This window comes from Marmota monax, unplaced genomic scaffold (assembly GCF_021218885.2).
Source record: "Marmota monax isolate L192 unplaced genomic scaffold, Marmota_monax_Labrador192_F-V1.1 WCK01_AAM20220418_F8-fsc00122, whole genome shotgun sequence".
NCBI classification, from domain to species: Eukaryota; Metazoa; Chordata; class Mammalia; order Rodentia; family Sciuridae; genus Marmota; species Marmota monax.
The window spans coordinates 1,599,683-1,743,861 of NW_026695223.1; the positions used below are offsets into that span (position 1 = coordinate 1,599,683).

The 144,179-nt window shown below is 37.5% G+C and overlaps 1 protein-coding gene across 3 annotated transcripts; it reads right to left on the reverse strand.

Annotated features, from left to right (window-relative positions):
• Positions 1–17,190: 17,190 nt before the first annotated feature.
• Ptn (pleiotrophin) lies at positions 17,191–115,204 on the reverse strand. 3 transcript variants are annotated; one of them, XM_046434135.2, is made up of 5 exons: positions 115,071–115,204; positions 40,772–40,887; positions 39,537–39,710; positions 36,877–37,038; positions 17,191–17,971 (listed from the first exon to the last, which is right to left on the reverse strand). In XM_046434135.2, exons 2-5 carry the CDS (start codon positions 40,884–40,886, stop codon positions 17,916–17,918), a joined length of 507 nt encoding a protein of 168 aa, XP_046290091.1. In that variant the 5' UTR covers position 40,887; positions 115,071–115,204; the 3' UTR covers positions 17,191–17,915. The 3 variants fall into 3 exon arrangements, with proteins under 3 accessions (XP_046290091.1, XP_058431715.1, XP_046290092.1); XM_058575732.1 differs by lacking the exon at positions 115,071–115,204 and adding an exon at positions 93,811–93,829; XM_046434136.2 differs by lacking the exon at positions 115,071–115,204 and having other exon boundaries at positions 17,191–17,968.
• Positions 115,205–144,179: the final 28,975 nt, after the last annotated feature.

Below are 144,179 nucleotides of genomic sequence, written 5' to 3' on the forward strand. Positions count from 1 at the left end.
AAAAAAACAAAGGCTAAATGCTCTCTCTGATAAATGGATGCTGATCCATAATGGGGTGGGGCATGAAAAAAATTGAGGAATTTTGATGGGGCAAAGGGCAGGGAGCAGTGAGGTGGGGGGAAAGAGGGAAGGAAAGATGGTGGAATGATATGGACATCATTACCCTAAGTATATGTATGATTACACATATAGTGTGATGCTACATTGTGTACAACCAGAGAAATGAAAAGTTGTGCTGCAATTGTGTACAATGAATCAAAATGCATTCTGTTGTCATATATACCTAATTAAAATGAATAAATTAATTATTTTTTTAAAAGAATACAAGCTATATGTGCTGGTAATGATGTGCATGGAAAGGTACACTAATACATTGTTGGTGGAACTGCAAATTATACTACCATTTTGGAAAGCAGTATGGAGATTCTGCAAAAGTCTAGGAATGGAACCACTAAATGACCCTGTTACCCAGCTTCATGGTGTGTATCCAAAAGAACTAAAATTGACATACTTTGGTGATACATGTACATCAGTGTTAACAGCTGTACAATTCACAATAACCAAGATATGGAACTAACCCATAAAACCTGACAAGAGACAAATGGATAAAGAAAACTTGCTATGTATACACAACAGAGTTTCTACTTTATTGCATTTGCTGGTAAATGGATAGAATTGGAGAATATTAGTCTAAGTGAAATAAGCCAGACTCAGAAAGGGGAATAGAATGTTTTGCCTCATATGCAGAAGCCAGAGCCGAATAATAGAAAAGGTGTGCCCCATGAAAATAGAAGGGAAATCAGTGGAGTAGAGGAAAGGGATAGAGGTAGAAGGAGGAAAGATGGGGAAAAGGAAGAACTGCAGAATAAAATTAACCAAGTTATGTTATTTACAAATATGAATATACAACTGTGAATTTCACCTTTATGTATATCTATAAAGGACCAATTTTAAAGAGCTATAAATAAATTCAAGGAAGACCAGTGGACTAGAGGAAGTGGTGTGGGGCGGGAGAGGAAGGGAAAGAGGAAGTGCTGGTGACTACAGTGAAGCAATTTATATTCCATGAATGTGTAGTTATGTCAAAATGAACCCCAATATTATGTGTAACTATAATTAACTAATAAAAACATTAAATGTAGATGCATATACACACATGTACATAAATATACATTTTTTTCAAATTCTTAGACACTGGCTTTCTGTAAATTTCAATCACTGACAATAGGTTAAAAATTATATATATATATATATATATATATATATATATATATATATATTTGATTAAAAATTGAAATGCATATTTGAAATAAGTCCTAAACATTTATGAGTTAGGAAACAGAGTTCATGACTGGTGACCATTAAAGGAGCTTAATTCAAATAGATGTCAAAGAAGATACTTTTTTATGGCTCTTCAAGACTAGGCTGACTTTTTTTTCAGAATCATGCAAATATTGCCAACAACAAAAAAAAGACTGCCTTTTTTAATATTGAGAGTATGAAAGTGAGAAGTTCTTGTTATAAACAATTTTGCAGATATAAAATAATGATTTGTCAGGCAAAAATAATTGCTTACATATTTTCCTCCTATGTAGAGATTAATACTTCTTCAGACTAAACTAACCTTATCCACCATATATATGCACAGTAGGACAGCAGAGGTGGGCTCCTTAAAGTCTCAGGTAACAAGGACCTTAGAGCCTGAAATATCAATGACTTTCACAGAAGGAAGATTTCTGCTAAATGGAAGAAGTTGAGTCACAGGAAGTAGATGCTAAATGTAAAACAGGCATTGAAAGGTGAAGACTATGCTTATTTACCATTTAATATTTAGATGGAATTCTTTTTTTTCCTTTGAATTATCTAATATCCTATAGATAATCGATTTTATAAATAAAACCAAACACAGAAGTGTAGGGCAATTATCTTTGATTGTCCTGAATGTCAAACTCAGCTTAAAGTTATTTATTATTATTTACATAGTTATATATGTATAGTTACATAAATAACTAAGTTTGTTTGTGTGTGTGTATATATATGTATATGTTTATATATATATAAATAGTCATGTTCAGAGGTGGGGCTTTTGGGAAATGGTTGGGTCATTAAGGCTCTGATCTCCTCAATATATTAATCCATTGGTGGCTGAATGGACTACTTGGAAGTGGTGGGAACTGCAGGCAGGAGGACATAGTTAGAGGAAATCAGTCACTGGGAGACTCCCCTAGAAGTATATTTTTTGCTCCTGGCCTCTTCCCTTTCTGTCTCCAGGCTGCCTTGAGAGGCTCTGTCTCAAGAGGAATGGTTTTGCTCTATCATACCCTTTGGCTATGGTGCTCTGTCTCGCCTCAAGTTCAAAGCAATGGAGTCAACATACCACAACCTAAACCTCTGAAACCATGAGCCAAAATAAACCTTTCCTCCTCTAAATTGTTTGTCTCTGGTGTTTTGGTCACAATGATGTAAAGCTGACTTACATACTATCTAAAAACCTAGTCTCAAGAATCAGGATATTTTCAGATATTTAGAAGACTCTAAGATGAAGTAATCATGTTATATAGAAAAATAAATAATTATAAAGTATCAGTTGATATAAAAGTTATGAAAATATTTCCAGTCATATTGTTATTTCCCTAATTTTTAAAGTTGTTTTTTTGAGTGGAATAAATCTTGATTTAGCTACTTGGCTTCTATTTTGCAAAGGTCTGGATTTACAAGATATCAAGAAGCTCAAAAGAAAATCTATACTTATTTTTTCCATATAAATAGTTGAGAAATAGTATAAAACTAATCATTTTTATACTCATCTTAAAAGATTTTAAAATTTTGATGATAATCATTGACAAAAACAGGGAATTATAGAAACTCCTATAGTCTACCCAGGAAGATATAAGTTTTGTTTAATGAATTGACAAGAAGTTCAATGCTTTGAAACTCCAAGGGCCTATCTTTTCCTTCTTGCCCTAGAGTTTTTCATAGATGATTATTCCATCTTTACTTACTATTGACATCCATTGGCCACTCCATGGCATCTCTCCTAGCTCATGATGCTCCAGCTGTAGGGTGGCATGCACCATAGTCTGGACCTAATATTGAGTCTTTTCCTAATTAATGTCACACTTGCTGCTGACAGTTCGGCACTACCTGGTAGATGGGCCAGAGCACTAATTACTAGGTGTGAAATATTTTATCTCTAAGACCCAGTGAGGCTTGCCAAGTCCTTTGGCTTTTTGCTCCTGTTTGTTGTGGAAGCATAAGCAACATGTGGCATTTGTTTTAGTCTATAGTAATAGAGATATTGGCAACACCCTTCCCAATGGACACCTAAAAACTTCACTGAAGTGGAAATTCCCTGAATTTTCATAGAGTTCATCTTACCGTCTCTAGAACATAAGTGTCTTATCAAGATCTCTCACACACAAGCCACCTCTTCTCATCCTGTATGATTTGTTGATGACATTGACATAGTAGATTAGTTTGATGTTCTGTGGAATGTCCAGATGGTCAAAATCTCCTCAAATAACTAAACTGAGACAGATAATGCCAGAGTTAAAGTAGTTCTAAAGCAAAACTATAAATGAATAGTTTCTGTTCCACAAAATCAAACTGTTTCTGGTTCTTTTTTCTAATTGCAATCAACAAGAACACATTTTTCAAATCAATGGATGCTTATAGTATAGCTGAGCATCCTTAATGATACCAGCTCTGGAACAGAAGCTTCAGTTGGAGATTCTTGAAGTATGCTATTAACTTTTCAAAACCTTTCCGTGTTTGAAGACACTGGTCTGTCAAATTAAAGAGACTGAAAATGAGAACCACAATCCCTACATGCTTTAGGTTTATCATGATATTGATAATCTCTATCAGCTCAACTCCAAGGATGTGATTCTAATTTTGATTAAATGTATTGGTTGCAATGCAATGGCAGCTTTAATTTTTCTATGGTAGCTTTTATTTGAAGCCCATGAACCAATATCAAGGTTACTCCAATTGCTAAATGTGTTCTCCATAAAGGAAAGGGGGTAGTAAAGCATTACATCTTTGAATGCCTCCTTCCTGTTCCCTAAAACCTAGCCAAGTTAAAAAACAATAAGAGAAATCCAGAGCCAGAATGTTTAGGTGCATATTATAGAAAGTGGCTTTCTTGCATATACACCAGGACTCATGCTCCTTGGGATGCTGGTATACAAAGTAAACTAATGCTGATGGTGTCACTGTCTCTGCAGCCTAACATAAAAAACCCTCTCACTGATAATTGACAGAACTGAGGATACTGTGGAGAGGATATGTATCACTAGTCCAGCCAGTGACCACTAGAAAAAGTACTATGAGGGACTGAGGTGCTACCAATTAAGGCTGTCACCAGTGAACTCTTCTTGGAGCAGTCACTGTTCTCTTGTATGCTTGCCCCAATAAATCATATGTCTTGCATGCCGCCTCTGGGCACCTTCTTCAGCCTCTGGGCAACCTACCCTCCTGGCACATGTGAACTAATTACATATCAATTCCAATTACACAGTCTGGAACTGAGACCACTGGTTGGGTCTGCAGATGGAACAGGCCATCTGTGACCTGGACTTTATCCAGGGCACATTTTCACTTGTTCCTGTTAGCCTCAACTCAGGTATGGGGAGGCGTGATGATGTTTGGAATCTCTAAGTATCAATGTCAAGTCACTGTCAAGTTCAATATATCTCAAAATATCTAAGAATTCTTCCTCCAGTGTGTAGTAACCATAGATCCATTTGGTAAAGGGCTAAAGAAATCATTATAGTGTTTATTTTCATATAGTTAAGTTTAAATTTCTGATAATCAATGAATAATTTTGTATTAACATATTCCATGCAATATTTCTGACATACTTATACTAACATTTTCATGTATTATTTATGTGAAATTGAAACTTAAGGATACCTTCTGTATTTTATTTGCTAAATCTAGCACCTTACATGTCCTAGAATGCAATGCTAAAACTGCAAAGGTGTATTCCCTAAGCTTACACTTTAGTTAAGCTCCTAAAAAGCCAATCCAAATTTCTATTGGACCACAGTTCAGATAAAGTTAAGTAAGGTACACCAAGGAATCCTGAGGTCATTTGTGTATTTCAATACCTTCTTATTTGTTTATTTATTTATTTATTCCTGTAAAATAGGTCTTTTGAGACACTATTCTGAAGTTTGTCTGTACATCTGGCACTCTGTGATCTCTTACATGGTTAAGGTATCAGACGTGAATTAGGGACATTCTTTTCATTGTGTGTGGATAAAAATTCACATTTTTATGTTTTCTTTATCTATTGTTTTCTTTTCTCTCTTTTTCATCCATTTCTATTTCATTTTAATAAACTTCCCTATCATAGCACCTAATTGAAAATGAAGCGACTTATTTGTAGGAAGAAAGGGAGATAAAGACTGTCTTAAATCTAGAAGGAGAGACCTTTATACATGAATAAGAGTTACTCATGGGAAGGAAACCAGGGAGGAAATTGATCTGCAGAGAGTGAAAAACTACCACACTATGGGGAATCAAAAATCCACCAGGAAGATATACATGTAGGCCACAGGTTGGCCAGAGTCTGACATTAGGGAAACCCAGCAAGAAGTAAAAATGTTTGCTCAAACTTAACCTGGATATCATGGCAGCAGACATTCTAAAATCTGGCAGAATGTAGAGCTGTGTCCTGGCCTGGAGATTTTGTTTGCATCACATGTCGTTGCAGACATATTAAGATATTCACAGCAAGACTGCAACATGAGGTGGTGATGGTGTGTGTTATGGTTTGGATCTGGAAGGTCATGTGTTGAAAATGGTCCCCAATACAGCAGGATTTAGAGGTGGGGTTTTAGGCAATGAATGGATCATGAATGCTCTGACCACATCAGTGAATTAATCCATTTGGTGGATTAATCCATTAACAGCTGAATGATCTACAAGGAGATTGGAACTGGTAGAAGGAAGTAGGTCACTGGGGGTGTGCTCTAGAAGGGTTTGCATCTCTCAGCCTCTTCCTTTCTTATTGCTTCCTGGCTGCCATAAGCTGAGAAGCTTTCCTCCACCATGCATTTCCATCATGATGTTTTAAAATAAATGTTTCCTCCTCTCAGCTGTTTTTGTCAGATTTATTGGTCACAGTGACAAAAAACTGACTAACCCAGTGTGTTGGTGGAGGATGATGGAAAGGGGAAAACAGTCTTAAAGGAGCTGAATAAAAAGGAACTAGGTAAGGACAGGATAGAAAGAGAGACTTTACCTCCGATATAAAGCATCACCCTAATTCTTATCTGCCGGAGTCCGGCTGGCTGCAGCAAAATAACCGGGGGGTGACGAACAACTTGTGCACGTTGATACAGCAGGAGTGGGAGCCGTTTATTGCAGGACAGGAGCAGTATTTATACATTCCACACAGCTTATCTAATTAGCATAAACTAGATACATCAGTCAACTAATAAGGAATCTCCACACTTAATGGCTTGTTTTTGTTACTTCTCAAACCACTCCCTCTGGCATTTTGCCAGGCACCATCCAGACTTGTTTACGAACTCTAACATTCCCCTGGCAAAATGCCAGGTGTTATTTTGACTTGTTTACAGACTCTAACACTTATCCCTGGGTTGAAAGTGAGCATGAGAGAAGCAAGGTTAACTTGAACCAAATTTGTTGTTATTCTATTGGAATATCATAAATAACTGAGTAGAGGATGGCTTACAAAATCCATGGTGTTTAGACTGCTAGTCTAAGTGACCTGATTCATGATAAAGAGAATGTAGGATTATGAAGGTCAGAATCCTGGAAATTATAGCACCTTGTCAGCTTTCTAACCCGGCTTCACTCCCTGAGAGACCACCCTGTGTGATATTAGGCCCCCAATGCATGAAGCAAAATGCATTATGAAGCCAGATCTCCTTGACCCACAAGGAAAACACAAAGGCAACCGTGATAGAAGAAGAGAAAAATGAATAATCTAGAGAGAAAATAATTGGGTAGCCGGGAGCAAAATAAATGACAGATCCAAATGAACTTCATTATTTCTCAGCTGGAAAATGTCAATGAATTTCTAAATTGCCTTCCCATCTTAAATGCTTCACCATTAAAATTTATAATATTAACCACTTCTAGGTGACAGACTAAAATTCTTCAAGTATATACTGTCACTTCAGTCGTCTACGAAAAATCAGTAACAATTCTTCATTGCCTCCTAAGCTCCTTTTCTTTGCATCCAAATCTTCGCACAGTAGATTCATGTCTGGTCTCATGTTGATGTTTCTTTCTTAGTATTTTTCATTCTTAATGTTGAAAATCATAAATTAAAATATTAGCATTCTAGTACTTTGTTTTTAATATTCCTTTCTGTTCCCAACAAGTAGGCTCTTCTTTGAAGAATTGCTCTACATCATTTCCATGCAATTCTGGTGATCTGCCAATATGGAGGCTATTAGATTTTAACAACAGGGGCACCATCTGGCCCAATTTAGGCCAACGAGAGTCTCCTTCCCAGTGGCAGTGTCCTAAGAAGGAAAGAAAACACACACACACACCCCAAATCTTATGATATAAGTCATGGGAGGAGGTATCAAAATGCTCAGGTGCTCAGAGCATTTGTGACTTTTAGCTTCTCAATATACCTAATCTTTTCCCCTTTCCTGGGCTCTTCTACTTAATTCTTTGAATCACCTATCATATAATACTTTCAGGAAAATCCTTCACACACACACACACACACACACACATACACTTTTGTTTGAGAATAGCAATTTCTATTTCTTGCAACTAAATAACACTAATAGTATCAGAAACAAGCATAAAAGCAGAGTTGGGAACAGATCCCCAGGGATCTTGGAGTATGTGGAATTCATTATTGAGCTAAAAATGTCATGTGACATTAATGTCAGGGATGAGACTGACATTAAACTGGGAAATTAAGAGTCCATGATTAATAATGAAGGGTTGATAGACAAAATTATTGACAGAGTCTCCTGAGATACTAATTATAAAATCTTAGGAATCAGTGGCTGTTTCAATAGATGGATAAATTAAACTGAGGAAATGATGAACTTGATGCTAAAATTTGAGACACAGACTGAAATTCAGAGCCTTCCTGTAACACCATGCCCTAAGCATCCCTTTTAACCAGTTGTTATATTACAGATGTTCCATGAAAACTGAACTCAAAAATGGATCATGCAACTTGTTCACTTTGATAAGTTTAATTGAAAACTTTTCCACTTACCTTACAGGAATCTTAAGGAAAATAATGGGATACAAGCTGTTTGCCAATTTTACTGGTGAGGATTTAAAGACCTAACAAAACCTAAGCCATCAAACTTCTTGCCAACATTTCTGTTTTGCTTCCGTTGCAATATTTCTCACAAGAGAAATAAGTGCCCATACTTCATTGATACTGACCCCATTTCTCATTACTCTCATTGATCTCTAGCACCTTTCTCCTTTTCTTGCTTAATTTCATCTACACACTCCCTTGAATACCTAGAATTCACTAGAAACTTGTATCCCAGAACTTGTGCCTCACTGCTCTTACTTTCTCTGCCTGTACATGTTCTTTCCCCAATAACCGTGTGGCTTGCTACCTTTGTTCCCTTCCAGATCACCTTCTCCTGGAGTTCTTCTCCAGTCATTGAACTTGAAATTTCAACCTTTGCCCAGCAATATGTATTGCTCTTCATTGTTTTATTTTTCTGTTGCATTTATCCTAAACCATATATTTTACTCTGTTGTGTACTTTTGCTCAAACTTGGCCCCAATAACTTATGCCTCCTAAAATAGCTTCCTTGGATAGTTGACTCCCCTAAAATCCATCCCTTGACTCATGTTAACATTTGAGTGGCAGAAATATTATCAGACAAATTGCTGGATGAAGTCTTAAGAGAGTTTGGTGGCTTTCAAATTTTTTTCTTCTTTTTTTTTTTGTAAACTATACATGACTTTCATTTTTCTTTTATAAATGACAGAAGAATGCATTACAATTCTTTTTTAAAAATATTTATGTTTTAGGAGTAGATGGACACAACACAATGTCTTTATTTTTATGTGGTGCTGAGGATCAAACCCGGGTCCCAACCGTGCTAGGTGAGCGCTCTACTGCTGAGCCACAATCCCAGTCCCAACATTACAATTCTTATTACACATATACAGCACAATTTTTCATATCTCTGGTTGTATATAAAGTATGATCACACCAATTCGTGTCTTCATATATGTGCTTTGGATAATGATGTCCATCACATTCCACCATCCTTGCTAACCCCCTGCCCCCACCCCTCCCCTCCCAACCCTCTGCCCTATCTAGAGTTTGTCTATTCCTCCCACGCTCCCCCTCCCTATCCCACCATGAATCAGCCTCATTATATCAGAGAAAACATTCGTCATTTGTTTTGGGAGGGGGATTGGCTAACTTTACTTAGCATTATCTTCTCCACCTCCATCCATTTACCTGCAAATGCCATGATTTTATTCTCTTTTATTGCTGAGTAATATTCCATTGTGTATATATATATATATATATATATATATATATATATATATATATGCCATATTTTTTCATCCATTCATCTACTGAAGGGCATCTAAGTTGGTTCCACAGTTTGGCTATTGTGAATTGTGCTGCTATAAACATTGATAAGGCTGTGTCCCTGTAGTATGCTCTTTTTAAGTCCTTTGTGTGCAGATGGAGGAGAAGGATAACTGGGTCAAATGTTGGTTCCATTCCCAGTTTTCCAAGGAATCTCCATACTGCTTTCCACATTGGCTACATCAATTTGCAGTCATGGTGGCTTTCAATTTTGAGCTTTGCTGAGGTCTGAGATGTCTTATTAAATTAAAAGTCTAAGTATCCATTTGGATAGACCATAAAGGAAAAGATGATGCCATATGGAGAAAATGAAGTCTTGAGACTTCAAGACAGAGAGCTAGCCTTCCAGCATTTCACTCAAATCCAGTTTTCATCTGTTTCCTCTAAGAAGCCATGTTGGACGTGTGAGCCCCTCAAGCTAACAACACATGGATCAAAACAATGTCCTAAATAAGAGCAGTCAAACCACTAGGAGAACCATGAGAAATAAAATGACTTGTTCTAAACCATGGTGGGTTTCTGTGAACTGATAATCAGAGCAATATTCATTGTCTGTATCTCCCAGAGGAGTGTCAATTCCATGAAAACTGGGGGATTTGTTCGTTTTGCTCTTTGCTGCATTCCTAGCACCTATAACTGAACACTTAATAAACATGTTGCATAAATGAATACATGAATTAGTTAATAAAAATAAACTGATTTTATTTTTTATGGATACTTGTGTAATCAGTGTTTAGAAGGGGAAATGTGTCCAAAGAGATTTTCAGGAATCAATCTATATAACTAATACTGAACAGTGTTTATAATGAAGGACTTTGGAGGTATAATTCCTAGGATAATGAAGTCTTATTTTGGATATGGTTGAATTTATTGATAAGGATCCATGTAACAGAATGTCAGAATTCAATTTGCCAGCTTCAGTTAAGTTTCCTCGTTTAATGAACAGATATCTAAACTAAACCTTCCCAAAGCAAGTTACCTAAGACAGCCAGATATCTACTGGCTTACTATGAAGGGAAGGAGCATGAAGATTTTGGAAAAGTTGAATCAGATAATACACATCTTGCCTCTCCCTTATTGACTACATCTCAGAGCAGACCTCTACTATCTCTCCCTTTACCCTTGCTATGAGACAATATATTGGAAATCTCTAAAAAAATTGGTAAGAATTTCAATTATTGGCTCTTGACTTTGGATCTAGAACACTTGAAATCTAGAAAGCTAGAAGTTCAACTGGAGTTTCAATTGCAATGAGCCCATTTATCACAGCAGAAGGGGCAGAAACTCCACTATTTAGGCCACTAAATGGCAGTTGATCCTTGAGCTAATATGAATAAAACTTATTGTTAATAACATTCACATTATGTGACAGCCACAGAGAACTTAATTCAATTATCCTTAAAACAGATCATGTGGTAAAAGTTTTTTCTTTTGTTTACCAAAGATAGGGCTTAACTTTAACCACCGAGCATAGAAAGCTTCAATATTTTCGTTGTCATAATCTAATTCATTAGGACTTCAATCCTCCAACATCCCACCTATGTGATCCCAAGGTGCTGATGTAACTTAACTAGTTGGAATCAGTGAAGACTCAGGTGAATTGGTAAAAAACATGCATGAACAGTGGGAGATAAAAATAGTGCAAATAGAAATGAGCTTACAACAAGAAAAGACAGCCTGATACTACTCAATAGAACTTCTTATCTAATATGCTCAAACTTAAGAGAGCCAAAATATTGTTTCTCTCTAGGACAAGCATCGTGATCCCTGAAAAATCTTTAAACTTTTGTTCCTCTGAATAAATACAGAAACCTCTAAAAATTATAAATGTTAACTGGTATATACTTTCTTATATATGTATTATTGGTGCTCTTTCAAAGAGCATGTTTGAAGTATACTAATTTATGATTATGAGGTGCTACTGTCTTGCTCTTAGTGAGCACCTTTATAAATAGTTTAAACAAGGACTACAAAAATATGCATAGTGTATCCAGAAACCTCAAGGGGTAGTGCAGAAACCAGGGGCAATTTTCCTGTGCATGAATAAGTATAATGAGAGAGAAGATGCTGGGGGTGGGGTGGGGTGGGAGATGGACACTTACTTCCCGACAGGCACCAAGAACTTAACTAGAGAGATGTAGCTAAGGCAATCCCACAGGGAGAGCAGCAGGGAATAAATGAAATGACCTCAGTAGCTTGCTTTCCTCCCTCCTTCTTGTTGATACTCCCAGGTAGAAATAGAAGGTAAGGTGCCTGGGAAAACCTCATGAGACACAGAGCAGACTGGAGAAGGTAAGACGTATGGGCACATGGAAAGACTGTAACACAACATCTCTCAGACCTATTCTTTGGGGAAATATCTCCAAATTACTCATAGGCCCTTGTGGAAGTTGAATGACCACTGATCTTGCCTCTCAACCTCTGTAGCCTCAGGGGGGAATTCCTTCCACCAGATGCAGGAAACTCTTGCCCAGGTAGCTTTGATCCCACAAAAGACGACTATGGAAAAAAATGGAAAAGTCCTGGACAAAAGTTGCAACAGTGCATTTTTTTCTCCTAAAGAAATGATGTCTTGAAATCAGCATGAACATCAATTCTTGCCTAGTAGATAAAGTTATAGCTAGATGTCAAAGTGTCTGGAAGGAAAAACTGCTCAAATAAGGATTTTACTCCATGCATAGATTACTAATGAAATTAATGAACTGCAGCTGGCTTTTTGGAAAAATGAAAGAGAAAAATATATCAAGAGTATATAATACATAGTATGGATAAATATGGTTTTAGGAAACTATATTTCATTAATAATTGTGTGTGTGTGTGTGTGAGAGAGAGAGAGAGAGAGAGAGAGAGAGAGAGAGAGAGAGAGATGCTGCCTGAAAATGCAAAATTCAACTTTATGTGATGGTATAAAACATTTCAAAGATACTACTTCAGCTTTAGGTAAACTAGTTTAGCAATACTAAACAAATACTGTAAACTGCTTGTGTTCATAAGTCTGAAACATTTTCATACCTTTGCCCTTAGAATTCACTCTTAAACTCCATCTAGATATTATCCATCCTCCAAGGAACATACCAACACTTAACTCCTTCCTTTATGAATTCTCTAAAGACTCCAGTCCTATAATTTCTTTGAAAAGTTTAGGTCTCATCTACCCTTAATCATGATAATCATTATGATTCTAGTACATTACATTATTAATGCTTTTTCCTAATTTTGAAAATCTTTGTGTATTCAGGATCTATAAATGAAAGAGATTAGAGACCATGATTTCCAAATTTTATTTGTTTTCTTCCTAGAGAGTTTAATATTACATTATGCAGGTAATTGTGATTCAATTCATTCTTGATTACATAATTAAAAGAATGAATAAAGCAGAGGATTAGTCAGGGCGTTTTAGGAATTTTACTTTTATCCTGTAACTCAAATGTCATAATGTTATAATGAAGTTAGTCAGTTACAAAGATTTTTTTCAATATAGTATGTAATTTTATGAGTTTTCAAATATTGTGTATAGCTAAAGAGTTCTTATCATTTTGTGGAAGTTTATTGATTTTTTAGAAGGCATTAAGACAAAATACTAAGGATGGTTTGCTTAATCCTGAAATTTAGTTGTGTAATTCTATATAATAATGACTTCATTATACTATCCCCCAGCTCAAGAGGAGCATGTAGTTCATTCCATCTTCATTAAGAAGAGACAAAATTTAAAAGGAGCTACATTGATCCTGGTGACTTTTTGCTATTTTCTCCTCATATCAAGTTATAGGTTACATTCCAGTATGGTATCTATTTAATGCTCTGATCCATGAGCAGCGCAAGAGAAAATATTCACAATTATAGCTGAAATGGTAGCAAATGATAATAACCTGACATCATGGTTATAAGAATTTGTGTTCAGACAAGTTCAACTTATATTTATCAGAGTCTTGTAAAAAAATAATGTGGTACCTACTTTTTTTTCAGAAAGAATATTAGGCAAAAAATGGCAATCTTAAAAATATATGGTATTGGAAATTATAAGTCTAAAATTCATGGCATTCATTGCTAATATCTCGATCTGTGGTTGCCCATTCACAGTAAATAAGGCATGCATGTGATTCTCCCAAGAATCTCTGAAACTGACATATTTTAAGCTTTACTCTGTGTTTGATGGAGCTGACAATCGAAAAGAGGATCATTCTCTGTGATTAGTTTACTTTATGTAAATTTTTATCTTCACTAAGAGCAAGTCAAATGCGTGGACACAATTTCCACATCTTTGCAACCTCTAAGGCATCCATTCCTTCCTTCCCAGGAGGCTAGGGATATGGTGTTGGTATTTTTCCATGTTCCATTCTTTGATAAGGTATATGATTTTCATGAACACTTTCAAAGAACAAAGGAAAATATGTAGCAAGATTGTAGACACATAGCATCTTTAACCAGATCCACAAGTGACCCAGTATAGTAGTTGAAATGGATATAAGCAGAAGAAATGTGTATTTGGGTGTGCTTTGTATCTGTTTTGCTTGTATATCTATTTCATGCTTTTAAAAAATCACTTAACAGAAATTAGATACTCTCATTGTTCATTATTTTTCTTGCTAGATAAAAATAATTTAACATGTAGTTCTGCATTCCTCTTCCATTCGAGTTGAAATACTCCTGAATTACACTGGATTCCTTGTGACTCCAGCAGAATACAGCATTTGTACTTGCTTTTGGTGCCTTTCCTGAAAGAGTGAAGGATAGAAAAGTAGCAGGAGGGTGGATTTCTAAGAGAATGATGTGTTTTCCTCTGATGAAGATGCTCCACATCTTTTATTTCTAGAAGAATTAGAATCTACATAAGTTTGAAGTAGGCATTACTTCCTGGATTCTTAGAATAACATTATGCTCATTTCTCCTCATGCAAATAAATGTAACTTTTTAAAAAGTGCATTGAATGCTGTGATATCCTAATCTAAGAATGTTGATCTGCCTTATTCTTTTGGGAGAGGATTAATGGGAGGAAAAGTCCTTGCTTTTCTTCATTAGAAAAACCTATAACTGAAGGTTGATAACATTCTAATTATTATGTATAGGAACTACTTTTAAATTGTTCAATTTATGGAAGATACTGGCTTCTATTCTCTCTGTTTGCAAAATCATTTTGATCTCTGTTCTTTATTTGAAGAAGTTAGAGAACAATTAGTTTTAGATTTGCAGAATTATGGGTTAGATGTTATGGGGAAAAATACCTCTTGTTTCTAAAGAAATATCTGCCCCTTCAATAGGTAAAGGACACAGCCTTTCTTTTCTCACAATTTATTACACTCACATGAAATCATTTAACTCTTTTATGCCCATGTCTTCCCACCTACCCAGTTTAGCAATCCTCCTTTGATAAATATTCAGAGCATTGGAGTCCCTTGGAGTTACACTCCAGTAGAGCTAATAGGATATGAGGAGGTTTTTCCAGGAGTATGTGGAGTCACAAACCTTCCCGCAAGATCCTCTTTTTCACAATCTGCCCACAAATGAGGGTGACATCATCCATACTTGCAGGATACAGGGGGAACTCTCGATGCCAATGCTAAGCTGAATAAGGACACTCTCTGGTCACTGGAAGGTTGTTTTCACTAGGTTTTTGGTGAAAGTGTTTTACACCCTTCCAATGACTATAGGAAGAGCTTATCTTCACTTAAAGTCTGAAGAAACAGACATGACTTCTTCACATTTTCCTTACCATCCTCAAGGTTTAACGAACTTCACGGTAACATTCTTAAGCCAAGAACATTTGGAAAGAGACTCTATGAATTGCCAGGGACAATCTCTTCTACCCCTCTCGCAATTGTGAGAATCAGTGATTTGGGGAGCTGGTTCCTTTATATTTATGTTTCAGTGCTTTGGTGTGATTTAATGAGGTGTTCGAAGCTGAGGCTGGGTAGAATAATTCTCAGGACTTTGGGCATGTTGAGTTTCATACCCTGTGCCAAGAAGATTTGCATCTCAACCCTATTTTAATGGAGAATCGGGGCATTGTTATGGGGTTTGCTAGGAATGGTAGCTGACACAGCAGAGACACTGTGCCCTTTTGGCTTCCTGCCATGCCCTGCAATAAAGGAGTATGCCACAGTTATTTACAGGACTCTTTTTCCCTTGGGAGATTTTGTTCTAGTTCACCTGATCTCATTCCTGATTCATGGTTTTGGCTAAATGGTGATGAAGGGGCAATGTTAACTAACAAAAGTCTAACAAAATTTGCCGCAACCATCATTCTACCCTCTGGAAACTTGCTGTAAAAAAAAAAAAAAACATTTAAGATGCTGCCTTTTTTCTTCTTTTCCATCCATCCCTATAAGTACTTTTTTTTTTTATTCAGGTCAGCTTGTAAAAGGACTATATTTACTATTCATGTTTTTGTCATTTGCACTTTACAAGGTACTCTGTTTGTATGAAGCACCCATCCATAAGACGCCTGGAAGCTTGTCCTGTTTCTATTCTGGCAGTTGGCTTTGACTTAGTGGGAGAAATGGACCCCATCTGCATTCCTAGCTCAGAGAGTTTTAGACTAGATGGCCAAAGCCGCTGAGCTGCCAAAACCCTTTGGCTGCATCATCAGACCAGTATGTAATGAATGTCGAGCCCAGGGTATGTGGAAGCTGTCATTTCTGAAAATGGGCTTAAATCATCTTGGTAGATGGCATTTGCTTATTGAGTTATCACCTTAGGATTAGCAGCCACTATGTCAAGATAAATATTTAAAGCTAATCTCAACCAGTTGTCCTAGACTCGACTTCTCTGAATAGTAGAAGCAAAGACTTGTTTACTTAAAGACTCTTTGTAGAGTCCAGCAGGTAAGAGTTGCACAAATAGTCTTTTTCACTGGTTAAAGAATTAAATAAATAAATAAATAAATAAAGGAGAATGAAAGCTTTGGTTTATGGAAACTAAGTACAAACTATCATTCTGTATTTCAGTGTTTAGATCTTGATTTATACTGTGCTGGCCCAAACTTAATACAATGAGAGGCTTTTAGTGTTCCACTTTCCTAGACTATTGTGTGATTTTTGTTGATCTTGGTAGCATCAGTTGAACCTATTAATAACTAATACAGGTTGAGTCTCCCTTATCTGAAATGCTTTGGACGAGAAGTGTTTGGATTTCAAATGTTTAAGGGTTTTGGACTATTTGCGGGACTGTGATTCCCTTGGGAGATTTTGTTCTAGTTCACCTTAACTCTTTCCTGGTTCATGGGCTGTTTGGCTAAATGATGATGTAGGAGCAACTTGGGGATGGGATGCAACCCATACTTATTCATGTTTCCTATACACCACACACACAGGCTGAAGGTTGACTCTCTGCAATATTTTTTATGCACCTGAATTTTGACTGAAACACGTCACATGAAGACAGGGATGGAAATTTCAATGTGTGGTGTCATATTTGTAATCCAAATTTTTGGTATTTTGGAACGTTTCAGATTTTGGATTTTGGATTTAGTGATGCTTGAACTGTAGAAAGTAGCAAAAACGTGTGTCACATTTGTGCCCATAGTGATGTAACTAATTTGAATGATGAATTCTCACTGAAATTGCACTGAAGAGTGCAGGTGACAAAAGGAGAGCCACAAAATCAAATTATTGCACACAAAAGCACCTTTTATTCAGCATCACCTTGATTTATTTTTCTAGTATTTTTTCCTCAGATGGAAAAATAATTTCATCAAGAAAACATCTGTTTCTGCCAAAATGAAAAAAAAAAATCATGTTTTAATATTTTAATTAGAAAACAACAGCATTGCACTAGGGCACGGTTCTGCCTCTCTCCCTCCCTCATTTTGCTGACTTACTTTTTAAAAAAGAATCCAATGGCAGAGAACAAGGTATTTTCCTCAAATGGAGTGATTATATTTTATTGCTGCTTTGTTTAGTATGTACTTTTTTCAATTTGGGAAAAAAAGAAAAGTCTAGGTGAAAAAAAAATACCTAGAAAGATAGAAAGATACGTAGTTTACATGTTCACAACATTTAAATTGCTGCCAAAAAAAGTAAAAAAAAAAAAAAAAGTAAATGTGAAATATCGCATAACTTCAAAAACCTTACCTCAAGTGTCTATCATTTACCATGTACTATAAGTCAACTTTCTAAATGGGATTACAGTCCTTTATTATAAGCCCCTAGTGGTACTATGGTATATATTTAAAAAATGCTACTACAAAAATTTCTTTCCTCATCATTTTGCCTATTGTGTACTTAAGCTATAGATATTTTTTGAATAAAAAGCCTACAGTAGGTATAAATGCAATAGTTAACTGATTCCGGTTGCTGATGTCCTTTTCCTGTTCCTCAGAAGGTGGGATCATCTAGTCCAGCATCTTCTCCTGTTTCTTGCCTTCCTTTTTCTTCTTCTTAGATTCTGCTGTGATTCAAAAGAGAAAGAGAGAAATCAGCCATCAAGCTACTACTCCATAAGGGAAGGGGAAGCCACTTTTCTTATAATTGGTCAGAAATTAAAAGATAAAATTAATAAGACAAGGTGCTTACTTTTGGCAGTTCTCTTGGTAAATTGACAGAAGTGTGTGTGTGTGTGTGTGTGTGTGTGCACGAGAGTAGCCAGGAGGAACACAGCCTACCCTGGTGTAACTATAAATGCCTGTTATCTTGTTGGTTGCCTCCATGTGGTATGGAAAACATTGTTTGGGGGTCCTGCTTAGAGAGCAAACACAACATGCAGGCGTCTATCTCAGGAAATTAACCAGTCCCCCACTTAGTGGAAACCTTCAGGAGCTTAGCTTAGCTGAGAAAGCTCTCAGCACTCTCATTCCTTTGACTAGGAACTGTTTATGAGCCTTAGCATTTTTTTTTCTCCAAAGCATAGTGATTCTAAAATGCCTCCACTCTGAATATGGCCTCTGCTTACATAGTCAGCAACTGATTTACATAGAAGAGAACAATCATGAACCACACATAGTCTGCCTTGTACTTCCCTGAAGGAGCTCCTAGTCTTGGTGAAGCTAATGGAAGAGGCCAACCTGAGTTAAACCAGGCAAGCAAAATCATGAAAATTTAAATCCACATCATATACAACCACAAGACCGAGATCCTAAGTAGAATAAGATATACTCCATGTTTGTATAAATTTGTCGAAATATACTCTACTGACATGTATAATTTAAAAGAGCAAATTAAAAAAAATTAAATCCAAAGGCTCCATCCTTTTCCACTCAAACTTCTTCCTTCTCTCTTTTGCTAATAAGAGGATACAGTAGAGGGGAGAACACATTTACTTTGGCTGCAAAGACGAGAATGGTCAGAATCCCTGAGCTAGAATCCCAGAAGATACTACTAGTTGTCTCTGAGCTGCTTCACCCATTTGGTTCACACTGATGGCAGAATCATACCAGCTAAGTACAGGGTCTGAAGTCAGATTGCCAGAGTTTAAATTCTGGTTAAATCACCAGGCTACTGTGAGACTTGGGGAAAGTAATTTAATGTTTTTGTGTCTCAGATCACTCACTTTTGAGTGGGCATACGAATAGTACCACAGCATAGGAAAACAACCACAAGATTAATATCCAAATTAAATGAGTTGCCTAAATCCACTGAGAACAGAATATAGCACAAATAGCTCAATAAAGGTGAATAGTTATCATTAGTTCACAATAGAATAAGAACAGGGGACCATTTCTCTGTATAATTAAAATTCTTCATCATCACCAAGACATTCATACTGAGCATGTCACTGAACGTGGTAGGCAACAGAAGAATGGCCATCAGGAATTAGAGCATTGTTGATTAAGGAATCATGCCCATCAGAAACACTGTACACTTCCCAGGTCATACTAAGTAGAGCTGGAAAAATTTCCATTCCTATTTATTCTCCTCATCACCTTTTCAAGTAGCTTCCAAAGTCCACTGCACACTAGGCAAAGCAGTAATTCTATTCAATGTAATTTTCCAAAGCTTCCTTTACTGGGCTTCAAGAGTGTCCAATATGCAATTGAGTCAGCAGTTTCTAAAAGCTGGCTTAATTATTGGCCATAAATATATTCATTCGGTTCATGCCTATCCTCAGCTTTCCCCATTTCTATACTGAAGAGATTTAATCTTTCATTCTCTATCTTTATTTGCTTGATTTTATAAATGTCTCATTTCATCAGCCTATGAAATGTGAAATAACCAGAATTTCCAAGTTCAAAGATACACGTAATGTCAAAGAAGGTATTCTGTTTAATTTCTGGACAAATATTTAGTGTTTAAACATTTAATAATTTCTAGTCACTGATTGACATTTTAAGCAACAGCTGCACATTAAGATCGTATCTTCAGGGAACAATCTAGAATATCAACTGGGATCCCAACTCCAGTTTTCCTTGTCTCAATTTCTTCATGTGCCTTACTGAGCAACCCTTGGAGATTTGTAGTAGAATGGTTACTTGATGTAGTATTTTCATAGTTTAGCTAACATGACCCTATTTTATATTTTATATTTAAGTCTGAATGGATGATATACGAATCGGCTGTTTTGTGTACATTTATTTTATAAAACTTGAAATTATTTTGAATATTGTGCACTACTGATCTAGCTAATGTAGGTTGTCCATCTCAATAAACACTTTCCAAATTCAACTTGGCAAAGGCAAGAGAAGTGCCTCTCTGTTACCTGGGCCTGACATTTCATTTTTCTTCACTAATTAACAACTTTCCCAGTGCCAGGCAATCAACCGCTTGCCCAACTAATCTGCACAATGCCAATCAATTTATTCTTCTGACACAATTGGCACATCATTCTAACACGAAGTCTTTAGTAAAACCCAATGGAAAGATGGAAGAATTTGCATTTATAATGAGATCATTTTGATTTTTCACATAACTAATAAGTGTTTGAATTTTTCCAAATAAAGAAAATCAGGTCAGTAATATCGCCTCCAATCAAAGCCACCTTTTTTTTTCTGACTTTTATTTAACTGGCAGACTAAAGGAGCTTATCATTGCTTATCTCTGTGGCCTCAAGAACTTATTAACAAATTCTCAATTTTGACCTGGCATATGTACAGAATTTAAAATAGTATCATGAAACCTATGATCTAGCAAAGACCTGATCTGACTCTTTTATGTAAGGGATAAAACACAGAAACAATCAAATCACCTCCCTTTACTTCTGTCTTCATATTTGTACTTATTTTTATTCCCCAATGGGTCTTACCGTTTTTTTCTGTCTAGTCTTTGACCTGAAACCTAGTCCTCTTTGTCAAGCTCATACTTCCATTACTGCTCCATCCTATCACTTCCTCCCACCCTTCAAGCGCCAGTTTTAACATTAGTTCTAGTTTGCTGACTTCGTGGTTTGCGTTAGAAGCTCTCCTTCCCTTACTGGAGCATATACCTTTGGGGTTGCCATTGCCACTAAAGTATTAGTAGTGAGGGAGCGGAATCTCTACTCACTGTTGTATGTCAGCCCAGGGCAAGGTGATTTATGCATAACAGCTGATGAGGAAACCTTCAGTGAGATGCATAAGTGTGTCATTTGACAAGAGCAAGCCTCACTTCTTCATGGTGCTGCCTTGTGTCTTTCTAGCTCAGCCTCTACACACATTGCCTCTGCTGCATATTTTTCCTCTCACCATCTCAGCTTTACATAGCCAACATCTACTCATCCCTATGATCTTAGTTCAGTTTCACTTCTTCAGGAAAACCTTCCAGAACTCCATGCACAGATGCTTATCTTGTACTTCTCAGTACTTTTTCCAAAATTAGAATGGAGCTATTAGTTTTATTTCTAATTCACTAATATGCACTTCTACTTCCAACAAGGGTAGAAGCCCATTCTGTCTTTTCTACCTGTATCCTCAGTAGCCAGTACATTTGTGTTCATGAAATACTTGTTGCACACAGACTGGATAAAGGAACACTTGAATGGGGAACAAACAGAGTCAACTAATCACTATGTGGAAAAACGGTATCTCTTAAGGAAAGCCAGGAGTGTAAATTCAACTGAAATCTTGCTATAGTTTAGTACATCTTTAAACATAAATATTTTATGAGGAAAGGAATTATAGACAGACATGAAATTTATCCAAATTTCTTAACACATTTTCTTGTCTTTAACGTAGAAGCCTGGATTGATAAAACCAATATCCCATTTTAGTAGTTCTTCCAGTTTATAGTGAGAAATGTTTGCTGTGACCATCAGAGTCATGAATTGGCCTGGAGCAGGGCTGTAACTAGATAAACTCAAGTACTCAGTAATGTGGTCTTGTAGTGATAGTGGCCACCCTGCAAGGTATTCAGAGCAGAAGGACCTGATGTGGAACAGTAGGGCACCTTAGTTCACACTGAACAAGAGCCAAGTTGCAGGTCACACCTTAAATAATACCCCAGGCTGACACTCTTCCCCACCTGGAATGAGGCTGTGAGGCACACACAAAAGCAAGCTGGAAATAAGCCATTGTCAAAACGTGACTGTGAAAGGCACCTGCTGAGAAGTGACTTGTTCTGCTCCTTGGATACTGCCCACGAGGACATCACTGCGCTGGAAACTCACAGTAAGGCCCTTGGTGCTGTTTGACTTCCTGTGTTGGCAAGCCTTGGTCCTTTCGTTAGCCAGTTTTGCATTGATGAAAGCTAGGGTGCATAAAAACTGGGATATGGACCTGAGAGAGGAAGGCAGGTGTGCCAAATCTTGTGCTACTCAAATAGAAGCAAGTTTTGTCTGAAGATATGTTTGAAAGTGTTCGAAAAGTCCTGAGACTTTCCAAAGGAAAAAGCCTCAAAGATTCAGACTTTATTCTACGGATCACAGGAACTGAAATTCCATTTTTACCATATTTTCTACAAAACTCAAAATTTCACTAAAGAAATTATTTTAATATATAACAACTACTGACAGGAAAGAAGAAAGGAAGTGGGGAGAAAGAGGAAGAATTAATATGCACCATTTCACAATAAATTCTGAGTCCATGTATTTTTAATTCTAAATACGAAAAAAAAAAAAAACCTTAATAAACAATGAAGTAATAAAGAGCACAATGAATGACCTTTGGGTTCCATGAGGCAATGGGGAAACCAGGAAATGTTGCTAGGATCATACTGAGAACCAAGTCCTAACCTAGAGAATTAGTTCTAATCGATATCTGCCACTCAACCAGCTCTGTAATTTGCAGGAAATCAATCATTCTGCATCTGCTTCCTATAACCTGGAGATTATAAAAATCTATATCTTTCTCAGAGGGCCATTGGGAGTATTATGTAGGATTATGACCTTTGAGATCTCAATTGACCACTGCTGTCCAAAAGTTTTCCATTTATTCATTGAGCAAATATGTACTTCCTTTCTACTATATATCAGGCTAAATTCTAGATGCTGGGATATAGTAATGAGCAGAACAAAATTCTGTCCTCATGGAGCTGATATAAGTAATAATTTTAAGATATCCCTATATCAATCTTTCAGAATTGCACATAAGTTCATATTAAAATTATGGGCAGAGGTGGTTGCTACTTTTATAGCTTTGAGGCCCATTTTTCTTGCTTCTCATTTACCATTACATTCCAGATATACATAATGTAAAAACCTAGAATATCAACAAGAAGAATGAATTCCTAGAGAAAAAAAATATGCCTATCAGTGATAACCTGAAGAAAAAGATAGAATTTGTCCCCTATGAGTTATTTCATATTTTAAAAAATATTAATTACTTTTCTGGTTTGAAAGGCAATCCAATATTATATTAAAATAAAGAAATACATATACATTTATTAACAAAAATTATCCATTATTTCTCAATATGTTTAATTATGGGCTGTATTTATGTTTTCTTCCTATGATTTAATTGGGAATACAGTAACAGCTAATCAGGAATATTTTTATGCTAAATATTCAATTGCATCTATTTTCCATCACATGTACTTTGAAACATGACCAAGTAGAATCCCTTTGTGTCATCCTCTCCCCTTATAACCTTTCTTCTTTTATAGGTCATTGGAATCATTCCACATTTTGTTATTATAAATAATAATTCAATGGTAGTTTTATTCACAAAGCATAACATATTTAAATTTTGCCTTAGTATAGGTTATTAGAAGAACACTTACTGGATCAAAGAGTAGGACATTTTTAAAGTTCTAGGTAAGAACTGACAACTTTCTTTCCAGGAAGGAAGTGCCAATCTAAATTCTTAGCAATTTATGTGAGAGCGTATCATAGCAATCTTGTTCTCAAAAGGCAAAAAAATCAAACAACACGCAGCATCTCTTTTCCATCTATTCAGAGGTCCTTTAGGAATACAATTGCCTTGCAGTTGGCACAAGTAAACATCTACTCCCACTTTCTATATATGGGAACTCTGGAAGAAATGGGGTTGGAAGAGGGCCTCGAGAGAATAACATCAATTTAAAGGTTTCTTGAAGACTTTGACTGAAGATGCTTTTCCAAGAAGCAAAGAGCTGAGAATTCTGGAACTGGCTAATGTTAGTCAAAGGCTTTGCTTTGATTACTTCATTTCAGATGGCCTGCTGTATGCACAGAAAACTAAGAGGGAAGTCAGGAGATAAAGTAATTGAGAGGAGCCCACATTGTAACTCAGTCAGCCTCTGTTTGCTGCTGACTTGAGAGGCTTTGGTCATTAAAGCCAAGGGAAGGAATATTGATTAGACTAGAAATGAGAGACTTGTTCCTTAAAAATTCATACTTTGTGGATGGTAGACACACTCAGAAATGCACACTTCAGATTCAGAGGTCAAGGGCCAGTGGCCATGGACTGTCATAAAGACCATTATGAGTTTGTTTCAGGAGACTTGTTCAATAAGTCACAAGAACTCATTGAAAGAAAAAGAACACACCACTATCAGACAGTACAATCACAATGTAAATACACCCTAAATCCTGGATATCACCAAGATCCTTCTATTCCTTCTTGAACCTACTAAAATAACTCACTCACTCTTAAGATCAGCTGCTTAGAGAAACCTAATTCCTTGCACCACCTCAGCTGTACCTCAGAACTGATAATAAGACTTGTTGAATTGTGAATGTATAACTTGAAGGTCCATCCAAAGTCCAGGCTCTAATAGATTGGGCTTCTTAACACGGCACCATTCATTAAATTTCCAAACATTTCCATTTAAATCAGAGTAGCACATATTAAGTAGCACAATGCAGAAAGAAATTTCTATCTATTTGAAAATCAAAGTATCCTCCTTAAAAAATCCATTTAATATATTATTCACAGATAAGCTTCTGTTGAATAAAATGTGTAGTAATTTTGCTTCTTCTTTGACTTCTTGTGTTGTAGTACCACTTGCCTCATTTCCTGTCTCATGAACTCCATGCATGAACTCCTAGGAGCGTGCACGGAATACATGCTGCCCACAGAACTGCATACATGCATATGCAGGACTGCCCTTCAGTGCTACCTGCATACACACAGGACTGCCCTTCAGTGCTACCCACATTCTGACACTTTCCTGCCCTCACTGTCCTCCTGTTTCATCTTCTCTCCATCTCATCACATCACCTCCCCCTCCTTCTCAACCATCTGCACTTCCACACATATGCCTTCTATCAAGTATAAAGAAATAAAAATAGAGCATTCACCCGTGTGCAGACATGAACTCAATCTCCACAGCCCTTCAGGAGCTTCTATTTTACTCCTGCTCACTTTGGGAAATGGCTCAGCTCTTAACTGCAATCCTCAAAATCGAAAGATCCTCCATGAGAGCATTAGTGAGTAATGTAGATGCAACTGAAGGTTTAGTGGAGGAAATAAGGAAATTATTTCATCAACCAAATAGAGCAAAAGTAGTAAGAGTCCTTGAACTTGTTTGTTTTCTTACAAAGCAAGTCTGCAACATCAGTAAATGAATGTAAGCAAATAAGATTAATAAACAAAAATAGTAATAAATAATAAGTAATAATAATAATAGTAACACATGAGTAAATATAGTAAGTAATATAAAGTCAAGTCAATGTTGTGGAATCCAAACTCCTTGGCACAAAGTGTTTAGCCTCTTTCCCCTCCCATCTCTCTATTGGCCTGTCATTAGATGAAGCCAAACAGGTATCTACTGGCTTCTCCAATTCTTTAGGAGGCAGTTTGTACTGTTGAGTCAGAAGTGGGCAAATCTGCCAATGCTCAGATGTCCTGCAGAAAAATCTTTACACTGTGTGCACCAGGCAGAAAATCACCAAGGTAAACTACTTTTAATTAACACATTTGCATCACATTCTTATACGTGAGCTACACCTATTCTCTCCCCCTCCACACTCCCAGATGAGAAACTGATGTTTGCTTTTCTTTTATCCAGCAAAAACCTCTGTTCCTTCCTTAATTTGTGGGTCACTTTCAAGACATTTTATTTGTTGACAGTGATCTCCTCATCCAAATAGATTCACTGACTTCTCCTATCCCAAAACAGGAAGGAAAATTATCTCTTATATGACATTTAAATATTTAAGAGCTTATATCTGCAATAATGAGGACATAGGTAAAAAACTTGCCCTTTCATAAAGTATTGCAGATTATACCTAGCCTCTGTCAGAAATGAAGCATATTATTATAAGCAATAGTAAGTAGTTCCTACTTAGTACATCGTTATTTCCCATTATCATGTCTGATGCCTACCTTAACATAATATGACCAGTGTTACTAGAAAATCAAATTATGATTTATGAAAAGGGGGAAATTTTGAACTCCATCACATGTGAAATTCTAGTACGTACAGCCCCATAAATTGTTCCATATTTGCTTCCAAACGGATTTTTCTTTTTGGTTCAAAAAATTATAGACATAGTCAGTAGATAAGAAGAAGGGGAATAGGCAGAGGAAGCAGAAGAGGGAAGGCAGGGCAAGGAGTTGAAATGGAGTAAATCAAATTCCACGCATGCAATTTTGTCCAAACAAACCCAACTACTGTGTATAATTCAAATGCTCTAATAAAAAAGATTGCATTGACTAAAAAAAAAATCACAGAAATAGAATCAATTGGTATCCCTCAATACACTCCAAGCCCTAACCCCTATACCTCACAGTGTGAACGTATTTGGAGACAGAGGCTCTATCAAGGTAATTAGGGTAAGCCCAAACCCAATACGGTGTCCTCGGAAGACGAGGTGCTTTGAACAGACACACACGTTAATGAAGACACAAGAATATGGCCACTGCCAAGCCGAAGGGCAGCTCAGAAAGCACCAACCTGTGACATCTTGATCTCATACTTCCAGGTTCCAGAATTCTAAAGAAACACATCTATGCTATTCAGACCACACACAGTGTGGTGTTTTGTTATAGCAGCCCTGGCAAACACATGCAGCCACAAATTAGATGTCTGTATGTGCTTTAGAGTATCCTCATTCACTGTAGAGGGACAAGATGCATGTGTATTATTTTTCATTTGTCCAGCAGAATTAAAATTTCTTTTTAAATTTTAAATAATTAAAGACTGTAATAGTATGTAATATAGGATTTTATACTCAATGATGGTTTCACAAATGCACATTGCATTAATTCTTTCACCCATCTCCATGCCTGTCCTCCCAACTCCAAACAGGGAAGGTGTTCATGCTCTATCTATAGAAGCAGCAAGTATCCTAAAGAGCTTTGTCTGCCCTTCTTTACACTTTGTAGACAGCAGTCTTCAAAGTTGAATTTTATTATTCTTGTGCATCTGAGTGAGGATCTGAAATAATGTTTTTTTTATTTATTTTTTTTTTTGTAGAATGAAAATTATTTTCAATAGCCTTGCGAGAGAGTGCTATGAATTTGTTTATCCGAATTAAATATCTCTGGGCCCTACCTCCTATGTGCCTGAGCAGCAGGACACCAGAGAAATTTTTACCTGCATCTTGTGCTCTGAATTTCTGATGAGCTTTTCTACAAATAATGTCTTTTTTTTTTCTTTTCTTTTCCCTGCCTTTGTACGCTAAGCACCAGCCAGTCTACTTTGACTTCCCTGTGGGCTCCTGGAAGCTCTGCATCAGTGCAAAGCTGAGTCGAGTCACTGTGAGCATGTGATGTATCCTCACCGATGGCACTGCTTTCTAGTATGGCAGTGCCTAAGATCCTGGCAAAGCACAGTCTCTGTGAATTTCGCAGCAGAGAGAAGACAGTGCCGTCTAGGGTCTAGACTAGGAGGATGCTCAGTGGAACAAGGTGTCTTACACCAATATTTCTAACTTTCAAGAAATGTGGCCCCTATAATTGAGCCCTGTTCGAAAAATACAGCACAATAGCAACCTATAATGACCCATCTCCTTTTGGCTTTGCTTCAATCATTATACAAAGGCATGCTCAGGTCAGGAATTATTTAATAGGAGTCAAACAAAATTTTTATTATTTTATTTTATATTATCAAAACAAAATATCATCATCATCATCATCATCATCATCATTCAGAATATCAAAGACACCCAGGAATCACTCACTTTGGGAAGCAGTGGTATAACTGAAAAGAACTAGAAATCCACTGTCCTATCTTCATGTTCAAGACTGACCATTCAGTGGTGGGGTGACCTTGGATAAGTTGCAATCTTAGTGTCCTAGATTGTAAAATGTGAATACAATTGTTTGGGGATGCCATGAGGTATAATGCAGACAAAGCATGCTAACGGCTTAGCATGATTCTGTTGTATCACAGATGATCAGTGAATAGAAACTGCTTTAATGATGCTCAGTAAATGACATTTGCTACAACTTGAAACACCAGAAGAAATTCTCCATTCAGAAGTCAGAAAGGAAAAATGCAAAAGTTTCAGGGGGAGAAAAAATCAGGTCCTCAACCCAGTAAGTAATTCGTGTGAGCATTGTTCTATTATACTGCCTTCCTTAACATTAATTATTGTATGGCTGTTTTCTGTGTGCACAACTAATGAGTCTCTGAGCGTAGAATTTACCCAGGGAGATGAAAGTAGACACACAGTATGAAGCAAACCCTACCTATATTTATAGCTCCTAGTTCTCACATCTGCCCTGGCAATTAGGACCAAAAATTATTTACTAAAGATGGCTGTGAAACATGAGATAACTACTCTTTCAGGTAAGCTCCTTGTGTGTTAACCGCAATTTCTCTGCATATATTTGAAGCCAGTGAATGTATGAGGTGTCCTAGTGAGCCAGACCAGACAATTTAGCCAGATACATCATTTTTTCATTCCTGCAAATCAGTACACTTAACTGAGTTCCTCCCATGAACCTGGTCCTCTGAGATGCAGTAAGTTATGAAGGTGAATAAGATGTGACTCATAGGAGTTTCTGTGTAAGGCAAGGTAGATGTGCACTCAGCACAGCATAGTGAGTGCCTCCTCAGAGGAACCTCTCTCAGAGAAGTCAGTGGCTTGATATTTAAGAAAAGAAGTCTGGCAAGATTCTACTCTGATATCTTTTCTAGTCCTTAAGCAAAATTCTTGGCCTGAAGGACTTTGAACTTCACCTTGTTTCATTCATAGCACTAACTTGGTTAGCCTCTTCTCTGTCATGACCAAGTTCAAAACTTACCTTCTGAAAAAGACTTTCCCTGGTTACTTTCTCTACACTATTCCTTTTCAGTCAATTTGGTTTTTAAGGTCACCTATTCCAATATGGAGTTATCACTTCAATTATTATTTCTTTATGTTTTCACTCTCTGTCCACCTCCAGTAGAACATGGCAATAAAAGGGGGGACTCACTTGTTAAGTATCACGAGCACTTAATATACTCTTCACCCCATTGTAGGGCTTGTATTAGATTTTATAAATAAGTGAATAAATTAGAAATGGTGCCAAATGACTAGTCTTCCTTTTCATAGCATTTGTTATTTGGTGTGAAAACACTGGAATGTATCTCTCTGCTTCTGCTGCTCCACTTATAATCCCATTAAAGTCATTATTTTTTCAATGGTGCTAACTCTAGTGTACAACACCCACTCAAGGAATGAATAATGCACCTATCATCCACTCATGCCCCCAGTGACCCATCTCCTTGCCACTGAATGGGCAAGCTAGATTTTATAGAACGCATGATAGGAGGAAAAGAGTCACAGGTGCAAAGAAATAGATGCATAAGACATCACAATGCATTCCGCCATCTTCTGAGGACTGGGAGTATTCTTGACTGGTGCAGAGTGTACCAGCAATGTCTGGCCCATGGGTCATGCAAGAGACCAATTAGGATGACTCATGAGCAGGATGTCTCATTATGTTTACATGAGAAACTTGGATACCAATATCAAATAGATACAGGGAAGGAACTTTTCATAAAGCAGGGGATATTGCATTAGACTGCCTTGCTTGTGAGCTCTATAACCTTGCCCTAGGCATTTAACTTCACTACATCCTCTGTTTCCTCGTATGTAAAACTGAAGATGATAATACTATTTTAGAGTTTTGTGAACATTCAATGACTTTGCATGTCAACAATGTACTAAACTATGACACTAAATAATTATTAACTATAGATACTATTAAAATCAGCATAATTCTTCTCTTGCCTGAAAAATTGCTGAAACACCTACCTCAAGAAAGTGATTTGGAAAAAAAGGAAACAGTCTCAAAACCACTGCACATTGACCAAGAATTTTTAACTATAGTTCTTAAATTTTATCTTAACAACAACGCTATGAGGTATTCATTATTAACACTAATTTACAAAAGACAAAGCTTATCATTCTAATAAGAAAGGAACAGAATTAGATCTTCTCACCTCAAGTGCAATATCATAGGAAGGAAAATATAGGTGTTAAAAGATATTTCCACAAGCAGAATACGAAATTTAAAAATCTTGAGACCAAACTGAGAAAGAGTTCTTCCTCTGATAACGAACTGTAGAACTCCCACAAGGTACCCCATGCTACCACTCCAGGTCAAATTCAAGGGCAGTAGGCAGTATGCCTGCCCCATTTTTCACCCCTGTCAGTGGTTATGGTGGGGGAGGGGCAGGTCCTGGGCTAGCCCATGGTGGGATTCTGCCCCTCTACCTCTCTCAAAGTCTCAGCCTAGCAAAGCCCATCTAAACAGTGTTGCTATGCTCCTTCCTGAGGGGTGTCAGAGCCCAGAAAATAGAAATGATGGAGAACTTCTTTTATCTTTAAAGGAACTAATAAAAGCATCTATTTAATAGACAAAGGATCTAGAACACTGGGACTATCCCTTTACTGACCCCTTTTCCCATTTAATAATCAGCTGCCAAACACTGAGTCCTGCACACAGAGGAGCCTTGACTTAAATGGCGACTGTTCTTTTGATCTTCAAAGATGAATTGTCAAACCTAAGAGAAGGCTGGGCACTTGTCCAAAAGAGAGTGGCATAGTGGCAGAACTTTTAGAAATAGCTGGGAAGAAATAAAAGGAGTTGGGGTTATCATGAGCAGGGAAGTTGGTCAAGTGTCTGGTTGCAGCACAGTGTGGATTGTTAAAGAAGGCAGGAGGAATTAACACTCATTCCCCAACCACCTACAACCCAACATCTATCCAGGGACTCCTGCCTCTGCCTGTCCCAGGAACCATTTGAGAATGTCCTTTCTGTTGGCAGGTTCAGAGGCCAAGTTCAGAGGCTGCCATGAATGCCATGCTAACTTTGTCAAGACCAAAAGGAGTTTCACGATATCTTTTATTTGTCCATCTTATTTTAAAAGCAATGACCAACAACTGCCATGTGAACAATAATCCAAGACCCTGGAATGTTCCAAGATGATCATAAGGCAATATCTTCTGTGCCCCCCAGGAAATTCTAAGTTCATTGGCTCCTCCCACACAAGCCCCAACCCCAGCCCCAGCCCCAGCCCCAGCTTGACTCTGCACTCCAGACACTGATGCCTGCTCCTTGGGGCCATACCACACACAGATGGGACTGGCTATAGGGCCATGATTCCAAGACAGATGGGTGTCTCCTGGAAGCCCTGCCTGTCTTGGCAATCCTCTAATTCCATAGGGAGCCAACCGTCTAAGGGGATCCCTGAGAAACAGCCAAGGCTGGGAAAAGAGTTACTTATCCTCTGAAGAGTCCTCTACTCTGAGACTCTTCACAGAGCTGTCAGCACAACTGACTTTTATTTCCAGTTTTCTTCACTATTTCACAGATCAATTAGCCCCACAGGAAAAAGAAAAAAATTCAGATGGTTCCAAAGAGGAAAAACCTAACTCTTTATACAATGGGACACTCAATTGTCCCAAATAAGACCACTTCCGTCCACCTTTTCTCCAGGCATCAGGGCCTCATCTAGTCCAAGAAAAGAAGCAGGATGATTTTAATGATCGACTCCAACACGTTCCAACATTCCTGCTCGCTCTGGCAGAGGAGCTCACAAAATACCAATTCAAGACCCTTTCAGCATCCCCTCTTGTGTTTAGAGGTATAGTCTGGAAAGCCAAGCACACATTTCCCAGACTCCCCTGCAACAGGGGAGCGACCTAGTTTCTACCAGGTAGATAGGTTAATGGATGGAGACAAAAGTTAGTAACTCACAACAGTGGCCAAACTGACGATTCTGGAAAGAAAAGATGTGTAAGTGTCTGGTTTAGGAGACAGCTATAGTGGAGTTTCCAGGGTTCAATTCTTCACATCATACATGCCAGCCAGTGGGTAATTTCAGTAAAAGGGTTTCAGCTAGATCAGTCACATGGTGTGATTAGGTATTTCTTCTGAATCTATTGCCTTTGGCTTCATTATTGCTGGCTTTGCAAGACTCAAGTCAGATCCTTCAGCCCTCCCAGAGAGTCTTTGAACTATATAAGACCCTTGAATAAACACCTTTCTCCTAAACTAGCTAGAGTAGATCTTGCTATGCCCCAAACTCTGACATTTATAGGATTTTTTCAGTAATTAAATAAAACTTAATTAAAACTTTTTAGCTCTTTTTCTAAGAAAATAAAAGCTGAAGTCTCCAACACAATCATTCACTAATATATCAATGTTAAATTCTTCTAATAGTTAAGCACATTCCGGTTTCAATTTCTCAGTTGAGTAATGATCCATCCTCAGTTTGACTTTCAATTCCCAGGTAAGCTGCCTTCCAAATAGGCATCTTTACAATGTTATGTCTGCAGAGGAAAATAAAATTGTATGATTGAATGTTCTCTTTGGTGTAAGGTAGAGGCTCCAATGTGACATTGATAAGCATTGAAATTGTGGGCTCAAGCTAGACTATAGAATCAACACAAATTTTCAGAGCACTAGGAAGGGTACCTTCTACACCTTGAGTGACGCTGATGTTGGCCTGCACTAGGGTGAATTGTAAAGCAGTTTTTAAACTAAGTGGTATATTTTAACCAAGTGTTTAAATATCGACTTTAGATATTAAACCTCCCCTTCTTTCTCAGTCAAGTCTTATAGTCTTTTAGCCTTATTAGTAGTTGTCAAAATCAAGGTTATTGTTCAGTCTTCTTCAATTCACTGTTGAATAAGTCACAACCTTATCCACATCTTTATGTTCCATTCTAAAATTTAAGCATGTGTTTTCACACTAGAAATCAAACAGATTTATATTAATCCAGTACCATTTCCCAAAACAGAACAGGTGAGAAAGTAAAAGAGGTAAATTTGAGGGGTTCTCGAAAACAACACAAAATGAAAACAACACAAACAAAACTGAGCCTGATCATGGGTTTGATGAGAAGGATAATGATAGAGGAAAAGCATGTTTTTGTTTATGCATCCATTAATTTAAATTACATGAAATAATTAAGCTTATTTTTTTCTTGAAGACCATGATATCCTATGCAGTTATTTTTGAAAGTCTGCTATAAAAAGTCCAATAGTCCCTGTTTGAAAAAAGACAAAAAATATAAAAGATCTCAGCAAGAATGAACATTGAAACTGATTCCACTAGACAACAGGACAGACATGGCTGAATAATTGATTTTCTGTCATTTGACACTGAGCATTAGCACAGATAGGGAGGTTCCCCAGAAACTACTATTTAATGATTTTAGATGGGAAAATTATTTAATATTACCAGAGTTTCATGAGTTTTAGGTAACAAGAGAAAGCATGGTGCAACTGAAAAAGCAGACGGAGTTTGATGTCAGTGAACTATGGTTTTAAATCCTGCTTCAAGGACTTAAAAGCTGTGAAACCTCAGGCAAGTTGCTGAACCTCCCTGAGCCTATGCTTTCTCATATAAGGCAGGATAAATAAAATTGACTGCGTAGAGTTGTTTTGAAGTTTAAATTAAGTGATGAATAGCTCCTATCACAGTGCCCACTTAAAATTAGTATATTTCTACTTGTCTTTCTCCTCTTCCTGCATCGATTTAAAATAAGAGAAAGCATTATTGATTTATTCTTTCCTGAATGAAGAAAGTCATTTCTATTTGGACCACTTTGGGAAAAGCTTAGGTAAAGGACTACCACTGCAGTTTCCACTAGGATTTGATGGATTTCAGGTGCAAAACCTTTTTGCTTAGCACTCATTTATTGCATAAATATATGTTCACTACCTACTATGTGCTACCTTGTTCTAGGCATAAGGGATACAATAGAAAACAAAAAGGCCAGGTTCCTATTCTCCTGAAACATATTCTGATGGAAGTCTTCCAGAATTGTCTTAAAAATAATATTGCAGATAACATCTTCTTCCATTTGACACACTTGTCTTGGGCTTTACAAAGCTAACCTTCTACTTCAAAGGAAAATAAATCCCATACTCATATGGGATTTAGATAAGATATCAGCAAGGTGCAAAAGAGAACACAAGTTTAGAGCTGGCCAAATCTTGGCTCTGTCATTTATTAGAGATGTAAGTAAATAAATTAACCACTGTTGCTCAGTTTCTATTATAACAATATTTACCTGTAAGGATATATGGCATTATATGAAATAATATATGCAAAATACTTTGAGCAATACACAGGGGTAGAAACAGAATAAGGGTGCCATTACAGATTCCATTTTAATGATTGCTAATTTCACTGATCAGAAGAAAATGAGCTATCTTAAGGTTATGGTTTCAAATAATCCACAACCTAGGTTATTTGAGTAAAACAGTACAGAATCATATAAACTCATGTATGCCACTTGTTACATAGTATTAATTAATTAATATTTGGTACTAGGGATTGAACGCAGGAGGGCTGAACTCCTGAACAACATCCCTGCCCTTTTTTATATTTTATATAAAGACAAGTTCTAACTTTTTTAGGTCCCTGCTAAACTGCCGAGGCTGGCTTTGAATTTGGGACTCTCAGTCTCTGGCGCCAATGCGATTACTGACTGGAGCCACAGCTCCCGGTGTTATGTTGTATTTAAACCATGAAAAATACATCATGGAATTTGTGTGTTTTTCCCATTAAGAAAATTTGCTATCTGCCACATCTTCCTGGCTCAACTCCTACAATAAGATTATTCTTTGTGCAGAGTGTCTAGTGCCAAAAATGGCATTCATAAAAACCCTCCTCTGTTGAGAGGGAAAAGATTGGTTGGCTTTAACAAAAGCACATTATGCACAGAGGGAAAATTACATTTTAATGACCTAGAAAATGCATAACTAGTAGTTGAAACATGGCACTCACTTAGGCTAATCCATTTTCAATTAATTACATAATTTAGCTCATTACTATTTATGAACATTACAGAATGTCTACCCACCTGGAAGATTTTTTTCCACCATTATTTAAGCTGAAAGTCTGAAACAAACTTTTAACCTTCATCAAATATACTAGGTGGGAAAGGTAAAAAGTTGAGCTATCCACCAGTTCAATTAAAAGACTTGAACATATTTACTTAAACCCTTAGGGGTCTTTCTTAGTCATGGTCTGTGTGTTCTAAACTTATCAGCATCTTCCACATTCACCAAGCCCCACCATCCCCTACCTAATCACATTCTCACTTTTTTCTCCCCTTTTATTAAGCTGTGGTTTCTCCTTCCCTCTGTTCCAAAAACAATGCGCATGCATATATTCCCGCTTGATTTGTTGTTGGTGTTGTGTTTTTGTGGGGTTTTTTTTATTAGAAAATAGCAGCTCTCAATTTTGACTACATAGTGAACCTGTGTAAGGATCATTTAACTTTTTTAAACAACTGATGTTGACTTAGGTGCTCTAGTTTATGCTCATGCACTGGGATGTCTATAAGCTTCTGCAAAGAATTCTAACGTGCAGCTTAGGTTGAGAATCACAGTGCTGGAGCGCAGAGGCCTTCATTTATTTTTCTTTCCATTTTATATATATGCTGAATATGTGTAACAGCTGGTTTAAAAGAAACTAATTTGAAGACTATACCTCTGAATTCATTGATTTGGAGAAGTTTTACACTTCATAGATGCAGTGACTGGTTTTAATTTGATCCATGTGGTTTTCCATAATACTTAGAAAGTTGGCACAGCTACCCACAGCACTAACCTTAGCCCCAGTTTGTGCTTTCTAAAGACACACTAATGCAAGTGGAGATTTCCATAATCTGGAAAGGGCAGCCTGAGTCCTGGAGTGATCATTCACAAGTCCAACCTCATACCTGGCCATCCTGAAGTTGAAGGTAAACAATTTCGTGGACAACTCCATCAGAGGCCAAAGAGCTGGGCATGCATAAAGAATTCAGTACCAACTAGCCATTCCTCCTCAGCTTCTTGGGGATTTACTCTTTCCTGTTTTTATTCATCATATGGTCATTATTCTGAGTTTCTCTGTTTAATTTTTCTGGTATTATGAATTTGGGGAAGATTATTTTAGGGCTCAAATAGGAGTAGAATCCAAGAGGATATTTTAATTTAGAGCTCACTGAGACTTAGTGCATTGGTTAGCTGAGGCTTCTGTAATTAAAGTACCATAGAATTATTGGCTTAAACAATAGAGATTTGCTTTCTCAGAGTTCTGGAGGCTGGAAATCTGAGATCCAAGTGTCTGACTGGTCTGATTTCTTCTGAAGATTCTCTCCTTGGCTGGTAGATGGCTGTCCTCTCCCTGTGTCTTCACATGGTACCCCTGTGTGTGTGTATGTGTCCTAGTCCCTCTTCTTGTAAGGACACTGGCCATATTGGATTTTGTGAAAACCCCATTGCAGATAATGTCAGAGAGGTCTGATTTAAAATCTGCCTTGTGAACCCCCTAAGTTTGTCTCATCAGGACCTAGTTCTGCTGTTTTAGAGTTTGGAATGTATGTCCACCTATCTTGAATACACATCTGACAGCTTAACTGACAACTGACACCTTTTACTCTCCCCTCTCTGCCTCCCTGTCAGGTATGCAGAAGACATCAACTTGAATTCTCTGGCTGCCCGCACTGCTCGATATTTGGGACTTTTTCAATCACTTTCTTAAGTGGCTCCCTAAGATTTCCTTCTAGAAAATTCAGGATCCCACATTTGGAGATTGTGCCTGAGTCCATTAAAATACTCAAGTTGTGGAAGAAGGACAGGGACCTACCTTGAGGTTTGGGCTTGGTCAGCTTGCCACAGGGCTTGGAGATGGTGACCGTCTTCTGGCAGTCAGCATTGTGCAGGGCGCGCTTCAGACTGCCAGTTCTAGTCTTCAAGGCCGTATTCAGGTCACATTCTCCCCAGGCCTGGAACTGGTACTTGCACTCAGCTAAAGCAGAGTCAAATAAGACACAAACCCTTGAGAGATTCTGTTTTGGTGCCATGGTAATGACGGTAGACTTCTGTTTTTAATTTTTTGTATTGGGATAATTATAGATTATCAGATGTCGTTAGAAGTAATACAAAGAAATTCCATATGTTCTTCGCCCAGTTTGTTCCAACATGGTATTTTGCATAACTCTAGCCTGGTAGCACCACCACAAAACCTGCCACAGAATAAGTTCTGTGTGTCTATTTAAATCTGTATGTCATGTCAATGCACATCACTACCAATGCCATGAGCAGCTCCTAATGCAGAGGTCCTGTGCATCATCATCTATAGACATAGTCTTCTAACTTCTAAATGCCTGGCCACCAATCTTTTCTCCAACTCTTTAATTCTGTCATCTTAGGAATGCTATGTAAGTTAAATTATACAGTCTCTGACCTTTTCAAATCGTCTTGTTTTTACTTAGCATAATTTCTTGGAAATCCACCAAAGTTCTATGTGTCAATAGACTGCATTTATTATTGCTGACTAGCCTTCCATGGTATGGTTATACCACATTTAGGTCAATCATTCACCAGTTGAAAGATATCTGTTTATTTTTTTCCTCTACTTTTTTAGCTATTACAAATAAAAGTACTATACACTTTCATATTTTAGTAGAAAGAGAAGTTTTCATTTTTCTGGGATAATGACCAAGAAACTGATAAATTGCATGGTAAATCCATGTTTAGTTTTTTAAGAGAAAAGCATCACAATCCTTTCAAGTGCAGTTGTATAATTTTGTATTTCCTCTAGCACTAAGAGTGATCTAGTTTCTCTGCACCCTCACGAGCATTTAGTATTTTTACCACTATGTTTGTCTGTGTAGCTGCTCTGTGTAGCCACTCTGACATGTGTACAGTGATATTTCATTGTGGTTTCAATCCCCAGTTCCCTGAGAAAAACAGTCAAATATCTTTTCAGATGCTTATTGGCCACCTATGTATTATCTTTGCTAAAATGTCTGCTAATGTGTTTTGCTCACTTTTTTACTAGTACTTTCTTCATATTTTTCCTGTTTTGATAAATATATCCTTAAAGAAGTTAAACTTTTCATAGATGGAATTTTAAGGTTTCTATAGGCAAAACTAAAATGTATCTGAACCAGAGCCCAGTGTGCCTCTACTGAGCTCCTCATCATTCAAAAATGTACCCCAAGGACTTGGGATGTAGTTCAGTGTACAGTGTTTACCTAGCATGTGTGAGGCCCTGAGTTCAGTCCCCAGAACTTGGAAAAAATGTACCCCAAAGGTTACAGAGAGAAAGAAACATGCATTGGCCTTCTTCAACTTGCCAATAGACCAGTGTGCTGAGAGCCATAGCCAAGTAGGAATGGCATTTTTGGTTGAAAGGTGACCCTGCTCAGGGATTAGGGTGGCTCCAGGTTTAGGGTGGATCCTGCTGGATTAGGGTGGCTCCAGGTTTAGGGTGGATCCTGCTGGATTAGGGTAGCTCCGGGTTTAGGGTGGATCCTGCTGGGAATAGGGCGTATCCTGCTGCCTCAGGCGCATGCTCCTTGAGTTCTGGTTGAGTTCTCCGGGGTTCTGAGAGTAATTAGTAAGCAGAGAACGGTGGAGGGAGTGTATTTTCCCAGAACGTGCATGTAGAGTGGCAGTGAGAGTTCGGGAATAAAGAGTTGCTGTTGGAATCTACAAGTTTTTGTGGTGGCTAGGTTATTTTGTGCCCAGCCAGACTGCGGCATTTGGTGGCCCGTACGGGGAACCTTTGAAGCTTGCAGGTAAGTGATTTTGTGCCCAGCCAGACTGCGGCACCAGTGTACATTGCATTTCTCCATCACACAGGTATTACATTGGGGGTATTAGGTCCCACAATGGCCACAAAAGACAAAGCACCTGGGATTCAATACTGGGTTGAAGTTGAAAGTGTTGAGAGAATCTGCCTCAGATATACAGATCAGATCCACATGAGGCTGAGCAGTCAGTGAGAGGGAAAAAAATCTATAAAAATTGGCCATGACCAGCCCCTGTTTGATCAATAAGTCAATCTATAAACTTATGTGAAGGGAGGAGAGGAATTCAAAGAGAGAGGGCTTAAGTGTAACAGAGAGACACAAGGAAAAGGAAGTTAATAAAATGGGGAAAGAAAATTTAAGGAACTTGAAAGAGGAAACTTCAAAAAGAAGTTAGTTCAAATTTGACCATTAATACCTGGAGATATTTTTTGTTTACTCATCTGTTGGGGGGAAAGTGTCACTGGAAACCAGTAAGCACAGGACATATCCTGCATAAAACAACAAGAGATCACCTGGTCCAGAGTGTCTCACTGGTGCAGAAGCTGAGAAATCCTAGGGTTAGACAAGATGTTTGGTCATCTTGCAGCTGATAAAATAAACTTTTTTAGAAAGAAATAGCACCCAAACTCAAAAAGACATTTGATGGAAATACACCAGAATTATCTCAGAATAGACTAAAGCAGTAGCACAGTAGAAAGAGTCTTACCTCCAAATTGCTTTTTCCAGTTGCAGGGGATCTTACATCTCTGGGTCTTCATGGTCTGCTTGCACTCAGCTCCAGTGCGGGTGCCCTCCCGGGTGCCCAGCCCGCAATCCCCGCTGGTGGGCACACACACGCTCCACTGCCATTCTCCACAGTCAGACTTCTTCACTTTTTTTTCTGGACGTAAAGAACCAAAAATAATCAACATTCAGAAAACTGTTTATCTCCTAGATATAACTAGGTTCATCCTGAGAGCCTTAACTGTAGAGACCAGTTTACCTCTATCTTCTGTCCAGTAAACAGGAGGAATGTGACAGATGTCAGTCACCTGATCGAATCAATGAGTAATCAAGCAAAGAGAGAAAGAAAACTGAAAGAAGAGCTAGAACTACTACTAGTTTAACCCCTATATGTGTTAGAGACTAAGTGATTTACTGACATCTCTTTCTAGAAGCAAATATTTCTATTAAAAAAAATCAGATGTTCAAGGGCTGGGGTTGTGGCTCAGCTGTAGAGCGCTCGCCTAGCATATGCGAGGCGCTGGGTTCGATCCTCAGCACCACATAAAAAATAAACAAATAAAATACAGGTATTGTGTCCCAAATATAACTAAAAAGTATTTTAAAAAATTAGATGTTCAGAAAAAATTAGGCCGAAAGAGAAAACATTCAATTAAAACCAACAGTTATTAGATCATCTATTTCACTGCAGGTGGACTCCCCTTTCTGCTTTGTGGATGGAATAACAGACACAGCAGACATAACACAGACATAGGCAGACTCCCCACTCCACAGCCTGCTCTGACTCTGGGAGTGACACAGGGAAAGTGCTACATGGGCTTCAGTTTTCTTCTTTGTAAATTTAAGATTGAAACAAACATCCTTGTGTGACATTATTTGGGGAAGAGAGATGACATAAGTAAATTACTAAGAGCTGTTACTTCTAACACAGTGTCTCCTCACATTCTTTAGGCTTCATTATGAGAATCTCTTCTTTTACAGAAGCACCTGATTAATAGTCAATGTTCTATACAGGGACCCCCTAATATGATCATATTCCAGAACCTACAGTGGGGAAAAAATAAGGGAGATGTCTCTGCTGCTTCTAAATAATTAGAAGAAAGAAAGAAAAAAAGGGGGGAGGAGGGATTAAAGGCAAGGGAGTTGGGAACAAAGGCAGGGAGCTGGGTTTGATGGCTATTAACTGATGAAGCATTCCGTCCTAACTCTGCTGCTTACCTGGTTTCTCCTTCTTCCCTGCCTCAGCAGTGTCCACAGCGGCCAAAATGAAAATGAATGCCAAGAAGACAGCTGCAAATTTTCGACGCTGCTGCTGGTACTGTTGGGACTGCATTCTAGGAATAACGAGAGAAAGGAAAAACAGAGATGTCAACCTAAGACAGAGAGACATGGAACCCCTTGATGAAGGAAGGGCTCCACTTTCCATTTGTGGAATGTTGGCTTTCAGAAAGATGCATGTCAACTATTATAAGCAGAATTTTATCTCTTCTCCCCAGTAGCTGCCGAAATACATGATCTTCTGCAACCAGTCACGTATTTACAGACAAAATGCAAGTTTTCCACATGATTCCAGGAATTATGGAAGTGAAAGAATTTTGAAGACATGTATTTTAGCAGACTCCTACAGCAAATTTTGCTGATAGCATCACTTAGTAACATCAACAGCTACAACCATCTTCAGAATTCCTGATAATTCCTAGAAACAACCAGGGCATTGTAGTTCACAGGGCTCATTTGAATAATGAAAGATTGTCTCATACAAGTCTATGTTTACTGCTTCTCTTTAGAAGCATTGCTAATAACCAATGGCTTTGATAGTTTTATTGCTTTCCCGGATCATTTCACTCATCTTATCATTATTCCGGTATTCATTAATCGACCACAGATTGGAGCACAGAAGTAAAACTAGCACACCTGTGTCACAGGCAGCACCAGCTCTGAACTTATGTGCTCAAGAGTCTCTAAATTCTAGGATGCAGAGAGGTGTCATTATGTTCACTCATAACTGAAATTCTTCTCCACATTTGACTTGAATCAAAATCCCCAGATAACATTAGAAAGACCCTCTAGATCTTGAAGCCACTTGTGACAAACTGGTATCATATAGATACAGGTCACATCGCCAACACACCCCTGAAAGAAGTCTCAGTGGAAGGCCCAGCCCAGGGCCACCCAGTGGATCAAATGTCTATGGTCATTAGCTCGGAGCACTTCTTATTCCAAATGTGGCAACAGATGACTTTAGCTGTTTTTACACTCTGATCCAAATAAAACCTTTCATATATATAAAAGATTGAGACCACTTTATTCTCATTCAAAAATATCTATGAAATGATACCATTTTTGGTGAATTTGTCCCTACTTCAGGGACATTGGATATGCTGTCTCTTATTAGATTTTATTTTTCAACCCATCACTTGGGATCCATAGAATGAATAAGGCTCATTTCACTTCAGAATTAAAATTAATGTTTTGGTCATTTTGTCATTTCACCAACCATCTCCATCACTTTCTACACTCTAATATTGGATGTTTCATTCTTCCTAATGCTAAATTTTCATAATTGTGCCCAAATAATGGTCACACAGGAAGGTTCTTATTGATTCTGAGGGGTTTTTTTTCCCCCTATGCTTTTCATGGGGCATGAATAACATAAGAAGCCAATCTAGATTTGCTGGTTTCCAAGTCTTGTAAGAGTTTTCACAGTTGAGTACCCTGGGCATCTCTATGATTACAATTTTCATAACATTCACATAGCATTTAAAATTATTAGTTGTAAAGTGAACCAAAATATATGTCTTCCAACTTTCTCCTAAGGCTGATTGAGAGCCTTCTTTCGGTGACTAACCACTTTGGCAAGAAAAACTGTTCATTTGTGTTTTTGTCACCTTTTCATTTGACTTTTCTTAAAAGTCAATCAACTTTTCAGCTTTGAACTTTTAAATTTTAATAAATTTCTTTCTAAAACACCCCATGGATTTGCCTTCATGTTTAACAATTACCTAGAAACACCTGAAGTGTTTTGCCTATTGTGAATTAGATTACTACGAGAATTTGGAAATTCCCACTGAGAACATTCAGCTGCTAAGGAAACTTTCTGACCAAGGAATGGGACCATCCACCGTACTCTTGTAGCACATGTAGATGAAGAGGGGTGAGAAGCACCTTGGAGTCCTCCAGGGAACACGGTCACTTGGCAGAAGTGGAGCAAACTCCACCTTCCACAAATAGCACAATAACATGCACACACACGCACACACATACACCAGAGCTGTGGAAACAAAGGAGCTATCTTACACGAACTCAAACCTCAGCATTTCTAGTTTTACACTGCAAACCTCTTACTTTCAACGTTATTTTCAAAAAGATCTCTTAAGCAAGTTACATTCACTTATTGAGAAGAGGATAAAAAGCCACGCAGACCAAGAATTTCCTTCTCATGTGAATTTTTGAGTCCCAAAGTGATCCACTAAATGAATGCTCATAACTGAACTATGAATTGAGTAGAAAGAAGGGGGGATGGGAACTGGGATGAGCGTTGGAGAGACGGTCCAAGGAAATGTGCTCTGCCTGCTTCTGATATTGATTCAGAACAATTTAGAATTTTAAGGAGTGGGTCAGTTGTGAATTTCAGCCCTTATATATTCTAAGGGAAAACTGCGCACCAGCCCACGTTTGCCATGAGCTGCCTGCACCAGACGTGTGCAGCCCAGGCTTCTGTTTCTTCTCTGCATCCTCCCTTCCGTTTCCTCCTCCTTTGCCCCTCATGTTACTTAAGTCTGTATCTTGAGAACTTAGATTTTCTGGGTAGATAAAAAGGAATAAAAGTTATTTAAAAGAAAAGAGCAAGAGGTTTGGAAATGGGATTATTAAAATTATCCCAGACATCAAATGTGCCTCAACAATACCCAATTAGCCTGGTGGTGCCTCCTTGTCCTAGTAAATACTTGAGCAATCAGTATATGTGCAGATAAATAGTTCCCCTTGCTTGTGGTATTTGCATAGTTGATTGTTCATTTGTCCTAAGCACCAGGTGAAGGCAAAAGCTCTCCCTGTGTAGAGTTTAACCCTGCCTGTTCCCCAGCAAAGGTTGGAATTTTCCATTGGTTGGGATTTTTCCAAGATACTCCCCAAAAGCAAAGGGTAGTGTTGTGGTGCCAAATGAGCCTAGTAGCATAAATTTTGAGCTTAACAAACTGACATTTGTTTTTTCATATTGAGGAAAAACAGTGGGAGAATGAGGCTTATTTACTTATTTCTCACCTCCTCCTTTTACAGCCTTCTTTCTTGCACTTGCCCAAAAAGATGTAATTTCCTACAGTTTAACAACTGAGTTGAACATTGCCATAGAAGAATAGTGGTGTCTGGAAGTTATTGTTATCTCAATGAAGTCTGAAACTCAACGATTCATCTTCAGGAAACTAACTCTAGGGGAAAGTGCTCACTTTTTAAGAGCCAATCTCTTCTCTTGAGAAATAGCTGATTAGGAGAAAAGAGCTCACCTTTCCTAAAGCATTGTAATGGGATCTAGAATTTTTAAGATGGTGACATCTGGTGTAAACTCAAGACAGGGATGGTGGGAACTATCCCCTGGGGATCTGTTGGAATGAATTAATATGGGATTTCAAGGCAGAAGTTTTGGCTAAAACCTCAACACCACCCTTTACTTTGGGGGAGTATCTAGGAAAACCCCAACCAATGGAGTTGTTCTTCATATCTGTGAAGTGGACATACCATGCCGGACAGTAGCATAACTACTAATGATACATAATGATAGCAAGGCGTAGACATATAGATGATTCCAAATATGAAGAAATATATTATTAGTTGATGAGCAAAATTGATTTGCCTTTACATCTTCTTTACTTAAATGCATTTTATAGAAGAAAAAGGAGAAGAGGAGGAAAGAGAAGAAAGAAAGAAAACAAAAAAACAAGCGTACACTTTACATTATCTAATATTATCCAAATGCAAAACAAAACAAAAAAGAAACGGAGAGAGTCATCATTCAATTAAGGCCAACTAAGGGATTGTTCACCTTTATCAGGCACAAATTCATCTTGCCTTTACTTTTAATGCATAATACAAACTCATAGATCTTCACCCATGGTATTTTGAGTCCAGAGGTCCTGTGTTGAGAGTTAGGAAATACATTGATGTACTTAAGCTCGTGTGAAACATGAAAAAGCTTCTCTCCTTACAACTATGTTTTTATGTTCCCCATGTGTTAAAAACATTTTTCCTCTTCTTTTTAATAAAAGTACTGAAGACCAGATCCAGGGTTTAGTTGCTGCTCATTAAAAATTTTGCTGGTGAAAAATATCTCTGCATTAAATGGAGGAGTGAGCATTCATGCTGAAATGTCTCGAGCCTTTGTTGATGTCACAAGATGTGGAATGCACTTAAGAAAGTGAGTTGACAACAACAGTGCTCATGCAGTATCACAACAAAAGTGACATCAGAAGGCTGCAGGTGTTCCTCATCACAATCCAAGCCCCATTCCTCTAAAAGTAACTTAAATAGTAATTAGATCCTAGCGTTACTCAAGGGCTTTATCTCCGTGTCCTTCCCTAGACTTGCCTAATTTTAACATGTATTTTAATTTGCTTTTAACAAATAGGATGGCCCTCCATTGTGTTCTGTTTCTTGCTTTTTACTTTTTGCAAAACCCAGGCCATCTAATCAATAGTATCACATTCTGATGACTGCAAATTTGGACTGCAGTTCAACACTCTTGTGTTTAGCCTCAGATTGGCAGCTAGATGCAGAGACTCAGGTCAGACTCAGATGCTCTCTCTTTGTCAAGGCTATAAGTGGTGTCCTGTCCTTTGACCAGGAGCTGCATGATATTTTGCTCTTGTTCTTCTGTGATGTTTGCAGCCATTGGTGTTTGATGGGTACTGATGGAGCTTGCCAAATGGTGAGATCCTAATTCTACCTTTTTATTTTCATTTATTATGTGAGATAATTCCATAAAGAAATGTTTTCCTTTGTCTAATAGTTTGCTATACAGTTTACATTTTGTAAAGAAATGCTGGATAAATGCTGTATTCTTTCCTTTTAATCACCTAGTTTTCAAGATTATGCATTTGTTTCCTATTATTATTAAATGTGGCCAATTACTTTCCCTCTTTAATCTTATAAATTGATGAATGTATTCATATTTTAGGGGTTTTAAGTCAGCACATTTCTTAATCTTTATTGAAGTTCTAACTGTGCCATCTTTGGCCGGTGTGATTCTCCTAAGTTGGCTCTTCAATTCTTTGGACATAACCTTTGCAATCTTGGATAAGGACCTTGCTCCGGTAGGCTAACATGTGCCTGGTCTATTTTGCCTCAGATTTGAAATCAATCACTCACACACGATTCTTTTTGTTTTGATAATAAATGATGTTTCAAGCCCAAATCTGGATAAGGATGATTGACATAGAAAATGACATAATTAACTATCACAAAATTAATATTTTTATTTGTTCTACATTACATAAATAAATCTCATATATATTAATACTAAAATACCAATTATGAATCCTAAAAGCAGTTAAATTATTTTTGCATACACCATCTTCTTTTGGCCCAAATTTTTGCAGTTGCTTCATAATCTGTCTTCAGACATTTTATTCATTACCTGCGATGTCATCTTTTTGAATTCTCATTATTTTAGTTATTAAAACAGCTATATGTTTATGTCCACCATTAGTTTTTATATCAGTGCAATCCAAATCTAATTCTGTAGTAGATTTTTATAGAAAAGCTTGTAGGAATAGTATTCAAGTTATTGAATATTGATAACAAATTGGCCCTTTCATCTGTAAGAGTGACTTTTGTTGAATGTAACCTCCATAGTTCACAGCTTCTTCCTTTAAGGGTCTAAAATATGTTCACCCATTTTCTTTCATCATAAAATATGTCTGTTGAAAAGTCTAATAATAATTTAAAGTGCAAAAAAATTTTCAAACATATGGCTTGGTGATGTTTATTTTGGGCTGAGATTCTCAGATAATTATGGGCCAAATTTCTTTGTCTATTTTGAGCATTTATAACTTCTCTCAAATCCTTTCCATATTTTTTAATTTAAAAGAAAATTACTTGTTTTATCTTCAACTTATATTGATATGACTTATGTTTGCTCGATCTTGTGTTCCTTCTAGTTTAGCTTTCATTTCTAAAATATTTTGCTTTTGTTTCTAATTCTTATTTGAGTTTTGCCACCCTATTTCTGAGTTTTTCTGATGAGGAGGATTTGATGTTTTTTAGCAATTTGAATTGCTTCCTTAACATTTCCTAGCTCATTTTGCAACAATATGTGTTCTAGTCAACTTTTTCACTGCTGTGACTAAAGGATATGACCAGAACAACTATAGAAGAGGAAAAATTTATTTGAGGGCTCACGGTTTCAAAGATCTTATTCCATAGAAGATTGTCTCCATTCCTTGGGGCTCAAGGTGAGGCTGAACATCATGGTGGCAGAGTGTGGTGCAGGGAAGCAAATCACATCGTGGTAATCAAACAGAGAGAGACTCCACTCTCCAGATACAAAATATATACAAAATACATGTATGAAGATCTGAATTTGGTGTAAACATATCTTATATACAGAGATATGATAAATTGTGGTATAAAGGTGTATTAAGAATTGTAATGCAATAATAATAATAATAATAATAATAATAATAAGAGAACTCATGTAAAAATAAATAAAATTTAAATAAAATACATATATATACTCTATAGCCACGCCTTAATTCCCATCTCCTCCAGCCACACCCTACCACTTCAATTAAATCCAACAGGAATTAATTCACTGATTGGGTTAAGATTCTTACAACCAAATGTTTCTCCTCCAAACTTTCTTGCATTGTCTCACTCATGAGCTCTCAGGGTACATCACATCTAAACAATAACAATACATGTCAGGGTTCTTTTTTTTTTCTGTTTCTTGAGCATATTCAAATATGCTTTCAGTGCCTGTAGGGTTATTAGTTCAGTCCTCATGTTCTGTATTCTCTTTTTAATGGTCACATTGAATGCAATTTCATCTCAATATGTATCTCTTGTTCATATTTACATTGAGATAGGTGTTCTAATTTCACAGAATTCCTCCCTCTTTCTCCTCAAGATTATGATTAATACCTAACGGCTACCTTTCTGAGGTGTTCTGGTTCTATTCTCTTCTATGTACTTTTTCTCTGGACTTTGCTTTATTTCTCTGGTGCTCTTCTGATCAATTTCAGTTTTATTCCCAGCTGTCTATCCTCACTGTCAGGTCCTCACCTGAAAGGGAGTCCTGGTAGGTTAGCTTTTATTCTCAAATTGGCTTGCCATGATTTGTGAATGTGTGGGGAGGGTTGGGAATTCTCCCTGGTCAGGTTCCTCTCAGACACCAGTAGCCTGAAGGTGCTGAGGCTATTAGTGATTTGCTCTCACCCACTTTTATTTTCATATTTGTGGGAAATAATCTGTCCGCCGTTTTGCTTTAAATCTCTCAATGGCTTTGGTTTTACTATCTATCAACTTGCTCCCTCTATTTTCATATGAGGATTCAGGAAGATCCCCAAACCATCCTCATATCTCCTTCTTCCCAAAATTAACACATTATTTCACTAAACTTTTGGAGGGCACCCACCCTATGCCAGCCATGGATTGATATTCTCATGATACACCAGTGACAATTGCTGGAATATGCATTTTGGCTTGTCCTTATGAAGCTTGCGCTTCAATAAAGTTTACAGTGCAAAAAGCAAAATAGCCAATTACAGTTTATTATGCTCTGATAAAAAGTACAGAAAGAAGATCAGGAAGAAGAAGGGAAAGGCAACTAATTTGTATTTCCCTCTGTTTGTTAAAAAGTAATTTAAAGCAGGGATACAGTTAAGGCCAAAGATAGAAGTTCACCAGCTTTTGAATAATGTTATTGAAATCATTTATAGACAGAAATTAGGGAGTATAAACTATTAATCATTTCCTGTTTATTTTAGTCAAATAATCCAATTCCTATATTTCCTTACTTAGCAATAATTTTAATTTAGTTTAAGGACTACTTATATTTATCAGTTGGAAAGGTATTTATTTAGTTAACAAATATATTTATATACTTTATTGTGGCACCCACTTTTAGTACTTTGCATATACTGACTTGGGCTGATATTAACTGATAATTGAATCATCATTGAAAATTTATCTATCTACTTAATTACTTAAAAACTTTGAGATTGGAGATGAGTCAAACAAGATGATGAGATTTCTAACCTCTCAATACAAGCTAAAAGTTCACAAAGGAACAAGTGGCAAGTAAACAAATTCAAAATTAAAATAATTGATGATGGTGGTAAATTTGGGGGAAAAATCTAAAAGATGATTGGTGAAGGGTGACTGTAGAAAGATGACTGAAGTGGGGTGGCTTGTGGGGCTTTGAACATATGACTGAGAAAGAGCCAGTGAAGGAGAGTATTTCTTTTACTGATGAATATTTTGCATTATGGAACCAATTTATCACTTTTCCGTCTTCTCCCTTCTCTTCTGAGGCTGGATTATCATGTTTTTGCCTCCAAACATTTATAATTCCCCTAGAATTCAATAATTTGCTATTTGTGTCTCCTGACTGACCTTTTTCTCCCCACTCTACTGTGATCTTTATATCCACTTAATCTTCCTAGGTTTAACAAATCAATTTATCCTTCCTCTTGGGCCACAGGAGTCAACCCAGTGAAACCTGAAGTCCTAGCACCTCACAATCTAGTTAATACCTAATATCATAATTTCAAAGTTACTATCAACCAAACAAATCAATTTTAAATAGTGTTTACCTTTTCCAAGAAATATAATGACGACCATTTATTTATTTAGATGCAACACACCAGAATATTCATCTCTTATATTTTCTGACTTGGTAATAGAGTAGGAAATTCATTTTGAAGAGGAACCCTTTCACCTCTGCCCCCTATTAATCTGTTCAAAGATGCATACACTTCTTGAAAATTGCTTTCTACTTCTAACTGAACTCTAAATACACAGAAGCACTCAGGAAGGAGGAAGGAAAAAAATACATCAACTAAAACAAGAATTCAGAGGAAATGTATCGGGCTTTCCCTTTATAATATAACTGTGGGTGTTTGTGCCATTACTTGGCAGTGCAAATGAGTTAAAAATGGACTTGGGTTGTGTATGATTCCCTTAGTGCTTGAACGGATTATAATCATAAGAACCTGGAGATTGACTTTGGGAATTCTAGAGTTTTCTAGTTTCCTTGTCATTCTTTTAATACTCTATCTGCTGCAATGTGTAAGAGGAAGAAGTAAGAGTTGGGGAATAAAGCAGACCTGGGTTAGAATCCCAGCCCTGGCTGGGTAACGGGAAGCAATACATTTCCTTTCTCTAAAATGTATTTCCCTTAGTTGTAGACATAGGTATAATATCTTCCTCACAATATTTTAGGATTAAAGACTCTGCATAAAAAATAGGCAAGACAGTGCCTGGCACGGGGGCTGACCCGTCTTTCTTTCCTCTGTTTCCTTTCCTAACTTCCACGGCAGCCCTCTTGCCTCTGCACCTTTAATTGTACTGAAGCAACAAACTCACCCTCTGCGTAGACGTCATCCTATCATTGAAGGCCAATGCTGAACATTCCTGGGCAAACCTGGCAACGCGGGTCTCCCCTTCACCACGCCATGGTCCTGTCCTGGACACACTCCTGCTGCCTTTCTTCTCTCCTTCTAACCTGTACTCCCTGAAGCCTTGCTGTCTAGACCAGCTCAAAACCTTTCTCTCTCATAGGCACCCTTCCCCCTCGTCCCCTCTCTTCCTACACCTGCTCTATATATCTTTGGCCAGAAAGAAGTGCTTACTCTTCTTTAAACCCAGAAGCAATGTTTTAATCAACTAGTCCCTGATCCTGCTGTCCTTTGTGATTGGAAGTTCTTCCTCAAATCCTTCTACCTGGCCAAACTTGATGGCCTCAGAAGTTGAGTTTACCCTCAATGAAGACTCTGTTGGGGTAATGATACGTTTTACCTCCAGAGTGCACTGTGCTATACCCATTCCATAGACTGTTCTCATTTTCATCTCACAAATACACGGGACTCATGTTATTGATTCCATAGCAGGTAGCATGCGAAATGGAAAAGAAAATGACAGGAGCTGTCTAGACCTTCATGTCCACTAGCCATCATGCCTTTAGACCCCTTCATTTTCTCTTCTTTTATTATCAATACTAGCAGTTAACTCTTTCCTACAGTTACTTCTTTTCAAAACATTGAACAAAAAACAAAATTAAACAATATAAAACAAAATCAGACATTAAAATCTTGATAAACAAAATGTAGAAAATAACAAAGCTGTTCTGGGAGGCTGATACTCAAAACACAGCTAAAATTCTTCCCTAGCTGATTGACGGCTGTTTGGTTCCCATACCATAGTCAGGTCACAAATTCTCATCTTAGGAATAGCTCTCAGCCATGCCAGCAATGGGCTTTTGAAGTTCTAGATATCAGAGTGGCAGACATTAGAACAGCCTCTGAGGAAGATCAAAGCCTTTGGATAATACACGTATGTACCATGTGTGACTGTTTAATATGTGTACATGTAATAGTAAATGTGTTTACACAGACATTTAGATACACCTTTCTTGTGATCAATGAGTCCTTCAAAGGACAGCATAGTTGTCAAGTATTGGTTAAATAAATGAATAAGATAAATATAGAAGAGAAAAAAACAGCTTGAGTTCAAGTAACTGACCAAGCTACCTAAAAATAAAAATCACCAATATAACTCTGGCCCCTTACCTGGAGTTGTTTTTTTTTTTTTTTTTAATTTTTTATTTGAATTTGTTATACATGACAGCAGAAGGCATTGCAATTCATAGTACACACATAGAGCACAATTTTTCATATCTCTGATTATATACCAAGGATATTCACACCATTTGTGTCTTCATACAAGCATGAATTCATGTTGTCTGTACTATAGCTTTATTTTTACTGGCTAATTCTCTCTCTCTCCCAAAAGGGCAGATTTCTGAAGAACAGCAGCTCTGGCTGGTGTTGAGATCACATTGAAGACAGGTGGGGAAGCACACAGAAATGTAAAAACATACCCCAGGGGTTATGCTGAGCCCTGAGCATTATCTGCCATAGCAGCTAAAATATATCTTAATTCTGACTTTTTTTAAAAGCTAAAGGGCCTTAATTTTTTATTTAAATCAATTTTTACCACCTCGTTTATGAAATGCAGAGAACTGTTAGGAGAAGCCTAACTTTAAGGTAACAAAGTCTAAAGAACTGTTGGGTAGACATGCCATTTTTACTTTATCATTCTGCTTTAAAAATGTACCAAAAATGTGGTTTTCTGTTTTCAATATTATATTTGAGGGATTGTATTCTTATGGGGGATTTTGTATTTTCAATTTTATTTTTCTTTATTTATAGAATACTTTTCCTTCTGAACTCTCACTCATTTTATATTGGTCTTTAGTCAAATGATTTGACCATTGCTTTCGATTTCTATGGTCTCATATAATCAGAGATTATGTTTGTGATGAAGTCTGTTGGTACAATCATTTTGGTCTTCTAGTGCTGCCTTATTTAAACACCTAGCCTTAAAAAGTGCCATGTACATGAGTGTAGAACTTCAGTTGCAGCTACACACAGCACAGAAAGGAATCCAACCACGTTCCAGCTTAAACTAAGTGCATATCAGTTAGACTAATAAAGTAGGGCACGCATTTAATTTACAGAAATAGGGAACTTTCAGACTGAACCATGTTAACGGCATGGTGGCACTCGCTAGAGAAGTATATTTTAGGATATTTTGATTAGACCTTCATAAACAAATTTTTATAGAAACTACTAAGAGCTAGACCTGTGCTGGGGAGTGGGAATATGAGAAATCAGTATGATACAGCCCTCTCCCTAAGAGTTTTTTCTTTAAATCAGTTTTTACCACCTTGTTTATGAAATGCAGAGAACTGAAATAGATAAATGAATATGATCTAGCGAAAAATAGATAAATAAATATGATGTTACACTACAGTAAATATTGTGAAATTATTACACATACGATTTTATCCGAGTACACAGGCCCAAGTGATTTTGTTCAGTAGGATGGAAGGTGACAGAGAAAAAGCAATGTTGACACCTAAGTGAAGAAGGAAGGGAAGAAAGGAAACTGCAGGTAGAGGAGACCACATAAGCCAATGTGTGGAGGTGACTGTTCTGCAATATTCAGAGACAAAATGTGGTTACAGTATAGACAGTAGCCAGAAGTAGGGGATAGATCTCGAAAGGAGAAAGAGGAAATGGATGAATCCTGAAGCTGTGAGGAAGTTTAGTAGAAAGACAGATTCACTAAGCAGACTGGAGAAGTGGTAGGGTAGATTGTAAAGGGAAGAAAAGGCCATGTACCATATCAATGTGGCTGAACCATAAGTCATCACAAAGACTCTGCCTCCATTTGAATAGTTTGTCCAGATGTCCTTTGCATTGTACTTTGGCTACTGCTTTGACATTGCTCTTATTTTGGTTAATCAGTTCTGTGGATGTTTAAGTATTTCAATCTTGGGTAATTTTTTATTATAAAAAGTACTGCAATTGGGATTCAAGAGCAAGCTCTAAGGCCCCAAAATGTCACACTCACTCACACAGAAAAAAAAAATCTTATTTTCTCTTAGAAAAACAAAGTTGAGCTAAAGCAGTAATTTTTTTAGAGCACTGGAGTTTTCAAAGGGAGGCATCACAGGTTGCTGCAAAGCATTAGGAGGATCCTAGCAGGTGTATTGAGAGGCATGTGCCCTTCAGAGTTCCCCCACCTTTGCCTCAGTTTTGGTTAGAGTGGGTCCTCTATAACTATTTTAATCATTGACTTCCTTGAAAGATTTTATTTGCCAAATAATAATGAGTTTAAAAATCACTCATCTATCCAATCTCAAGGCCTAACGGAAGTATAATGAGATTTTGGAGTCAGTCCAATTTCCTCTGCATTGGCTTAATCACTTACTATATCTGTGATCTGGACAGAGTAAACAATTTCTTCCATTATCATTAACCCATCTGTTTTTGTCAGGTTTTTCATTGCTGTTACCATAAGAACTGACAAGAACAATTAGAGTAAGAAAAGTTTATTTGGGGGCTCATGGTTTCAGAGGTCTCAGTCCATAGATGGCCAACTCTATTCCATGGGTATTAACATGAGACACAACATCATGGCAGAAGAGTGTGGAGGAAGAAAATGGACTGGCACATTACACCAGGAAGCAGAGAGAAAGACTCCACTCACCAGGGAAAAACAGAAACCCCAAAGGCATGCCCCCAGTGACCCACCTCCTCCAGCCACACCTACCTGCCTACAGGCATAACTCAGTTAATTCCTATGAGGATATTCATGCAATGATTAGGTTAAAGTTCTCACCCCAGTCATTTTACCTCTATACTTTCTTGCATTGCCTCACACATAAGCTTTTGCAGGACATCTAATATCTAAACCATGATACCACTTATAGAAATTAGAGTTTTATTATGTATGCTCATAATTTATACTATTAAAATGAGATAGAAGATATAAAATGCCTGATGTTTGTCAGGCACATAGTAAGTGCTTCATCAATGGCAGCCCTCGGAGTTCTGATGGTGAAGGTGAAAGAGTGTACATCTCCCTGAAGGGATATCAGAGGTAGCTTCATTAAGAGGGGGATATGACAACATTTAAAGATGATTTAGATTATGATAAATGCGATGGTTTGTATATGAGGTGTCTTCCAAATATGCTCCTGTGTTTACGCAGGAATATTCAGATGTAAAATGATTAGATTTTGAGAGCTGTAACCTAATCCGTCCATCCTGATTTGAATGGTGAGGCAGGTGAGGCATTGCTGGAGGAATTTAGGTCACTGGGGGCATGACCTTGGGGATCTTGATACCCTGGTTCCTCAGTCATGCCCTTCCACCATGCCTCTCCTTGGGCCCAGAACAATTGAGTTGGCCCACCATGGACTGAGACCTCAGAACCATGAGCCAAAATAAACTTTCCCTCCTCTAAATTGTTCGTGACATGCATTTTGCTCATAGCAATGAAAAGTTGACTAGTACAATTAGCAAATCTGGAATGGAAAGTACTTCCAAAGGTGAAGGGGATCAAATAAGTCAGTTTTAGGTAAGAAATTAAGAGATCCATTTGAAGTTAGTTTGGTTTGGTAGTAAAAGAAGTGGTGTACATAGTGGGTAGAACTTTGAAATTATAACTAGTATTAGTGACTATTTAGTGACTACCTCCTGTATGCAAGATAGTATCCTAAATTATAAGGGAGATGCAGATGAGAATTATATATGATATAATGAACTCTACAGATGGCAAACTCTTTAAGGAGACTAAAACAATAATAGTATATGCCATATTTTTGTGTGAGGAAAAAATGTAAGAAAATCAAAAGTGTTTATGATAAAATTCTTGGAAAAATCTCTTTTAGGAGATTAAAAGGACGTGTCTTAAATATTGGCAGTAAAAACCAAAAGAAAGTCTTCTATATTGCAAACCAAATCAGTTCCTCAAAGTAAGAATCTCTAGCACTCACTAGTTATGGATAAATGCTCCAAGTTTACTGTAAATACAAATCTATTCTCATACAGCCTGAGACCATATTTTAAAATATGTAAATCCCAGTTTCAAATAAAACTTTTTCTATCAGGATTGTTACCATATTTTCATATTGCTTTAAAATAATGGTTTCATTAACTGCTGAGTTCAGATAGCATTTTTAATGACTGGTGACTTTCTTTGTTCAAATGAATAACACAATTAAAAACATAATTAACAAAACAGCATGCAGATTTTCAAGTTCATTGGCACACCACTAAGCAAATGAAGAGTGTCCTACATTTCCATGTACTGGAGGGAAGGTGAAGAATAAAAATTATCTGGTTGATCTTGGTTATGAGTGTAAGGCAGATTTCTTAAGGCGGTATGAGTGAACTCAGAGACAAAGCTCTTCTATATCTGCAACGGTCAAATAACTAATCAAAGTGCTCATCTGAAAACTGAGAATTTTAAAGAGATCTTAATTTCTTGACTAGTCTGATGAAAACGATTAAGTTGATGCAGAGAAGAAACTATTATTGGATATGTCTCTGAATGGCCTCGGAGACCTAACTCGGCCCTCCTTGTTTATAGTTCAAGAGTAATTGTAGAATGTGCTGATAATATAACATCCCGAGATTATGAAAAACTGGAAATAGCAGCCCAAGTTCTGTTCCCTCCTGTCTCAGAAAGGAAGTCCTGCAACGTGTTAGACTAGACAATTTACTTATTGTGTGTCTAAAACCCAACACAGAGTGGATTTCGGGGGTCCCTAAGGTGCACTACACTGTGGGGCACATATCAATAAGACTCGATCCTGAACAGCTTTCATTAGCCTCATGAGACTGGCTCACCATGAATTGCAGGTTTCTGTTATCCTTTGCTGCCTATCTGCGAGTAACAGAGTTGCTTTATGTAACTTGTGTAAATTTTCTTTTTCACCAGTCTGGTGCAAGTCGATTGATACTGGAGCATGATACTAGTGAAGTGTTTAGAGTTCCCTCCTGGAATGTAAAAGGGTACACAAACAATGAACTTGCTTCACAGTTATTTTCTTAGCAGTAAATAAATTGTAGAAAGTCTTACCCAGTACAGCTTGGTTGTATCTAAAAGACTGTACCAGGTTGCATAATTTGATATATAGAATTACCAAAGAGCCTGTAAGAAATAGAATTATATTTCCAAGCCAATGGGATCAAATGCTAAAGCTACTTTCCAGTTTGGGTTACTACAGGAAGTAAAGTAAGCTGCTATGAACATTTGTGTACAAGGCTTAGTGTACACTAACATTACTAAATTAGTAATGTTGCAGGATATAAGATCAGTATACAAATATTATATATATATCACATATAAATATGATTTATATATATAATTGGTATATATTATATATGTAGATATATAGAGATATACACATATATGTAGATATATCCATATATATAATAGGTAAATGAACTGAAAACTATTAAAGAAGATCCACAAATACATATACCAACTAACATGAAAATATTTGCCTAGTCAACAGCATTAGGAAAACTCACTGTAACACCACTATACAGCCCACTTAACTGAACACAATTTAAAGACTGTTGACAAAGATGTAAATTAACTTTCACAATCCAACTCTGGTGGTGGGCCGATTAGACAATTGCAATCCCTTTCAAAACATTTGGCAATTTCCTTAGAATTAAAAAATACATCTACTGTGCAACTCAACCACTCTACTAACTTGGTATTTTTCCACAAAAAAAAAAAAAAAGAAAAGAAAAGAAAAACTTAGGGCCTTGTACACAAATGTTCATAGCGGCTTACTTTACTTCCTATAGTAGCCCAAACTGGAAATCATCAAAATGCCCACCAACAGGTGAACTGATAAATAACTTGTACTATATCCATGTTATCCTAAAGGAAAAAAAAAAAGATTCTTGATACATGCAACATGTATGAATTTGAAAATCAGTAGTTACACAGATATGAAGTTTGGGGGATGGAGTGGTAGGTAAGAGAAAGAATAGAAAAGAGCATAAGAAACATTTGGAGCTGATGGACATATTCATTATCTTGATTGTGGAATTTCATAAGTATATTCATAAATAAATAGTCATCAAATAAACAGATCAAATATATGAAGTTTGATGATTAAACTAAATAAAGCTTTAAAAGAGTAGACACTGAAAAACTATAAAATGGGACAATAATCCAGAGATACCATGATTGACCAAAAAATATTAAGGTCAATAATGTTGGAAGTAGCTGACAAGAATGCTGTGGATATGACAAATATATACAGCCATTTTTGTGATAAGACAGAAGCCCTGCAATAACAAATGTAGTCATAAAAGGGGGAATAAAAAAATGCACATGAAATGTTTACTGGATGAGATCAGTAGATTAATATATGCATCACAAGAGGGTTAAAACGTTAAATATAGTTCAATAGAGACAATCTAAGATAAACTATTACGTTTTTAAAAAAAAATGAATAAAACTTCGGCGAACGGTGGGGAAGTATTAAGTCTCATATACTCCAGTTAGGAGTTCTAGAAAGAGACAAGAGAGCATGTGCCACCAGAAGTATTTAAAGATAGTAGTTGAACACTTTTAAAATTCATCAAAGCACCAACCTGAAAGACCAAGAAATTTAGCAACTCTCAAGCATGGTAAATACAAAGAAAATCTGAAATAGACACTTCATATTCAAACTGTTAGAAACTAAAACAAAGCAAAAAACAACAAAACAACCTTAAAAGCACTCAAGGAAGAAGTTACACTTCTTAGAGTGGAACAACTGTGGGGATGACTGTTTGTCTCCAAGTAAAATAATGGAAGTCGAGAGAGAGTGGAATAGCAACAGATAAAAGAAAAACAGCAAAATAGAATTCATATTTTTTGAAAATTTATGATACATTTTTAAAAACCTGAAAGAATTTGATGCCAGTAAATTCTTTATGCAATACATTTTAACTGAAGTTCTTCAGACTAACTGGAAATATTAAATACTGTATTTCACTATAGTCTTGCTTTATATGTATTACACATACATGTAACTTATAAACATATATGTCCATGTGTCTTTTTTTTTTCTTGATATTGGAGATCGAACACAGGGACACTTACCCTCCACTGAGCCATATCCCCAGCACTTTTAATTTTTTATATTGAGACAAGACCTCACTAAGTTGCTGAGGCTGAGTTTAAACTTGTGATACTCTTTCCTCAACCTCCTGAGTTACTGTGATTACAGGCTTAAGTGTGCCACTGTGCCCAACTTGTCCACTTGTCTTATGGATATATGAAAGTTCAGATCTACAGAATAGAATTAAAGGCACAAATAAGGAAAAATACATGCACAAATATAAGATGCTTTTTGTTAATTTTTAAATAGGTGACTACTTAAAGCAGGCACAATAAATTGAGTATTTAAAGCAAACTAAATAAAAAATATAAAAGAATATTTAACCTTAAACGTATGATTAATTGCACTGAATATAAACTGACTGAATATATCCATCAGAAAGCCAGTTGTCAACAATATTCAAATGTATGCTACCTAAAACAGACATATTTTAACTATTTATAAATGATTAAAAAATATTTTCTTAAAGGATGGGAAAAGTTTTTTCACAAAAACATTAATTATAAGAATATTGGTATGATTTTAGCGGTATTAGTCAATTTAGACATCAACAAAGGGAGAATTAGTAAAATAGGATTATTTCCTAAGTAGAATGGTTTATATTGATCAGGAAGACATTCACAAAACAAAATTTCCAAACACATCAATCAGACACTTCCAGAACTAAATAAAAACCTGACAAGGATGTTACAGGAAATTGAAAAGCAATATGCAATGCATGTAAACATTAGAATATTTTTTAAATAGTATAAAACCAAACCAAATCCAGCAAAAAAGAAAGAAAGAAAGAAAAGAAAAAGAAAGAAAAGAAAAGAAAAAATCTATTAAAAAATAACTTCAGGGGCTGAGGCTGTGGCTTGGTGGTAGAGTGATTGCCTAACATTTATGAGGCACTGGGTTTGATCCTCAGAAACAAATAAAATAAATAAATAAATAATATAAATAAAATAAATAAAAGATATTGTGTCCACCTAAAACTGAAAAATAAATATTAAAAAAAAAATTCAGGATACAAGGTCAGTTTACAAATTGAGTGTTAATATAGATGAGTATCCTTTATCCAAAATGTTTGGATGAAAAGTGTTTTGGATTTCAGTTTGTGTTTTGTTATTGTCATCATCATTTTTGTTCTGTTTTGTTTTTGTTTTTGACATATTCACATATACATAAGAAGATACCCATTGTGGGCATGCTTCAAGGAAAATCAGAGGATGTTTCAAAAAGATAGACCTCAGCTGAAGGTGGCTGGAATGATCCTTTTTCCCTTGAGAAAGCTGATTAGATTGTGTATTTTGACACATTTTGACAACAACCTGTTACATGAGGTCAGGTGTGGAATTTTTCATTTGTGATGTTATGTCAACATTCAAAAAATTCCAGGATTTCTCATAGAGTAGAAAAAGAAGATCCAGGGGAGGAAGGGAGGGAGGGAACAGGGTGATACTGGAGACTGGGATGGAGAAAAGTATGTTGTACACTTTCATGGATATGTCAAAATGAACCCTATTATTATGTATAGCTATAGTGCACTAAAAATAATTCCAGGTTTTGTAGCAGTTTGGATTTCAGATTTTGGGATTAAGGTTCTTCAACCTGTAATAAAACAATGGGGGAAAAAAATCACAGGATCATCTCATCAGATGCAAAAAACAATATAATTTGTTCAATTTCTAAAACTGTTTCTTGATGAAATTATGATGCATCAAAATGAGAAAACTGCTATAATAAAAATTCCTTAGGTACGTTCAGAGACTGTAAGGAAAAATGTTAAGATTTGGATCTGGAATGTCCACTGATAGCTGAACAGACTACTGGAAGGTGGTGGAAATTGTAGGAGGCGAGGCATGATGGGATAAAGTAGGTCACTGGGGCATGCCCTAGAAAGGTATTACTTGTCCCTGTGCCCTTTCCTCCCTCTTTCTACTTCCTGATTGTCATATGTTGAGCAGTTTTCCTCCACCATGGCCTTGAGCTATGATTTTCTGCAATCAGGAAGCAGAGAGAGGAAGAGACAGAGAAACCAGGAACAAGATACGATATCTAAGGCCATACCTGCAGCCACCTATTTCTTCCAGCCACACCTTGTCTGCCTTCAGTTATCATCCAGAAGTCCATTCAAATTATTAATTAATCAGATTATTAGATTAGAGCTCTCACAATAAAATCATTTTACCTCTGAAAATTTCTGCATTAACACATGAGCTTTTCAAAGGACATTAAAGATCCAAACCATAAGAGGGCCATGTACTGAAACCATGACCCCAAATAATCTCTCTTTTCAGTCGTTTTTCTCAGCTGTTAGTCACTGTGATGAGAATTCGAATAACACAGAAAGCTTCCAAAGGAGACTAATTTTGAGTTTAGTCTTGAATAACAGATTAAATGAGAAAAGGAAGAACATTTAGGAAAATGTGTAGATTGAAGTAAGAATGATCTATTCCAGATACTATCAACTAGTTAAATGTTGCTCTAGCATCCATGAGAAAAACTGTGAAATGAGAAAGTAACTGCAGAGAGAGAAGGGACTAATCTCACGCCTCTTCCTTGTCCTATAGAAAGGTTACATGAGAAACGTAGTGTGGTGCACACTTCATGAGACATGGAACCAGGAAGAGTTTTGAGCAAAGAAGGAGCCTAGTCATGTGTGGGTTTCTCAGAAAGCACTCAGCAGACAATTCACAAAGTGAATGGAGAATGATGAGGCTTGACCCAGGGAAACTTAGAGAGGGCCATTTGACAGCCCAACTGAGATAAGGAAAAGTCTTAAATTGTAACACTGAATGGTGTGAAGAGAGGGGAAAGAGAAAGATTATTTAGTAGATAAGATCTATTTGGCTTGTCAAATTAATTGAATACTCTATGAGAAAATACATCTAGGCTATCTTCCAGATTTCTGATGGATATGCTGCCAACATAGACAATGTGGGTTGATGAGCAGTTCCTTACATAACACATACCCTGAGGGTCTATCCTAGCAGCAGTATGCTAAGCATCTGACATATATGAAATGTGATTTAATTCTCAGAAAATCTGATTATTTTCATTATTTTACTAATGCTACATTTCAGATTAGTAATTAAATCCTAAAGAAAGTTAAGTAACTAAAGTAAGTAAAGGTAATAAAATTCCTTTTGGAATGTTAAGTTTGAGGCACAAGGTGGATATCTGAAGTGAAGCAGACAGTAGATGTGGATCTGGAAGACAGCTCTACACATAGAAATTAAAGCATAATCCAAAAAGTTTTTTGACTGAATAGAAATATTTGCAATTGCTCAAGAAAACCACAACTCAAGGAGTCTTAGAATAAAAACCTAAAAGGCAAGCAAGAGGCAAGAAATTCTTGTTCTGTCATAAGTGAATTACAAGCTGCAAATAGAAATTTCCTGGAAGAAATTATGAAAAAGAACAAATTCTTCAGCTAGGTGCCAATGGGAATAAGCAATAAGAAATTATTCATGGGGCTTACTATGGTTTAAATATAAGGTGTCCCCAAAAGCTCATGTGTGAGACAATGCAGGAATTTTCAGAGGTGAAATGAATAGATTATGATGTTTTTAACCTAATCACTTGGTTAATCCACTGGTATGGATTCACTGGGTGGTAACTATAGGCAGGTAGGGTGTGGCCAGGGGAAGTAGGTTAGTGGGAGAAATATCTTTGGGGTTTATATTTGGTGGCTGGCAAGCAAAGCTGTCTCTGCTTCCTGGTTGCCATGCCCTGAGTTGCTTCCCTCCACCAGGCCCTTCTGCTATGATGTCCTGCCTCACTTGCTATGGAGTCAGCCAACCACGGACTGAACCTCTGGAACCATGAGCCAAAATAAACTATTCCTCCTCTGCGTTGTTCTTGTCAATGTTTTTTTAGTCACAGTGACGAAAAAACTGATTAAATCAAGGCTTAATGAGAGTTTTAGTAAGTCATGAAGTTGGAAGAGAATATTGCTGTTTTAGAAGCAACCATTAATTTAAGATGACATTGGTTTACAGGCTGTTTCTTGGCCAGTGGCTATCCCGTGTGACCAGCCAAGTTACTGTGTTAGAAGAGACTAATAAATATTCAATGTGGCATCCCAAATGGCTTGAGAACTTATGCAGTAGAAGAGAAATGACTGCCCAAGAGTCAAGGCACCAAGTGCCTACTAAGGGAGTCAGTATCATTCAAAAGGATGACAAAGAAATGGAATCTCCCAAGACTCTTGCAGGTAATTTTGACTAGAGAGACAAAGCTTTTGCTCATAAAAGAGTAAGAAATAAGAGACCATCTCACTGCTTTCAGTCATGCCCCAAGGAGTCTGATGCACTGAATACTAGATACTTCTATGAAGCGCCAAGGAACTCTTTGCTACACAAAGTGCTACTCTGGGGCCAGCAGAATCAACATGCCCAGGTGCATGCTACAAATGCAGACTCACGTTTCTGCCTGGACCTTCTGAGAGAGAATTGGCATTTTACAAGGTTGATCATCCTCCACATCCTTGGCATGTGAAATTTTAACTGATACTTTATTATTCTCAAGAAGAAAATGGGACATGATGGAGAAAGTGCCAGCACAGAAGCAAAATAGAGGGCCAGGAACTAACTGCTGTTTTTCATGTCATTTTGTGCACTAATCACTAAATTCATATTGTCTGTCACAACAGGGTTTATTTTTTTTTTTGAAGGCCTTCAGAAATGATGGAGATATAGAAAAAAAACTCAAAAAATTTGAAGGTAGTCTTAAAAATGGCTACATAACAAGGCATCATGCCATCTTCATAAAATAATAATATTTAGCAATCAAAAATTTCACTGTAGCTGAAAATCTTATTAGATTAGATTGGTCACTTTGCAGGAAGTTTTGAATACACTTAGTGATGATTTAGAAATAAATTACTAAAAGGCAAATAATTTTTAAAAAGAAACATTATAAATAAGTTTTACTCTCCCAAAATGTGTGTGTGTGTGTGTGTGTGTGTGTATGTGTGTGAAACAAAGAGAGAAAACGGCTTTATGTCTACCTCCCATAAACATATTAAAAGTTCTGGCCCTTCACAGAGGCATCAAAGTGGATTCTTGACTTCTAGAGCTCCTAGAGTCTCCTGAATCTGTGGTTTGAACCCTGTGCGAGCTAGGGTAGAATAGGAAGTATCAGGAATACCCCCACTCCACCCCCTGTACCACAAATGATGTAAACTTCTTTCCCACACAGTTCCCACAGTCCTGGGCAGAGTGCAGATGGGTACTAAGGCATCACAAGGTAAAGATGAAATGTGTATTTCTTGGCTCAGCTGGCAAATGCTGGGTTGTTAATGCCTGCTTCCATACCAGAGACAAAACCCTAGAATCATCAAACAATTGCTCAGGAAGCCATTTGGATTGAAGCTAGCCTCTCCTTCAAGAGCGGAAGAGCTACAACTTGCCAGCTTTGATTTGCACGCCTTTCAGCTGCTATTTCTAGCCGATTCCATTCATACAACTCTAGCTTTCATTTAGGGCTGAGCTCATTGACTAAAAAAATAAAGAAGAACGGGGGGGGGGGAGAAAAACAAGAAAAGAAATCAAGGAAAGGCTTAATTGATTATGCAAAGTGTTGCTTTGGGAAAGAGGAAAATCTTGTTAGAAGTCTGGCAAACTTAATTCATTAGAGACCTAGTGACATCTTCTAAACCCAGAACATTACTTCAGGTTAGTTTGAAACATTGAGTGCACTTGTGATTTGGTACGGTAAGGCCATCCATTCTGTCTGCCACATTCTTTGCATTCCACATCATACTTTTAACAAAGCAAGAAGTTTGTACTACTGAAAAACATATGCTAAAAATTAATGTGAATTATAGAAAATTAAAAACACAAAAATCAGGGATGGTGATTCTGACCACTGACCCTGTCATCTTAAAGTTCAATCTCTTTTCTGCATACATGGTCATTTGGACATTTCCATTGTCTTCTCTCCTACACATGGTTCCACTCAAATTCCCTTCAACCTAATGATCCACTGTATGAAAGATCAATAAATGAATGTGAAGATTACAGCAGGTCTCATAATGGTGTATGAGATTCAAATTCAATTGCTTCCTGCCCCTTTAGAGATACTCTGATTATTTACATCCAGTCCAAAAAAAAAAAAAAAAAAGGTGGTTAAGTTTTTTCTTCCTCTCTTTGGGAGCATCAGATGAACTTCTCATTCACATCCCTCCTTCTGAGAAATAATTAGCCTAAGGGTTATAACTACCACTGAAATTTATCAAAGTTCCACTAAGAGATCAAAATGGTTCATTCATTCCCAATAAACTTTATTTAGTTTTGTGAGAAAAAGTTCAGATCATAGTGATTTCAATGCCACAGTAGTATCTTGGTTTTAGGATATGTTCTCAAAATACATGTCTGAGTACAATAATGAAGTTTGAGTTATACAATAATATGGGAAGGTAGATAAACTTAGATGACTGCATTCCAAAGAAGTCAACTTGAAGAGATTGATGGAAGAGTCTCTCTTTAACCTGTTCTGGAAAAGATCTTATTAATAACTGGAATGAAAGCATCAAAAAGATTCTAGCTCAAGTGCAGTTACTCAAAAATTGGGATAAATGTGAAATTACACAGATGATAGCATCAAGGTTAATAATATTTGGAATGGAATCCAATGTTAACTTTAAATAAATTAATCAAAGCTACCAACAGTAAGTATAAAATCCTGCAACTGAATGCATTTAAATTAATAATCTAAGGACTATGATGACTTGCTTCATGGTGATTCACAGGATACAATGAATGTTTTACTTGATCACAAAAGTAATTATATGCAAATGATAAACATAGATAGCAAAACAAAGCTAATGAGCAAATGAGTACATACCATTTTTTTTTCTTTTTTTGAGGGGGGATCCAGGATTGAACTCAGGGACACTCAACTACTGTGCTATTTCTCCAGCCTTATTTTGTATTTTATTTAGAAGAATAGGGTCTTACTGATTTGCTTAGCACCTTGCTTTTGCTAAGGCTGGCTTTGAATTCATGATCTTCCTATCTCAGTCCCAAGGCCCTGGGATTACAGGCATGTGCCTCTGCGCCTGGCTCTATCTCTCTTTTAAGAAGCTCAAATTGTTAGAAAGTTTTTCCTTACATTGACTTCATTGTAAATTTAATTTAACTTTTATCAAAGAGGAATGAGGTTGAATTCCTGGCCACTCATTCATAGACAATAAGATCTAGAATTAACTTGGATTATCATGTGTCTGATATGACTATGACAGCAGAGAACAACACTCAAAGAGGTTAGCGATTATTATCTTACAGTTGCAAAATTTAACTGGATTTAAAGTAGAAGTAGTTGTTAATCCAGATGCTAGTATTTTGTTAAAACTAACATGTTTTCTTTTTAATTGTGATATAACCCAGCAACAAGATGCAATGAAAAAAAATGTTCTGTTTAATCTTTCTACCCCTCTGGCCAGTAAAGTACCTTAGCAATTGGCAAACATTGAATGGATGAATGAACAAATAAATGGATGAAATTTTAAAAAAGACTTACTGGCCAAACCCAATGAAACAAAAATCTCATGGTTGCAACTGTTAGGATGTTAGTCATTATCTCTTGAATTTTATGTATCATTCAGTAAACTTGGTTATCTGATTTTCTGTAGTAAACTAGAAGAAAGAAAAATAAATACTATAGCCAAGTATGTCAGTATCAGCATAAAACTATAGAAAATAGAGGGAAATTGTTTTTAAAATTCATGTGCAGAGAATTTGGAGTCATTTATGATAGAATTAAATAACTCCTAATAACTCATCTTGTTCCCCTGGTGAGATCACTCACAGCCTCACAGTACTGCTATCCATGCTATCCATTAAGATAGCCAAGATCATAAAAATGCAACTTATTTATAAGCCAGTGTGCAATCAGCAAGATAAGAAAGTATATGCAATTTTTTTTACAAGGCTACACCTACAAAGTTAATTATTTGAAATAATTAGTTCAGGAAGGCACAAGCCCTCAGCTCTTTAACCAAACCCAATGACTCATGGTCACTGGCTATGCCTGGGATACTGAAAGTCTCATTTTCATTACACTTCAAGAAAATCTCATGTAAACACATATTACCAGCTTCCAGAAGGGATTTCCCTTAGGAGAAATTCCTATTTTCAGCTCAATGATCATGGAAACTCAGAGTGGTAGAATTACATCATGTCCTGTTTGTGAATAGGTTTAACAAATAATATAAGAAAAAGGAAAACAGGGGAAATGAGCCAGTCTACTCTTCAAGAGCTAAAGGGTTCCCCCCCACACTTTTTTATTCATAATAAACAAATATGTGTGGATGCACTCTAAATACCAAGATGGATGGTGAAAATGCAGACATAATATAACCCTTTTGGGAAAATAAACACATAAATATTGGAAAGAAAGTATTCAGAAGGAGTTAAAAAATCACAAGATCTGACATGACCAAAAACTGTATATACAGTTCTAAACTTCCTCCCTTACATCACAATTCCATACTTAGTAAGACTAAATAAGCATCAACTACTTTCCCACTCCAAAATGGTATCCTTGTATCTTGCTCAATTCTAAAACATCACTGTGAGACAAACATGAGAGGTGTCCATATTCAGTTAATAGGATATAAAATTCCAGATGTAGTAGATACTACAACTTTCTCTGAAACATAAAACTTGTTAATCATGAAACCAGACAAGAAGTTAACTTTGAGTTCTAATTAGTAATTACTGCTGATTACTCACCCTCTCTCATCCATGCTTCACGAATGTGAAAACATTAGCTACACTGTTTCATAGGTTGAAATCTCATTCTGGTGCTATGTTTACAAAGCAGCATTAATGAAGCTTGTACCCCAAATGGGATAGCATTTGCTGATTTGCTAGTGAACATTTTCTTTCTCCTCTCTCAACACTCCACCTGCAAAATTTATGAACCAATTCGTTGTTAGCCCTACTTATAGTGCCTCTTTGAAATAACTGCTGTTTCCAGAGAAATTGCAAAAAGTAACTTATGAACAACTCAAACCTTCTTACTATGTATATTTAAAGCTTGTCAGATATTGTTGGGATAGAATGAAGCTTCCTTATACTTAGGATCATTCGAGATGTGATCTAAGTACAAACAAAATGTAGACTTTATTTCAGAGAATTTTAAATGGAGAGTGGAATTAAATTGGTCTTTATCCTCCTTATGTTTCAACTAGAATTTACTTCATGATGTCATGAATAAGACCCATAGAAATACAAAATAAACATGATATAGAACCCTTTACTATAAAGAACCTAAAATTTGAAGCTTTTCAGGAAATTTTAAAAGACAATTCCTGTGCTCAATATGACAAAATATTCCATAGAATTAAAAGCCTTATACTATATTGCACTTTCAAAATGTTTACAGCACAATCTATTCTGAAGTCAAGGAGATTTATTAAATAACTGATTTTCTTTCAATAAAGTTTTTTCTATATTATAAAACACATGTATGATAATGTCAACTATTGATTCCTCCTAAAAGATCAATCAGAAAAAGGCTACTGCAATAGGATCATAACCAAGATTACAGTCTTGTGAACTGTCATTTAACAAGCAAGCTGTTTACCCAAGTATGTAATCAGTTATTCTAATGGGAGAGCAATTAGCCCAGATGAATTTGAAGGCTTGCTCTATTGGCTTTCAGGAATATTATGAAGCAATAATGCTATAAATTGGCTTTATCACCTTATCCTCCAAATCTGATATTTTCTTAATGTGAGTAAACCAGAAACTCTACCCAGAATCAATCTTTATTCTATTCCTGGAGATTCCAGGTGACATGGATCATTTCTGGACCACCCAGTTTGTTAAATGTGATTTATGATTATTGTCTCTACTTTAAAGGATATCTTGCCACATTCTAGCACCCTCCAGTTAAAGGAGCACACATCAAATGTATTGATTTAATTTTACCTAAAACCAAATGTGTTTTTTCAATTTAGTGTGGGGATCTACTAATCAAAGAATAAATATCTGCATAAAGACGTAAAGAAACACTTATGGGGGAAAAACAAATCTTTCATGTGGAGTTTGGAAAGTTTGGACCTATCATTCTTCAAGGAAATTGAAATTATATACAATATATTCACTTTCAGGAAAAGCACTCAGAAGGCAAAATCAGCATGTTTGCTGGATGGTGCATTTAATTTAAAAAGGCCAAGAGAAGAAAATAATATAAATCTAATAATAATATATACCTGCCCAACTGAATAAAAATTTGAACCTCCCCAGGAAACAACACTAAGATTACTATTTATTTTTGCAGTTCCATGTAGGTGCCATGCTAAGACTTTGTGTGTGCACTATTCTTATTTAGCAGTCACACTTCGCAAGGCAGAAAAACACAATAGAACAGGTTAAAACCATTGCTCACTATATGCATAAAAGTAGTGATAAAAACAAAATCTGAACTTAGTATATTTCATTTCTAAATCTGGTCTCCCCAGACTAAGAAGCTGAGGGGATACAGCTCTAATCATGAAATTACAATTTTGATATTGAAATGTGGTCCTCGTGGTCCTTAGAACTTGAACCTTCTGATGACTTTTATGAGAAAATAGCTCTTCTTTAGTGGCAAAGAGCTGTGCTGTGAATCTTTGGAAGAGAAAAACCTTGGCTTGCAGGGAGGTATATGGTAGGCAACATTGTAGGACCAATTAAGTGTTGTTGTAAAGGGGTTTCACCAAAGCAAATTAAGATCCCAAATTAGACAACCTTAAAATAGGGAGATTATCTGAGTGGGCCTGATACAATCACATGAGGCCATTAACTCTGTGTCTTGTGGTCAAAAATTCAAGTGAGAGAGGCATTTGGCCCAGGATTTTCAGGTGGAGAAGCTGGCTAATAGGGCACGCAGACGATCTCTAGAAGCTGGTGGCCCCCAACTGAGAGAGAGGGTCCTCAACCTACAATTGCAGGTTGCTGAATATGACTGACAAACTGAATGAGCTGGGAAGCATACTCTTCCTGTAACCTTAAAAAGAAGAAATATAGTCTGGCCAACACCTGGATCTGAGCCAAGACCTTGCCAGGAATCCACCATTTCATAACCAAACTTCTGCAAATTGATTTGCAGAACCAGAAGCTAATAAACAGATGTTGCTTTAAACTATTAAATTGATAGTAATTTGTTACATGGCAATAGAATAATAGAGGGTTTCAAACTACATTTATAAAACAACAGTGTTAACCTATGATTGGGTCTTTAATGAGTGTTTCAGATAAATCTGAAAATGATTTGCCTTATCTAGAAAATGTACCATCAATTTTCTGCAAGCACATTTATAAGAAAATACTGATGGTGTATAAATAAATTGCAGCTGCATTAAATTCCTTTGATCATCTAATCATGGGATAATATTATTAATAAGAATATGTAAATAATGTTTCAGAGTGTTCACTGTACTTCCACATCCACTTTATCATTTGAGACTTACTACAATTCAGTGGGGTAAAAAAAAAATTATTAGCTTTCCTCATTAAATGTGATGTGGAGCTTTTTTTTTAATTCAAACTGGTTTCATTAAAGTTTGAGTAAAGCCTTAAAAAGATTGAAGCTCTATGATAAAAAATTGTCCATAGCCAACATGGGGTTCATTAAATGCACCTATAAAAGTCTGTGTATCATTAAAATGTGATCTATAGTAATCCACAAAAAAATTATGATCTATATTTATTTTCATGAGAAATTATTGATTCCATTTATATAAGAGAAACCCATTTGGGTTTTTTTTTAATGTATACTGCATACACATGCACACACACACACACACACACACAATAAACCCAATTTTTGACAGAGGTTATCTTTGGAATGTGGTGCATTTTATTTTCTTTCTAATACTTTTATAAATTGCCTGCATTTTATAAATACTGTAGTTTTTAGTATATGTGGAATATTGGGACACTAAACCATGTTTAATTTCACAGAATAAAATTATCTCTTAGTCTAGTTGTATCAAAGCAACATGGTTATTGTCAAACATCCTGGAGTCTATAGGAAGCTTGAGAAGTAAACGAAGCCTTCCATCTTCATCAATTCACTATTTATTCCCACCTGTGTGGCTGTGCACTTGTACATCAACAGCTTGTATCTTCTGCTCCAGTGGCCATCATATGCTCTCTCTTCTGTTCTCCCCCAGATATTTTGTCTTCTGGAGCAAGCTCCAATTCAAGTCCCCAACAGCCTCCCAGATCATTATGGTGTGCCAGGCACTGAAGGAAACACTTCTGGTTTTTCAAAACTCCAACTGAAGAAAGTTGAGGGAAATTTTCTTCCTTCGTTTTCTACTGCATGAGCTGTGCAAATGTCTTCTTGAGTTGAGCTTCCATTCAGAGCTGCTGAAACCTATCCATTTCTAGCCAGAGGCAGTGAGATAAAAAATACTGTGGGCTCTTTTGACATACTTCAGCAGGTGTAACTTGGCCAGGGTTCCAAACTCCTACACTTATTGGAATTGTGTCCTTAGGCATCCTCCTCTATGTCACTCACTCCTGTGTTCCATTATGTCTGAAGAATAAAACTAGGATTCTGATACAACATGAGAAACCTTGGGTCTTTGGCCTGCCCTAAAACTATGAAAGTGTACATGAATTGTCCATTGACAATGATGGAAAATATTCCATTTAGAGTCAAGTGAGTGGGTTAGTTTGGGCATGTTGGTAGTCACCTTCGAAAAGGAAAAGTGTAATCAAAATGTGGCATAATATAATATTTTAACATTTGAAAAAGAAAAAAAGAATGGATCCTTAGGCTTAACATACTATCAAAATTATTTTAAGTTTTAATTACTTTCAGTCTTTTGCCCACATACATATTTATTTGTTTTTACATAGCTGCCATCTTATAATAGTCACCATCTGGTATTCTTCTTCTAAAAATGTATCAAGTTATAAAAATGTTCCCATGCTTCTATGTAGTATCTCAATTTCTATTTTTAAAAACTGCACAATGCCTACCAAGTAGATGCAGTAGTTTGATATATCAATTATTTCTCTACTTTTCACCAATTTCCCAAATCGAAAACATTAGACAAAGATATGTAGGTACCAGGCCATATCAGCAGCCTGCTTAACTCAAGCACCCAGGTTGCTTTTCTTTGCAGGAGGTATTCCTGGTCATGTAAATGGGGTGAGATAAACTGTGTCTTGTGAGAGAGCTGAACAACAAGAGTTGAGTTGGAAAATAAGCAAGAAAAGATAAAATCCATAAACATATGGAAGAGGAATCAGCTCCTCCTCCCTGATTCATGGGACTAGAAATAGGTGATTGACACCAGTTTTTGCTGATATGGAATAGGCACTCTTCCACCTCTCAAGCAATATAACTCTTCACTGAGGAAGAATAAAAGAGCAAGCATCCCTAAATATCTTCAGCTGGGTCATCACCATACAAGTGAAGTTTCTAATCTACCATATTTGAAGTGCTAGTAATTAAGGTTGGAAATAGTTGTTCAAGGAAGACAGAAATATTTTATTCTAGAAAGTGATACTTCAGATGAGTTTACCTAAAGGATATCACGAAGATGATAAACTGATAGTCTGTTCTTATTTTTTTTTATTTTAATAGGCTGTACAGACTGTAGTTATTTCCTGTGCATCCTCTGCCCCCACACATGTGCAGCCTCGCCCACCAGAGTCGTCTGTTTGTTACAGACAATGAACCCACAGGAACACACCGTTATTACCCCGAGTCCATAGTTTACATTAGGGCTCACTCTTGATGTACATTCTAAGAGTTTGGACAAATTTATAATGACATGTATCTGCCATTATAATGTCATATACAGTGTTGTTTCACCTGCCCTAAAAACCCTGTGTTATGACTTCACTTTTTAAACTGAACATTTATTATGGAAATAGAGGTCATGCTAATGAAGGTCAGAACACTGAATCTTTTGTTAATTGTACCAATGTCATTGTGATTGTAATTGTTAAGAAGCTTTTAACTTAGCATTTTCAAATGAAATAATGTCTAAAATTCTGGACATAACTCTGGTGTTAAACACATCCTGCTCAGGTCCTAAAGAGGGCTATTGATGGCCCATAAAGTGAACTTGCACAAAATTTAAGAAGGAAAACCCACACCCTTGGCAGTATACACGGGTCATATATTTTTCTCCGACTGTCCACCTGGCTTAGGTGTCCTTGGACAGGGCACATTTGACATCACGGTGTGCACCAGTCCTGATCCTAAACATTAAAATTTCTTTTGTAAAGTTTGCCTCTGGTTTCTTTGCTTGGCAGTCAAGTATCTAGTCAGATGCCAAAGTCGGGTCATTTGCTCCCTACCGGGTCATTTCATGCCTCACCAAGAGAGTTTGGCCTGTTAGCAAATTTCTCTGCCATGTACCCCAGCCACCAGAAAAGAGGCCAAGATGCAGTTACTGAAAAGCCCATTAAGCATCCCTGTCTTCCTTTTCTCCTTGCAGTACGTCTAGTTATATGCCTTTAGGGCATTGCTCATTTGTACATTGGGGAGAAGGTGAGGAGGTAAATACATCGATTGGTCTTTTCCATTAGCCAAATTGTTTGGATTGGTAATAAAGGTAACCTTGGTAATAAATATAACTGTTAAAATAATGTAAGGGCTGCGGCTATAGCTCAGCATCAGAGTGCTTGCCTAGCATGTGTGAGGCACTGGGTTGGATCATCAGCACCCACATAAAAATAAACAAATTAAATAAAGGCATTGTGTCCATCTACAACTACAAAAATTTTTTTAAATAATAATAATAATAATTTAGAATGGGGCATGGATGGTAGATATGTTGGCTTTTTTCCGTTTTTCTAAGGTGACTCACAGAATTTTAAACTCTGAACTCAGAGTTCCAAAAAGTATGACAAGCAATAAAGAAGTCGCTTGCTCCCAGTCATCCCTGGTGGATGACAGAGTCTATCTTTTATCTTTACAATCTTGACCTCATCTAACACCATGGCCTCTGGCCATTTGTGACTATTGGGCCTATGAGATGAGGTCATAACAATTGAGATGTACCATTCAGTGTGAAATACACATGAAATTTTGAAGACTTAGCTTAAGTTAAAAATATCTCAAATATAATCATTTATTAAATCATTTCTTTATTCAAGAATTGGCCATTGTGGGTAGTTATTAAAAATAGAGCAATGAGCCCGACAGGTTCAGATTTAGCCTTTATTGAGTTTAAAGGCAAACCGACTTTGTTAAAAAATTTCTTCCGTGATGGCTTAACATTTCACATGAAGTCTTTGACTATATTTCTGATACTCCTGAACAGACACCATTGTCGCCTGCTGAAATGTGAAGCCAAAAGATGCGAACCAGGAGCCAGTTGCCAACTGCTGCCAGGCAAAAGCGCATTTTCTCATTGCTCTAGAGCCTCATTGTTCACTAAAAGAGCCACTTGTCCCATGTGACTGTGAACACTTGAAATGTGGCTAGTCTGAATTGAGACATGCTGTTAGTGTAAAACGCACCCTGGATTCCAAATATAGTATAAAAAAAATGAACATAAAGTATCTCATTCGTATTTTTATATTGAGTCCATAGCAAAATGATAATATTGCATGTATATTGGATTAAATAAAACATACTGGTAAAATTAATTTCACCTGCTTCTTCTTAATGTGGTTGCAAGAAAAATTAACATTACATATGTGGCTCACATAATGTTTTTATTGGCTAGCATTTCTCTATACTAACTCTTTCCATTCTGTCAGTGCCAATGACCACAGTAAATGGAGCTTAGCCTTCCAGGAAGCTGTGGAAGGAACTTAAGGAGGAACTTGATTGAACCTGGCTAGGGCACTGTAAGCTACCTCAGCCCACTTTTTCTCTCCTGTTTGAAGGGTCACTTGTATCTTGAGTGATTAGTGAAGTGGCTGAAAAGCCTAGAGAGCTTGATGCAATGGAGAGGCAGCAGATGGTAATCAGAAAACCTGATTTCTCTGTTCTCAGAGTTCCCACTTACTGAAGGATAAGAGCAAATCGTGAGATGTTGTGGAATCTCTATCTCTTTAGATATGAATATAAAAATAAACTTCCTCTCGATTTCAGATAATATTGGAGCAAGTGAGATAAAGATACAGGAAAACCTGATACATTGTAAAGCCTATTGCCATTATTATCCTTTATAATAATCATCATCATAACTATTTTAAGCAATCAAGAAAAATTGTGAGATAGAGAAAAATATCATAACTCTGGGGAATTTCTAAAACCAACAAAAATTCAAACAAATATTGAAAAATTCCAACAAATAATGAGTAAACAGGCTGACAAAGGAAGAAGAAAGTTAAAGAGATGGGGATTTACACTTGAGGCATGCATGCAAAAGAGTAGAGACAATTTAGTTTGGGGAACTCACTTCTTAATCAGTTGTCTGATGCCAGGCGATCACTTTGAGTTTTTTTTGTCTTTGTTTTTTTGTTTTTTTTTTTACCTTTCCAGTGAATTTTCTCCTGTAGTAGCCATTAAAACACTACTGCTGAAAAATAAAGCCCTCTCCCTATTTATGTTTGGTCAATTGTTTATTTCTGTGGTGGTGGCAGGGGGTGGACTCTGAGTTCACACTGCATAAGTTGAAGCTTTGAAACAGAGGAGACTCTGTACAATCTCTGGCTGAGCAATACCAGGCACCACACCACTTAGCCTACAATGGCACACTAGGGGAACACAGAGACACGATTATTTTCCTGAGTATCTGAGCTGGGTGCAAAATTCCTGGTCTCCATCAGACCCTGAAAATCAAGGCAGATCAGAGGGCCTCAGAAGTCCTGTTTGGCTCTGCTTGCTGTAGTCTGGGAAGTTTGTGGCAGTGTGGAAAGCTGAGTTGTTTTGTGCTAACTGGACTGCACAAAGATTCAAAAAGTATTTCAAATGAGAGCTAATTTCCATCAATGAATACATTTTCTAATGTGCATGACAAAGCAATTCATACCACAGGGAGAGGCATAGAAATGAAAGAAAACTGCTCCAAGAAGTTTCCAGAAAATAAGACATATAGAATAATATTGGAAAATTAAAATATTTTTAAGTAGGGTATATTATAAAATAGTGCATGGCCATTTTTTCCCAAGAAAGATCCGACCATCACCTCCCTCATAAAAGTATGTTATATTTAGTTTAGATGTGGAGTAAAAGAGCAAGGGCATCCAATGTGGCAAAATCACAGAGATATTTAAGAACAGTGAGCAAATTTGTCTGGAAGGAATGGAGTAGCTTAGGGAGAAAGTTTCAGCGGGAAGCAATGGCATACTCCAGTGGAGGCGTTGAGCTGCATTTAGTGAATGCATTGTTTGCAATGATATGAAGAGAGTTAAAGGTCCAAGGAGAGACACTGGAACATTGTGAGTTGAGCAACCACAAGGTTTTACCATCTAAGTCAGAAGTAGAAAGTGGAAGAGGTCACTGTTGGAACCTACAGAGAAGAGAACTGTAGGAAAGTGCAGACTGAAAAAGAACAAACTCCAAAAGCTCACAAATGTGCAGAGAAGGAGGAGGAAAATAAACAACCGGAGAGTTATTCTTCTCCAACTCTTTGATCTCCTGACAGGCCTCCATTGGCCAAAGCCAAGCCAAAGCCAGACTGGGGGAAAAAAAAATCTGTTGATGTTTTCCATAAAAATTAGCCTCCTGGTACACAGTAGAATAGTGAAGGTAGGAGAGAGTAAAAATGGAGGTGCAAATAGAATAAATAAAAATTTATCCACAAGAGCTTACAAATTAGACCAAGAGGTTATCTATGGGACTTGAAGCTTTCCAGTGGTGGTAAGATGGGGAAATATTCACAGGAGCTGTTTATGTCAGTACCCTTGTAACAAGTTTGCTCTGACTATCTGTCTCATACTGTCCCATGTCAGAGAGCTCACACTGCAGAGAGCAGAGAACTTGGTTAGAAGCAGCTGTCCTACTGAGATCTAACAGGAAATACCTAAAGCAAGGATTAGGTAGTAGAAAAAGATAAGAGGTAGGCCCACAGATAATTTTAACAGTACATAAGAATTCTTTCAGTTAAAAAAAATATATTGTTTCTAATCTTGAATTTTCTATAATCCTGAGATTTATGTTAAACTAAGTTTTGATTAAATTTTGATTGAACTAATCCCCAACTCTGTATTCATTAGCTGAGTAAATATGTTTTAGATTTTCTTTTCCTTGACTTAGCCAGCTATTGACCTGAACTGTTCAAAAGCTTACTGAGTCTCTACCTAGCCACTACACAGAAAATAGTATATTCCAGATATTTAATATGGTATTTTCTTTAATATGAATTTTTAAAAATTGTTGGATCCTTCCATACATTTTAACATAAAATGTTGATAATTAAAGAGTTATAAACTGAAGTCAGAAGTAGAAAGTGGAAGAGGTCACTGTCGGAACCTACAGAGAAGAGAACTGTCGGAAAATATAATTCATGTTTTAAAATGCATGGTCCCTGGATGACTGGCCACTGACACAGTGAGACCTGGTGGGACTCTGAACAGTCTCTCCTCCGTGCTCAGCACACCGTATTGAGCACAGATTGTTTCCATGGAGGCCCCGAGTTCGTCCTGGCCCTGTGGCCCATCACAGTTTCGAAGCAGGACTATTTCCTGCCTTCCTGCCCAGGGTAGCAGGAAGCATCCAACTCTGTCAGCAACCTTTGCTCTTGGCACCACCTCTCAGCAGGGCTTTGGGTTCTCTGCCAGGAATTTCAAAAAAAGTAACTCTGTTTTGTTTTTTCTTAGTGTTTTTTTTTTTGTTTGTTTGTTTGTTTGTTTTGGTTTTTTTTGTTTTTTGTTTTTATCCAGAACTCAGCTTGTGAGCAAAGAAAGGGAACCTGGTTTGTAATATATCCAGGGATTTAGAGAAATGACATGGCTTCAGGCCTGGTTCTAATACCAGGCTGGAGCAAAGCGGCAGCCCTGTCTCTCCAGTACACTCTCCAAGATTCGTTGAGGGAATCAGTTCTGAGTGAGATTCTGTGAGCTTAAAACTCCCTGGAAACAACTGGGGAACTCTGGAGAGTGTCTTCAGTACTGAGCACAAAGAGCCCCAGCGGCTTAATGAATATTTGCTGTGCCCTCTTCTGCTTCCTCTCTAGGTCTGTGCTGCTTACCCATAAACATCCTCAGCTAGAGTACTATTTATCACCCATATCTCCAGCTGTATTTCCTACCTTTGGTAGCCGCTCAGGTTATGTTATCCAGATATCCAGTACCCAAAATAAATGCTTTCAAGCTATAACAAACTTCCAACTCATCTATCAAGTTAACGTTAGATAACACTAACTGGAATGTTTGTTGTTACTGTTCTTTTTCTTTTGGCTCTGGTATAACACTAAATGCTTTGCTTGGAATTTAGTTAATCCTTCTCATCTCTCCATTAGGAGATGACTGTCAATCCCCATTTTGTAAATGGAAAAAATAAGTTTTAAATAGATCAAGTCATTAGGCGAGGTTTATAAGAAAGTATGGTAGACAGGGTCTGCTAAATTGCTTAGGGCCTAAGTTGCCAAAACTTTGAACTTTCAATCCTCCTGCCTCAGACTCCCAAGCCCCTGGGAGAATGTATGACTTTTAATCTTCAACAGAGACCCTGCCTTGACTCATCTCTGTTCCTGTCCAAGGGACAGACATCAGAGAAAGAGAGCACCTCAGTGTTTTGCTTCTCTGACCAAGAACCAGCCCTGAAGATTAATTTTCTGACCCTTTGTCAGGAAATCCTGGTTCTGGTCCCAGAATCACTGTGGTCCCAAAGTAAAAGGCACCCCTTTTAAAAGGCCAGAGAAGTCCCGGATTCTACCATGTACAACAAATTCTCAAAATTTCCCTCTTTGGGTTTAAATTTAAGATCCTTTAATGGAGAGCTTATGACTTTTTGTCCGAAGCCTTTTGGGACAAGTGTGTGATAAAGACCCGAGATGAGGTGACTATCCATTCTGTGGGAGTGATGTCACCTCTCACTCTAAAACATTAATCCTCCTGTGTTTCTCAATAGATAGGTGGTAGATGGATGATTAAAGATAGATAGATAGATAGATAGATAGATAGATAGATAGATAGAAAGATAGATAAAACATTAGCATTACATTAAAATTCATGACTTAGACATTTTTATATATTTTACTCTGTCACACCCAGAGTTTTATGGTCATGAGAGCAGCCTTAGGGCCAAAGTCATGGGTGATCGATTCCAGTTGTATGAATTGAAAAGCATAAAATTTATCAGCTATTTCAAATGAGCTTAATAATTTATTCCTTACTAAAAATAGACTATTTTATTTCTTTGTGCATTTATTCTTATGGATATTATCAAGTACTTCACAGGCATCAGCCACTGTGGCCAGACAGGAAAAAAAAAACATCATGGGAACTGTGGTATAGTATTTGGTGAAAATCTGGCTCCTGTAATGGACATTCTTATATGATTAGAGTCTGCTTAACAATACTCTGAATAGGTGTAGAATGTGTCAGAGAAAGCAATAACCAAGGCAATTTGGAGAAAACCACAGCAGGACTGTAGGAAGAAACTAGTATAAGAGCAACCCTGAAAGGAGAGACTTTTTGTTCCCTGGAGGAGCCCAGGGTCTTTCAAAGACCATTGGATATCACTCTACTCCACAAACCCATCAGGAGAGAGAGAGCCACAAGAGTGGTTAAAGGTCAAAAGGTGAACCAGCCTGCATGAAGATGGGACCAGACATTTAAAAACAGAGGGAAAAGGCACATGTTTAGTTAATTCAGAAAAATAGAGGTTCACAATTTCCCTTAGGGTGCCAAAGAGATTGAGAATCATGAATATAAAATGAACAAAAATGTATGATGAGGCTACTCAGTGCAGAATTCTGCAGGACCTAACTTTAAAGTCTGGATTTCCTTGGAAGTACCAATGAGACTTTTTACAGAATGAGCAGAGTCCCAGGGACACAAATTCAAACAACAAATAGCTAACATGCTAACAGTTCTCTTGTCCTTTGAACTCAAAGGAGGATGTTTTCTCCTGTTTTTTTTTAAATTAATGTCATAATTTAAAAATGTACTGTAGCATTTAAAGATTAAGACCTAGCAAGGCAGACACAATCCTAAACTTCTTTACTCCTGCATGTCAAAATTCAGGACAATAATTACAATGATAATATAGTGTTCCTTTAGAGTTCAATAATTTTATCATCGTTGTAACTGTTTCATATTTCTCAAATATGAAATTTCAAAACTTTCCCTTTTTAAAAAATTGTATATTCTGTGTAAAATTTAAAAAAAAAATATCTGGAGATTTAGAGACGTCAGTATAATAAAGTCTAGCAAGTCTCTGTTTACAGAACAACTTATGGTTTACAAAGAATGTTGCGCATATTTTCTGATTTGACTTCAACCATTTTGTGAAGAAAACGGGACAATTTGTATAATTTCCATCATCCAGAGGTGAAACCTAATCCTCCATGAAGTTAACTGTCACCAAGAAGTTGACACAGCTAGTAAGAAAGGAAGCAGAGACAGCACCCCATGCTCTCTGATTCCTAGTTAACTGACTAGTTGAATGTTGCCAGGATGGCAACAGAATATCAACTGCTGGGAAAACGGTTGCTTTTATAGAGAAAATAAACAGCTTTAGCATCAGGTGAAAGTCAATGGAAAAAATTGGGAAGGCTAGGCTAGATAAAGCAAAGAAAGGAAATCAGAAATCCATGCAAAGGACCTACTCCACCTCTAACCTCCCGCAGAAACCACAAGGGGTCTCACTGCCCATGGGCCCCTTCCTCCTCAACTCACTACTGAGCAAGGTCTCTGCGTTAACGCTTCTGATAAGGAATTTTAAGAGATTTCCAATACTGTTGGTGTTGCTATTATAATGAAGAAAAATGTAATAGAAGACTCCAGCTCAAACTTGCATGGTGCTTTCATAATTCAAAAGCTTTCACTCTCCCTCTCTTTATTTATTTAATTTTATTTTTTTGTTAAGGCGCATGGTGGGGATAGATAGCATGCACCATTTAATGGCAGGACAGACGAGGTTACATAAATAGAGCAAAATAACACAAAAGTGTATCAATTCAGCTCGGCTCCCACTCTGTCCGTGTACACTGTGAGCAGTTCAGTTCCTTACTGAAACAATGACGGTGCCTTGTATGGCCTCAGTGAGAGAGCACTTGATGTTCGTGTATATTCACTGTATAGCATTTATTGTGATCCTATCAATATGCCACTGTTTGTATGGGCCAGCTGCATGAGACATGGAAATGGCTTTGTTTTATAACACTCTTGCTGTATTTCATTGCTGCTGTTGTTATAATGGAATTTTGTTGTATGTGGCTCTGAATCTTACCAAGTGTTGTAGAGTTGGAGAATTTTTTTGAAAGTCTTCTTCCTTCTTTACTTTCCCTGTCCTGTGACAGTAGTTTACGAAACAAGTCACACTTCAGAATCACCACTTATAGAGCCTATAGCAAAAGAAAATTGCTTCCCAGGTAATTCTGATGAGCTATTTGATTTTAAAACAGCTGTCTTATGTAATATCCTTTTATTTCAATATACAATGAGTTTGAATCATTGTGTTTTGAGGATTCAATCAGATTGTCATTATATTAGTAGAATGAAACCTTTTCCTAGACAAAACTAGCCTAAACTTCTCTTATGATTCCCAGTTGGTATTAGAATTAGTGGACACAAACCAAGTAATTTGTTCATCTGATTAGATCATCTGATGTTAACCAAGTAATTTCCTGGCATATAAAAAGTACTTAAGATGCCTAGAAAATTCTTAATTTCTTTTGTTCATCATTTTATCCTTTCCATACACAGTTATGAAGTGCTGTAGAGATCTGTGCTATGGGCATAAAGACAAATAAAATGGAAATCAAGGCTTTGAAATTCACTAGGAAAATTTTACTTTGGTTTTAATGTTAATTCATTTCTAGTCAAAATTAAATTTGGGGTGTTAAAATAGCCCAGAGGAGTGCAAAGCTAAGCAAATTAACTCACTGTTACTACTGAATTTCTTGTAGTTGAGCCACATGACCAAATCACTAGGCTTGAGTGCATGTAAAATATGCACAGAGACAGCCTCTTGAGGGTTGGTCTTGCACAGTCTTTAGTGACAATGAATTTCACATAAGGTATCACTCCTCCTACCCCAAAATGCTTCAATGTAAAACAACAGTTTGCCACCTAAATTCTTTTAGATAAAGTCATCAGTGAGGTGGGAAAGCTTCCATTTTGTGTCCAGAGGCCACACAATAAATGCCAAGTCTGACCCTTGAGAAGATCAGCAGAGGAATTCAAAGCATAATGACTCTTGTATAAAGTCACCAAACAGTTTTCAAAAGCACTGCAAATGATGTCAACTGACCCAGGGATCTGCGCTCCTCCCCTTTTCTCTGATCTTTCCCTCTTTTTCTCCTCCCTCCCTTTGTGTGGAGCCTTCTGAGAGTCAAGTCCTTGCACAGTTCCTTTGGGTTACAATATGTTATCCCCAGTGGAAATCAGAAGCTTTAATTCAAAAGGTGACCACTCTTGACCTCTGACCCTGGCTCCTCCCACCCTGCGACTTGCCTCCATTTTCTGTCTCCATGGAACTGAATAGCCAAGTGGAAAAATGGGAACAGGCAGAGTCTATAGCTATTCATAGACCACCCCGCTCCCACCGAACCCCTCCCACCCCCACAAAAAGAGAGAGAGAAAGATGAATGAAACACATTCATCAATAAGCAGGAGATGAAGAAGAAAGCCTTCCTGGCTGAAAAGCAAGTGGAGAACTAGGAAGGGCAAGAGACAAGAAATGCCAGGGAAAGAGATGAAGGGAAATGAGGAAGTCAGCCTGGAGCACCAGGGGCAAGTGCTCAAAATTAAAAATGCAGAAGATGAATCTGTAAGAAGCCCACGGTTTCCAAAATGAGTCTCTATTATATTTCGTAGTCTTCAAACAAAGCAGTGTACCTGAAGGAGGAGAAGACATGGAGCCTATGAGGCTCTACTTCCTTAGACATCGGGGACCCTCGTTGGGATGGGGTCCACAAGTAAGATACCTACTCAAAGAGCTGGGGGCTGAGACCACCCATAACATCCAACACCCCTGCATGGGAAATGTTCCTACACATCAGAAAACAAGTGACAGCAGAGACATTCTTTAGGCCACTCCTACAGCCAATCTATACTTCAACCAGTGTGGCTGAACATCTCAGAGTGCCCCAATCCAACTATCCAATGGATCCAGCCAATTGTCTTGGTCACAACATAGAGGCCAACAAAGAAAGTGCATTTCCTCTCAGTTTAAGAATGTTAGTTATGAAAAAAAAAAATAGCATTCAATTCACATCAAACTCAAAAATTGGTAGACTTCCAATTATTCTGTGGCATTCACTGTATTTCTTCTTCCCCCAAAAGATAGAAGTATTTCCTAATTTATGAATCATATTTCTGAAAATCTGTCATGTTTGTCACACAAACACTGTCTTTCAGGTTCAGACCCTAAAGAGTTTTCATTCCAGATGAACCGAAGTAACCATATGCTTCACAAGAGGTATCCCATCTCTTTTCACCTATTCTTCCCACACGAAATGAACATCTCCTGGACTGTTATGATGGATAGGGTCTAGACTTACGAGAAATAAATCCCCCTACTTACTCAATGTTATATTTTACCCACTTTCAAAGAGAATTCTAAGATGATCTCACCAGGAAATTTGGCATTGATTTTAAATGTCTGTCTGCACTTTCCCTCTATCTCCTCTGACAATTTTCTGACTACATTTTTTAGGACTGTCAGTTTTCAAGCATAAGTGGATGTATGAAGACGTGACATATGAGCATGGGGGATAAGTACCTGACAGTCCAATTGGCAAATTTACATCAGCCTGAACCAAGTGGATACTTTCACCATCCATACTTACCACCATCAGGGGCAGGGAATTTGAGCACCTTCAGAAGTCACACAATGGGACATTGAGGTGGGGGGAATCCCTCATAGAAGAAAGATCAGAGGCTCTATCAATCGTCCCTTAAGAAGAAACACACTAAGATGAACCTGTAACAAATACTCTTGTGATTGTCCCTTGCCGGCTCTGCCTCCTCATCTCCTCTCCTTACAGTTCTGCAGATTCCCATGAAAAGCACCAAAATAGGGACGAGAATGCATAGCCAAGTAGATTCAACTCCTTTTGGGCTTCTGCCAGATTCTCATTAGGTCCTGGACATGTGTGCCAATACTGATTTCCATGGCTGATCTACCCTAAATCTGCCCTTCCTGAAACACTAGCCTTTGTCCTGCCAGTTGCAGTCTTTAAATGGGGATTTGGGTGAGAGCAATACCAAAGGGACCATCATTATTCACCCATTATTATGAAATTGATGGGCTCTAAGTCTTTCTGGCTGAAAACTCTGACAGGGTGAGATCACATTGGATTGCAGAATCATTGCTTTCCTTGGTAAATCCGGTTACAAATGAGAACTGGAATTGGGAGGGAGGGTAGGAAGGAGGATTGTTTTTCCTCAAATTCACCTCACTTCATGCTAGAGGGAGAGGCCATCCATACTCACCAAAGGCTAATTATATAAATCAGATGCCCTGGCTGAGTTTCCAACCCCCTGAGAGCAGGAGAGCTAGGAATAAATGAGGTCTTCTGCGAAATGAAAGAAACCCTTTGAAAAAATGCCAAAGCCAATACAGCTTAACTCACTATTTTTTTTTAATAGAAGCAGAGAAATCTGGACCAAAGATAACAAAAATAGCTGAGTTTTCATCTTCCAGCAGATTTGGAAATGTATTCACCATTTATTTACCTCGCAGCTAATATCCACTCATCTTTATTCTGCAACACTAAATACAACGACTCCCTAGCTGTTGAGACATCTAAGCACATCCTCAAAGTGAAATCCCATTTACTGTTTTAGAAGATCATATTTGTAGGTGGAGGTCATGGTAATCAGTCCTCACTAGGTAGCTGGGGCTCAGTGCCACGGGGAAAATCCACAGAGCTAAAAAGCAGAAGTGTCCACCTTTGGTTCTGGCTTTGCCTCCACTAGCACACCATCTTGGACAGCCACAGCACTTTCTGGAGGCTCAGATTCCTCTTATGAACATAATGGGTTCATATTTCACACTAGCAACTAGAACTCCCTGGTATCCGACTCCCATTTTTCGTACAGGCGATACTTGGTTGAAAACCTGAATTTCAATCCAGCTATCAATGACCTACATGCCAGCTACTTTGAATGCTAGATTAAAGTTTGGGCTTTAGTGACTTTTGACCTTTTATCTTCCCTATGGACAGACTCAGCCTCTGTGTGTGTGTGTGTGTGCATGTGTGTGTGTGTTTATGTGTAGCCTTTCATTTTAAATGTTCGTGTAATGATTAATTCTAACGAACAAGTGTTGAGTGGTTTCCAGGTACAAGGTTTGGGAATCCACTGAATGGTACCTTTAAATGTGTGTGTGTGTGTGTGTGTGTTCATTGGCTCCCTGAACCTAAAATTCCATCCTATATACAGGATGCCTCTAACTTAATGAAGAGCGAATTTATTTATATTAATTTTTCTTCCAAACTACCCATTTATCTCTAACTTTTATTTCTGATAAGAACCAACAAATTAAAATCCATTCTTGCTTGATTAAGAACTCTGACTAGATATAGTTACTTTGGCTAGTCCAATTTGTTATGTTATGTGGCTTATAATTCTGAGATTAGAGTTCATAGTGGGCCCCAACATACACCACCCACACCAACACCTCCCAGAAGAAAGGGATATTGGGTAATATGCAAAGTCTGAGGAAGGGCAGAGCCATGGATAGAACAGATCCTTGAGTCCCTCTGCCTAAACCCTGGAAAAACAGTTTCTGCTCCTGCTCTTGATCCACACCCCTTGCCATGAGTGGAAGTGAAAGAATACAAGATTTGCTGTGTTCTTTGGAAATGAGAAATAGCTTCCTCTGTTCATGGAATCTCCAAAGTATTTAGAGCTACATTTTCTTTTCCCTTTCATCCAAAGGGAGGGGTACTGAGTCCCCACTGAGGGACCCCACTATGCTTTTGCAATTTTGCTCCCTCCAGCTTGTTTATTTTACAGCCTATAATTTTTTTTATCTAGTCCAGGGGGAGGAAGAGCTACCTCTTGCTGAGCCAATTCATTGTTCATTATTATGAATTTTATGTCCAGAGTCCCTCATGGCTTTGGAAGCTCCAAGATTTATTGCTATTCAAGAGTCATGAATTTCATTCTTTTTTCCTGTATTTTGCTATAATCTCTCTCTCTCTCTCTCTCTCTCTCTCTCTCTCCCCTTTCATCCCTCCCTCCCTCCCTCCATCCCTCTGTCCTTACGTTTTTTCTAGCTTCTCAAAGGAAGACAGAAAAGTGAAAAAGAACCTGAATTTTCCAACGGGAAAAAGAAAAATCAGTTCAGAGCCAATCCTGCTATTTCACATCACTATATTACAGAAATAAAACTCTACATCCATGAATACATACTAGTGGTGGTGATTAGTTTATCAAATCAGCTGACCAAAACCTATTGAAATTACTAGAGGGACTGTCCATCTGTGTCTTTTCCTTTTCATGACAGGTTATGCCAGGCTGTTGGCAGGTGCTAGTATTCATATCTTAAAAAGACAATTACTTTTGTCACTTAGATCATGAAAGGAACCACATGTCATCACAAGGGAGTGGTCTAATCAGATCACATTCTATATCCTAAGATACAATGAAGATGACAACTTCTGCGGCTAACAGATGATGTCCAAGGATAAAACTCTGTGACCCAATGTGCATCTATCTCTCAACCTCTCCCCAGCACATTAACTTTCAGTCAGTTCCCTGAATGTAACAACTATTCTAGGGACTATAGATTTCAAAAGGAAAAGGAAGATTTGAGTTCATTGGGGATAACTCTGAAGTTACTGGATCACTCCAAATCAATGGAGACTGATATTTTTTGATACCTGGCAGGTTCAAATGGAAATAATCTTACCCTGAGACCTAAAAGGTTAACTTATCCTAGAGCAGAATAGAGAATGAAGATTGGATACAATATCTCTGCAATCTAGAGGGCTGGAATACCTTAGGAAATGGGTTTATTTCATCAATGGGCTATGTCTGAGAAGGGTAGATAGACCTGGTTTTAAAATACAGGTGGCAATTCGGAAGCTCTGTGGCATCTATTAAACTCACCAGACACTGCCAACAAGAGAGAGTTGTGGTGTCGTCCCAATTAAAGGGGAGGATATTAATTATTGTCCCTTTGGTGGCTAATAGCAAAGACAATTTTAAAAAATTATACATTTGCAATCTTTCTCCAGTGAAAATGCACATAAATTAGAATATGCAGCCATGAGGTGGCCAAAGGAATCCACTCGTTTCTGTTTGGGGAGTCTTTGCAGTGTGCATCTCTGAAAGTTTTGCTCAAGGATGCTTCGCTTGATTTTTCTGCCTGTGACAGAGAACAAGGTGAAGAGACAGGGAATGAAGCAGTAGGGAGCCTACTAATGTGAGAAGCAGAAGATGCACAAGGACAAATTCACCTGGCTTGACATTTTGTCCAGATGGTTGTTCTGCCCTTTCACTTTACTTGAAGCCTCCTTGCAGTCTCTGCAGTTTCCAAGACATCCTTGACCTCAGCCTTCAAATTCTGTTTAAAAGCATACCTTCAGGGAAATTTCTATTTAATTTTTTTACCACTCCCACACCCTTCCCACATATTTAATGAAAATTGAATACAATTTTATTAATAAAAATCATTTTATTAATCACTTAATAAAGAATCACTTAATTCATTATTTATTATTTAATTCATTATTATTATTTAGTTCATTAATATTTAATGAAACTGTGAACCACTGGAAAGATTTTTTTCAACATCTCCAAGAGGAGACAAAAAGTTAAGGAGACTGGAAAATTCCATTATTTTAAATGAAAAATTTGTAAATCTTAAATTTTGAATAGTTATAATCTAGTTTAGAATAGTGCATTATAAAACATGTGTATAATATAATCTGAGGAGTAAAGGAATTACCTGATATTAAAACTAATTCAAACAAATTCATTATGTTTTATGTACTGCACAGGATTGTTGTGATAATAAAATAAAAATGATTCAACATAGTAAATACTGGAAAATAATTTTATACTGTGATACTTAATGTTGCATATACTGTGTCAAGTGTTATTTATAATTTGACATTGTTGTTACAGAATACTTCACTGCTGTATTTTAGTAACCTCTCTTTTTTTTCCTGGCTCCCCACACCCCTTACCCATCAGCAGAAACTGAGCCCTCTTTAATGCCCTCACTCCCTACATGTGTGTGCAGAGACACTCCTGGAGCCATCCATTTCCCCATTTCCAAGCCTATGTCAGGCACCAACTTTCCTCTGGTCAGCAGAAAGTGGAAACTGGGAAATCACATTTGGAAAGCAAAAAAACAAAACAAAAAAAGTGTTATTTATTTTATCTTAATTTATCTGTGGTTTTATTTTATTTTTATCTATTAGTCTATTACTCACTAATCTATTAATGGGTGAATCCATTTTCCTTATGTGATCAGGAGTGGAAAATCCCATTAGAAAAGGAAAAGAGGGCTGGGAATGTAGCTCAGTGATTAAGTGCTTGCCTAACATACACAAAGTCCTGGGTTTGATCCCCAATACTACAATAATATAAAATAAAGAAAATAGGGAAAGCAGAAGAAAGTATCACTTTTAGAAGCATCAAAGCTCAGCTTTAGACAATGAGGCATAGCTGACATTCTCAGAGGACTGCACAATATCCTAAAAGAAATGATCCCAAAACAGAGTTTCCAGAATAGATGTACATTAAGAATTTACAATAGTCTATATTTGGAATGTCCCTGAAAGGGTCACGTGTTGAAGGCTTGGGCCCCCATTCAGCAATGTTCAGAAGTGGGTTTTTGGAGAAGTGATTGGGTCATGAGGTCTCTGACCGCATCAGTGGATCAATCCACTGATAGCTGAATGGACTACTGGAAGGTGTTGGAGGCTGTGGTAAGTGAGATCTAGTGGAAGGAGTGGATCCTTGAGGATGTGCCTCTGAGACTATATCTTGTCCCTGGCCCCTTCTGTCAAGATGTTTCTGCCATGGAGCCAGACTGACCATGGACCTAAACCTCTGAAACCATGAGCCAATATAAAGTCTTCTTCACTTAATTTGTTCACATAAGATATTTTTGTCAAAGCAACAAAGAGTTGCCTAACCTCATATCCCATTAACTAAAACAGATTCAGCATTATTGTGGCTCACTATTCTTTTCTATGTGTATTATGCTACTCTGTTCCATGTATTGGCACCTGGTAGAGCTGAAAATGAGTCATCCGTGGGGTATCCAAAGTTGATGGAAGGTAGACATGTATAAAAATACTTAAAGCACACCTCAATGTGTGCATTGTGAAGAAAAGAGCTGTAAGAATAGACCCTTATCTCAAGAGATAGGACAGACTTCAACATCAAAGGAAACTGTATGTATAGATGTATAGAGTACATGATGCTTACCTTTAAGTTATTATCTTTCAGGTCTAAAGCCATCCTATTATGTGCTACTTTGTGATGCTTCATGATTCCTGAATGCCTTATTTCAGTTACCTAATTAGTAACTTTATATATTGTTAACTATCATTTACGTTTGTTGTTTCTGTTAAAATGATTACTTTTGGCTGGTCCTAATTTATAGAGAAGTTGATAGTAGGCCTCAGATCAGGAATCAGACCCCCAGAGATGAGAGTTAGGGATTGGGTTGGTTGTGTCCTTGATCTTGAACACAACTCAGTAATACGCTCCTTGCCAAAGGAAAACAGGGTGCCAATAACTTTGCAGTGAAGTGGCATCACTGTTAAATGAACACCTGTGGTTGATGGTGATGAAGTGCCTGGTGAATAAAGTGCCTTCAGAACCCAGATGGCAGCTGTGCTTACCATTATGGAGGAAATGGTGACTTTGAGGACTGTGGAGTAGGGTGGACTCCTATGAACAGCCTGGAACAGTTACAGAAACAAGGGACAGGTTGAGTCTAAATTCTCAAATCCCAGAAGAGAACTTAAGTGGAAGCCCTAAAGGAGTCTCATCTCTTACAATCTTTGAGCTGAGACTGCTAAAAATCAAGCCCAACATTTAATTTGAGTATATTGCAGAATTACAATCTAAGTGGATGTTACTATTTTATCAGTTCTCTCACATGCAGATGAGGATGTGGTTTATAGAAGACTGTTCCCGACACTCAGAAAGAACAGATCTAGCAGGATTCAGCAAAAACCCAGGGTCTTAATCCTGTAAGTTTGGTTGAGTTTCCTTCTATTTGCCCTTATTGATAGCCTACTATGGTGCCAATTGATAAAACAAAAATGTGGTCTCAGTGTTCCAATGCCAGCATTAGGGTGGAGACTGGCAGACTGGGTTGGAGCTGAGACCCAGGCATACAGTATCTGGCATAGACATGCATCTAAATTGTATAGATTATGGGAGGTGGCATTGTGTACCAGAAAGACCTAGTCATACAGTTCTGTGATCTTATCTCTGCTTCTGTCTCTGAATTTTCATATTGAAAAGAAAATAGATTGGTAGTAGCAACAAGTATAACAATGTATAAAACTCCTATATAAAGACAGATAAAAATTAAGCTGCTCTGATTCTATCTTGTACCATAATGGGAAGTCGGCCCTTTGCCTACTGCATCTTGCTTAAGGACCTTCTTCAGAGCCCTAAAGATTACAGAAATGATTCAATAAACCTCTTTAAATAACCCCTCATGGCCCTTCTTGCTCCAAATACAGCTGGTTCTGAGATGCTTCTTTATGTCCGAAGTACCTGTCCTCAGATCACCAGCATCACTGTCACCTGGGGACTTGCCAGAAATCAATATCCTCAGCTCTCTGACCTCATACTGCTTCAGCTCAATTCTTAGTCTCCCCACTCATTGCTGTGTAAACTTGGAGCAAGGTGATTCTCCTATTTTTCAGTTTCTACTCCAGAATTTCAGTCTTGAGCCATCTTCTAAATTAAGGGAACACAAATCTCATAAGAAATTCTCACTGGAAGATAAACAAACATTCCCAAGAAATTCAAAGTGATGCATTCTCTATGAATATATATGCCAAGGGACACAATAAAAGAAAAGTTTACAGAGACAAGCCAAGGTCACCTTTCATTAATAACAGGAGTCTCAAGTCTTTCCAATAGGAGGAGGCTGCTTTGGAAATGACCAAGGTAAGACCAGAGAATCAAGCGGCTCCCAAGGAGAGCAGAGAGCACTTTCTTTGCAGGAGAGAATGTCCAGGCATTTTGACAGGAACTAAGGTGAGAGTCAAAGCCCTCCTGGGGAGTGTTGGGTTGCAGACAGGGCTCTTGAAGCAGTACCTTTCCTGCAAATTAGGCAGCTGCCAGATCTGGGGAACATCATAAATCTCTAAGAACAGGGCTGCACTCAGGAGGGAACCCAGGTGTTTGACCATCTAGGGTGTTGAAATATTCAAGGCCAGGCCCGCCGGTGCCAAATGGGTCACAGCCACCCCTCTGTGCTCGAGTTTCCCAGGCCCCTTAGTGGAACTGTTCACAATTAGCTGCTTTGTTTGTCCCCAGGCAGGCCTCTTTGTTGGATGTGGGGTTCCTCTCAGGTTGGTGGTCTCTCTCTGCCTCTCATTTCTGCACATGCACAGCAAACTTAATCAGAAAGCACATCCGTCACCTAGAGCTGATCTAAGGCCCTCAGGGGATCCATCGCTGGGGCTGTCAGGCTTGATGAGCAGAGGCCTGGGAGAGCAGGGAGCGGGGAACAGGCTCTGCTCCCCTCCTCCTCCTCCTGCTTCCAGACACTCTTCATTCTGTCCTTAGTGCAGGAATCAGAATACAACTTTTAGGTGTTTTCTCATATTGTTTATGATGGTTACATTTAAATATCAAGAATTTTATAAATGTCCAAGCACTTCTAGATTTATCATTTCTTCTTTCAATTTTCTAGCTCTCGACAGTTCTGAGTATTGAGTATGTGGGTAGAAAGTGGGAGGAATCCCAGATGTCCTCCTTGTGGCAACCCCCATGCCACAAATCTACCTGACCACATGTCTGAGTGTCCCCTCTTTGAGAAATCATGTCAACTTTGAGACTTTATTCATTTCCTCTTCATCTTAAAACCTTCAAACTATTCCAGCAACACATCAATAAATTCTTTAACAAGTAACCAGGTATTCACTTTCTTTCTGTTTCTGAATTTCATTGGGACTTCTTAAAAAGAATACCTTCTTTTTTTTTTTTTTTGGTACTGGGGATTGAACTCAGGAGCACTCGACCACTGAGTCACATCCCCAGCCCAATCTTGTATTTTCTTTAGAGACAGGTTCTCACTGAGTGGTTTAATACCTTGCCATTGCTGAGGCTGGCTTTGAACTCGTGATTCTCCTGCCTCAGCCTCCCAAGCCACTGAGATAACAGGCATGCACCACCACACCCAGCAAGAATACCATTCTTAAATACAGTAAAAATAATTATGTAGAGAGCATGTAACATGTAAATAATGCTGTATGGAAGAAAACTGTGCTATACACAATTGCTCCCTCCAACAAATTCTAGTCTTGCTAAAAGAATATGTCAACTGAGACACTGACTGACACAGGGCAGGTGAACAGGGTCAACAGGAGTAACTCCGTGGGAACTCAAGGAGTGATACCAAGTGGGCTGCAGCATGCTCACTACTTGATGAAGTGGACTTGAACTTTTCTTCCTAAGAAGTCACCTGGGGTCAGAAAGCCCATTGGAGAAGAAGATATGAAGTTGGCCAAGTGTTCCATAAAGCACCTTGTTCTTCCCAAGCTGGCCCTGAAAGGGATTCAGCAATTCCAGAAACTTCAGGTGGAATCCTACAGATCCCTTCATCTAGTCTTTTATCATCTGTAGCTCCATATTAAATATAACTTTTTAATATGCTTTAAGCTCATCATATATAATTTTAGGACCACAAAGGGTAAGCTTTAGGTTTCATTTAACTTGGGACCTCCAGGTCTTTCAGAGAGCAGATACATAAATGTGGGTGCCTTGAATGAATAAGTGAATGGATAAATGGCCACAGATTGTTTTTTGAATGATGTGATCCACCTTCCTGTCCTTTCAAGTCACCATGAGATGATAAATGGCATGGATTTCGTAGTCAGACAATCTAAGTCCAAATCTAGCTTCTGCTGATTACTGGCTGATGACCTTGAGAAATCTGCCTATGTAAAACCCATTTTCTTCTTTGTGAAAAAGAACAAAAATGCTTCAAGTGAGATCAGGTATATTAAAGCAATGACCATACCACCCAGGGAACAGAATTAACCCCCCACACAAAAGCACCCGTGTTTCCTTGATTGCTCTATGGCATTTTCATGGTTGGTTTAATGTGTCTCTCCCTTTTTATACTACTATGGCAGGAGGGAGGGGTGTTCTTTTCAATCCGTCTATTTCTGTATCCATCAGTTTGCCCTTTTCCCACTGATTTTGCATAACTGCTGACTACTCAAGCTCTGGAGTAACAAGACACACTTTCAAAGTGTTTGTATCTGAAGAGACCAGGTTTCCCTATGACCCGTTGGCCTCAATTTCCTCATCTGTAAAATGGGATTAGTTAGATTTCACATCTTAAAAATTTCTTGCCAGAATTCATAGTCATATACATTCCAAGTGTATCAGAGGTGCCGGTTCGAAAAATGTTAGGAGTCACAGAACATCAGCCTGTACACCTTCTGTTTGTTCTCAGGAAGCTTGTGTCTCCAAAGAAGGCTTTCACTAAATACCATAACTGGAGAGTTCTTGGAGGAATCTTTCCTAAAACCTGAAGTTGCTCCAAGGGGCTGCAAGCAAATGTCTCTTTGTCATTTTCCCAAGCCTGCAGGCCTCCTCATTCAGCTCACAGCTCTGGTTTTAGCAGGTCTGCTTCCTGTGTAGTTATTAAAATGGAAAAGCCAGGATTTCTCCCCCATAGGGTTTTGTTTTAGGTTTTTATCAGAATCTTACCGAATCTCAGACTGTCTCCCAGTGTCCACAAAAGGGTATTCAAACCTGGACAGATGAGGAATAGAGACAGACTGCCAGGACCAGGGGTCTCTGGGTGCCGGACCCCTGCTCGTTTTCTGAAGTGGGTCAGGTATGCTGCCTGCAACCTAGCTTCAGCCACACGGCTTTGCTAGAATTCCTTCATGGTACCATTTCCTACATTTAGGGTAGTAGTTAAGTTGCTCACATTTTGTTTAGGAGTCTAGGTCCCTTTTCAGTCCACACCGGCTCAGTATTAGGGACCTCTTGGGTACATCTGCTACAACACCCCCCCACACACACACATCTGTGCTTTTGTGACATTTGAGAAGGCAGAAAACAAATACCTCCCCCTTCCTAGCAGAAAATTTCCTCTTTCCAAATTTGTGTGTGCTCTGTCAGTGCCTGCTAGCTTGTAAGACATAAATATATGTATTCATACTTCAACAGATGTAAACAACTTCAATTTTGTTATTATTTTAGACCATGAGGAGATATTTTTTTTTTCTTTTTCTGCTCAGATTTCACTGAATTCCCCCACACACTCCATGCACCCCTTCCCCCAATGCTCATACTCACCTTGTACTTACCCAACAGAAAGAATAAAAGCCACCAGGGGGTTGCAGAATTTTTCTGTAAAGCAGATAATTTTAGTTTCAAATTAAAAATGAAGACCATACCTTCTAAGCATCCTGTCTGTCATAGGACAATAATTAAATCATTTCACACTTCTAGGGATTTTAGCACTGCTGTTTTTCTCTTAGAGTTTAATACCTGCCCTTGCATAAATAATACCAAATGAATTATATTTCTATAGAGATCGGAAGCACTTTAGGTTCATATCAAACTTAAAACAACGGCTGAGAGAGAAAATGCATTGAAGGGGTCTCCGATGGAGAAGAGAGCTCAGGCAGAACTCAGGAGCATTGTAGAAAATAATATGACTCTGGACACTGAGCAGAGAAAAATAAATAAACTTTTTTTTATGACACTGTAGGTGTTTTCCCTAAGTTTACATTATATGCTTTCTCTTTCTCCTCTGACACTCCCTTGTCAATTGAATTTCAATGGGAACAGCAGTTGCCTTACACAAACCCGCTCCCTGCTTCCTGTGGTCCTGCAGCTCACTGTCAACCTACCCCACAGGACACCTTGTTATTTCTCTTCACACATCTTGATGTGGCTGCTATTCTTCTTGCAGAGCAAGCTCGGATTGGGAGAACACGCCGTTAGAACTTATGGCTTTATTTTTCACAGACTTTGAAAGCAAGCTCAAGGTGGACAGTACGTACCCAGGCTCTAAAATGTGTGTTCCACCCTGTGTTCTGTATCCACAGGTGTCTTATTCGGAGCATCCAAGCTAATGGACAGTTAAGGAAACGACCCGACAGCTGTTCATACTCCCTGGCTATTGCCAATCTTGTTCCCTGCTCCAGGCGATAGTGGATTACATAATGCGTGCACAGCTAAACAAGCAAAGAAGCTTTGAGGTCCCCACCCATGCTCTCCTCAAAACTCTCAGTTATACCATTTAGCAAATTTGCTTAAGGCCAGGCTTTTTACCTGTTCACAGCTTGGCTAAGAATCAAAGAGATGTTTGCTTTGGAAGAATAAAAATCCTTTAAACCAAATGTGGTTTGGATGCCTCCTTGATTTTAAAACAAGTCTTTAACCAAATACTGTTACCTAGGTTTCTTTCTCACAGCTCACATTTTGCATTTCATCACCTAAAATGGTAACCCCCGTGTCTCCGTTCATCCCCACAGGCTCATTGCAAGACTAGTGAGAGTCTTCTGCTGTCTTCAATAGTATTTTTCATTGATGTCAAGCTCTTAGATGAAAAGATATTCTATATATGGCTTTGTAATTTTTTCTATAACAATACTGTTTTTGCTTGATATTGACTAAAGCTTGAATGGCTTTTCTTTGTTTTAATCAACAGCACACATGGCTTCCTCTTCTTGCCCCAACACTATTAATATCTGTTACTCAGCTGGGCTATGACCACAGACTTTGGTATTCAGATTTACGACTGCAAATGTAAATATATATGTAAACAGCAAAAATTAAAATGATTATTTAGTGTTTAAATTATGAAAGAAAAAGTTCTCATACTCTTGAATTAAAGTTCTATCCATAAATTAATTTTTTTTTCAATTTGTCTTTCCTAAAATAGGCCACAGGGGACTAGAATAAGTAAGACGATATGTTTCATATTAATAACTAATTTTTATAAATACATTGTAACACAATTGTCAGTTTTTTCACTGCTGTGAATAGAAGACCCAACAAGAACAATTTTAAGGAAGAAAAGATTGTTTAGAGGCTCACAGTTTCAGAGGTCTCAGTCCATTTGAATGGAGTATGGCCAACTCCATTCCTTAGGGCTCTACTTGAGAGGAAGCATCATGGCAGAAGGGTGTGGTGAAGGAAAGAGGCTGAGAACATGGCACCAAGAAGTAAAGAGAGAGAGAGCTCCCCACACCAGGATAAAATATAAACCCCAAGGGCATGCCCCCAGTGACCCACCTCCTCCAGCCACGTCACACCTTACTGCCACAGTTACCACCCAGGTAACCCCCATCAGGAGATTAGCACTGATTAGATTAAGATGCTCATAACCCAATCAGTCACCCCTAAACCTTCTTGCATGGTCTCCCACATGAGCTTTGCAGATCACTTCCTATCTAAACCATAACAAGGAGCAAAATAAAAACTTTCCACTTGGTCATTGAAATAGTACCAGATAAGACTTCACAGCTATTTTATCCCAGCCCAGGAACAGAAACCCATCTGGTTGAAACCCAGAGGCCTTCCCTGACACCCTCCTTATTCACCCACCTTTCTTCCCTTCTACATCTCATTATCCTCTTTCATGTTTTTCATAATCCTTGCTACTGTCTACTTATTTGCTTTTAATTTATTGAGAATAAAAGAAGATACCTTTTATGTCTTTACCCCAGCACTGTTGGGGCTTAAAGAACAGTGTGTGGGCATTCCATAAATAGTTGATGGCTGGATAAATGGATAAATGTTTTCCATCAGAGACCTCTGCACCCTATTTTAAAAATGTAGAACTTTCTCACAGAACTGTTTTTCAGGAGTGATATGTAGACAGATATATAAAGATGATATAGATATGGCTATAGATGATATATTAGCAGTCCTTGCTTTGCACAGTAGTGTGGAACTATGAAAAGGATCATTGAATCTGAAACTGTGGAAAGCAACCTTAATATTCAGTGGGAAAAATATGATTGTTCCAAGACCTTTGAAAGTTTTTGTCCAGTTAGGAAAAATTCTTTTACTATCATCTATAAAAGTGTACAGCAATGAAGATATAGAGAAACTGATACTTATTTAAAACGATCAGTTGCTTCCTTGTTCTCTTAGTACCCATTACAATACAGAATGGGCACCTTTTCTCATATTTTCTTTACCTTAGCAAATTTCCATACTTCTTACTAGGTTTGGATTAGTTCTCAGCATTTTAATTCTGGTCACTCTCAATATTATAAAATAGATCCAAGAATTCCACAAAAGTGAGTTAGTTGTCAGCATAGTCCTTTGGGACAGCTTCACCCTGTTTGTCATGAGCACCTGTGGTCTTATGTTCCTGAGTTTTCCTTTGCTAAATGTTTGCCTCCAGGGGAAGAGTCTCAAATAGCACCAACGCCCATGTTCTCACCTTCAGTTATTTTCTCCAACTCCATTCATATTTGATTGGAGTTTTATTTAAATTATTTCCCATTTCTTGTCAGCACTTTCATTTTTGTTGGCCAATTTCTTCTTTGGATTACCCATGTTTGAAAAATGTCTTACTGGTTCCCCACTGGGAGACAGATGACAAAACCACATGCCCTATACAAGCTGCCTAAAGTGACTAACAGATGCTTGGTGACCAATTGCAGACAGATGACAGCAGGGATGTGATTGGTCACTGACTTGAAAACACATCTGTCATTCATGTAGTGATTTGTAGCCTGAGTAACTAGCAGTGAAATCTGTGCTTTCTGCAATTACTTATCGCTACTATACTAGAATTTAAGCCATGTTGTCAGAGGACTGGTGTTAATTCAACTGCAGTAACTAAAAGACATGTGTGTTGGGACCATGCAAAGTAAAGATTGCCAGTAATTGAAAACTTAATTTCTCTGCCAAACTTTCGAATGACCTCTGAATAACTTTATATATTATAGAAGCCGCTTTAGAAACATGGAAAATCACATATCCAAAAAACAAACAAACAAACAAACAAAAACAGTCTTAATGCTTTTCATTGAGTCACCTTTAATCATAACCACAGCATGGGTTTAGGAAAACAAAATGTAATTATAGAATTATATACTTGCATTTCACATGGAGAACATATTAAAACACAGATTGCTGATCCCATCCTCAGGGTTTGGGGCACTATCTGAAAATGCAGCTCTAGTGAGTTCCTGTGTACTCAGATCTGGGAACCACATTTTGAGAATCAGTATCTTAGGCACAATCAGAAGGGAATTTCACAGAGGGGGAAGAATCAGAGATTCCATGGCAAGAACACAGGCCCTGAATCAAAGAGCTTAAAGGGATCTTAGAAGTCCCCAAGTTAAGCCTTTGTTTCACAATTGAGGACAAGAAATCCAGAAAAATTCAAGTGATTTAATGAAAATACAGAGTTAGACTGTGGTGAAGTCTGGGTCTACACCCTAGAATCTATTCCCAGAAATTCTGGAAGCCTGGTTTTGTAATAAGCCCTCTTTTTAATAGATATCAGCTGAACATCTCACACACACGCACACATACACACATGTACACATATGTGTGCACGCACACACACACACACACAGGTCTTCAAGCCTTACTGTTCATGAAAGGAGTCTTGAGGTATTAAAAATTAGCATTCCTGAGGTCTCAGCTAAAATTTTCAGATTTCAAAGGTGGAGGCTATAGGCAAAGGGTTCTTTAAGAAGCATTGCTCTTGAGTCGTGAAAGCAACATTCTAAGCCACAGAATCTATGAATAGAAAAGAACAGAATGCCAACATTTCTTTGAATGTTTTTACCGAATACTTTCACAGGCTGCAAAATTTCCCCAAGCAATACTCTGAGGAGGAGGAGGCCACTGTCTCTCTTCTTGGAGAAACCTGAGATGGGTCTCCTCCACCCTCAGAATCTCATTTTTCTCATCTATAGAGAGGGAAATTATATGAGGATGCAATGAGATACAATAAATGAAAGCAATTTGTGAACACTAAAATATTACACCAATATTAGCTGTTAAAGTCATTAGGGAAAAGCCTAGAGAGACTGAAGTTCTTTCCTAAATACCTAATGTGTCATCTACAGATAATGAGTCTTAGAAATACTATAGTAGATTCATCCTGGCAGAAGCTCCCTAATAGGCCAAAGGGACCAGAGGAGGCAAACCCTCAATGAAATCACAGAATGTTTCCCTCATAGGCCCCAAATTACCCGGACCAAGAATTGCTGACTAAGCTGCCTTCCCATCTGGAACCACATTAAATAAAATATATCCTGAGATAAATGGCTTTCTTAGAGAATATCTAGTCTAATCTCTGTCTCCAGGACATTTCCTGCCTCTTCTGACTCATAATTAAAATGGGGATTGGAACCCAGACAATTCTAACTTCCTGAGATTTACTTTAGCAAAGCTAAAAATAATAATAATAAAAATGGTCTATTTACCCTCAACTCTGCCCTCACCATGAAGAAGGGTTCCTAGAGTTGGATTTTAAAAAATACAAAAAGAAGAGAGCATCTTCATATCCCAGCAGGGCATATGGAGGAGGAAGGGACCCCATTACAAAAGATGCTCCCAGGACAGGGGCCTTTTCACCCACTTTAACCAGTATTTATTGAGCATTTACATTCTGGCTTTCCCTGCCACTTGCTATAGAAGTAATGACCCTACAAAACTGTCAGATCATTCACTGGAGCGTGGGACAATGAGCAGTTTCAGAAGTAGAGACCACATATAATGTTGGTGAATCTGAGCCTCTAAAAGGTGCTTACTTGAACTACAGAAGGTTCCCCTAGGCCAATTAGCCCCTTTCAGAAGATGTGGCTTCAAGCTGTTTTATATGCATGTAAAATATCCAGATCTGAGCTTTCTTGAAAGTCCCTGCATCTAAGAAACCCCTAAATAAAGATCAAAGTAAGAAAAGCGAGGCTCCATAAAATAAAATTATTTACATGGCCTTACAGCATTCTAGGGAAATTATGTTCTAAGAACTCCTGGGAAGGTATCTACAGCCATTAGCCAGGAAATCTGGAGTTGAGGCTGGAACTAGATCCCCATGGACCAGGAGCTACATGCCCAAGACTGCTCCTCATCAGGAGGACTCACAGGTATTGAGGTTGCCCACAAAGCTCAGAGACACTTGAGGATCCTGTGTAGAGTTTGTACTCAGTTCTAAGGACAATCAAACATCCAACTCCTTCCCTAAATCAGCTCTTGCTGCAGAATTCCCTCTTTCACCCAAAGCACTAGAATTCCCAAGGCAATCAATTTCAACATCTCATTTTTTTATTTACTCTTCTTGATGAATTTTTGATTCACCCTTCCTTCCACCTTTCATCCCAAAGTCTAGGCTCTAGAAAGCTTTTATATTTCCATCATCTTTCTAGAAAGAATCCCTCCTAACTATCCAGTTACACCCAGGCACTATCAATTTGTTCATTCATTTGTAATTGTGGAAAGCATTTGGGCTAAAACAAAACCCACAGTCAAGTGGGGAGAGAGAATCATTTAAAGTAACTGTTATTTGAAAAGAATCTGTTATTTGTAAAGATTCACACCATTACCTCTTCCTAGAACTCACATTTTCTCTCTTATATTCTTCAGTCTTTAAACACTTCTGATTTGTATTTAAAGATTCTAGATCCTTCTGGAAGCTTACCCCATCCCCCTCTGCTGATAGAGGTGTCTCTCCTGTGTGCTTCCACAAGTGCCTATCAGAACCATGACACTCACCTGCTATTTATGTGCCTGCATGCTCCCTGCCACAGAACTGTGTGATCTAGGACAGGAACTGGGTCCTATTCATTTCTGTGTTCCTGATACTTAACATAGAGCTGGGCATGTTGTGTTCGTTACATATTTTGGCATGGATAATGAAAAACTATAAGTGAAGAATCATAGAAAGTTGTGGAACAGAAAAGGGGAAAAATACTCTATTTAAGTAAGGGAGTAAAGACAATTTTCATGGCAGAGATAGTATTCAAGTAAAGCACTGGAGCATGAACAGGATTTCCAGAATTTAATAAGATCAAGGGCTTGGGGGCGGGTGATACACAGAGGATTACTCATAACCTAACTGATTCTCTCCGCCTCCAAACTGCTACTTCTCTAAAGATAATTTTTCCTACACCTTACTTTTACCAAGTTTTTTCTTCTCTCTTGTAGAGAACCTTCATCAACTCCTATTCTATCTAACACAATAGAATTCAAGCAAGTTAACTTGCACCAGAAGGGTCTTGCTATTATTCCCCAACACTTTTTTCTGACTCTAACTTCCATTTGTGGCCACTCTACACAAATCAGGCCCATTTGTTCTCTGACACCAATGTCATGCTTGGCATCACCTAATTCTCCATTTCTCTTATCTCTTTGCCATAAAAACTCTGTCTTTGAAAACCCCACTTCTGCTGGGCACAGTGGTGTATGCCTGTAATCCCAGCAGCTTGGGAGGCTGAGGCAGGAGAATCGTGAGTTCAAAGCCAGCCTCAGCAATGGTAAGGTGATAAGTAACTCAGTGAGACTCTTTCTTTAATACAAAATAGGGATGAGGATGTGGCTCAGTGGTTGAGTGTCCCTGAGTTCAATCCCCATAGCAGAAAAAAGAAAACCCTATTCCTACATAGTCTTCCTTTTTCATTCAAAGTCTTCCACCTCTAAAAAGCTTGACTGAACATCTTTTATCATTTAATTAAATGCTCTATTGTCTAACTATAAGTCTTCTCTGTCTCTCTGATGAATGCCCTGCTAATGTGTGCACAGGCTAGGATACTGGCAACAGTCATCTTGTAATATGCACAATGTCTCAGACAAATAATCTATGAATGAAAAACTCTTGTTAATCAAAATATTGCTTTAAGGAGAAATGAGCTCTTCGCTTCATGCAGACATTTTGTGATTCTGAGTGCTCAGATGATAGGTTTACTTATGACCAGTTCAGAGTGAAGAAAGAAAATTCTTTCAGTTTTGTCTAGAAATCACTGACTTTGTCTATGTAATGAAATAAAACTTTCTACATACTGTTCTGGTGTATTAGCACACAGTAAGGTGACAGTAGATACTTGCCATGTACTGTGTATCTCAAAAAGCAAGAAAAAAAAAACTTGAATGTTTTCCCCATAAAGAAAGGATAATGTTGGAAGCGATAGATGCGGTGAGCCTGGGTTGAACATTATTCAGTATAGCCATGTATCAGAACATCACATGGTACCCTATAAATTTGGACAGTTTTTATGCTTTTACATCTGTGTTCAAAACTAATTTTAAATTAAAGCAAAACTTCCTACTTTCCTGTTTCATTGATAGAATTATAACTATTGTTATTTTTGCCTCACATGGTCCCACTAATGACATTTTAACTGAACGACCAGCCGTTGGTGATAGCTAAATCACCTTCGCTGCTTTTGCCCTGGTTCTTGTAATCATGGGGCTTCTTCATGCTTTCCAGTGCTCAGGTTTCGTCCCTCATCAAACCCCATGGATATCAGTCTCAAACCTGAATTATAAGACATTTGGAGGGACAGAGGCTCCACACCTCATGTAACAGAGTGACCTCATCACACACAACAAGCTGAGGGGCCTGGAGAATCCATCACCTAACCTTTCCCAGCCTCTGTTCATCCGTGTCCCATTGTTGGGTGTCCAAGTTTAACAGTAAATGCTTTCCAATGGGAAACTGTAGCAGAATTTTTTTCCCCCACCTCTGGTCCCTATTGTGTGTTCAGCTGCAGTGGAACTAGCTGCTAATCAAATCCAAAGACTCTTGTCCATAAACAAACCCGGCATTGTGGCCTCCCCCAGGGCTGGAACACAGCAATCCAACAAACAATTCAGTCAGGTGATGGCAGGTGGAGCATCAGCAAGAGCAGTTCCTGGACATTTCTGCCTGTGCTCCCAGGGGAGCCCTTCCTCAGTAAGCAGCACTGGCTGGTTGAACCACCACACCAGGCAAACTGGTGCTCTTTGTCCTGGAAAGGAGAATGAAATGTATGCAATGAATGAGATGCAGCTAAGAAGGTCTGCTGTAATGACAGCATTTGTTAAGCAAGGGAGTGCATTCTCCCAAACGCTGTGTAGTAGAAAAAAAATAACATAGAGCATATTCCAAGAGGAAAGAAGGAAATATTGAACCAAAATACTCACTGGGTCTTTATCATGGAATAGGGAGATGAAAGTAGAGGAGTATGGTATTGAAGACCTTTGTGGTCAGATGTATTGGGGCTTAAATCTCAGTTATGCTTCTGACTAGTTTGTGATATTGGGTAAGTCACTCAACCATTCAGAGACTTGGTCCCTTCATTTAGCAGGGGTGGGGGAAAGAGTCTTTACCCTATAGGCCTATTAGGAGCATTTGGTCTAGCACTGATTCTAAAATTTTAGTACCATGGCATCCACCAGATAGGACACATTCAATAAACACAAACTATTGGTACTAATGTTGGTGAATGGTGCTCAGGAAAGAAAAAGAGCTGGAAGTGATAAGCAAAGAGCAAGGTCTTCAGGTTCTAGAAGCAATTGGTGGTAGACAACAAAGTCTCCTCGTCCCTGGCCATTCCTAGGGACAACACCTCAGAGGTACTAGTGGACACTGAACTTTCACATAGTGCCACGATCCTCAGAGCATGACAAGGGAACTAAAGACACCAATAGCCAGCATGAAGGCAGAGCACAAGATGTGTATTTGTATGTAGCAAGAGACTGGCCTCTGGGTACATGAGCACTGACAATGGAAATATCCTCAAAGTACAAAGGATAGAGCAGGAGACTGGAAATGTCAGAGAAAACTGTTGTTCAGGACACAGTTTTTGGCTACGGCAGCCAGTTAATATTTTACCTCTCTTTGATAGAGAGCTAGGGGTGAGAGCAGAGGGACAGGTAGACACTAAGTGAAAGGTTATTCCAATCCCATGAATTGAACAGCAACAAACATGGATTGAGCACCTACTATGTTCCAGTTCTGGCATTGAAAAGAAAAAGGACTGGACACAATTTGCTAGCAATGTATTAGGAAAAGTGAGTTCCAGGAAAAAGATACATACTCCTAAGTAATATTGTGACTTCCTTTGAACATAATAGAAATGACCCAAGATGATTTGGCAATTGAAGTTACTTTATATAGAAACCTCCAGACGGAAATAATACCAGTTAAATGTTGTCTCATGGGATATAACATAATTCCTGAAGATTTTCTAAATGTGATTAATATTTCCATGCTTTATTCTGTCTAGTATGTTCCTTGAATGCTTCTCAATTGAACATATGCTTCTCACTGGACTTTTCCCCATCCTTTTTCCACTGATCATCTGATTATCAGTTTCCAAGTTTCTCCACTCACCCTGGCCCCCATATTGTGGATTTTGTTCCTTGCTCTCATTGGTCTAAGCTTCTCTACTCCTCCAATTCAGAGATTCCTGATCTCTTTCCAAGTCTTAAAGGTGCTCTCATCCCACTTCAGTATTGATGCATAATAGATAAAACTATCTGAACTTTCTCAAGGGACAAATTGTAATTTTGTTAAATGCTACCAAGAGTCAAGATAGCAATCCCATGTCCAGTTAAAAAAGTAATGGAATCCATTTCAGTGTGAGAATAAAAAAAATGGCCTCTAATACTTGGGTTGACTTTCTTTGCTAAAAAAAAAAAAAACAAAAAACACCAAAATCAAGGTAAGAAGAAATGCTCCACCTTCATGTCCTATACTTGTTTTTTCAGTTTCTGTTGGTGTAATGCATGGTAATGACAAAATTGGTTACCCCTGTTTATGGACTTGGATAAGGAAGGGGCCAATGTGAGATGGGAGGGGAAGAGAGAAATTTTTATGGTTCAAAATGATATTAGACCTTTTAAAAGAAATGATAGAACCTATACTCTTTTTGAATTGAAACAGAATTGTTTAACATTACTCAGTACAGCTGGTGAACAGCAATCAAGGCAAAAAACAGCCCAGCAAGCTGCCAGACCAATGTACAGACACATCGTGGGCTGAAGGGAGCCCATGTGCTCCAGCCCACGAAAGAAGCCTCTTAGGGTCCTCTTGCTCCATGATCCTCCATCAAGGGCGCACAAGGATGGGGACAGTGGGCTAGAAGCATTTGGGAAGAGTTGGCTCCAGGTACCAGATTGCCCAACTCTGGCCCTATACCCAGGAAGTGAAGGTCCTAATAGTGAGGAAACTCTTTTCTGGAACAGCTGCTATTGCTTTTGTCTTCAAATACCCACTCTGAGAAGAGCAAAGGGGGTACAGGGTTGCTCCAGAGTTGATTGACTTCATGGGATCATTATGGCAAGAGACATCTGGAGCCCAGAAAATTTGGAAGGCAAACAAGACAAACCCACCCCAGAAATATATCTCCAGTGATAGCCCATAGGACCCAATGACATTTGCCCAGTCCAGGTGGAGGGAAACTCAACACTCTGTAAATAGTATTTTCTATAAGGTCTGCAGCTTCTCTCTCCAAGCATAGGGCTTCTGTCTCTCCCTTGTTCTTGGATTTTTTCCCCTAAGGTTTCAGTTCAAGCCCACTTTTATTTCTTTTGTCTTCTTGATTCTGCTGCCTTTGAAATTAACAACTCTCATTTAATCTCTTGCAAAAGCACCTCACGGGATGACATATTAGAAACCCACAGCGTTAGCCTGCATTTAGAAATGTGGATCTGTTTAGAGAGAAATTGGTAGAAATCCACATCTACCCACTTATAATTCCAGCTGAATTGCTTTTGATCTACTTCTCGAAACCAAATTCATTTATGACAGCCTTGAACTACATCTTCAAATCCCCAGATATCACATATCAGAAGGCAAACTCTGTGATTCCCTCAACATCAGACTAAAATCGCTATTTTAAAAGGCTAAAAACCCCACTCCAGGCTGAAGTTGCTTGGAATCCTAATACTGGCATAGACAATAAAAGCATTTGACTTTCACTTCTCTGTGATCAAGAATGTGGTTGTCAGACCCAAATTTGATCTGACTCACTTTCAACTAGAGCCAATTGTACACTAGTCATTCCAAATAATAACAGAACAAATAAATAACTCCCTGAAGGGTGCCAAGCCCTAGAGCGACATGCATCAAAGAGGTTTGTTGGCCCTGCAGTTTACCCACCTGCAGTGCAAGAGGCCCACTCCCATGAACCCCAGGGCAGCTCAGAAGTTTCCCAGGCTCCTGGGACCAGCTGAGGAGTTAGATGGGACCTACCAGAGCCCCGCAGCTGTGTCTTCCCTGGGGAGACTCTCACCCTTGGATATGTGGAAGGGTCCTCCAGGGGAATAATAGAAAACAGTGTTTAGTCAGCTTGATCTTTAACTGGCACAAGCCAGTTCCTCAGCATTATTGGTTCCCATCTAAACAACACACTGTTTGCTGGGACAAAGACTTTTTTAGTTTGCTGTACCGGATGTTTGCTTGTTTCCATTTTCTACTTCCAGATTTTTAATGAGAATCCATAAAGTTACCAAGCAATTTTTTTGTGATTCTAATTTACCCATATTGAACTAAATAAATTGAATTTCCATCTTAATTGGTTCATTTGGTAGCAAGAAATGCACATGTTAATGTGTGTATAGCTGTTAAAAAAACATTGCATGGATCAATTACAATGTTGGTGGAAATGAAGGACACACAATTATGCATGTAAATATTTTTTAAAGTGATGCCAGAAAATATAAAGGTATATGAGAGTGTTAATAATATCTATTTTGAGGATTATGAGTATGTTTTTCCATAAAATGTGAATACCTTGTACTATAAATATGTATTTTCCTACAATGGGAAAAAGGGCTGTTTCTTTTAGTGTTTTTGTATTTTCCTAATAATAATATAAAAATTAAAAATATCCTTTCATTAATTTTTCATATGATTAAAATTAATCAGTGTATTTACAAGTTTGACATGGACTGGATAGTATTTGAGAATCTGCATGTTCCCAGAGACATTATTTAAAAATGAAATTATATTGTATATTTTAAGAAAACAAGAAGAAAGATTTTATTTTATTGGTGCAAGATTTAAGCACATACACTTGTTTAACATGATCTAATAAATCACTTGCTTTATTTCCCATAGAAGCCTTAGGTTTCCCCATTTGAAGCTCTTTTAAGAAATGCATCGTACAAATTTAAAAATAAAAAAAAATGCATTCGGCACAGAAGGCAATTTTTTGTAATGAATATATTTTTTCAAAAAGCTAAATTGACCATTGCAATCAGGTTCTCCAAAGCTGCAGGGCATTTATTTTTTTTTTTTAAGAATTCAAATCCTGGCTTGCCATGGACTCCACACTTGGCCATTTGGCAGATGTTCACTACACCTCTGATGATCTTATGCTCACAAACGAAGGTCACCATATGTTAAAACCAAAAAGACAGTTCTGGTACTGGAAGCAGTGGTCCATGGCTAAAACTAAAAAAGGCCATATTCTCAGCAAACAGGGAAGGATATAAGGAAAACATTGTTCTAAAAATACTGTATGGATTGCATTTGTCTTAGCCTGAATGAAGACTTTCTCTGTCATTCGCGATTGTTACCAAATTATATTCCTTGTTGACTAAATCTGCCCTGTGAGGCCCAAAGCCCTGGCTTGCTCTCTGGACAGCCCAATGTCTTCCAGAGAGTCCCCTACATGGATGATACCTGCTCTTCTTCCATTATTATAGCAGGGGACAGTTTGAGTGCAGTGAAAGATGTTAAGACCAAACCAAAAACAAGAGAATAACACTAAGAAAGCCTTTTATAATATATCTCTTCGACATTAAGAATGTCCTAACCACTTTTCATTAGCTTTAAGGCAAATTAAAAAGGCATCATCTGGATCCGTTACCCCTTCTTCAGAGAAAGACCTAATAGCAGTCAGGGTAAAGAGGACCCTTACACACAGAGCCCCGACCTTGTACTCTTTAGGGGCTTTAGCCAACACAGTTGAAACTCAGGAGGTGGGACAACTTTCTTTCACAAACAAACACTTTAAATATTTGGACATGAGAAGATACAAATGCAAGCAGTTTTTGCAGGGAGTAAGGAGTGACTATCAATGACCCTCACATTTTTTGTTAAGCTACAGATATCGCGAGTGCTGTGTTCTGATCCCTCTGTGTTCTCTCTGGTTTGTTGAACTCAACTAGGTGGATTGATACTTTAGAGTGAAATTTCCCAGGTCAACCTTGCTGATGTCACCTGGGCATCTACTGAAAATGCCATCTCTTGGAGCCCCCTCCCAGAGTCGAGAGAAGCAAAATGTGGAATAGGGGTCTGCATTTTGGCAAGGTCTGCAGGTGTCTGGGATGCACGTGAAGGTAAAAGAGGCACCACTGTTGTCTAAACTGGGTGCAGTTTCTTGACAACTGTAAAGACCTAAATTTAGTGAGAATAACCAGCTGAAAATCTGGTACATATCATTTAAGACTCTAGAGAAGGAACTAAAATACAGTATTTAGTAAAAAGAAGTCATGACTCTTTAATGTATCCTTATTTAGGATTGTCTTCTCACTTTTTTTTTTAAAATCTATGACTCAGATTGCCTTCTCTTCATTCCTGTCACACAACTTTCCTCCTCTCACTTCACTGGGTCAAACTTACCTTCGGGCATCTTAAGCATTCTCTTGGTATCCTGAGAAAATGACAGTGACAGAAGTAAAACTCGGTAATGAAAAAGACAGAACATGCCCCACTGGGCTTAAATAATGGGAGTTCTTATTTATTATAATAGTTTACAGTTTATGAATGTTACATGGTGCCTATTTACCTTTCCCACCAACCTGCCAGGTAGGCAACACAAGTAACATCGTCATAAGTTCCAACCAAGAGCTAAAAAACCTAAGGTTGCAGAAAATTTGGTGTCTCATTAGCATCCTATACTGAACAACAAGAAAAATGGAAATGAAATGCTGCCTCCTGAATCCAAATTCAAACTCCTTCCTGCGGACTGAAAGCTCCATCAGCAGGGGCTGATGAATACCTGCCTATGGGTATTACCAAGGTCAGTGTATGGTGGCTGCCACTTGGAGTCCCCTGTTTGCAGAATGCTGTTTATGTTTTCATGGGAAAGATCAAAGTCAAACAGTGCAGGATTCAGGGGGGAAGGGGCCTTTCATCCAGGGCTGCTTCACCAACGTTAACATCTTCTCTTTATTAAATCCTCTGTGTGTTCAGCACCTTACATCAGTTGCCTCAATTCATACTCATATGTCAATCCTTGAAGATAAGTATCAGTGCCCCCAAGTTAGAGAGAAGGATGTTGACCTGAGAAAGACCACAATATTTTTCTCATAGTCACACAGCTAATAACAAACGAGGTGGCTTGTGGCTCAATTTCTTCGATCTTAGAGCTTTGATATTGGACCATTAGGGCTAATATTTCTAATGGATCAACTCCATCCAGCTTCATTGATTCTACCTCTTAAATCAGAATCACCAAAGATGGGTCCCAGGCTTATGGATGCTGAAATATGACTAGTCAATCTGCTGAACATTAAAGACAGAACCGCTGCTCTGTTATTTGGCCTGTGAGTATATATACATTAGATTTTAGGTTTGAAGTGAGAGGCAACTAGGAGGTAAAACCAATTTATTAGCCAAAAGGAGAAGGGGCATTATGTAAATAATGGAGAGAAAAAATACCCAAATTAGAATTTAAAGATGTTTGTCTTATTACCCACATGTCATTGAATACAGCCCCCTTACCATCTCTGACCCTGAGTTTCTGTATCAATTAAAAAAAAAATCCTACTCAGCCTGCCTGAGTAAGGTTATTATGAAAATAAGATCGGAAAAAGAATATGGAAAATTCTTAGAAGCAAAGGCCCCCTAGCTACATTGATGTTATGGTGAAATTAATGCTTCAAATAAGTAGTCTTGTTGCTTTGAATAATAAATGGTTTGGAAAAGAAGAGGGAGATTTCTCAATTCTGGAGGTAGCAGTAAGTCAAAAACCATGATAATTGAGAGTGATCCAGGTGGGTAGAGTGCGATTAGCAGAGACACTCCAGAGAGCTCTCAGGTCTGCAAGACACTTGTGACACTGCCAGTGAAGGAGTGAAGGACAGAGCTGGAGAGGCTTCTCCTGGAGGTCTGAGACAGGAAATGGGCACCAGGTGATGGTTAGTAAGACAAGAGGCTTGGTATAGAAGACAGTCAAAGGATTGGATCATCTTGGAAAAGAATATTCGAGGTCATCTATTTATTTTTTCACTTATTTGTCAGACATCTATTGGACATCTTTCAATGGACCGTGCTAGCTCCCCAGGGCTCTCTGGATGAGTGAGAGAGACTCTGTCTTCAAGAGGTGCATGGTGTGGGTGGGTAGAGCTGTGCTGGCAAACTGCCAGCTCTTCAGCAGCAACCCTGCTGACAGAGGAGGGGCCATAGAGGGGCTTAAAGAGAAGATGGGAAGACTGGAGGCTTTGCCTTTAAGACCTTTTGTGCCTTCAGTTTCTGACAACTTTACAGATTCACCCACATCCCACAGCTGAAGTAGCTGGATTTGCTTTCTCTCCCTCTGTGTGTATGTTTTCAGTGCAGAGAAGCCACCTCAAGTTTGCATAAATTTTCCTGAAAAAGACATCTAGGGTGGCATGCCTTCAAAATTATATTTATTCTAAACAAACTCAGAGTGACTTCTCAAGCTATCACACCCAATCACTTTTTTTTCTTCTCTATTATGTGGCAAATGTGAAATGAAAACATCAGAAAAATGATGGTTTCATTTCTCCTCCAGAATAAATTATATTAAAGGAACAAAAAGATAGGGATGCTTTCAAATAAGTATTTAGTATCGTTTAGTCTTTAACAAGCTTTATTGTTTCTTTTTCTCATAAAAATGTGATTTTCTTTGTCATTGTAGGTGCTTAGGACAAAAATGGGGTGTGTGTGATATATATAGATATATACACACATACATACACACCTCTTGTGTTGAAGTAGTTTGTGTCTTACTCTTACATATACATTGAGTAGACCAAAAACTGCTTGAAGACATATTATTTATCTTCATATCCCCTATCATACTATATGGCACATGGCAGGGCTGTCATCATGTGTAGAAGTCTGTTAGGTATAAAAATAAAATAACAAGAATTGCTTTACTTTACTTCGCTCTCCACCTCCAAATAAGACTGTGGCCCAATGGTTCCCTTCAGTACAGAAGGAAAGAAAGGAAGAAGGAGATAAAGAGAAAGAAGGAAGGAAGGAAGGAAGGAAGGAAGGGAGGGAGGAAGGAAGTGGGTGGGTGGAGGGAAGGGGAGGGGAGGGGAGGGACAGGAGAGAAACTTAAAATGTGAGAATAGTGCTCAGGAGAGGTCTGAGCATTTTCCTAATGAAAGTTGGAGTTGAAGCTCAAGAAGAGCTGTGGCAGTGTTGAGGCATCTGAAGAAAGAGAGAGAGAATTCGAGACCAAATGTCCACTTCGAACCTTGTGAAAAAAAAATTTTAAAGATGAAAGGAGGACTGGGCAGAGAAGCAGAGAAGTTGTAGCAGGGGATAGCTCGGCAGGGTGGGCACAGGGAAGGACAACCTCAAGAAGCTGGGATCAGCAGACAGTGTTGCTGTGAGGGAATTCATGGAAGAAATGCAAAAAGCCATTGCTTCATGAAATGGCCTGAGACTTTTAAAGTTTTTGTTGTTGTTGTTGTTTTCAGAGATAGGTGGGGGAATCATGGAGTTTGTTGGAAATCTATTTTAAGAGTTTCTATAAAAGGATTTCACAAGTTAGCACCTCTTGCCAAACACAGAGTGTCTGAAGTTATAAAACTGTGAGTCTCAAGATGGTGGAATGAGATGGACATCATTACCCCAGGTACATGCATGACTGCACAAATGGTGTGACGCTACATGGTGTCCAATCAGAGAAGCGAAAACTCGTGCTGCAATTGTGTACAATGAATCAAAATGCATTCTGCTATTATCATATATACCTAATTAAAATAAATAAATAAATTGGTAAAAAATTAAAAATAATTTCAAGTTAAATTAAAAAAAAAAAAAAACTAAGTTTCTGAGAAAAGAAGCTGTGTTGTATTTTTTAAATATGCTACGTTGTTCAGCACAGCATCAGGCACCCAACATGTGTATAATAAATATGGTTAAATTGACTGGCCACAGCACCAAGAAGAACTGCATTGTCTGGATGGAACTGGGAGGTTGAGATGGAGATGAGCAACCCTAGTGAGGCTCTCTGCTAAAGTTAGGAATCCAGGAAGAGAAAGAAGCCAACTTTACTGCAGCGATAAGAGTGTAAGCTGACCTTACCAGTTCCTGAATCAAAAGTGGAAAAGTCTAGTTGAGTAGGAAGAGAGTGAATTGGTACTGAAAACAGATTTAGGCTAGAAGTAACTCTTAGAACAAAGAGCTCAATTGTTAGTTACTATCACTCACTTCTTTCAAGATTAATATGCAAAAATAGATTTCCTTTGTTATTATTGTTATAGTATGTATGAAGCTTAAGAATCTAAGAATTCTGCTTTTAGGAAACTCACCATGATGAATAAAGAATGCTAGAAGTAATTAAATTTTATTTCTCAAAATATTGCAAACATGAACCATCACTGGATTTCTTGCCTATCCTTAAGACAGAGAGATTTATGGTGATTGTTACCTATATGATAAATCCATAAATTACCATAATTATAATGTCCTTTAACAATGTTTCATCATAACTATCTTTTTAACCTACAGAACCCAAAATGTTTATAAAAAGCTTGTTAAATTTTACAATCTAGAAGGATCCTAATGATACCATGAAAATTTCAGCACATATAAGACTGAACCTGAAATGGATGGAAAAATGGCCCAGTGGGTAGAAACTTGAATTGGCCATAAACATCAGGAATGGAGAACAAGCTTTCCAAAGTGAGGCCGTGGCCCAAATTCCACTGAAGCCAAATGACTCTGGGTAGAAAAAAGTAGTCCAAGCTTGTAAAAAGAAGTCCCCTATCTGCATATTACTTGACCTCCACTCCTAGGCAATGGCCTGGACTGATGCCAGGAGGACACAGTAGCTTTTCCATTTATTTATTAGAATATCAACCAGAGGAGAAAACATCCTGAACTTTATGGAGAAGCTCAACTAAGCAAAGCATGAGCTAAGGCAGCTGAAGGCTCTTGGTGAGCAGGGGCTGCAGAGCAAACCACATCTCGAAGTTGTTTGAGATGGGGTAACACATTTGCATGGTCCCGGATGGTCTCAATTTGGACATCACCCCCCCAAGAGAAATAAAGGGCAACTCCCTTGTCTCTATGTTCAATGTTTGCAAAACTGCATTTTATATTCTGACTTCTGACTTCTGACCCTCAATGTACCTTTAACTCGTAACACCATTTTGAACAAGCCAGCTAAGTCAGTTTGCTGGGGGAATTTTGAGCAGTAATAAAATCCCCACATCACAATTAGAAGTCTGATCAGAATTCACCTGAGAATGTCATCTAGGTGAGAAAGCAAGAATATCTTCAAAGGAAAATTAAACATTTAAGCCCAAAATATTTGATTTCTAAGTTTGATTTCACCGATAAAAATGATTGAAGTATTTGGGGATCTTATTTCTCTTATGTTCTTTTCAATGATTAGGTTTTACGAAAATTCAAAGTTGGGCATTGACTTATGTAGAATAATAATTTTTTTAAAATGCCCACAAAATTTAAAAATGCAGATCTTGTTACAAATTGCTGTATGTGAAGACCAAATAAGGGACATGAAAACTTCCAATAAATTAGTAAGTTTATTATTCCAAATTTCATAGAAAGAGACCCAGGAAAACACAGTGTTATATATTTTATAAAAGACATATTATACAATATATAGTCAGATATATTTTATTATTCCCATTCTCTGTGATATCTCATTTAATAGCCAGATAATTAAAAAGCCATATGTTCACAGTAGTTTCATTTCTGTCATAGCTGCACCTTTGAAAAAAGATACATTTGTTCCCACAAGCACATGGTTAGAATCCAGCATCTAAGGTGTTACATATTGGCTTCAGGAGTGGGCTCCCTCTTAAGGTTGTTCACTAAATAGGGGGCAAGTGTCCTGAAGAAAATTCATGAACAATAGGAGAGGGAAGGTCACCATCTAAAGACTTAAAGTACATTTTCAAAAACATAAAGCACAAAAGAATAGCACTATGGTTTTCTAAAAAATAAAATAATTAAAACATCTCAACCTCTAGTACAAATATCTCAGGTTCCAAGAGGGAGAAAAAGATAGTATTCCCCCATAATTACCTTTGAAATGAACTGCACTCTGTTTTTGATGATTTGGTCTTTAAAGCACATAATTTACTAAAAAGGAAAATAAGGAAGATGGCAAATACAAGTTTTATTTCCTATATTGGCAGACTTCTCTTTTGTTTCACTCCCATTACCTTTTAATTTTCTGCAAATCAATTCATTCCCAGATGATCAAAAGGCTAAAATGGGCTCTGCTCTTTCATCAATTCCACATTTGTCTAGGATCAGGAAATTACTCCATTATGTTATTAGTTCAAAAGCTTCTCTTGGTAGTTCCTAAATCTCCTCCCAGGCCCTTCCCTCCAATTCTCTCTCTCTCTCTCTCTCTCTCTCTCTCTCTCTCTCTCTCTCTCTCTCTCTCAATGCAGGAGCAAAATGCCTGACAATCCTTTAGGAGAGATGCAAGAAATGCTAAAAGACTAGGACTTAGATATTCCTTCACATTATTCATTCCCTTTTCTCATGGCCCACCCACAGAGAAAGGTATGGTATGTGAGCATGTGTGTGTGGGCATGTGTGTGTGAGTGTGTGTGTGTGTGCGTGCGTGCGCATGAATGTGTGTGTGTGTGTGTGTGTGTGTTCAGGTTCATGTTTCACCCTTTCAAAAAAATATTTTGTTAACTTATTAAAAGCATAAACTCTGAAATCCTAAGCATCTGGCAAACTGGTAAAAAACACACCCCAGGTTTATGTGGGTGAAATTAAAAGTTCAAGTGCCTGTGTGCAGGGTGGTTATTAAAATTAGCATTCAAATGAGAGATGGGATTCAAGGTGTGTCTTTGAAACTTTGGACTGAACCATTTCTGGACTACCAAGCAAGTCCAGGAGTGTCAGCCAGCAGCCCTAGAGATGTGCTGTGTCAGCAGGCACCAGGACCAACCAGCCCCCGCACCACACCTAGAAATGCCAACCAAGAGACATGGGTTGCAAACTCTGGGGCATCCAGAGAAGCAAAGAGGAAATGGGGGAAAGAGACATCTCTCTCTCTCTTTCCCTCCCTCTCCTTCTCCCTCTCCCTCCCTCTCTCCCTCCCTCTCAGTCTACCAGCCTCAGACACACCTACCAAAGCTCCAGGTTTTGGGAACCCTTCCCTCTAGGGCCCACACCAGCGTGTTCCCCAGCAGGTAGCTAGGACACCATCCCCAGGCCCCACACAAGCTTGCTTAACATTGCAAACGCTTCCCTTCCACTCATCCAAGAGCACCCTAACCAGCCTGATCCGAATCCGCCCCAAATAAGCCTCGGTTTGCCTCTGGAGCAAGTCAGCGTTGAGAGCAAAGGCACCCGGCAGCCTCTCTCCCACTCCTACCACCATCATCCGCGGGCGGCCCCGAAGTGGCACCGGGATGGGAGACCCCTGGGAGGGATCGCGCGTTCCCTCTCACTTACTTTGAGTTGCAGAGGTCCTCGGGGCGCGCAGGCTGCCTTTGTTGCACGGGGCGAGGTCTCTCTGCCGCGGCCGGAGTCCAGGTAGGGCTCGCTCTGCTCCCGCCTGGGCGGCTGCCGCTCTGCCTCCTCCTGGACGGATGACTCTGGCTTCTTTCTTCCCCTCTCTCCACTTTGGATTTTCCTACGCTCTGGGGCTCCCTTGGCGGGATTTTTGGACTGGAAGGCGGGGAACCTGATCCTGCCTTTGACTCAATTGCTCCCTGACTGGGAGGGGACGGAAGGGAAACGGAGAAGGGGAGGGCTGAGAGGACGCAGGCTGGGCGAGGGAGGGAGAGCGCTTTGGCCCGAGAGCTGATTGGGAAGCTTATTAAAAGCAGAATACTCCAGGGGCAGTCTCTCCCCACGGAGCACGAAAAGGGATTTGAACCAAGAGGCCAGGAGATGCAAGATCGTTTTGTTTTCAGCAGAGCCCCAACACGATATTTCTTTTCCAAACTCCATGCACGACCTATTCTTTCTATGGGTGCCTGCTCCTGTTTACCAAGTAGGATGCCTTAAAGGGACAATGGGTGGCATTTTAGCTTAGAGTTTGGGATCTGCACAATTGAAAGGATGATATTCGAGATGAAAAAAACACAGTCTTCAAATCCAGCCGCTCCTTCCTCCCCCCTGACAACCGCCCTCCCTGCACAGAGCCCCAGTTAATTTCAGCTGTCAGTCGCAGCCCACCTGCAGTCACAAAACCTGTAAAGTACTTTTTCTGGATTGTCACAAAGAGTGGCAGATCTCTGAAAGTTCCCAATTAAGTGCCACTTCCCTTTAGGGGGCTTTTTCCTTTTTGGGCTTCCTGGTGCCTCTAGTGACCTATTTAGTGACATGATTCTGCAGCACTCAAGAATTCAGGGGATTAATCCAAGGGGCTCAAACTTTGAGGTTTGTAAAACGCAGAGATTGGAGATCCTGTCTTTCTGGAACTTGCGTTTCTTTTAGTTGAAGAAAAAGGCTGAAGTAATAGATCTAGGGTCCAATGAGTCTCCCATAGATCAGTATCTATGATATAAATGAGATAAATTATAAAAATGATTAGGAAGCTTAAAGCGTATTTACCCAAACATTTTCAAAATGTAAGTATTGAGATTTTAACCTCATTCATTAGTTCTTTCCTGCTCCTCGGCTTGCACCTTTTATTTCCTTTCAGTTTATTAGCTGCCACCTCAAAGTAGTTGTAAAATATACTTCCATTTCCCATAGTTCTGAGTTTGCATCTCTTGGATTCAACTCGACAAGTGCTTATTAAGCCCTGTATATAACTAAAATTTACATTTCTTAGGACCATTCCTAAATCCCCAAACTAGGGGCATTTTTTTCATGGCAGATAGTTTTTTAGGACTCAGAGCTCTTCTCTTGACTGCTACCTGGACAGATGTCCCATTCCTGCAAGTAGAGCTTTAATAAATCAATCAACCCATCAATCAAAAGAGGAAGCATCAAAATTTTATTTACAGTCAGGTGAGGTGGCACACATCTATAATCCCAGCAACACAGGAGACTGAGTCAGGAGGATGGCAAGTTTGAGGCCAGACTCAGTAAGTTAGGGAGGCCCTCAGCAACTTATTGAGATCCTATCTTAAAAAGAAAGAAAGAAAGAAAGAAAGAAAGAAAGAGAAAAGGAAAAAAGACTGGACATGTAGCTCAGTGGTAAAGAGGCTCAATACAAAAAGAAAAAAGTATATATTTATTTACAGCCCCAATCAAATTCTCAATTCTACACACATAAAGGAAATAAATAAATAAACAAATCAATATAACAAATTCTCTTCCATCTAATCTTAGACTTTAGGTTATATGCTTTTCTTTTATGATTACATTTTCCCCAAGAAGCAAACAATCTTTGTTTTAATCCTGTTGCACCTATATAAATCACATAGCAGGGCATATTCTCATTTTTTATTATTTTCCCAGATCCTTTATTGAAAGAGATGTCTCAGCATTTCCTATCTCTTTACAAGAATGGAGCTCCAAGGCCATTAAATAAAGGGTATGTTTTCTTTTTCTCTTCCTGAACTTTACCTTCACATCTACCAGGGCTACATGCGACCACCATTTAACATGAACCATGCTGGCTTGATTGTGGTGCTTGATGATACAGTTTAAAAAGTAAGCATGAAATTTTTATGATTTCTACTTAATTACATGTGCTATATCAGAAATACAATCTTGTTTTTTTTCAATAGGTGTTATAAAATATATATATTATATATAATATAGATATAGTATATAATATATACATATAATAATTACAAATTATATAAGTACATATTATATAATCATTGTTATATAATATATAATCTAGATAGCATATACATATAATATGCTATCAAAAGTGTCATATAATAACATAACATGGTATATAACATATTTTGTTTAATATATTTAATTGTTGCTGAATCTTTATTTAATTTATTTATTTATATGTGGTGCTGAGAATTGAACCCAGTGCCTCACACATGCCAGGCAAGTGCTCTACTACTGAGCTGCAGCCCCAGTCCACTATGTAACATATATTACATAATTATATACAATACATATGATGGATGGTTCTGTGTTGCAAGCACTGTTGCCTTGTGGCAATAGTTGGCATTATCTGGAGACATTTTGGTTGTCACAGCTTGAGGGAAGGGGTTGCCCTAGCAGACAGACAAGAAACTAAACATCCTGCAATGATCAGGCCAGCTCCCACCACAAAGAATTATTTGACTCAAAATGATAACAGGGTCAAAAATGAGAAGTTCTGACTAATATTATTTACAATTGTATTTTTAAAATAAAAAAGAAGATAGAGTTTTTTATTATAGAAATCTATGAGAATGAGATTTGACCTAATTTAATTCATTTTCACCCAAGTCTAAGTAGAACATATTCTTCAATATATCCTTTTATGCTCAATCTCAGACTTCATTAAGAGGCGTAGCCCTATTAACTCAAGACTTAAAGTCATTTCATTCATTTGGCCTCAGTGTTCTTTGAGTGCCTCAGTTTTTGATTGATTTTCTTTTTTTTTTTTTAAGGAGAGAGAGTGGGGGGGGGGAGAGAGAATCTTTCTTTGTAGATGGACACAACACAATGCCTTTATTTTTATGTTATGCTGAGAATCGAACCCAGGTCCCGCCTGTGCTAAGCAAGCGCTCTACTGCTGAGCCACAATCCCAGCAGGATTGATTTTCTTTTGATAAAGAAAAACAGACAAAAATCCTGATTCTCCGAGAGCTTATATCTTTGTTTCTAACTAATTAATTAAATTTAGGAAAAAAAAAAGATATGGTGTCATGAGAAAAATAAGACAATGAAGAAAAATAACCATGTCCATTTGGGGAAGAAAATTTCCCTGGGGTGAAGTCTGAGTAAAGACTTAAGAGTTGAGAGAGGAACTTCTAGGCGAAGGGATGAGCAGCTGCAAGGCTCTGGGTTCTGCCCTTACCTGGGCCTGAGTTTTAGCAGAACAGTGAGGAGGCCACTGTGCTAGCAACTGGGTGAGGTGGGCCAATGTCCAGGGCAGTAACAGGCTGGGCCATGTTCAGCCTGCGTCTACTGTAAGGATTCCATTGTACTCTGCATGACATGGGCGCTCAGCCTCTCCCAGCATAATTAATGAGCCCCCTGCATATTGTGGCTAGGCTAAAGTGCAACTAAGGCAAGTGATTTGAAATCATAGGAATGATAACACGTCCTAAAGGAGTTTTGAAAAGGAGGCCATTGATTCTGTGGCAACAAATAAAAAGAGGAGGGTGATCAACATAAAGTTTAAAATCATGCGGGAACCTGGTGAAAATTCATCATCGTTCTTCCAGGAGTGTCTCCTTGGAAGGACATATGGATTCTTGATGACCCCTCCCAGGTCATCAACATTCCTAGAATGCAACAGGACATTTCTTCAAGTTGTCACAGTTTGATAGAATCTGCTCCAATACAGTTTCATTCTCTCTTTAAATGTAATAAAAAAATTTTTAAAGTATTTATAATTAGTGTGATAGATTATAAAACCACATATCTGTTATCTACATAATTATTTATATTAGATATATTTTCATAACACTTATGCTCTTTTTTGACTGCAAAAAAGACAGAAAGTATAAGTAAAAATGACTTCAACAATTCAGGAATTTATCTCAACAAAAAACATAGGTTGATAAAATGTGTCCTTCAAAGTTTCCAGGACTTAGGTCTTTTGTCTACTCACCTTCAGTTGTCAAATAAAGGCTCTTAAATATGTCTCAGGGAGTCTCAGGTATATTTGGCTTTTAAAAGTGAAGCTGAAGGGTGGGGGATGTGGCTCAAGCGGTAACACACTCGCCTGGCGCCTGGCATTCGTGGGACGCTGGGTTTGATCCTCAGCACCACATACAAATGAAGATTTAAAAAAAAAATGTTGTGTCCACCGAAAACTGAAAAATAAATATTAAAAAAAAATTCTCTCTCTCTTCTCTCTCTCTCTCTAAAAAAAAAAAAAAAAGTGAAGCTGAAGACTCAAATCTTAGTAGAGTCAACCTCCCCAGCCACTTAGCCACACAGAGCATTCCCGGTAAAATGAAGAGGTAGAAACAATCTGGGAAGCAACCAACAATGCCTGTTAACTTTTTCCTGAAATTTTATACGTTTACGCTTTATCAGTCTCTTATGAAACTAACTAGCTTGACTTAATCCACTAAACCTTGTCCATTTATAAATTAATTAATTAATTTATTTGCTCTAATTTGTTATACAGGACAGCAGAATGCATTTTAAATCATAGTACACAAATAGAGCACAATTTTTCATGTCTCTGATTGTACACAAAGTAGCCACACCATGGGTATCATCATACATCTACCTAGTTAATGATGTCTATCTCATTCCACCATCTTTCCTATCCCCATACCCCTTCCCTACCCCACCCTCCCCTATGCCCTATCCAAAGTTCCTCCATTTCTCCCATGCCCTCCCCCACTTTATGGATCAGCATGTACTTATCTGAGAAAATATTTTGCTTTTGGCTTTGGGGGATTGGCTTACTTCACTTAGAATGATATTCTCCAACTTCATCCATTTACTTGCAAATGCCATGATTTTATTCTCTTTTAATGCTGAGTAATGTTCCATCATGTATATATACCACAGATCTAGATCTATATCTATATCTAAATCTATCGATATATATACCACATATATATAATACCACAGTTATAATATATATCTGTGGTATTATATATATGTGGTATACACACACACATATATATAACACTTTATCCATTCATCTATTGAAGGGCATCTAAGTTGGTTCCACAGTTTAGCTATTGTGAATTGTGCTGCTATAAACATTGATGTGGCTGTGTCCCCTGTAGTATGCTGTTTTTAAATCCTTTGGGTGTAGACCAAGGAGTGGGATAGAACCTTGTCCTTCTTAACAAAAACTTAAAATAAGAGTTTCAATTTGTCTAAGAATTTTAGAAGAACAGGACTTGTACAATGACTTTACTTAGATTTGCACAGAAAATCAGGCCTAAAATACCTAAAGAATTTTGGTTACATGATATGAGAGAACTAAATCTACTGTGTAATAGTTCTCATGAACATAAGCATGAAAGCCCTTAATGAATATTACCAAATCAATACCAGTAATTTATAAAAAGTTGAATACTGTATGTAATATTGGATGCTTATCCTAGAAATGCAAGTTTGGTTTCACATGTAAAAATCAAACAATATTATTTACCACATTAAATGATTGAGTAGGAGAAAAGGAACATGTAAGTACACATAGGACAAGCTTTTCACAAAATTGGACATCCATTGGTAATAATTCTCAGCAACTTAAGATGACAAATGAATATGCTTGTTTTGATAAGAGATAGAAAGCTTCCAACCAAATGTGATACTTACACAGTGAATGCTTCCATCAAAAATCAAGAACACACATAAAATGTTGGTGTGTCTGCAATTGGTGCAACCACTCTGGAAAGCAGTATGGAGATTCCTGAGAAAACTTGCAAAGAAACCATTATTTGATCTAGTTTTCCCACTCCTTAGTATATATTCAAATGAGATAAAATCAGCATACTACAGTGATGTATCCACATTATTGTTTATAGCAGCACAATTCACAATAGCTAAGTTATGGAACCAATCGAGGTGCCCATCAATAGATGAATGGATAAAAAAATTGTGGTATACCTACACAAAGGAATGTTACTCAACAATAAAGAAGAATGGCTTTATGACATCTGCCAGTAAATGGATGGATCTGGAGACTACCTTGCTAAGTGAAATAAGCCAATCCCCCAAAGAACCAAACGTCAAATGTTTTCTTGATATGTGGGTGCTAACCCACAATAAAGGTCAGAGGGAAGAATAGAAGTTCAGTGGATTAGAAAAAGGAAATGAAGGAAAGTGAGGTTGAGATAGGAAAAGGAAAGACAGTGGGAATGAATCTGACATGACTTTTCTGTGTACATATGTGAAAACACCACATTGAATCCCACCATCAAGTACATATATACAAAAGACTGGGAACCTAATTAAAATAAGATATTCCTAATTAGAATAAGATATGTTTATATAAACATATCAAAAAAGATTCTACTGTCATGTATAACTATAAAGAAACAACAACAAAAAAATCAAGAAAAAGGCAAGAATGACCACTTTTAACCACTTTCACTGAATATTATACTAACAACTTAGCCAATGAGGAAATACCATAAAAAGAACTAAAAAGAATGAAAAGGAAGAGGTAGCATTGTCTTTATTCTCACACAACTTCACTGCATACATAGGAAATTATCAGAAATTCATGGAAAACTTCCTAGAACTAATGAGTGATGTTAGCTGGACACAAGTTAAAATTTAAAAATCAAATTTTATTCTATATTCTAACAAAATTATTGTACAGTATTGGCATAAAAATAGAATTATAGATCAATGAGGGATAGTAATGATCCATTCACAAAGATACTCAAATATAATTCATTGAAGGAAGGATAGAATTTGCATATAGATGACCTTAAGTTGAAAGAACTAAGTATCCATATGGAAAAAAAAAGTATACTTGACAACATAAAGAAAAATTAAATCAAAATAGATCATAGAACTAAATGTAACAGCAAAGGCTGTAACACTTCTAAAAGATAATGTAATAAAATCTTTTTTACCTTGTAATAGGCAAAGATTTCTTACCTACGACATTAAAAAGTATAAAATAGTATTAAGATATTAATATATTTGACTTCATTAAAATTAAAATTTTGCTCTTTGAAAGTCAAAATTTTAAAAAAATAATAAAGCAATTCTAACAATGCAAGTAAAAATGTATGTGTGACAGATTGTGATCTAGAACTTTCCAAGATCTCATATAAATCATAATCAGAAGTCAATCAAAACAATAAAAATAAACAAAATATCTTAGCAGACACTAAGAAAATATGTAAATGCCAATAAATATGAAAAAATGTTTTGCATCATTTTTCCCATTAAGGGAATACAAAACTAAAACCTCAATGAGCCACGACTATACACCTCCCTAAAGAGCTAAAACGTAAAACACTTGCCATCCAGTGGTTAGTGGGAATGTGCAATACTAAAGACACCTGGAGAATCAATGTGACCATTTCTCATAAATTAAACATACATTTAACATATGATTCAATTTTTTGTAGACATACAAAACTTTTTACTCTTAGATACTTACTTATAGGAAAAAACAAGTGTCCCACATAAAGGTTTATACATTTTACATACATATGAATAGCATCTTTATTCATAATAGTTCCAAACTGGAAATTGATAAATGTATTAATCAAAGATCCATCAATCAGACATTATTTATCATTAAAAGAAAACTACTTATACATGAAACAAAATGAATTAAGTCAGACACATAAGAGCAAGTGTTGTAAGATTCTATTATGTGAAATTCTGGAAAAAGTAAAAATAATCTATACTGACAAAACACAGATCAGTGGTTGCCTCAGACTGCAGGCTGGGTTTAGGAAAAATTTGATAGAACCAGCAAATATTTTATTGGGTGGTGATTATATGGAATATGTATTTGTGAAAAGTCATCAAACTGTGGGGTTAAAATAGGTTCATTTTATTGTACATAACTGATATTCTTGAAGATACCTCAGTAAGTTATTTTTAAAATAAAATAGCATTAATGGTATGGTGGTTAAATAGTAGACTCCATGGCCAGACTGCCTGATTTCAAAACCTAGGCCTCTCAATTTCTGGTGTGACCTTTGGTAAGTCACTTTAACCCTCAGTGCCTTGGATTTTGCAGTAGTAAAGTAAGAACAGTATCAGTGCCTTCCCCCTAAATTTGCTTAGAATATTAGGCATGTTTGGAACATTGCTTTAGAGCATTACATTGTATTATCTATCTGTAAATTAATAAATAATTTTTACATCACTGAATTAAATTCTAAACCGCATGCAGCATTATCCATGTAACAAAAAAAGGTATGCTGTGAAGTAACTAGTCTAAATATACACATTCTTTTACAGAAAAGCTATGTCCCACGTCTTCCAGAAATAACCTCTTCATTTCAACTAACGATTCACATAAAATAAGTATTTTATCAAGAATCAAGACAGAATATTAAATAGACTACTGGTTTTGTTTTATCCTGTAGACAGTGGTTTTTTTATTCTGTAAAGGACTTAATGTGAAGTATTTCTGCTTTCCCAGGTATGGAGTCTGTGGCCAATGCTTAACTGTGGTTACAGTGTGAAAGTAATCATAGGCAATACATAGACAGGAGCCACTTTATTCCAATAAAGCTTTGTTTATAAAAGTTTTTAAAAAAGAAAAAGAAATCGGTTTTCATTGGTTCATTTCCCAGAGTAGATTGCTCACTCCTCTTCTTAACAGGGGCTTAACTGAGTCCATCCGGAAGGATGTCTAGGGTGTGTAGTGCCTGACCGGTCCAACCTTTCAGATTCTGTTTCGGGACCAGCTCATGCTGCGTACACGTGCCCTGTCCTCAAGAAGGCTATGTCCATGACATTCCTGACAAATGCTTATGAACCTGTACTAAGATGATGTGCCCTCAGTGGCAACAGTTGGGGAACGGCTCTGCTGAAGCAGGGGCACCAAATCCAGGAGCCATCCTGGGTTGCAGAGAGCAATTTGCTTTGTGTCCATCTTGAATTTGTCTGCACTAACCTGACACCACAGAGACAAGGGAAGGTTCCTAACACATTCACACAATGCAAGTCACATTTGGCAGATGTATAAAGCAGGGAGACGGCCAAGAAGAAAGACCATCTACTAAACCCCTGTCATCCTGTCAGCCTTTTGTTTAAGAATCTAAACTTTTATAGCATCAGGTGAAATTTCCTTGAAAACCATCATCTAAAATTTGGCTTGTACTTTTTTTTTTCTTGCATTCCTCAGTGTGTATTTGTGATGGCCACCTACTCTTCCCTGTGGCCTCTGTACACAGCATGCTTTTTCATGTCCTCCCAGGTTTTAGTTGTGTTCTGTAGTTAAAAGGTTTTCCTTGTTCTGTCACATTTACCTACATCCCACCCCTCAACCAAGTTCCCACACACCATGGAGTCTTCCTGGGAGGACTCAGTCACCCAGAGCCACCCAGCCCCAACACACTGCTCCCAGATCTCAGTGTTTACTTATTAAAATAAACATCCCATTGTCATGGGGAAGGAGTGACCCCACAAGAATATGCAGTTAAAAATGATCAGAGTCAGGCATCCTTTATCTAGTGATCATTTTCTGACATTGGATAAATCACCAATGACTCTTTGCCTCCATTTTATTCTCCCTAAAATGTAAAGCTAGCAATCTTTAAGATTCCTGCTGTTCTGAGTCTGGGCTGAGGCATTTAATTATAATTAGAAAGTTAGAAGCCCTTATATTAAAAAAAAAAGTAGGGGGAGGATCCACAGGGACACTATCTACTTTTCTTTTAATTGTTTTAATATGGACATTTTCAAGTGAATAACGTAAGTTTTCAAAATATTTCATGATTGATCTTTTATCAATGAATGCACATCATGAACCCAATTAGGATGGATATCATTATCACCGCTTCATGGCTGAGACAGTGGAGGCTAATCCTTTCGGGGGCACTTAGGTGTTATTTGAGGGTTCTTCTCACCCTGATTCCTTCTACCTTCCCACTGGTGCAGAAAGAGTACATAATCTATACCTGAGATTAACTGATTTCCCACTAATAGCAATTATGTAATATAATGAAAAGGAACAAGCTTATACATGTGTACTCAATTTAGACTTCAAGAGATGAATCTTTTCTTGCATCAGTAGATTTTTTAAGGAGAATCAGGCAGAGATGTGAGCTTGAGTCATTTTGTTAGGATGTGTGGGGGTTCTGTGGTTTATTTTTAAATCAGTTGCTATTTAATAATTCATGGTCTTATTTTCATTTTGGAAATAACTTTCAGTTTCCACTGGGCATGAATATCTAAGAAAAGATTATTATTATCTCAGACCAAAGTTTATCCTATGGAATTCAGCAGAGCACTTTCCGAAACACAAGTGGAATGTGCCCGAGGACATATTATTGCAGACAGATTCTGCAAAGCACACACACATATCTGCCCACAAATACACCACAATTACATGCACACACACAAAGGAAGTAACTTGAGAAAATCTGTCAACAAATGATATATTACATATGGCCTTCTGTAAAGGCTATACACACACGTATCTAACAACCGAAGGAAATGTGCCCATAAATTATGTTTACCAAATTATTCCTTGAGATGAAATTTCAGAATTTTTAGTTCATTAAAGAAGAAGAAAGAAAAGGGAAGGAGAAGGGGGAGTAAAAAAGAAACAGAAGCCCTAACATACTGAAGACCTAGTTTTTCCAAGGGTAACTTACAGTCTCTTATATCTATATAGCAATTTTCTTTTCAAGGATACAGCAGACTATCCATTTCCTGCTAAATAAGCACAACAAACTAGATACAGATGTTGGATAACTGAGCTGAAAATGGGCATTTTCTTCTTACTCCTGGGGTACAAGGGTTCAGAGTTTGCAGCAATTTCTGCTTCTGCCTTCTCCCCCTGCCCCCCGCTCGGATTTGGGTTGCGCATGAAAAGAGAGATTCTGTGACTAATATCAATGAGACAAAGAAATGAAAACTCTCTAATCCCTGGGCCAGGCGCCAGCCATCCCACTGTACAGGGCCATTGGCCAGAAATCCCACTGTAGGCTGGGCCCAAAGCCAACCAGGATTGGATACAATGAGTTTCACAGCTACCTTTTCAGAGCTGACAGCAAATGTCGGGGCACCAACAGCCTTTGATAAGAGCTCCAACTTTCTCTTTAACATTTCTACCCAATAATAATAAAGCTTTTTCTGTGTATAAAGCGGTACTCTCTTGAAGATTGCTTAGTGCTTTTAGAGACTCCAACTTATTCATCTCAATACTTATAGTGAGAAGAGGTGGGGCTGGTGGCCAAGACTGGGAAATCAATATTCTCTTCCTGTTTTGAGAGAAAGAGAGAGAAAGAAAAAAAAAACATTATTTTATGCAACAGTTCATTCTCTTACTGAGATTTCTAGACAAAAATCTCACATGAATATTCTTCCTTCAATTAAATGTGTTTGTTGTGAGCTACCGGAGCCTGGCTGTGTGATTCCCAATGGCTTGTTTACTTAGAATATCTTCTGTCCTCTTAAGACTGGGGACTTTTGAAAGGCCAAACACATACACAAACCAGTTAATACTGGCACCCCTCACAGAACTTTCTGGCTGTTTCAGATTTAAATATTGATTTCTTTCTCTCACTCTCCCTGCCTCTTCACAATGGCAGCAGCTGCTAGGAAGTTGGGAACTTCATGCCAAGAAAGCCCCTAAGAGGATATGAATGCCATTAAAATATTTTTACCTTATACTTTATTGTTGTTCTCTAAAGCCCTTGAGTAGCCCATTGAATATTGGGTAACCAAGAAGGGTTGCTCCTCCACTGGGGAAACACTGGATCTGATTTCCATTAGAGATTCTGAATTATTTAGTGGGAATCGAGTGCCCCAATCAGCTGGCTTCTAAGTACTTACCTCTCATTGTGCATTCACATTCCGTGTGTGTGGAGGCCTTTTCTTGAAAACAGAGCACGCTCACTTGCAATTTGTTCATTTTAATTTTGAATAGTTTGAGAAAAAAGTACTTTCCAAGAGTTCGGTTGAATATAGTATCTGTATCTAGTATGCAAAGCCAGGCTTGCTGTATCGGAAATTAAAAGAATTATGGATACCTAATTTAATCACAGCCTGTTCTCATTTCCAAATCTCTTTATAATGTGTTCTGACATAAACTTTTCAGATTTTACCTTTAAAAAAAAAAAAACTGTTAATGAACATTAATTGGATTAGAAGTCAAATTTCTAGCACTTGTATCAGCCTGCTAATTGGTTTGTAGTGACTTGATTGACATCTTTGACTGACATTAATAAGGATTATGGTGGATACAAAGACAAGAAAACAAAAAGTGGGGTTGAAGATGCATATATATCTATATCTATATCTATCCATATATACATACTTTTCTATCTCTGCATATGTGAAAAAAAAAAAAAACAATCAAAACTGAATACAACAGGCCAATTCTTATAGATTTATGCCGCAGTCTGGCTGGGCACAAATCACAAGCCACTGAAGCAGGAACAAACTTTATTTCTGAACTCTACCAGCACACTCCACATGCTCCTCGGGAACTCTCCTGAATGCCACGCGGCTCCTCTAGGAACCAACAACCGGAAATCCCTCCTCTGGAAATTCCTCCTCCCGCACTTCCTCAACCAATGGGAACTCTCCGGGAATCCCCATGAGAACTCCAAAGTAGCACAAGAACTCCAAAGTAGCAGGCCAAGGCGGACAGTAAAGGTCTAATATGCAACCAAATCAATCCAGCATCATCTTAATGGCTTGCCTCTCAACCAATACTATTGGCAAAATGCCAGGGGCCATTCCGACTGTGGCTTTCAGAAGATTTTCCATTGTTTTCATAATATAGAATATTTATAAAATTATGGTAAGGGATAGGCTTGGATCACTGGATCTGTGTGTAAACTTGCCAACAATATTAAGGAAGTTAGAATTTATTTTACAGTTATAGACATCCTTGAAGACTTCGAATACACACATCAGATCTGCATTTTTAAAAAGTTCCACTCTGGTTGCAGTGAGTAGGTACAGTAGAAAAACAGACAAGATGTAGTGTGTAGATCAGTTGAGATGATTGAGGTAGGAAATAATGGTTGCCTGAATGAGCAAGCAAGCAATGGTTAGGAGAACAACAGATTAGAGAGGAAAGAACTTCCTGGGAGCAGTGGATGGTTCTTTATGAATGGTAAAAAGATAAAATGATCAGGAGTAACCCCTAAGCCTCCAGCATTGTGGGTGGTGATGCCAGCCTTTGAAGCAACAGACAGAATTGCAGAATCAGAAATAAGTCACCTTTAGAGATGTTGAGTTTGGAGAGTTTTGTGTAAGATCTGACTGGAGAATATATTGTTTAGCAGGATTTAGGAGAATTATATACCATGGTGCAAACTGGCAATTTTAAATTCAACGTTTGCATGTACTTTCAATGAATGGGCCAAAATCATGGGCCAGTGAATTAGCTCCTTGATATTGCCTCTCTAAATCAACTCATCCAAGGAGATTTCAAGTCTGTAATAAAAATGTTTCCTAACTGGAGCTTGCCCTTTTAAAAAGGGGTGCTTTGGGATGTTTCTATTTTATATTCAAAAATAAAATAAAAAATGTTGCTACTGGCTGATTCTTTCCCTTCTCCCCAAGTCTGGGAGGTAGCCATATTTTAGTGATTCCTCACATCAAAATACATGACAAAGACAAGGGAAACCATGAATTTGTTAACCAAAGAATTGGGGATTTCTTCCACTTACAAGGCAAGGTCTGTGGCTCCAGTAAGCCTCATATTCCATCCCATTCACTCTCCTCTCTTACCTCTCCCAACATCCATGTCCCTTTTCCCACATTTTGTATGATTTTTCTAATAAATAGTTAACTTGCAGACATATTGTCACGTCTTGCCCAAGACCTGCAACTTCAATGTCTCAAGTTCTGTTTGTTTCTTGTTTTGTTTTGCTGTAGCCATTTGTCAGTATTCTTTCTTGTTCTGATTTTATTTCATTTTGGCTCACTGTATGTGTAAAAGCATCAGCCAACGGTACCTTAACTTCTGCTCCACTCCTGCCCCAACTCCTTGCAGTTTCTTTGGTGTGTTTTCACTCTTCCAGAGCTGGATACTTACCTCCAGTTAATTTTATACTCAACCTTTTCCCCCAACACTAATACTACAATCATTTTGATGGCATCCTCACAGAACAGTACAATGAAAAAAAGAAATGATATAGCCAGTCAGAAAAAATATTTGGCACCAATAGGAATTTTGTCAAGAAGGGAAAAATTAAAATCTTTGAAATAAAAACAGAATAAAGATTTTTTTTTTTTGGAAAAATGCAATGTGTTATCAAGATACTATAAAATTGAGCATTTATTTTGTCAAAATTTCAGAGTATAAAATAACAAATTATAATCACACTAATCTTCCAGGCACTGGACTAGTTATTTACAAATAGCACATGTAATCTTTATAACAACCCTATAAGGTAAATGACTCTTATACCTGCTTTTGTGATTGGATCATATACCTAGAAATGGTCAAGTTGGGATTTGAATCAAGTCTGACTAGAAATGTAATCTGGGTCTTTTGAGTCATCATCTTTCCAAATTTTTCATTATATTTTTTGGTATATCTTGTAACATTTCAATCTGTGGGAAATGAATTGTGATGATTATTTTCCTTTCAAACTGACCAGGAAAAAAATCATGATGAAATACAGATTATAAAATAGATGTCTGACCCAAAGCGTGGTCTCCATTTTCCATAATAGTTAGGAACGTTTTCAGTTTTGTATAACTGAAAATTCTGACTGACAGTGTTCTCACATTCTGACGTCTGGAAATGAGTGGTTACTGACATTGGTTTGGTTCAGAGACTAAAAGATTTGAGAGCCTGTGGTGTTCTTGCTGTGCTGTTCTGGGTGGTTATAAGATGGCAGCATCTATGGGGTGGTACTAGAAAGAGGTCTCCCCCTCAAGTATCTCTGTCTGAAGAGAAAAGGAGAAACCCTTCCAAAGTCTCCCCAAAGACCCTCCTTACATAGTACATAACCATAACAAGGTCATATGTGACCTCATCTGGAAGGAACACTGAGCATATTGAAGATACAATTTTTTTCAGCCTATGTAATGGAAAGTAGCCGAATGACATAGGGCCTGGAGAAAGCTTTAGGATAGCCAAAAAACACATCTGCTAAAATTATTGCATGGCATCTGTAGACTTTTTCTCCAGCAGTATGATGAACAAATTGTAATTATACAATCTCCTTACAAAAGTCCACACATAGTTTCTTGTACCTACCTGAGGATTTTTTTATTTTAATTGCTGAATTTCAGTTCCTTCATCTGCACTGAGTTTTAGAAACACTTTTAATTTCTTTTAACTGCCATGGGCTTAATAAGAACCTGTTGCAATGGAAAATCATTATTCGACTCTTGATTTCCATCATATCACTTACTTCATTGCTGCTGTCTGTGCCAACATTCTTAAAACAGTGCTTCTCTTTCCCTTCATTTTCTATTTCAGTCTCTTTCTTTAAAGGTTTAGGATTGGTCTCATCTTAGAAACTCAGAACTCCTAAGCAAGATCAATGTACACTGAACTTGACAATTTATTTTCAGCAATAACATTTTTTTTTTTTTTTTTGTCTCTGGCTCAAGGAAGAGAAGGTAAAATTAGCAGGTGAGAAATACACTGTTTCAAGCACTTTTTTCATCATAATGTTTAGAGTAAGAAAATGCTAAGTACATAAGATGTACTTCCAATAAGCCATACTAATATTTCATCCAACCACATATTTTACCTCTGGTTATAGCACAAAAACTATGTGTGCAGCCAGTAATTATTAAAGGTGAGTTGTAAGCTAAAGAGTTTTCATGACCAGTCAATCATATATATCTCTTTGTGATGAACTTTTAAAAAATCCTAATTGTACCAATTCACATTTCTTTTCCACTTAAAGGGTGGAGAGACTCTGAGAACCACATGTCATGTCATCTTGTGGGCTATGTCATTCTAGAAACCAGTAATAGAGAGCCCACTTATTCTTCCATATAAGTCAGAATGCTGGATATAAAATTATTCAGTAATGGAAGGTAATATTTTGGGCTCTTGTTTGCTTTGTCCTATGTTCATTTATTTGTTTATTAATACAAATTAGATTTCTCAACTGGCTGAAAATGTGAGCAGAAAGTGCTGTGTTGTTTACCAGGTGTTTCTTAAGCCTTATCAAAAATAATTTAGGAATATAATTCCTTCTCTTTCACTCAATAACTATTTGATTTTATACAAGCTACTTAAATTTTGTGTCTTAGTTTCTATATCTATCAAATGAGATTACTGACAGCTACTTACTTCTGTAGGTTGCTCTAAATATTAAAAAATGAGAAAATAAGTATTATGCATACTCAGTGTAGATTATAGAATTTAAAAGACATTCGACAGGTGGTCTTCTCTTCCATATTAAAACCAAAATGTAACATATTCGGGAGGACTTTATTATCTGAGGATAATTAGAACCTGGAAAATAATTATAAAGGGAATCAAAATATCATAGTAAATGAGGATTTTTCTATGGAAGAATAAAACTAATATATTTATACTATTTAATAAATTTAATTATAATTGCAAATAAAGACTGATAATTAGCCAAAAGAATAAAAAAATATTAATCCATCATTTAAATTTTTCCGTTCTGTTTATACAACAAAATTATATGACAGGACAGTATAACATGCGTCAATTTACTTTTAATTCTGCAGCATGATTTTGTTTCTAATAATGTGTAAATCCTTAGTCCATTTTTCAAAATTCCTGCATGCTCTTTGCATTTAAATTATTCTTATTTCTAGAGGTTTCCCTGTCATTGTCCTCCATCTTTTAAAAGGTCTGTGGCTTATTGCTACAGCTTATTTTCCTTGTATTACATTATGTTGTTAGCACAGTATGGCATTCAAAAAGTTGGTGAGTGATTGACCAATAAGATTTTAATTGCACAGTGAGGATACATGCTAGTGTCAGGAATAGAAATCTCTTTAAATGGAAACTAATTTTATTAGCACATGTTCCAAAATGAATGGTTCTAGCCATGGCAACTTTTGATTCTCAATTTTATGCATCTTTGCTACTACAGAGATTTGGATGAAGACGACTTGAGCAACTAGTATGTTACTGTTGAATTACCTCAAGTTTGTGGTAAACTTGACAAAATATGCCATAAACTAAGGGGTTTTTTTTTAGTCTCAAAAATGTGTAACAATGGACCTACTGTCTAAAATAACTTAATAGTTAATCTAACCTCAAATTTGGTGATTCTTTGTCCCCATAGGAAGATGCTGATCAGATTGGCATACCTTGCCTGCAGAAGCTCAGAGATAATCCCTGAGCCCCAATGTTCCAAGAGTCTGAAGGAGCTCTCTATTAGGAACCCCAAATACCTCTAAATCACTGACTGATTGGTTATCTACAAATATGAAAGAAGGAAGACAGAGATGGACAGACAGAGTAGGGGAGGGAGAGAGAGAGAGAAGAAAGTGGTCTTTCAGTGCTCTGAAAGCAGGAGACTGTAGCTCCCTAAATTACTATCAAGATGTAAAACAAGCCCCCAATCAGAGATTCCTGAAGTTGAATATTCTGTTTTAGAAACATTTGCTGACATAACTGCTGATTTGATAAGGAGAGAAAAAAATGCATTATTGATACAGTCTCACAACCCTTCGACTTACCCTTTTCCTTCTCAAAGACTTAGCAGCACTTACTAGGTATATAACCATGTGTCTGGCAGATTTAGATTGATGTTAGCAGAAGTATAATAATGATAACACATTAATGTATAGTAACTTAACATTTATTATGTTCAAATTGTTGTTAATAGGAGTCAACTTCAATGGAACTCTGAGCCCACTGGAGTCAATATGGTAGATACTGAAAAGAATCAAAAGATGTGAATTCTATTGCTAGATCAACTTTTCTGGGCTCCAGGGCTGAGATTTGTTTTTTATTTATTTGTTTGTTTTTTGTTTTTGTTGTTTTGTTTTTGTGTTTTGTTTTTTTTTTTCAATTTTCAAAATTAAGAATTTGAAATGCAGAAAAAATGCTTTTTGAGGACTTTCCAACTCCATAATCCTATGATTGTACTTATAATTTGAGCCAGTCAAATGCTACAAATTAATTATTGGTTGGGGAAAAAATATGTCACATTCCTTCCCTGTCCCACTAATATGAAGGAGTGGATCACAAATTGCTAAATCTGTTGGGCTATCTCTTTTTCGACACTGATTCTGATTTAATTATTGCTAAGTTGCAAACCTGAAACTTGGTGGCTTTAAAAATCAGCAATCATGTTTTTGTTTATGTCATGGTTTAAACATGAAGTGTCCTCCAAAAGCTCATAAGTGAGACAATGCAAGAATTTTCAGATGTTGAATGATTGTAGTTTGAGAGGTGTAAGCAATTCAGTGGATTAATCCATTGATATGGATTAACTGGATGAGTGTAAGCAGGTAAGATGTGGCTGGAAGAAAGTCACTGGGAGCATGCCTTTGGGGTTTATATTTTGTCCCTGTTGATCAGAATTCACTCCCTTCTTGACAAGTTAATTCACACCATTCTCTTGACAAGTTAAGTGATTGCCATGTCCTGAGTATCTTTCCTGTGCTACATCCTTACCATGATGTTCTGCCTCATCCTTGGTGCCAGAGCAATGGGGTGAGCAGTGTGTGGACTGAGACCTCTGAAACCGGGAGCCAAAATAAACATTTCCTCCTTTACATTGTCCTTTCCAGGTCTCTTGATCACAGCAATGCAAAAGCTGACAAAGCCAGTTCCTATCCTCCAGTTTGTTCAAGGCTTATCAGAGAAGTTCTACTCTGCCACTAGAGACTATCCCACACAGGACTGTGGCATCCGTCAGGACTTCTGCAACTGCTTGTATGATGGATGTTTAGCTAGGATGGTTAAAACAGATGTGGGCTGGCCAGCATCTTTCTCTCTGTATGAGTCTCCACCTGGCTGTCTGGGGCTTTCTCATAACAGTGCTGGGTTCCAAGAAGAGGCTCATGGACAAGGCCTGGTATGCTGATGCTCTTTAAAGCCATCACTAGATTCACACCAGCTCATGTCCCATTAGGAAAAGGAACAAAGCCAAAGTCAATGTTGCAGAGGACTATATAGCACATTAGTATCAGAAACCACAGTTTATTGGGGCCATAGAGTAACCATCAACCAGAGACACCCATATAGGATTTCTGGTTCAAACAATTCGTACCACTGGGTACACTAATCCAGCACATAAACCAGGCTCCTACTTCATGTATTTAGTTCTTTGAAAATAAAAGTTACAGTAGAACTAATAAATCCCTGGGAAATTCCTTTTCCTCAGGTGAACCCATTAAATCAAATGACTAGTGCATTGTTCTACCACAGACCACACAGATATTTCTTATTTACTGTTCATTCAATGATACTCACTATTTCTTTTCAGATGAGATAAATAGAATGGAAAATATGAGTTGGATTTGGGTTGGCGTTACAAAATTCCATTCTTTCAGTATCACCATTCTCTTGACAAGTTAAGTGATCGTTTCACATTGGATGATTAAATATGTTTTTTTTTTTTTTTTTAACCAGTGGTTACTGCTAACAGAGTGAGGATCTCACTCTTGATTGCCTCTGTCAGAGGAATGAGTGTGTCATTGGCACATGGAGCAACTGAAACCTCTCCCGCAATGAGCCAGCAGCTCCCCGAGCCAGGACAAACTGCTGCCATTGATTTTTCTATATAGATAATTGAAAACAGCTTGTAAGCTATATTTCATACCTCTCATCAGTGACAATGGAAAAGCCTTAATGTATGGTGACTATATGGTGTTCCTTTTTGCAGACCTTAGGGTTGGGTAGAAGGAACATGTTTCTTTCTATAAAAGTACAAAAAATTCTGAATTCAGAGGCGCCAGGCCAAATGTAATTTCAGACATGAGATTAAAAGTTATGGATACAGAAAATTTAAAGATAGACTCCAAGCAACGGGAAGAGACACAGAAACTGAAACAAACCAGCGGGATAGCTGGAGTAGATACAGAATATGACTTAAAGATGGTCAGAGGTTTTAATATTATGAAAGATTCTTCAAACATTTGGCTGTATGCCCATTTGAGTTTGGAAATCGGGTGATTCTCAGAAGAATCAAGAGAGTTTCCCAAAAGGCAAAATTTAAAATAAGAAAGCAATCCAAAGAGTTTAAAATTAAATTTGTTAATGTGGGCTATGTGTGCACGCATTGCTGAAGGGACAGCAACACAGAGGTTTCTTCTCAAATCACTAGTGCCCACAGATTGACGTAACTTGAAACTAGATTTAGACCAGCTAATTTTTTTCCCATTTTCATTTCAAATATTTGGGTATATTTATTCCACATTTTTCTCTCAATGTAAGTTTTCAGAATTGTATCTTATTTATTGCTGTGATGATTTTAAACTATTGAAGACCTTTTTATAAGATTGCACTGAGGCAAACTTTAGGACAAGACTTCAATGTGAGAACAAAGAGGATTAGGTAAACTGAATAAGCATTTCATCACTGTAATCATTCCTGCATATTTTTAAAATGGGTTTGTTGAGCACTTGCTATGTGCGAGGTTTTATTTGAAGTTTTGTTAGCTCATAGCTCATCTAATGTCCACACAAATCCCATTTGGTTGGGTGTATTGTCTCCTATTTTCAAGTGAGGAAAGGGAGGCTCAGAAATAGTGTTACATGACCAAGTTCACCCAGATTGTAATCAGGAACATAAGTGCCAACCCAGTGATGTTCCTTGATTCAGGAAATGCCAAAAGAGAAGGATCCCTACTTCCTAATTAGAGTGATCTTTGAAGGAGAAATGTCCTGCCTTGTTATCAAAACCTCAGTGTAGACATAGAGACTATTAAGCATCTCTGCTCTGTGTGAGTTTGGGTCTCTTCCATCCATATGAAACTGAGAAAATTATCGTTAAGCCCTTGAAGGGATAGCCCATAGAGCCAAAGAACTAGCAGCATGCGGCAGACGATTCTGTTCTGTAAAAATGCACACACAAAAAATTCTTCAGCAGTTTTCAGTCTACAAAAAACAAAGGCATAGATATCTTACTTAAAATATATATATATAATGCAATCAACTATAATGCTATGATAAATATCACTTTCCATACACTTTCATGATGGCATTAGAAGAGATTTCCAAAGTGAGGGCCTTTAGTATAAAGATTTTGAAGGTTTTTGCATCTTTATAATGAGTCTTTAGTGGAAGATCCCCTTCAGAGAATTCCACCACTTGAGAGAAGAAAGAATCCCTGAGACTCTTTAGTCTGACACTCCTAACATTGAAGATGAGGAAATTTGGGCCCAAGGAAAGAAAAAACCATGTCGAAATCCTCAGGAGCAGAGTTGGAGCAGGAGTCCAGACTCCTTTGGCTTAGTGTGATCTCCTCTCCTCCCACAAGCACCTCTTTGTTTCATCCTAATCATGTCTTCAGGTGGCATCCACCGCCTGGCCTGTGAGCATGGCATTGTCATACCAGATGCAGAAGAAGAGCCCTGAGGTTTGGGGAAGTTTCCTTGTCATTAGCTAAATATGTGATACTGGGAATTTATCATTTGAGTCCCTAGTTTTCTACTCTATAAAATGAAGTTGTTCAATCTGACTTCTAGAGTCATTTTGCTTATGAGACTCCATGATTTTAATTAGCTATACTTGTGAATAAACCACTTTTCACAAAGCACACAAGCCCTCTTTTTTTCTCATTAAAATTCTCCAAATTTCCCGTGATTAATGATGTCGAAACTAGAATTTCAGAGGCAGATAAACCCTACGTAAAGGAAAATATACACATTTTTTAGAGAAGCAGGAACTTATTTATTTCCTTATTGCCTATCTTTGAGAAGGAATTGTTGGCTGTCCTTCAGTAAATAAAAAATGTGGGAGTCAGGCTGGGGTTGTCGCTTAGCAGCCTAGCACATGCAAGGCCCTGGGTTCGATCCCCAACACCACATAAAAATAAATAAATAAAATACAGGTATTGTGTCCAACTATAACCAAAAAATAAATATTAAAAAAAGTGGCAGTCAAGAAGTGTAAAAGAAAAAAAAATGGAAATTCAAAGAAGAAAATCCTAAGGTGATAATTGTAGTAGCACACCTATAAAAGAATTAATCAAATGAGAAAAAAAAATAGAATTCAAGAAAGAATAGAATGGGTACCAAAAATGATTAGGGAGCCAGATGATACTATTTGCATGTTGAAAAGTTATTTGTTTGTAAGCATACATTTGTTTTGTCTTTCAGCAAGAATAAAGAGGCAATAACAAACACCAAGTCAAAAATAAACCTTCATAAAAACAATATCAAAGGCTGCAAATATGAAACAAACTAAAATGAGGTATGATTTAGAAGAACCAAATAAAAAATGTAAGACAAAAGAAATTATTTGACCTGAATGAGAGTGACATTGGTTTTCATTGACACTGAACCATGGCTTTCAAAGATTTCAGGAGCAAAGGGTTATGGTTATATACTATTTAGCTCTGCTGTACACATTATTATCATGCCACAATAGTATAACTCCAGGTTCTTGGCTTTCAACTCTTACAATAAAAACAATGACAGGACACAGAGTAGGATGTTACAACTCTAACGGGGAATATATTCAATATTAGGAAGAAGTAAAAAGAAAAGATGGGGATATCTTTGTAAAGATTGTTTCTGTGACTGAGGGGAGACACAAAGGAAATTGTAATGTCTAATTAACAACTAAAAGTTTGTGGATAGGGTAGATGGGAAGATTATAAATGAAGAAGTAACAAAGGAATTAAATAATGAGGAAACAAATGCATAATCCAGCATCACATAATATCAGTGTAGTAGAACATAGCTACGTGGAAATCTTCATTCATGGGTTTCTTTGCCCTTCTTTTTTTCCTTGAATCTGATAAAATCTTATGTTTTCAATCACATTGGCCATGACATTAGTTTTTTGACTAAAACTAGACTAATCTCCTTAAATGTTCTGATGCACCATTTCATTTATATTCCTTTGTTCTGGGGCAGTGGTTCTCAAACTTCAGGGTGCATCAGAATCACCCAGAAGACCTGCTAAAACACAGAGTGCCAGGTCTCTGGCTCAGCAGGTCTAGAGTAGGACAAAGAGAGTCTACATTTCGGATAAATTCCTGGGTGATGCTCACATTCCTAGTCCTGGCCCTCCACCTTCAGAACTCTGACCTGAGGAACACCTGGATGGCTTAATCCCATTCTGCTTAATAGAAATTTCTGAATGATTTCTGTTTCGGTCTGGGCTACATGCCTTAAAATAAACCAGTTCAAGTTTTAAATTCTAATATAACCTTGACACTTATGAGATAAAAATTCAAGTTTCCATGTTGGGTTGCCAGTGCACATGGTGAGACCCAGTAACCCTGAATGCACTTGATGAGCCTTTATACTTGGTAACGTGTGTATGTGTGTGTTTACATATACACATATACAAACATAAGTAGTAAATAATTAAATACATGTATAAGTGCATATATGAATACTCCATAAGTTTTTCTGGTCTCTTCTTTGGTACTTTACAATTTTTAAAAGGCCAAGGTTTTGTAAAAATGTGATCTAAATGTTCTCAATAAAAAGTGAAAAAGAGCATTTTATCTGAGTGAGTTATTTTTTCTTTCTTTCCTTTTTCCTTTTTTTTTAAAGCTTTACTTTAGCAAAGGAAATATACTTCTTTAAATGAGAGCCAAAATATTGCACATTTCACCACCCGTGGCCCCTTCTCTGGGCAGCTATGAATTAGAAGTTGGGTTTGCATTTGGGAGAAGTAATTTATTGCACAGTTGATGTTCACAACCCATTTTTGTGAGAGTCTTTACAGATATCTGAAGAAGGATTTCTGGACGATTTGAGAGGATGATGTTACTGATATCATTCTGACCATATGGAAGTAAAGGAAAAACACACTAAGCTTGAATTTAGCTATAATCCAAGAAAAATCATTCAGTGTAAGCAGGTCTGTTTAAAGAGGAACATTTTTCTTCTCCTAGGACATTTATTTTCAACCTTGTTTGAAGACCATTTTGTCTTTTGATTCTAGCTTTTAGTAAATGAGCATTTAGGGGCTTTTGTTGTTGGTTGTTTTTAGAGAATAGACCTGAAACTTCTCTGCACTTTTAATAAATGGATAGTCTCATCTTCTGTTACTTAATTAAGTCTGGAAATGTGGCAGTTGGTATTCTCAAATCTGAGCTGGATTTTGGCTTCAGGTGGGTAACATTTGCTCTTTATTTGAACTCTGTAGCTTGTTTGTAACAGAGCTGACAACCTATTTCAAAATTGCTACCAAGAAGGCTATAGATTATAATCTTATCAACAAAGGATGTTTCTCTTTCAAAAAACAAAAGGCACCTTTAAAATGAATAACACCAATAAATTCATTTTAGTTCAATGCAAAGTCTATTTTGATATTTAAAAAAATGTTAAGGAATAATTGACATTCAATAAATCACTTTACCAATTTTGATGTATTTATACACTCAAGTAACCATCATGAAATCAAGGTAATAAACAAAGCCATCACTCTTAAAAGTTTCTGCATGCCCCTGTGTAATTCCCTCCTCATTCCTTGTATTGCCTCCAAGCAATGTAATTTAAGGATCTGCTTCCTGTGCCTATAGATTGTTTTTTTTATTTGCTAGAGTTTTTTTTATAAATGGAATAAGACAATATCTATCCTTTGTTACCACTCCTTTTTGGGAGATGTCTGGCTTCTCTAAATCAGCAAAATTATTTTTGATTTATCCATGTTGGTGTTTATAAGTGTTTTTTTTTTTTTAAATTGTTCATTCCTTTCCATGGCTGATTGGTATTCCAGAGCTTGGATATGCCACAGTTTGATTATACAGTCACTTGTTAATTGACTTTGAATTTTTTTTTTTTAGCTTAAAGCCATTGCAAAAGAAGTTACTAGGAACATCTGTGCATAAATATTTGTATGAAAAATGTCTTTCTTTTCTCCTGTTCTATCAATTATTGAAGAGATATATGAAATTCCCAACTATACTTTGAATATGCATATTTTTTCTTACACTTCTATCAGCTTTTCCTTTTTCCTTTCATTTTATTTACTTGTTCAATGAATGATTGGTTGATTAATACTTGGAATTGAACCCAAGGGCACTCTACCATGGAGTTACATCCCCAATCTCCTTTGAGACAGGGTCTCACTAAGTTGCCCAGCCTGGCCTTGAACTTGCAACCATCCTGCCTCAGCCTCCTAAGTCTCTGGGATCACAGGCATGAGTCACTGTGCCTAGATAGATTTTGCTTTGATGTAGACATTTGCCACTTTCAATTTCCCTCCGAGCACTGCTTTTGCTGCAAGCCAGAAATTTAAGCATAGTGTACTTTCATTTTTATTGATTTTCTAGACATTCTCTGATTTCTTTCTCTTACTAGTTATATAAGAGTGTTCCCATATTTGTGAGTTGTCCTTCTATAAATAACCCCTATTTTTATTCTATTGTAGTCCAAAAAGATGTTTTGTGTGATTTCAGTATATAAAATTTATTGAAATTTGTTTTGTGACCTAGCATATGGTTCCTACTGGTGAATATTCTATGTGCACCTGAGAAGAAAGTATATTCTACTATTGTGAAGTACAATATTCTTACATATGTTAGATTTAGTTAGTTTATGATTGTTTCAAGTACTATATTTCCTTGTTGATCCTCTGTCTAGAAATCAATTTATTATTAAAAATGGAGTATAAAGTATCAAACTATTTTTTTAGATCTATTTCTCCCTTCAGTTTTGCCTAATTTTGCTTCACATATTTTGGGTCTTTTTTTGTTAGGTGTGTATATCTTCTTGATGGGTTCAAAATGTTGAAGTACCTTTGGTCCTTAACTTTATCTATTCTCAAAGGAAACCAGTTTCTTGACTATTTTCTCAAGTCTCTTACTTTTCATTGAGTTTCAATGCCTCTGCACTGATCCTTCAATTTTATTGGCTTTGTATTACATATAAATGAAATAAAACTGTATTTATTCTGCTTAATTTTGCTTGTGTTTTTTTATTTCTGTATGTATGAAATTCATCTACATTTTCATGTCCCACTATGAGACTATGTTATGCTTATCTACTCTGTTTTCAGTGGCTTCTTTTTCCCTTACAGCACTTTGCCATTGTGTTCACATAACTACAAATATTCTCTGCATGCATCCAGTGTGAACATGCACAAAATCCTATGAATTCTCTACCAAGAAAAGGACACACTGGATTACAGGGCATATGTATATCCAATTGAGCTATTACTAAAATAAACTCTTCTATAATATAAATACACTAACATGCTGTGGGCATAATTTAATGGCACAGAACTAGCCCAGCATGTTCAAGGCCCTGAGTTGAATCCCCAGTACCACAAAATGTTAGGTGTTTACCTAGCATATATATGAATTGAACAGGATATATATACATTTATATATGTATATATATGTGTATATATATATATATATATATATGAATACATTCTGTTCAATTTTCTGTAAAACTAAACTGCTTTAAAAATAATCTGTCCATAAATTTTTTTTTTTTATTTTAATATTTATTTTTTAGTTTTCGGCAGACACAACATCTTTGTTTGTATGTGGTGCTGAGGATCGAACCCGGGCCGCACGCATGCCAGGCGAGCGCGCTACCGCTTGAGCCACATCCCCAGCCCTCTATATCTTTTTTTAACTCTTCAAAATAATCTGGAATACAATTATGATAACAATTTTGATATAATTTTGTTAACTTTAATATTTGTATCAGTTCTGGGCTAGTTTTAATTGGCTATTTTTTCTGCTTTATATGTCTTTATTTCTGATTGTTTTGTATGCCTATGCATTAGCTTTCAGATTATGTGATCTTACTTTACTGCATAAATAGTAAGGTCCAATTATTTGAAACAAATTTTATCTTGTTTTTATGATTACTTAAGTGGAATGAGAACAACATTAAGCTTACGGTTAACTATTTCTTATAAGTGAGTCAAGATCCAACTGAGTACTCTATTCACTACTTATGAATTATGAGTTTTACAGTTATCTGGGACAACAGGGGATATTCTTAAGCTTGTGTGAGTTCTGGGCGCTGTTTCCTTTAAGTCTTTCTGATGGTTCTTTACCCAGCCTCAGGCATTTTCTTCTTGTGCCTACTCTGTTCAGTCCTCTACTGAAACTTTAAGGAAGAGTCTCAGTAGATCTGGGGGGTTATTTCTCTGTGTAGGTCTTTCCTTTTTGATACTCTTCACCATGAACTTTGGCTGCCTTACTTTCCCACACTTTTTAAAAAAAAATATTTTTAAGTTGTAGGTTGACACATACCTTTATTTATTTATCTTTATGTGGTGCTGAGGATGGAACCCGGGCCTCACCCATGCTAGGAGAGCACTCTCCCACTGAGCCACAACCCCAGCCCTCCCACACTTTGTTCTTACTTTACTCAGGAAATCTTCCATTTTCTGCCTGAATTAACTCTTCCCGAATCACTTCCTGCAAGCTCTCTGAAATCTGTAGAATGGGGTAATTATAGAGTTTATCTTATTTGATTCTCACCTCTCAGAAATTAGTGTCTCTTTTTGCCTGATGCTTAGTGTCTTCACAGTCATTTATATATATATATATATATATATATATATATATATATATATATATATACACACACACACACACACACACACACACACATATTACTGAGGCAGGAGAGTAGATCTGGCCTTAGTTCATTTTGGAAGAAATTTTTAATTTTCTAAAACATTCTCTGCCCTGTTCATCTCTGCCTACCCTACTAGACAGCACTTTGCTTACCTCCTGACTAAGAAAATATAATTTAACTATGGATTAAGAATAACATTCACATCTACTCCATATAACAGACAAAATAGTAGAAAAAAAGATTAATTATATTTCATTTTTATTCTGTACATTTCCACACAATTCACAATACAGAAAAAAGTGTCCAAAAAGTAACCGTAACTAGTTAATTTCTTTTTCAGAGATTAGTTCAGTCTCCCAAATTAATTCCATTGAAAATCTCTGTAGAGCAACACAGTGATCAAGTTTCTTTATATAAATAGGAAATGCAAGAAAATTAGGGAAAAATATTTTATGACTTTGTTACAAAAAAACTCCATTCTTCCCTTTCCCCTCCCTCCCTCCCCACCCACCCTCCCTCCGCCTCATATTATCAGGATCCCACTCTACCTGGAAATAAAACGACCTCTTTCTACTGCCACAGCTGCTGCATTGGGGGATTCCACCTGCCAGTTGGCAGCTTTGCAAAAAGCATGGCTCTGGGATGTGAAAGGGCAGAATCAGAAATCATGAAAGAGCCCTTTAAAATGTGACTGTAACTCTTCCTACAGATGTAGCCTTGGGAGTGGCCCACCCATAGCCTAAGATACTCTGGATGTGTAGGAACTATCTTCCACCCAGAAATCTGATAAAATTAAATATATTCATTCTGACGGGACTAAGATTGTCCCGTGGACCTTAATTCCATGACAGGCATGGTTTCCCTTACTTTCAATCAGCTGAGTCCATGTAATACTCAGATTCATGGTTGCCCACTTAATCGCTCACAGTTTAAAAAAAAAAAAAGCCAAGTCAGCATTTATGGCAGCTGATGAGGACCCTCACTATTCAAAGATGTGCTTGGCAGAATATCCTATTGCATTAGAATATCTTGTCTATAAAGTTCTAAGTGTCATTCCCTAGGACAGCAAGAGCCCACTTTACCCAACCCACCTCAGGATGCCAGCAAGCATCAAAGTTCTAGTTACATTGGAAATTATGCACGCATATTGTGAGCACCCCAATCTAACAAATGGAGCGGTGGAGAGGGTGGCAGATGAAAAAATGTTAGT

What these genes read in the sequence shown, in the direction of transcription:
- Ptn (XM_046434135.2), bottom strand. Translation starts at nt 40,886, where the DNA reads ATGCAGTCCCAACAGTACCAGCAGCAGCGTCGAAAATTTGCAGCTGTC. An exon ending in AGGGAAGAAGGAGAAACCAG is followed by an intron (nt 39,711 to 40,771) that starts GTAAGCAGCAGA and finishes CTTTACGTCCAG; the next exon opens with AAAAAAAAGTGAAGAAGTCT. An exon ending in CTGGAAAAAGCAATTTGGAG is followed by an intron (nt 37,039 to 39,536) that starts GTAAGACTCTTT and finishes ACTCTGCTTTAG; the next exon opens with CTGAGTGCAAGTACCAGTTC.